Genomic DNA, 144179 nt, shown 5'->3' on the forward strand with positions numbered 1-144179 from the left:
CATTGTCAAGCGCCCTGTGCGCCATGGTATACGCCCGGCATGTCAGCAAAGTTCAGCTCGCAACACTCGGAGCTTTCACGTGCCAGGAGCACGGGCGAAGAAGGGAGTAATGGTATCTAGCCTAGTGCAACGTAACCACAGACAGCCCTGTAACTGATACCGCTACTCCAATCTTGTTTTTTCACTTTGGACTAGACTTTACAGCTAGTCTGCTGTCTGAGGAGGTGGAGCTGAAGCATGAAGCGGTCCTGGCCTGCTCCCGTTCGAATCAATCAAAATGGTGGCAGAGACAACAGTTAGTGAGTTTTGCCTCCGTTGTGATTTAAAATCCTGAGCTAATGTGCAAAAAAAGAAAAAAGCAAACGGAGCTGCTTAGTGTGGCGAGGTCCATAGAGCATCTGTTCCATGCACTGCAAAACACTTTTCAGTATCTTAAAGGGCTTTGGACTGGTAATTAGAGATTGTAACTGTGGTACATCAAGGAAGAACGCCTGCTCTAAGGAGGTGCTCGCGCCTGCAGTAGAGCCTGGAGTCTGAAAGGGAGACTTCACCATTAACACTGGTTTGAGAATACAAACCCATTTAGCCAGCTGCCAAGGCCTTTTAGTTACTTTCATTTCCCATCTGGACAGGATTTGAACTAGTGACACAAGGCTTGCTATCCTGTTACAAATCCCCTGAAACTTCTGCTTCCCCAGCTCTCCTTACTGGTAAAGCTTTCTCTTTAACAGCTGCCTCTCGCATCCTCTCTGGATGGGGAGGTCCTACAGCTCTGGCCTTAACATTCATGCAGTTTTACAAATAAGTTACACTTCCAGAATATCAGTAATGTTTCTAAAAAAGCCTGGCTGTCTTGAACATCCAGGCAGGCATTTGCCTAGAGGCATCTTTTAGTCTAATTGGATAATTGCCCAATACTGTAAAGGCAGCTAAGAATGCCTACCCCCCTACACACACCCCCCCCCCAATTTTTCATGTTATTTGCATGTATTTGTCTAACATAATTAGCAAAATGCACAAAGTAGCTGTTGATGTTAATTACAAGGCTGCATCTGGAAATACTTGTAGCATCTATTTTTGATGGGATTTTTCAATTTGAAAAACACAATCAATTTTTAGAGCAATAGATAAAGCATCATTTTTCATCTCTGAGAAGAGAATGTATGAACAAGCCCCTTAGGAGTCTTCCATTAAAAGAAGCTTTCATAGTTCCTGCCTCAACTTTTGATTGCAAGGTATTATTAAATACTCTGAAATTTCATTAATTCAGAAGAAAGTGGAAAGAATTCCCCCCCAAAACTATATTTTCATTTTTCTCACGTAAAATTCCTCACCTTGGAATATATCTTTTGTATAGTTAGAGTAACTTATTCCTATATTGAAGATGTGGTATCAGGTGCACTGCAGACTCTGGCGTCTTAAAATACTACTTAACAGCCTTGTTCATACATGCCATAAAATTCTATTACGGTGCATGCTGTTAAACAGCTCACTTCATTAGGAAGAAATGGCAATTACTTCTACGTTTTTACATCTATTCTTTTCTGTACACCTCACTAGGAAACTCTCAAAAAACATTCATACAAATTTGGGTATCCAATAAACTGTTTGAGTCTTATTTAACAAAAACTGAAAAGCAATTGGAGAGACATAGGAGATGACAGTGTAAATTACATTTAGAAAATGTTTTTCTTATGTCTAAAAGATTTTATTTAACATAAATTAAGGCAAACAATTCTAGATGCTATCTATTTGTTTTGCAGCTGGAATATTTTTAATAAGCAAGTGTTAGCAGTAATGTTTTGCTCTTTACTTTGTTAGTGTAATGCGAACGATCCTGTAAAACAATTTATGCTGGAGCTTCAGTTGCTTCTGAAATGTCAAGGTCCCTTTCCGTCAAACCCTAAATCTGGCACTACTGGTTTATATGAGGCAGAAGCCGGGAGGGAATTTGGCTTCTGTAGAGAAAGCACCACTCTCTTGTGGTGATTCTTCAGCCCATTGTCCACAGTTCCCTGCCCAGGGATCACACGCTGCTTAAATGTATATCAAATACTGTGTTTAGCAAGAGCCAGACAGTGGGTTGCTGACCTGCGTTGCGATGATTTTTAAATTTTTTTTGTGATGTCGTCCTTTCGATGTACTGCCTTTGCTGATGGTTAGCAACATAAACCGGTTTTTGTTTGGTGCTTGGCATAACAGGGCCCTGTGCCAGGGAAGGCTGTGCCCTCTGAGGCACTATAGTACAAACTTGGGGGTGGGAGGGAGCTGGCTCTGCTTCCCTTGCAGTGAGCATCACTGCTGTGAAGCCGCCATGCTGGCCTCCTTGCATTGAGAGACATTGCAATCGCTTATTTTGCCAAAGGCAGGAGTTTCACAAAGTGCAGAAACATGCTGGACCACTGTGGAGTACGAATGGCTAGTGGACTAGAAGTCTGCCTCAGAATACATACAGGAGACTTGGATATGCTCTTAAAACAACAAGAAAGTGTAAATGTGGGAAAGTCTTGGCTGTAACAGTATCTTGTTGAAATATTTTTGTGGATGCTTAGGAAACGAGCGAAGCGTTCGGTTAAATAACTGATTTTTTTTTACAATTTTACATAGTCTGGGGAGTGTCCATACTGGGATAAGTAAGCAGCTTCAGACCCCAGCAGAGACCTTGGGGACTCTCAGTATATACACAAGAGGAAGCTATAGCAGGTCCCCTGGTGATTTAACTTGTTGTTTTTGTGGTTAGAGGCATTTCAATTAGGAAACAATTGCTTTCCCCTGAAGGAAGAGTTCAGGATTTTTGCAGGGGTTAAAGCCCACAGGCCCCTATTTAGCTGAGAGATAAGAGTGAGCAGCTTCTATTTATGCCATGCAGCTGTTGAAATGAGCACATTGCTGGCTGGAGGCATCAGCACAGCTGCTTTAAGTAGCTTATTGAATCTGAAGCTTTGCTGTTTACTGCTGCCCTTTTATTCCTTCTTAAAACACAGACAGAAAAATCATGTTTGTTCTCACAGAATAAATACCTGTTCCACTCTTTCTCTAGGAAAAAAACGTGCTCGCTTCTGAAAAGCGACACAGGAAGTCAAATAATACTCACGTAGACTTATCTCAGTTTTCCGGAGCCTGGACAAAGCAACCACAGCGTGTGCGGGAAGAGGTCGAGCCCTATTCTCAGCCTTCAGGGTAGGGAGTCAATGCTCAGACACCGTATGTTTTATACAGCGCCCCATACCACACTATATTTCTTCCCCAGCACCAGCCAGAACCCCGCACGGAAGAGCCCAGGGCACTCAGGGCCCCCAGTAAGAGCCAGAGCCAAGAGCAGACCGACTGGTGCTGCAGCTGGGGTCAGTCTTCACACCAGCCAGCAGTGCCCATAATCATAGAATCTTCATGGTTGGAAAGGACCTCTGAGATCATCGAGTCCAACCATACACACACAAAAAAACCCTACAATCTCTGCTACTAGAGCATGCCCTGAAATGCCAAATCTACACGTTTCTTAAATACCTCTAGGGTCCTTTTTGTTCCTCTCAGGGACAGTTAACTTCCTTGCTGTCAACCACTCCATGCATTAGGGTAGGGTGGTTGCTTTTCTTATGGCTCCCTCTCATTGATCTAGTACCAGGCAGAGGATTTGGAAATAGAACAGAAACCATCCTATGGGGAGGCATCCCGGAGCTCTGAGCCTGTCCTCGGCAGGGCAGGGTGGAAGATGCAGGAGGGAGGGTGGAGGTCAGTACACTGAACTACTGCTGCTCTTCACCCCCTCAGTGGATGTAGGAGGCAGAGTAGATGCTGAGATGCCCTGAGCTGGTTCCAGTTTGTACTGGCTGTGCAGAATCTGAATCACAACCAGGTTTGGAAAAACAGCTTCAAAGCACAAAGGTTTTACATGGCAACCTCTTCTCCCGGCTTCTTTCCCCATGTGGAGCCTGGAGAACTATGCTCCCGCGTGCTGTTTTCCTACAGCCTTTGGTACATGCACATAAAATGCTGTAGCACTGGTTGGTGCCTCACAGGCATGTAAGAAAAAGGGAAACAAAAGAGATTGCAAGTCTATATAAAATTCAATAGAATAATTAAATCTCATGCTGCTGAGGCAATGTATAAATAAAAAATGTAGGCTGTCACCTGTACTTTACGTTTATTTTAAAATGTGATGTTATTAAGTAGAGCATGTCAGTTTGTTAAATTATTTTATTATAGATACCTATATACAATGTGAATTCAAATCAAAACAGCTGGCTACTAAGGAGCTAGAAACAATGCAGTTCCTGTATGAGCTAGTGAAGAAAGTTAGCCTTCATTTTAATTTTAGATATGGGCCTGGAAACATTATGAAGCTTAAATTGAATAGTATATAATGAGTAATTTCAATCACACTGTAACTTTATCTAAAATTGAGGAACCATTTAAATATCTTTCCAGAGAAGAACACCCCATTCTTTTGTGAAAATACGGTTCCAACAATAGCAGTACTTTAATGAAAGCCCTTATTGAGAATGGAAATTAATTACTCAACTGCATAAAAGGACTTATGATGAAATCAATACAGTAGAAATTTGTAATGTTAATTCAAATCTAAATTGACTATGGAAAAAAAAAACCAACTTCAAAGGAACTACTCCAATGGGAATCTTCCGCTGACTTCAGGAGGTGTAGGCAGGGCTTGTAATTATAGCAGAGCTGTAAGAAATGACTGAAAAAAAGACAAGCAATAAAGGAGGACATCAGCCTGTACGCCTGGATGAGTAGGTTCCCTGAAAGCACTGTGGAAATGGGCTCCAGATGTTGTTCTCTTTGTGCCGTGGCTGCATGGCCACCAAGTTTCCCAGTGCACCAGCTATGTGAGGCCGGTGCATTTGGCTCCCTGCTGGGCCCCGCAGTATCTTCTGGCACAAGAAGGTGTTTTTATCATCCAGGGAAGAAGATTGACTGTAAGTCTGCACGCCAGCAGGTAGAGCTTCTATAAATCACAGGCCTTAATAATGTCAGGATAGTGTCAGACTAACCAGGCACCTGGCAAGCGCAAAGCTATTACCGGGCCACCTTGGCCTGACCCCGGGGCTTCCCCAGCTCTATCCAGGCACCAGCAGTGAGTCCCCTGTGCCCATGGTGTAAAGTGTCTGTGAAATGTAGCCCAGGTTCTGCCCTCGCTGCTGCAGGTGCCGTCTCCGTCTCTGGATGTGCAGATTATAAGACTGCTTTGGCACTCTAATCATCCGTGTGCCAAGGATTTACACATCCTAGCATCCCTCTGCAGGTCACGCCCATGAGAGTGCCAGGTTATTGATGCAACTTATCTGTTGTTACTCAAGGTAAAAATCCCTGTCACTGTGGCGCTTGCAACTGGGAGAGAAAGAAGTAACTCATCCAGAAGTCTCCAAAACCTGACACATCCCATCAGTACCCCACAAATACGCTAGAAAACCAACAGGAGCGGAGCACTTCAGCAGCTCTGAGGCTTCCTGGATTTGTAAGGTGAGTCCATAAAAACGCCCTACATCCGCTCCTGCTGTTTGAGATCCAGATGGTCATTTAGGACTGCACTGAAGACTGCCTGTGCGCACGGGGGAAAGGGCTTGGATGCGATGGGAAGCGTTAATTTCCCAACTCTAGGTACTGCTGTGAACAGGCTTCTGAGCTGGGAAGAGGCAGAGTTGGGTTAGGTAGATGCACACTCCAACACCAGTCGGTGCCGTGGGGTACTTTAAAACTTTTTCACACACCTAATTAAAAATGGTTATGCTGTTCATCTAGTATATCTGGGCTAGAACTTACATGATCTACTTCGGGCTATGATATAGAGACAGTTATAAAAGGAAGAAAACGGCTATTCTGAATAGAAAAAGCTCCCAAACGATAATTACAGCATCACCATGTAGATATGGCAATTTAGCTACAAATGTCACCACAGTAACTCAGAGCAGATGCATGGCATACTCCATTCAACGTGCTAACTGCTGAAACTTGGTTTTCCTTTTCCCCTGGAATTTTTTTCTCCCCTTCTATATAGGTTGGTTTTGGGTATTTACAAGCAACCCCCGTAAACTGTCATACATCTGGGCAGAATTGACCCTGAAATGTATTCACCATACTGCGTGCAGCCAGGCTTACGCTAATAAAGAGTGCTCTGAAGAAATAGGTTAGCTGCAGCATTAATCTGCTTTGTAGCCTGGGTTGAAGCAGGACTAATGCTGTGAGCTCCGCTAGCTCTTGGGAGCCGCACGCCACCCTTGGGAAGCGATGGCTGAGAGGCTGAGGACCTTCCCAGGGTAACGGTATATTCAATACACACCCAGCTCTCGGGGCTGCGAGGCAGCACCCGCCCTCCTCCCTCTTTCTTTACACAGCTGGGAGGAAGCTTCAGCATCGACCCCATGCTCCCCCTGAACAGAAAGAAACCCCCCCCATGTGATGAGGGGAGTAATACATATGATACACTGAAGTGGTGAGGATTAGGCTTCCAGCAGAAGAAGGTGGTTTCTGTGTCGGTTTGGAAGCTGCCCGACTGGTAACGAATGACTAAAAAAAAAAACCAAACAAAAAAACCTAAGAATAAATGAATAAATGAGCCTTGCTGTTTGGCTGTGACATGCACATTCAGCACAGCTGGCCAGGTCCCGGGAGGACGGCCGCGTCCTTGCCCTTCCACAGCCTGCCCCGTGAGCACTCTCATTTGAGGCCAAGGAGATTTTTAGATGCCACAGGATAAAGGCTTTGAAGAAATGACTGTTATTACTGTTCTGATTGTTCTTATTACTGTTATAATTAGGATGATGGTAAGAGCTGAAAGCCTGAAAGATTAACCCATTGGTACAAGTTCAGGTAGCTTCTTGAATTCTCAAGCTATTTATATACAACAGGCAAAAGTCAGAGTGAAAAGGGAAGCTGGTTTATGAATCTGTTCGGGCAGGAGTTGAGCTGAACGCGCTCCAGCCTGCAGCTGGGAAAGCTGTCCCAGACTGAAGGGGGAGGAAAGGTTTGATTAATTTTCCAACAAGGGCCTGTAACTTGTTTTCCTTTGTATTAAACATAAGTAAAATTCTGTAGAATTTGCAAGTTAAACTTGTATCTCACTTGCGTAGTAAACATTTTGTTTATTGCTGCAGAATTTGCTGGATGCCCTTACACAGGTCCATTGCAGTCTCATGAGCACGTTAAAATGTATTTTAGACACCTCTCTATGGTGCTCAGATACCAGGAAAATTCCTCTTGGATCCTTCCAGGTACGACTCCTCATTTTGCAGTGTCATCCTGTGATGCATCATTCTGCTGTATCACTGTGGCCAAATCAATTCCCCGGCCCATTCCATTAACCCATGTGGCTCCAATACCTACCTCTTCTTTACCACACGGAGAATTTTTTTGCCTGCACAAAGGTACAAGAGGAGTTTTCTGCTAGGGAGAAGATGTAATGATGGTGAATAGCAAGCAGGCAACACCGCGGAGTTGGATGGTGGGACTCGACACATGGGATCAACCTTTCCGCTAGCACGTATGTACATGCTGTTGTCTCAGGATAGTAAAAAGCACATTGCTTCAGAAATGGGACCAATGAGAGGTTGGCCACTGCGTCACCTGTGTTGACAGCATGTAACCCCGCTGCTACGTTGGAGTACTGTACTAACCAGGATAAGAGAGATCATGTCCTGGCCCAATATCTCTTGGTATAAATTTTTCACTATTTGTCATCTTTTCACCCACACTTCCCTGCATCTGAGGGTGGGAGAACGCTTTGGCCTCGTGTACTTAACCTGTGTTTTCACATGCATAAGCACATACTATTGTAAATAATAGCGTAGACCTTCAGTAAACATTCAGTGCTGTGGCCTGGAAAGAAAAATTTGTGCTCTGTTTGCATTGTAATATGCAGCTATGTTAATTGAAAAGGGTGAAAAGAAAGAGTCTTACCAGAGCTGACATTGTGGGAAAGGTCAGAAATATTCCTGAAGCTGGTGGAAGGGAAAAGTCTTTGCAGTAGAAGCATGCTCCTGGGTTTGCTTGCAAGATGTTTGTCCATGCTTACGCCAGAAGTAATTGTTAACACTTGCAGCTCCATAGTATAATAAAAGTGCTTCTTTTTTAGGGCTATATATCAAACTATCTGGAAATTAGTGGGGGAGGAACTGGGACGGGATTTCTTAGTTTTGCAGGAAGCTTCTCCTGATCTCATTCCTTTCTTAAAGCTTTAGTTTTGCAAGGAATTTCAGCACCTGTTCACGGGCCTGTTCTACTACGTTTTAGTTTCATAGGCACCTTTGAAGTTGTAGCTGAGTGGCTGTTTTGGGTAGAACATTAGAGCAACTCCTGTTATTGCCGTTCTAACGCCATGAGGACGTACCCTGAAAGCTATTTCCCTTCTGCTCTGTCAGCTGGAAACAGCCTATCATGCAAATCCCTACCTTGAGACCGAATTGTAATCAGCCTGTTCAGGTCCTGGTGCCAAAGTATTTGTCGGAAGCAACCTGAAGCTTTTTCTCAAGAGTGAATAATGGAATTGGATTTACTCCATGTTATATGGCACTGCTGTCAAGCATCCCATTGACTGAAAAGTGTTTAGTGATTGAAAGCTCCAAGTCAGTAAAGGAATGCAAAGAATTTAATTAAATTATGACATCTACGTGTCTGGCAAAACGAAGCAGAAATATCCCATAAGCATAGGTGCATTACCATTGATAAGCAAGAGTAAATAATATGTGTAATAATTACTACAACAATGAAGGTGAAATAATAGCTTATTAATATTTTTTTCTAGACTAAAATCTAGAGAAACCACACATTGCTGCAAAGCATTTATTTTAATTCTTGTTAAAGAAAAATTCTTCAATTTACATATTTTGCTTAGTCCTATGGAAAAAGAAAAAGAATTAGAGAAAAATTGAAAGATTTTAGAAAAATAGTCTACTTAAGCACTGTTTCTAATATTAATTCTGTAGCTATTGATATGAAGCTCAGGTCCTGATTATTTTTTTTTTTAGATGGTATTGATACCATGTGGTATCCCTGCTCTCTGCTTGAATTTGTCCTAATTATGATATCAAATAGTCAATACGAAAAAGATTTCTGCCCTACACAAAGGGTTGATTTTATGTAGAAATATGAGACGTATAAGCACATGGATATACATTACAATGAGATTTCCATGCTGTGATTAACTGAGTATAGGTCAAATTTTATTTTAAATCATATGATAATTATCCTATGAACATGAATGTGCCTCCTTAAGGCATACTTCATAGAACTGAATTTTAATGTAGTTAATAGTTTACCACAGATTCTCATTTTTAAAATGTCAGAGAAGCCAAGAAAAGCAAAAAAAAAAATCATCTAATATTCAAGTCCCAGGCTAAGCTTGCTGTTCAGTCATGTAAGAAGCAAACAGACATCACCGAGCCCTGGCCTGAAGCTGTATCATGGGATGTAATGTCATAATTAGATGTCAGATGGCACTTTTCCATTTACCAGGCTCACGCTGTAGATGAGCACTGGCTCCAGGGATCAGGCAGTTCAGATGATGGAGTAAGGTTGTCCCAGATACCATCTTTTGTACCCTAATACAGCTGCTGTGGGCCTGATCCAAATTCCACAGTCACAGGTCCTGTCAGGAGTACTTTAGATAGCCTTTCCTGCAAACCCCCCAAAACTGCTAAATGATCTTTAAAATCCTCTCAAGACCAGTTTTCTGTGAAGCTATAGACCTGTGCTTATGTTGCCTACTGAAGACCGCTTGTGCTCTTTCATAAGGTCTCCTCTCTCATGTCTCCTTCATGCAGATAGACTAATGAAATACTTGTATTAAGGGACTATTACACTCTTTAAAGACTTTCTTTGAACTGTCAAAAACTTGCGAATGGAGTATGATATTTCAGGCCAAAATCAGGCTAGCCAGTGATATGAGACCGTGAGGCTAAAACTGATATTTTTGGCCATTCTGTCTCCTTCCTTGGTACTGCCGGCGACCACGTCATATAATCCTTCTCCTGAACCAATAAAGCTCCACAGATACACGGCACCTGATCTTGCTTTTCTGTCCAAGCTGCCAGTTGCCCTCTACTCTTTGTGCTAATTCCAGACTAGAAAGAAAATAGCATACCAAGCTGTTAGAAAGCAGCCCGTTATTCTGATAACTAATACTAATGGGGCACTTGGGTGTTCCTGGTGCCATTTGGTTTGGGGGACCCAGGAGACCCTCCAGGCCAGCTGACAGCGTGTAGCTGGACAACACTGATCTAATATCCCTCCCTATAGAAATTCATCCCTGGTGCATCCCTTCTGTGAGAACTTGGTGTGGAATCTGTCGTTACGGGTTTCCAGTTGTTCTGCATCTGTTTTATGCTGACAAAACTATTGGCAGATCCGTGACTGGCAGTGGAGAAATCCAGAAACAAGCCTTTTGTTCTTCATGCTTGAGAAGCAAATATCTGAATCTGGAAATTAAATTTGAGTTTCTTGCCAACATCTAGCAATAAAAATTTGATCGCAAGATGTCTCGTATGTTGGGCCAAATTTTCCTAAGCCTTTCCTTTGGGAAACAGTAGAGATACCTAGGGCGGATCATTCTGGACTTGAAAAGCTAGAAACATCTCTTTCCTTTTTTAAATTGTACATAATAAATATGCCCAAATGTATTTTAGCCAAAAGGATGGAACAATTTAATCAGTCCTCCCTCTCACCCACTGGTATAATTGCAGGCCAACTCAGAGCAGCCAGTCTTGAGAGACCAAATCTTTCTGCCAGAATAACAGGCTGTTTGTCAAAGAACACCCTCGTGAGGAAAGACAATATTCCCACGCAGGTCTGATCAAAGCAGGTTTTTTCTGCCACTGCCGATATGCACAACTAAGCAACTTCTTGCAGCTCTGCTGCTCCGTTGGAACTCATCCGGACACCTGGGGTCTGGTGTGAGTTAATGGATAAGGATTAGTTATTTGCCAGCCTAAATTTTCCCAATCTATGATTCCTTTCCCCAGCTCAGGTTGCTGTATGGTTTCACAGTAAAATACTTCTCATTGGCAAAAACTCGAAAGTGTCTGTTTGAAGGATGCGTGTGCTTCCTTTGCCATCCTTTAGGCAGGCAAATGCAGGGCCGGCACCTTGGGTTGAAGAAACACGGCCATGGTCTCCATATTCCCTAAAACTCTGCCGTTGCTGATAATGTGATAATCTTCTAGTTCAAAATAAATGGGGGCAAACAGGATCTCCTCTGCGCAGGGAGTCGGACCCTCCAGCTGAATTCAGCCCCTTGCATTGTAGTCAGCTAATGTATCCCATACAATTGCTCCCAGCAATTTTGAATCGATTTTGTTAGTTCCTGAGCTTTTTTCCCACACCTTGTCTTACTGAAGCTAGTCAGCCTGGTGTGAAAGCACGAAGAAAAGCATGAAGAGGAAAAAATGTAAGGCAGTGAAGTATATTGAACGTGCACAATTATGGGGGGGGAAAGAGCAAATCTATTCTCCTCCAAACTGTAGACCTGTGAAAGCTGTTTTTAAAGCTGATGCAAGGTTAGTAATCTAACTGCTGTTGTCCTCTTTTTCCTGCAAAACATTCCTGTCTATGGCAGAATGAGCTGGAATCAGTAGTTAAATCCTCTTTAAATAAGCAGCGGTTTCTAAATTGTTTTTGAGCTTAACACATGGCAGGCGGGCCCTCCACGGCTGCCCTGCCTGGAAGGCATCTTTGGTAGGATAAAATGAACTATTGCACCGGCGTTCCAGGACATCAACAGATCTGTGAGGGCTCCGAATATCGCTTTGTAGTAGCTGCCAGGATCACATCTGTTACCTGTTGGGGTGATGCTCAAATGCCTCTGATCTAAACCAGGTGTCAAAGTCAGCAGAATCCAATCTATAATGTATGAACTCCTACCGGAGCTTAAAATTTGGCGTTTAGATGGAATGTGTCTGTTCCATGCCCTTTATCTCTGTCCTTCACAAAAGACCATCAATTCTCAGCTGAAAAACAGCATCCGTGCTTTCGTGTTTTGCGTTCGGCTCTGCAGGCTGTCAAAGGTTCTCGTGGGAATGACCTCACAAACTCTTCCGTAATAAAATTCTGCAGAAAAATCACAGTGCAACCCAGAATATCTGCTCGATTTACACTGCAACACATGGAGCAGCACTTCTGGTTTCTACCTTGTGTGCCATGGCAAATTCTTGTGATTCTGAGCGGTGAAACAGCTGAGTGTATGCACAGCAAGGCAGATGGGACTGATTTATTAGAGTTCAGTAGGTTATCATTACTGTAGGAAGAGGTAATGACATATACTCTAATTAGAAAAAATACTCAGTGGTTAGGGTGAATGAAAGGCTAGAGCTGATTTGACCCCAATCAGTACAAATGAGGATACAGTGCTTCATCATGCAGACAGCGCCAATAGCATCGGGGTTCAAAAGCCATCTGGTCCTTCCAGCCTTTAAAAGAAACGTGCTCAAGGGTGTTTCGAGGACTGTTGTGTGTCAAACTTTGGTCTTTTCATGCAAATGGGAGTGAGCTGGGCTTCTGGAGGGCAATCGCTTTAATTCTTGTTTAAGTCATTGTAATGTCTGGGAAAATTTTAGCATGCTGGCAGAATTGGTACCAAGATGACACCCACCTACTGCCCATGTCTGGCCTGAGAGTCGTTGATTACACATTAAAATGTGAACTCCAACTCCTGGTCAGCCTTACTTTAGGGACATCCATGGGTTTGCAAATCACAGTACAAAGAGCTAACCAGCAATGGGGTTACTGGCCGTTGTTGTTTTTACTGTTTCTGAGATCCTTGCATAGCTCAAATGAAAGTAAAATTGAATTTATCTCACTGAATGAAACATTAATAATAAAAGGTATCCAAGGATATTTCCCAGCACTATGATGGAATTCAGGTTGCTATCTAACAATTGCTACCGATGAGCTACATGTTTTTATACTAAAAGTATAAAACCACTCAAATACAGTGGAATTATTTGAGTAGGACACAGCATTTTAGACATCTGCAAATGTGGGGTAAGAAGCTCAAAATTGTCATAAATGTGTTAGCTGGAAGCCTTAGCTAAGCAGTATTTTATATTCACTTGCAAGTAATAGAACTACCAGTTAATTTGGATGAGTGCAGTCGTTCTCATTTCTCAAAATGTTTTGGGTGGTGTTGGGCTTGAAGAGGTATCAACATATCAGCTTGCCCTTTGATCTCATATTTCTGGACATTTTTGCAAGTCTAAGGACTAGAAAAGTGTATTTAAGCTGTGTTTAAAAGGAGATGTTTAGGCTTTAGAGCATACTTTCAAGGCAAAGGAAAAGCGAACGGAGGTTTTTCACATCAATTACAGCAGATGCAGAAAGGGGAAAGGCAAGTCTAAACCAGCTGGATAAATAAGAGAAAGGGTTCACAACAGCCCAGAGAAAAAAGGGTATTTAAAGTTTTACTCATCTCCGTATTTAGCCCCTTCCCAGCTTTCAGGGGAGAATGTGCTGTTGGCCCTCTGGTTCCACTAATCTTTTAGCAAAGAATAAAGCAGCCTGGGGATTTTTGTGTGAGGACGTAAGGTCAGGTGCGTGACGATGAACTCTCACTGGGTATCACAGCCTGAGTCTCAAAGGGGCCCGGAAAAATGAAAGTGAGTATTAAAGTATGTTACAGCCTTGCAGTAGCTTTTCAAGTCAAGCTTAGGGTATTTAACTTCCTTTTATTAAAATGTGCAATTAGCAGTCAAGGTCTTGGAGATAGTCACAGCCTTTGTGTTTAAAATATTTCACTTAGGGATGAAGTCTTTAATTTCTAATGGAAGCTATTTCAGGAAGAATATATATATGGAAGCCTGACTTAAACTTACTGTAAATTATTTGATAAAGAAACCCTGCTTCCATATAAGCTGAAATATGATTTTGGGGGGGGATTTATATGCTAGTTTGGAATATCAGGAAGCTCCAAAAAAAAAAGAAAAATCAATCCTGCAGCTACTTAGTTCAAAAATTATGTTAATTAATTAGTAAAAACATAATTTTACCTGAGTAAATGTAGCAGCATAATTGCCATCTCTCCTGAAAAAAAAAACCAACCCACTAATGATTTTACTTCTTGTCATTCTTTCAGAGTCTTGGCATTCCAAGCAGCAGAAAACAAATGCCCTGCGACAGACTGAGGGAACTTTATCCACCGCAGCATCCTTTTCCATAAATGTATCTTCTCCCCGCGTGACACGACCCACAGAGGAAGCCAGACGCACCTGAGGGAAGCTGCCTTGGTGCAGGAGGTTTGCCAAAACACGAGCGTTGCCCCAGCAGCGTGGGATTCTTCACTTCTTACAGTGGCTGAACGGTGTAACTTTTAATTTATCCATTCAGATCTTCTTCCTTTCAGTATTGCTTTGGATTTCTGGGTATCATGTTCACATTGCAATTGTGCAGTGAGGGCTTATGCAAAACATAAGCACTGTATTCCAAATATAATTAAAATTTCTAGTTGCCTCTCTCCTTGAAAACGTATTTAAAAGAGGTATATGTTATCATCCATATCCAACTTGCGTTGGAATGGAAAAAATAAATCAGGTGAGGAAGACTTTGTCATAAAGTCTAAATGTGGAATAGGATTTCTCAGATAATGTATCATATGACTTAGAATATTAAATATTACTAAGAGAATTACTAATATTTCTAATAGAATATGAATGATTAGACTTTATGGTAGTAAAAGAATATCATATTTAAATTTGCCAAATACAACAACATTGTAATTTTTGCTTTTTTATAGTTCAAGAAACCTAACAGAAATACAAATAAGGAAAAATACAACCAAACCTCCATTAAAGAAGTGACAAGGTCCAAAATGCAAACTGAACAAGATTTGTTTATTCTGTGCAAGAGAAACCTCTCGCTGGTACAACACTTGTGTGGCTTTGATGCCGAAAATAGGGAAGTAGCCTTGAAATAAACTTTTCATATTAAACCGGCTTTCTTTAGTTGATCAATATTGGCAAAAAGGTCTTATGACAACCACAGTTTTAAAATTTAATAACATACAACAATGCATAGTGTATCCAACTTCAAAGTACATTGTAAACACATTCTGGAAAGGCACAGACTTTGCTTTTCTTGGGGTTTTTTGTTTTGTTTTGTGGGGGGTTTTTTGTGTGTCTTTTTTTCTTATTTAATTCTACACTGCAAAAATTTACCCCTAAAAGGATTAGCTAAAATGGAGTTGAGATTCCTCACCACTTAGTTTAGTTCTTTAAATGTATGGACGCTGATGTTTACCTCTTTTTGGTAGAGAGAGATCTTTCTTCTTCGGCCAATTCTTTTTCACACCCCTGGTCCCTGCCCTGCCCAGGCAGCTCTACAGAAACTAAAGAATCTACAAACAGTTGCTAAAGTTGAATGTGGATCCCTTCCAGCACAGAAAAACCATTAAATTGAACTGGTTTTGTTTACTACAGCTGTACCCAAGGTCAAGATGCTCCAGAAAACGGATATTTCAGTCACAGACGCAGTTTAAAAAAGATTAGAAATAATTAATACAATTTTACGTTTGGTAACTGTTTAAATTCCATTGGCTGACAATGATGTGGAGAACTGAAAGTTTGATGGGGCAACAGCAGGTTTCCCCTTGGCTTCTTTACTTCACTCCTTCCCTTCTGACTTTTAACATATGAAATAAAATTAAAAAGTTGCTGCCTGCTAAAATAAAAATGTCACAGTTCTGTGATCACAGATCTTTTTGCCTTGTCTGGAAGCAACTCAGAGAATGCACTATTCATATGTGGCTAATATTCAATAACAATAGATAATAGGAGTCGGGATTTTGGTAGTTTAGGTTTTACATCACATTTTACTTTTTACTGATTGACACCCCAGTAATACCAATAGGGCTTAAACACTGGGGAACTAATGTATCAACCACAAAGCCTCTGTTAAATGGGACAGGAAACAATTTAATGCTAAATTCTTCCATTTCTGGGCGAGCAGCTCGATAGACTTTGGTCTGCGGCTTCTTGGGTGCAGAACACTGGCATGTCCCCCTCACTTCCATTAGGGCTATGGGTTTACTGGGCACTTCTGCAAGAAAAAAGCCTGGTGTCTGAAGCTTATCATCCAGAAATGTAGACTGCTCTTGAAGATTTGACTTGGTGGCTTACTCAAGTCCATACAGCAATTCTATAGCAGAAACAGGATGCAAAATTCTGGGCCCCAACTCTGTGGCCTTAACTCCGATGCACCACAGAACTGTGGGCCGTTAACTTTAATGTGAAAAGAATTTATTTTTTTCAGAGTGAGAAGAAATGCAACTAAACAGCAGTATTCTGTGTACCGCTTAACCGTATCTTGTTAGTGCAGTATTATGTTGACACGACGACACCTTTTATCCAGGATAGTAATCACAGGTAACTAGTGGTGTTAATGAGCAATGTGCAATGAGTTCAATTCTGAATTCTTTTGTCTCTGCTCTGAGCTGAAGAAACCGACTTTTAGCCTTTCTTGAACTGCTTGGAGTAGGGCTTGACAGGAGCCTGATGGCCTTCCTGTTCTGCTCTCAGGAGCATTAATGTCACACATGAAAGGGAACCACATATTAATTAATGAGAGTAATCTTTAGTGTATCATTTTTCTGCTAGTCCTCCTTAAAGGCTATTGTGAGAGCACAGAAGCATTAATTTACAAAGTTTCAGAATCATTTTCCACAGAGCCTTTTGTTGTGGTTGGGTTTTGATCATAAACTCCATCTTGGTATTCCACTGATGGATTTGAACGCATTGGGAATAGCTTTATTGGCAGTTAAACATGTGCTCACACAGTTTCCACGTATTAAAACTGGAAGGGAGGGCAGGAGCAAGACAGAGATGAAATTTCTGTTGCTTTAAAAAATCATGATTTAACATGATTTAACACCTTGTCAGATGAACAGAACAACAAAAGAACTCAGTCTTGGAGGTTTTGTCATCAGATTAAAGGGCTTCCGTGGTGGTAGGGAACTTTACAAATAGAATTCAGTACCAGAAACTCTGTGGAAGAATAATTCACTTACAGGAAATATCTGTTAAATTGCAACTAATTAATTAAATAGGTCTTCAACAGCAGATGTCACTGAAGCCTTAAAATTTCAAAGAGGATTTCAGAAGGCAGAGGAACTGAAACAACTGAGCCTTGGTGTTACTTTAACCTTGAACATAGTTAGTATGGGCATTCCTTTTATTACCCTGGGAGCCTCTTCTCTAGGAGATGCCACAAATTGATATTCTTTATCATGCTCATTATTGTTGTTACTGTTATATTTGACTCCATCTTCACTAATTTATGCCTGTGTTTATTTTTTTTTCCTTAAAATTACCTTTCATATTGATAGCTCAACTTTATCAGCAATAATACCTGTAGGAGGTATTAGGATAAAGATTATTCATAGTAGCCTTCAATCTTCAGCCCCTGATTAGATTTAGTCTATTACATACAACCCTTAGAAAAGAATCTGTTGTTGTGGCCTTTTTAATATATTCACTTAACTACCAGTAGTGATGTTTTTCTGTTCAGAGAAGGTAGTGACAAATGATGCTTAAAACGCTCCCAAAGAGAAGGAGGATCAGGGAGAAACACTGTTTGTTTGGGTGCCTCGGGCCACCCCTTTCGATGGCTGGCTCAGCCCTGAGTCTGTGCGGATCTCCTCCCTCTCCCAATGTGGGTCAGCCAGCGGCTGGGATTGTGTCCGCTCTGGTGGGCTCAAACACCAGCGGTTTGCAGCCCTGTGAGGCCGTCACTGGGGTGGGCTGCCCCACTGACCTCAATCAGGCCGGGATCTACATCTGCCCTGCCGAGACAGGGCTGAGGGAAAGGGTGCTGGCACAGAACCCAGAGAAGGAGCGTCCTGAATAAAGATATTAGAGAGGCGTCTTCGCACGGTGTTAGAGTGATGTCAAGCTGCTGAGTTGTCCCACTTTTCACGTCTTTTTAATAATGCTGCTTAAAATGGAAGGAAGCTTAATATCTGTATTTGTATCAGTGCCGATTGGTGCAGCCCAAGGCAAGGTAGGCGTGCATAAACCAAGTCAGATTGATTTTTCTGTGCTGGATTTTAACCTTTCCTTATATTCAGCCTGTTTCTTCACCCTGTATTAACATAATACAAATGCAGTTCAATTTTCTAACGAGAAATTGACCCAGGCTCTCTGACTGCTCTAAAATGAAGTGAGTGGACAGTCGCAATCAATTATGGCCGGCATGGATAAGCCCAAAACATCCATATGGATGCAGTTGTATCTGTTTATGTATCTTAGAGGCTTGCATTTTTAAACACCTTTTTGATTAGGAAGTCAGACATGGGGTTATCCAAGCTGAAACTTTCATGGAGGAAGCTTAGGAGAATGAATCTATAACTTTTCATTTCATACCCCGTTGAGATGATTTGCATACGAGAAATTAGATGATGGTACAAACGTCACACGCTTTCCTGTTAAAATGTGTAACGTGAAAAGGCAAAATTTTTTCTATTGGTTTCATCTGCTTGTCTTAAGCCGCCGAAAACAAATCAGTAATGTTTCACAAGCTCTTCTGTATAGTTTGCTAATCCAAAATGTCTGAAAGAAGCATTATTCACAACAGTAGCTCATGCCTGGTGTCTACAAGTAATCTGGAGCAAGGTCAGACAAATACCTTACATTAAAGTCCTAACCTTAGAGCGTAAGCGTTGCAACCTGTCCAATGAGATGGCAATTACAGTCTGAACCAACAGGTAAATATCCTGGATTGAGGTGGCTTGAAGAGGGGAAAAAGAAAGAAAAAAAGGGAGGCTACACATCCATGGTTGGATGTGGCACAAAAACTCCCCCGTCCTGTGACGTGTTTGCCATCATGTGGTTAAGGAGAACTTTCTTCCTCCTCTCGTCACCCCGCTGGGCAGGGTTGGCTCTGGCTTTGCTGGTGGTCACAGACACGTCGCTTTCTTGCCCAGTGCAACATAGGGAAGGCTGAGCTGCGCTCGACTAACACAGATGAATAACGAATACTGTGCCAAAGATGTTCAGGCTCAATTCCTATAAACTTTGTGATTCATTGGAAGAGTTAGTAATGCTCCTGCTGTATAACAGACATTCACAAAAGGACACTGTTCGTGATTCACCTTAGAGATTTCAGAGCTGTTCTGCTTTGAGAGAGAAAATCTCGCTGCATTGAGCTGACAAGATTTCCTGGCGCGCACACAGGCTGTATTTCAGACCTTTGGTTTTGGCTAAATGATTCCAAATAATGAAATCTGTAGCTCTGATTGCCTGGTGCTTGTAAACAGCCACAAGTCAAGAGAATTCTAGTTCTTAGCTGTGCTCTCCAGGGACCGCTGGGAATACTCCTAGACGGGCTCCATAAAAACAAACAAGCAAAAAAATGTTTAGGATTATACTGTAATATTAAGTCACAGGTCCTGTATGCAGAGTCTCACCATCTCAATTTGTAGCTGTTTGCTTAATTGCTTCAGCTTGAAATTGCTGCAAAGGAAGGAGTACTCTCAGGCACAGAAATAAATGGGACGGTATACAGATGCTGACAAACTATTTAAATGCATCTGCGGAGTAAAATACAACTTATATAAAGAAGTCAGAGTCAATAAAGAGGCAGTAGGTCACTGTGACAATAGAATTACTGAGGGGAATAAAGACACATCCTACGCTATACCGTTGTCACTGTATAGGACAGCAATAAAAAAAATCATGATGCTCATTGAGTAACAAACAGTACATGATGGTAAGTGAAGATGGGAGCACAATGTGTGTACCCATAGGAAGGGATGTGGGATCATGTGTTTGGAGTTTTGTGAATAATGAATGCTCACACATTTAACTGGAGAATTTCTCAAAACCGTTTTCGTAGGCAGTGTCTGTTAACTGGTGATAACGGTGACAGCTACCGAGGAAGGAGCATCTGAATGCATTCTTTTGCCTGGCTGCTGCTATTCTGCGCCTGCTTCAGGCAAAAGGCGACTTCAAGAAACTGCTGACATTTTCCAAATAAACAAACCAGAGTATCAAATAACATCCACGCATTAAAATATACATTGATTACGGACCACGTATGTATCAGAACTGATCTGAGTGGGGCTGTGTCCAGCTGCGAGAGTTGTGCTACAACGAAGGATTGTACCAAATTGCTAATCGGCCAAGAAGAGAAGCTGTGGCAGCCAGAAGAGCCAACAGGGTCCTTTATGTTTGTTTTGAGACTCGCCTCAGTTCCCAGCACTGCCCGGCACTTCTCCAGAGCAAGGATGCTTTGCCTGTCCTAAATTTAATCTAGTGGAAAAAAATCTTTTAGATTATTGCTGTGTCCTTTACTGACCCTCAGCTCTTACCAGTAGGTCTTGGTGCCAATATCTTAATTTTTCATTTTATGCTGCTTGCTTTAACAATGTGTTCTTTGGCAGCCAGCCACGTCCACGGCACTCTACTATTAAAATGTCTGCTCTCTACTGCAGCTGTCCATTTACTTTATGAACTGATCAGCCAGTAGAATGTAATTTAAGAGAACAGTAATAAGTCATAGTTGAGGGCACAAAGTATCAGCTGATTTGGTGTATGCGGTCTGTCCTTCAGAGGTTTCCGAACCTAACTTGTCATACTACATGTTTATTTTTTAATTAGTGCATAATGTGAAAAGAATAACTTGCCATGCCACACGTAGTGGGTGAATAAAACCAATACTGCCCTTGTGGAAATACTCGCGGTCCCAGGAGCACTTAGGAGTGACACAGTGAACACAGCACATAATACTTTTCCTACTTAAATGTTATTACAGGTCTAGAGGGCAGGTTAATTTGAATTTGTAATGGCATTAGCTTTAACATTTAAATAGAGCAAAGATGATCAATTCTTAGGAGACGCACATATACTAGATTTTCTCTTGCACTTGCTGAGGTCTTATCGGGCCAAACCAAACTGTAAGATGGATTTTTAAGTGAGAGACGTTTCATAAAATGTCCTATTTGCCTATAACAATGGCTGTTGAGAGAGATGGTGGAGCGGGTGGCTTACTGAACTAACGAAAAGAAAAACACCTACTGATACAACCCTAGGACTGGGTTGACATCATGTCTGGTAAACAAAGGAGGAATGGAACGAGAAATTAATGGATCATAATTGATGTGCTGGCAATTAGAACTAACTAGCAGGCAGGGTAATGGGGGGATGACTCCACTCCTTATGTTTTTTGAAGTCATTAAAAAGTGTGGGAAGTGGCTGTGGAGAAAGGCTGGGAGGATGGAAGGAATTTTACTGTCATCCTTGCCATCTTTAGTATCCCAGGGATTTGGAGAAGGCCACCCGCTTCCCCACACACCCTCCTCAAAACCGCACCGTTGCTGGGCCCGCTCCAAGGATATGCATTGATTAGATAAGCCGGAGAGAAGGAATCTTGAGATTGCAGTCCCGTCTCCACCAGAAAATAAAAGCTGGGAAGGCCTCTTGTCCCTTCTCTGCCTTATTTTTCTTCTCTCATCTCTTACTTTTAAAAAATCGGCATTAGCAAGACATGACTTACTCTGTCTCAATACTTCCATAAGCTGATGGGCTGTAAAGCAGTTAAAAGCAAGGACTGAAATGGCTCAGCGACGGTGTGTATTTGCCAAGTCTCCGAGTAGCCAAAGGGACTGAGTGCTTGAATTCATTCCTCTAAGAACAAGCCGGCAAAGTATTTATATAAATATATACGATATATATTTTTATATATATAAATAGATGTAAAAAAATCAAGGCAGGAGAATGAATTATAAAAGTAAGCATAAAACCAAAATATGGACCTAGTTTATATTCTTAAATGCAAACCAGAAAGCACCAGAACTTTAATAATGATAATTTTTTCCCCTCCGTAAGAAAAGAAACATCTTTGTAGACAGAAGATCTCCAGCATATTCCTTCCTTCTCATTCTTCCCCCCCAGTTTATTTGTAAGCTGACCAACACAGAATTTCCTATGATAATCAAAATATAGTCTCCGCCTGTTGACTGTATTTTGATATGGAAATTTATTCTGACTTGTATATATTCATTTACAGAGCTCAGTGTTGCAGAGCAAATGTAAAAACCACTCTCACTAATCCGTTTTTATTCTTTCTGTTTACTATACACATTGATGAACTTTCAGCATTAACTTCATTCCCTCTTGGCAATGACTGAAGACCATCTAATATAGAGCTTTAAGCATGTTATTAGCTTTTGAATGAGTAAATTTTGTAAGAAATTACATGCTTTACAAAGATAGAGGTAATGGATAATAGGATCTTTATCTCAAAGGACTAGTAAAGGGAACACAGTGAGATTCAATTCGCAGTCACCAACTGGGTCACGTCTCAGTGAAGATGATGGATTATTTCTGACAGACAATATGGTCTGATGGCTATTAAAAGAGCAACAGAATAAGTTTGATAGTCCTAGTCCGGTCCTCAGTGATCAAAATTCCCGTGAAAACTGGTATTCTCAGTGGTTATCAATATTTCTGTCTTGTGACCGTGTGCTCTTTATTCTATGAAGTTGAATGGTGTGTTAGTAGTTTTGGCAAAAAGGCCACAGGCTAATTAGACATGGATCTTGAACTGTCTTTCCCTCTGAAGAGGTTTCTTAGCTTAGAGGAAAGATATGTTGGCTGTGCAATATATTCCTTAAAGCTGTTTCTAAGTCGTGTATAAATAGTGGATTTTGGTTTTCGGGTTTCTTTATATGGTACCTTTATCACCACAGCTTACTAAATTTGTAAGAGGCCCAAATCATCCCCCGCTGAATTATTAATCATGGAAAGATCTGAAAAGATCCATCATTATATTTGTGCATTTTTTTCTTCTTCCAAATTAATTTTTATTGTTAGAGTTGATGTTTGCCGTCAGCTGTGAACCCCTTTGTAAGCTGGTCACTACATACTTTCGTGCAACAACTTGGTGAAGAAAGCAGGCAGCTGAGTGATTTTTATGATCTCTAACAGCAGTGAGAGATTAAGTCCATTTTTTTTAAATAAAGACCTGTTGGGGCTGCAAGAAAAACGATAATGTTTTCCAATATGCCCTTAACCAAATCCTAATGTTTAAAATATATTTATGGCCCCACATAAATTTAAAGCAACAATTCTGTAGATTCATTGTGCCAAAAGCTTATGAGGATGGTAAATATTTGCGTATCCATCATGAACTTAGAGAAAATAAGTGTATAGTATATAGAATGCACCCATTTACATTATATTTGAACTATTACCCAAGCTGATATTCAATCTACGATGTGCACCTGGAGGAGCAGGACGGAACTAGAAACGTCACAGGACTTGCAGAGCCTTGCTTAAGCTTTTTTTTTTAGAAAACCAGTAACCTTGGGTACTAATACATTAAAATTGCCAGGTAAGCATTTCTGCATTTAAAATGACAACAGATTTCCACGACTCATGAAATGGCAGCTATTCATTCAGCAACTAACAGAGAGATTCACGTGTACCTATAAACACTATTTATAAACACAGATCTAAGGACCATTATGTGTCTATCCGATACATACATTTTAATTCATTCACTGAATATGCAAACTATATATTTAGCTAATTACTTAAAATTGGCCTCAGGTGTAAAATTTTACAGATGGTAATTGTGTCTCCCCAGTGACACCAGCGTGTCTCTAGCTAGCTAGGGGATGCCCCTCTAGCAGGATCAGGGATTAAAAGCAGCGTGAAGCAAGTGCAAAGGGAGCGGCTTCCACCACTCCAGGGGAAAAAGGCAGGCCTTTTTTTTTTTTAACTTCTTTCTCCAATGTTTCATGAGACTTGATCTCTTACTAACAGGCTTGCCTTCTCCTTCTGATTTGGAAAACCTTTTTCTGTCTCATTTTGTATTTTTCTGTTTCCCCTTCTTTCTAATCTCTTATTCCCACCTGTTTTCTCCCATCTTTGCACCACTCCAGGTCACCTGCCTCTAGAGAAATAACGCTTCATATTCTTATCTGCAGCTGCTTCTACACTTTCAAAAAACAAAAGGCTTCCAGGACACTGGGACTATGAAGAGAAGCCCAACTCCAGGGAAAAGTAAGGCTCATTTAGCTGGAGTCTGCAATACTGCTCATGATTTAGACGCATCAGCAGCACACGCTACTGTTTCCTTGGTATTGAAATATGTCAGCGTAAATGCACTGTCACACTACCTTCACAGGATGAAGGGTACAGTTATTTATTTAGGTGATTAAACCTCTAAAGAATTCTGTCCCAAAGAAAATTAAGATAAAACCTTTTTTTCCCATCTAATTTCTCTCTTGTGAAGTATTTTGGAATCAGTTAGAGAATTTCAGTTGCTGAATTTTCACATTAATGAGGGCTGTCATCTTTGAAGATTTTTCACAGCACTAATAAGGTATCTCTTTTTTAATGAAAATGCCTTCAAACCCCTTTTCCCTCTGGATACCACAGTGTGTCTTGAGCTAATTATGATTAGAAATTCTGACTCCAAGAGGAGAACTTTTTTTTCCTTAAGTGCTTTCTGACAAACAGGAAGAAAATTATATTCCATGCAAAGGCGCATAAGATTGTATGTCACTTACACAGCAGTGGAATGTGGAGTCTTAGTAGGAATTAAATACTATAAACACACCCCAACACATGTCACTGCATGCACTGGAAAAGCCATAGTTCAGTGGCACCACTCTCACTTCAATAAGTGTATTATTCAGTAGAACATTCCCCTTTCACCAAGCTCCCCTTTACCCATCGACACCGCATTCAAACCCAGCAGCTGTCATATGAGTGATTGAATTCTCTAAAATATTTATCCTTGCTTTTTCTTGCAACTTAGAGAGTCACGTTGACAGAGTATCCTACTGTTCTTGAAAAAGGACTGCAGCGGATTATAAAAACCTAGCATAAAACACCCCAGCAGACATCTAAAACATGTCTGCAATCAAGTAAAAGTTTAAATTATATTAAAGGCTGGAAGAAAACCAGACATTCCCTAAAAGCTCATCCACCTATCTGTGCATTCTGTGTAGGTTTCCCATTTTCTAAGTGCTTATCTAATAATACTTTCATTACGTCCATCGTTGCAGTTTGAGTCAGTTCTGCGCTTTAGCTGCTTTCTCAGTAAGGAGAATATCCTTCAGCTTGTTTGCGTTGTCCTCTTTTTCTCACCTCTGAGAATCTCTGAACCTCTGCTCACACCCGTTGTTTTTAACCACCAACATTTAGGTAAACATCCACAAATATTTCTTAATTTACTCGCAGTTATTACTGTTAAAGCTTTCTTACACTCTGTATATTGGAATTTATGTTCTTTCTCTATGCCAGTTTGGTATGGGATAGAGTTTCATACAGGTTATCGCATGGTTCAGTCCTAAACCTACTGATCCATCAGTGAGGAATGGTGGATTCCAGTTTTGTCTCTGCCAATAGCTTGCCAGTTTAATCCTGGCACCTATATGTACCTCAGTTTACTTAAAATTAATTAGAAGTAGCCTTAACTCTATTAAAACATATTCTGAGGATTCATTTGTGTTTGCAGAGCACCAGGAGTTCCTTGATTTCAAAGGAACTAGAGCACAAAATATTTTTCATAGCTTCCTTTATAGTGAGACTGAAAGAGCAGTGGTTTTACTCACTTGTAATTTTGTATGTAACTTTTTGTCCCCCAGCATTTTCTATTTCACAATGTAGACTGAAGACATATTTTTAGCCATTAAAATGCCAGAGTCATGTTATTTAGAATTTGTCCTTGAGCCTTGTGACAACCATCTAAAGCATATCCGTTATTATTTATTGCATGCATTTCTAAAACAGTTCGCTCTCTTTCAAACTTGCTGCAGTTAGTAATTATTAACCCAGAGAAAAACGCCTCCAACATCTCCTGGTTTAAAAGCACAGCAGAACCTTGCGAGGTGCCTAACTAGATAGAGCAGCGATTCAATCTCTGGTGCCAGGATTTCAGGAAACTGTCAGCATCTCTGGGGATAATGTCTTCAGATGTCGGTGAATCAGAGGCAGGCACCAGCTTATAAGAATAAAATTTCTATTTTGTCTTTGTGAGAACCCAGCTTTCTTACTTGGCAGGGAAGAAAGTACTTAACACTCATCGCAACTGAACTACATCTCACTTTGAAAACCGTTTCCAGAAAGATTCAGTGTCGACGAAGGACCCTGGAGACAGAGTGATGGCTTATTCTCCACCTGTGCTGAGAGGGGAGAACCAGCTGCCTTGGAGGGGCCACCACTGGCCACCTGTGTGTGTACGCTTTAGCTCCAACAGCCCAGGGGCACTACTTAGGAATCATCTAATTACCCACTTCCATTCTCCAGGTGATTCTCAATGCCTAGAACAACTTTGTTTATACACACACACATATATATACACATACATACATATAGAATCATAGAATCATAAAATCATTTAGGTTGGAAAAGACCCTTGGGATCATCGAGTCCAACCATCATCTCCACTCTACAAAGTTCTCCCTTACACCATATCTCTTAACACCACATCTAAATGACTCTTAAACACATTCAGGGATGGTGACTCCACCACCTCCCTGGGCAGCCTACTCCAGTGTCTGACCACTCTTTCTGGGAAGAATTTTTTCCTAATGTCCAGCCTAAACCTACCCTGTTGCAGCTTGAAGCCATTCCCTCTTGTTCTGTCGCTAATGACCTGTAAGAAGAGACCAGCACCAACCTCTCTACAGTGTCCTTTCAAGTAGTTGCAGAGACCGATGAGGTCTCCCCTCAGCCTCCTCTTCCTCAAACTAAACAGTCCCAGCTCCTTCAATGGCTCCTCGTAAGATTTATTCTGCAGGCCCTTCACCAGCTTTGTTGCCCTCCTCTGCACTTGTTCCAGCACCTCGATATCTCTCTCGTATTGAGGTGCCCAAAACTGGACACAATACTCAAGGTGTGGCCTCACCAGTGCTGAGTACACGGGGACAATCACCTCCCTACTTCTGCTGGTCACGCTATTTCTAATACAAGCCAGGATGCCATGGGCTTTCTTGGCAACCTGGGCACACTGCTGGCTCGTATTCAGTCGCTTGTCAATTAGAACCCCCAGGTCCTTTTCTGCCAGGCAGCTCTCCAGCCACACTTCCCCAAGCCTGTAGCGATGCATGGGGTTGTTGTGGCCCAAGTGCAGGACCTGGCACTTGGCCTTGTTGAAGCTCACACCGTTAGCATTGGCCCATCGATCCAATCTATCCAAGACTCTCTGTAGAGCCTCCCTATCCTCATGTAGATCAACACTCCCGCTTAGCTTCGTGTCATCTGCAAACTTGCTGATGATACAGTCTATGTCCTTATCAAGGTCATCAATAAAGATGTTGAACAGAAATGGTCCCAACACCGAGCCCTGAGGGACACCACTTGTGACCGGCCGCCAGCTGGATTTAACTCCATTGACCACCACTCTTTGGGACCATCCGTCCAGCCAGTGCTTGATCCAGCAGATTATATGCTCATCCAGGCCATGAGCCGCCAGTTTTCCCATGAGAATTCAATGGGTGACAGTGTCAAATGCTTTTCGAAAGTCTAGGTAGACAATGTCCGCAGCCTTTCCCTCATCCAATAATCGGGTCACCTTGTCATAGGAGATCAGGTTCGTCAGGCAGGACCTGCCTTTCCTAAACCCATGCTGACTAGGCCTGATCCCCTGCTTGTCCATTATATGAGATGTAATGGCACTCAAGATGATCTGCTCCATGACCTTCCCTGCTACCGAGGTCAGACTGACAGGCCTATAGTTTCCCGGATCCTCCTTTCTGCCTCTTTTGTAGATATATAACACATACATGTATATCAGGGTATATGTAAAAGTTACATTTTATATAAATATATTTTTATGTATACACACGTGCATAGATAAGCATTGCATTCCTGAATAACTAGAGTTAATAAAAAAGGAGGGAGGGAGTAAGCATAGAAGAGAAGCAAAATCCTTATAAAACATTTTCTGAGGTAATATTTCATCATTTTCCCAGGCAACTGTGATTTTGAGTGTACAGTGTTACTGTCCTTGATGTTCCTGGGGAGCTCTGAAACATTCAGTTAATTACTGAGCTACTGTCTAGATTGGTCACATACATAATTTTGGATAAGGTCAACTCTTTTCCTAGTGCACATGCTACTGCCATGTGCACAAAACAAAGAAAAACAATTGCATCTTTTAATCAGTAGCTTTGAGCTCTTTGTTTTTCATTGCCATTTAATACTGAAAATGTAATCTAATCACTGAAAAATGGAATTTCAGCTTTCATTTTTTATCTTCTGATGCTTTCACATGTGCAGACAAGAAAGATTAGGGTCAAATATACACATGGAATAAACTATCTTGAAAGTCATGAACTGTATTTTGAAAGCTCTGTTTGCTACTGGAGCAGTCTGTTTGTATTTTTCTTTAAGACTCTAAGTTAATTGAAACTAATTATTTGCATATGTAAGAATAATATGATTGAAGTAGTATTCATGGAAACAATATAACTTTGAGTTAATTCCTCTCTGCAGTCTGCTCCAGCTATGAGTCCAGACTCAGAAAATGTCTGATTCCTCTTAGAGAGATTCTCTCTGGGATGAGATGAATGAGAATAAATTAAGGTTTCATCTCAGCAAGTGAGAAGTATCCCCTGTGCTGGATTCTGGTAAGCGGGAATCCTGCACAACATACAGCTGCTCTGGGAACTGCTCAGGACCATCCCATGGTGCCCAGCCAGTGGGGACATCTGAGCGGGCTGGAGATGAACCACACTCGGGGAGGCAGCATGTGGTCTGCATTTCTCAGGAGAGAGTCTGAGCTGCTCTTGTACCTCTCCAGGGGCAGTGGTCACCTCACCACTTCAGGTTGCTGTGGCCAAAATCTGTGACATTCAGCTACAGTGCAGGATCTCTTTGTTTTCATTGCCATGATCTCTGTTATCTATCTGCACTGCTAAGTAGACAATTAAATTGATCAGAGGACATATTTTCATCATTAATGCCTCCTTATAGTACGCATAAGCATCTCATGTAATACATTCAGTTATTACATCCTCTTTCATATAATTCATTAGTCAATGGGAATTTTTCCTAAGAAAGAAAGGTGGGATTAATCTATTACTAGGTCTATCTTAGGTTTCTTATATAGTCTCTTGCCATATTACAGAATATCTGTCATTAGTAAAAACAGTTTTGTAAAGAAACAAAATTATTAGCTCATAAAGGTAATTTTGTACGCTCCTTAAACTTTCTAAAACAAAATAGAAAGTGTTACAATGAAAGAGATGGGGGGGTAATGCAGGACTTCTATTTTAAAAGAGTTTTGGTGGACCATCATATAATCAAACCATTGTTAGGGCTGGTAAATGACTGGCAATGCCAGCAGGGAGGGTAACACCGAGTTTGCCTAGAACCAAACTGGTGTGTCTCAGTTCAAGGAATAGACTCATCAGTGGGGGTATAAATGAACAATGGCACTCCGTATATTGCCTTTATTTGAGTGCTAACAGCATGTAGAAATCTTCGGTCACCACACCATCCAGGTGTCTTTCGCCATTTCTAAATATTTTTTGAACAAGACTCAAAGGCATCATGTTTAGTTCTTTGCTTCCAGCTGCTGAGTGATGTTGACAGTCTTCCCTGTGGATGAATGTTAATATCAATGCCGAACTTTAAGCAGTCAAATGAAAACAAATACATAAGTGTGACGCTCTTACTGCATGTATTCTTTTCCTATACACCTTCTTTCCTTTTACATTTTATTTCTTAATATGTGTAGCTCTATGCTACACTATCCACTGCATAGCGTGCTGATTATAAACAGATTATTACTTCTGCAAATCTCAGTATTAAAAACTGTGATGACATTGTAAAACAGAGGACACTACCTGTACAAACAAGAAAGGCTGCATTTCATCTTTGTTAAACATCTTAAGGATTGTAGTCTTTGAAATCTTATTAAATAACAAAATTAGCAAAAATACAAATTATCCACATCAATCACTTTAGGATTAGCATTCATTTAAAACAGGATCATTTGTAACAATGTTTACATAAAGATAAGCCATAGGACGCCAAATATCTTTTAAAGTTTTTACTCACTTCTGATGAGATTTCATTGAATTCCAGTCAACTCTTCTCATTCTGTTAAATTTAAAGGCCATTATTAGAAACATAAGTGTTATTTTTTCTGTTGTGTAACTGAATGATGACTTCACAGATTGGATTAAAAGAAAAATCCCAAACACACTAGATAAACTTCCATAACAGTGTCACTAGTAGAAGGCTGGTTTTTGAGTTCTGAGATTATCATTCAACCTTTCAGTTATAAAATACAGTAAAAATGTTTATCCAGCGTGATTTAGAATAATTTTAAATTATACAAAAGGAAATAATTTCCATACCTGTAAATCAAGCTGAAACAACACTTTTAATTTATGTTTCAGAATCCTGAAAAATCCCACTGGCTTAATGGAAATGTTAGGCATTTGTATTCCTTTGGGCATTCAGTCTATGTGAATACAAATTAAATTGCAATAAAAAATAAAGAAGAAACTGTATCAGACTTAAATGAAATATACACTAATTCATTTGAACCGTTAGGTACTAAGGAGCACATGCTTAAAAAGAAATGAAGGACCGTGTATTTGGATTTTAGAAATGTGCAATATGATTTTTATCACCATTTAGAAATGCTTTTTCTGTGTTTGTAAAGGTGAGATGTAATGGAGGAATATGGCCATTGAAGACATGCTGAAAAAAATAGGCAGTATTTCACAAAGTTGCTTTAGCCAGACTGTTTAAGTAGTTTAACTAGTCCAAGCAGTTCTAAATTATTTAGACTAACGTACTGTTTTGAAGCACCACGGCTGGTTAGCCCTTAGGAGAAAGAGTGACAGCAGCAGCAGCAAGGTGTCAAGATGGCCCCAGGCAGGTTTTAACAGCAGATTTCACTGAACTGGTCCAGGCTACTTCTACCACACCTCTGCCAGAGTAAAGAAAGGGTAACGATCAGCATGCGATCTTCATCTATGTGGGTTTAACTCACATTTGGCACACCTGCCTTAAGAGAGAGGGACAGAGAGGAAAGCTTTCTGCCCACTTGTTCATTTACATGAGAAATACTGAAAATAAGAGAGTAGTTTAGGCCTGTGTAACAGCATGAATGGAGAGTGTAATGCATTCTGAGCATCTCTGAACCTCAGAACGTTCAGTGCCAGCCGCAGAGCAACACATTTAAAAACACACATCCTGGACTGGTATTTAGGTATTCTTTAAGCAATGTTCAGAAAAAGAGTTTGACTTAAGACCAAAAAAACCTTTTCCGAAAGGAGAAGGGTAAGAAGGGTCAATTCACTTGCCAAAACCATAAATACAGCAACATTGTCTTTGCACATCCAAGGTAGATGTCTGAGCCAATTACTGAAATAACGAAGCAGTTGCCAAATGGTAATGAACAGTCCTTCACTTAAATATTATTCTCTTTATACAGTACCTAAATATTCTTTAGAAAGCAGTAGATATCATTAATGCCTGAAAAGATATCAAATGCTCTAGTAACTTAATTTGGATTCTTTTTCAAGTAATTAAGAAAAATACAAGACTAAGCCTTAAACGGGACTAGGTTACCATGTATTTCAGCAGCATGAGTTTGAGCTCATCTCTCTGTTTTCCCAAACATACATAAAAGTAGATGCAGTGATGATGAACCATTGTAAAGACCTCAGCCTGCACCAAGCAGAATTTCCCATTAATTATTTTATTCTTATGCAATTATTTATTGCAGAATGGTAGAAAGTTTAGTTACCTGTGGACACCATGCATGGAAATAGTAAATATATACACGTAAGAGCACAGTCACGTAAGTATTTTTGTATGTGACATTAGCCCATTGTTTTCCTGCTTTGTTAACTCAGCAAACAAGTTCATCAACTTGTAATACTCATTTTAGTTTGTATTTTAAGCTAGTACAAAAATGAAGTTACTTTTATAGTTTAAAAAGTACAATAAGTTGATAATTAAATAGGTAATTCTGGAGACAGTGAATCTCTAGTGTCAAATTGAAACTTGGAAAATAAAAAGGATGTATTCCTTAATGGAAGAATGATTTGTAGAGACACAGATTAAGAAAACAGATGGCAGTTCAGTTTTTGATACCTGTCAATGAATAAATTTTACAGAATGAGACATTTTGAAATGAAGAATTTCAACTCCTAACCACCCAACTGCGTGCGCCCTGTAATATATTTAATCAAAAGTCCAGCTATACCCCAAGAAGCATAGGCTCTCTAATTCTAACTTCTGTTTTCCTTTTTTTGCATGTTTGTGAGATAGTGACAGTCCAGGCTACAGGTTTTTGCGAATGTCCACGATGAATAAATTATTATTTATATATGGAAAAAATGGCGGCACCTAACTGCTTAGCCCTTTTCAACTAGAAAAAATGCAAACAGATAAAATATGGTTTATGTATTGGATAATATAACATCAGAGTATAAGTAGAAAATATATGAATACAGTAACAGAACGTGGATGCATGTGGAAAAATGAAATTCTTGCGAACAGATTAGTTAGCAGCAGTCACAGCATATGAGGTACACAGCAAGGAATTTTTTTGGTGAACATCATGGCAAAGATTATTTTTATGAAGTGGTGTGAGGAAGGAGATGATTTTCCTCGCTTTGAGGCTGGCTTTAGCACCAGCAGACTAACGCAGGTTCATTGTAACGTACGGGATAGGAAATACCAAGTTCAGATCTTGTAAAGAGTGTAGAACAAAGAGAGGGCAAATTTGAACAATCCTCCTTTCATTTTCCACTGGAATGAGGGAAAAGCATGAACTTCCAGTTTGCAGAAATACATGAAATGGAAACCAATCCAATGTTGAAAGAACGAACAGGGTTTCCCCTTGAAGCGGGTCTATGATACCAATACTGACTGAAAAACAGGCTTATTTACAATCATCAACAAGGTTCACACCGTGTGTCCGGTTGTTTACACCTATCTCATTACCATTACCTATCTGGAAGTCAGTTGAAACTAAGGAAGCCAGCAAGGTTATGGCTGGATACTCTCAAAACGCCTGTTCAACTATTACTATGAAAACTAGGCCTCCCTAGCGCTCCCTGCACCAAAGCTACTCATTCTTCATCGAATTTTGGGGAAAGTGTGTCCTTGGCTCATGAAGCCCCTGGCCTGCAAACTGCTGGGGGCTGGGAGAATATTTGTGTGAATATTGCTATCTGCTCATCCAGCTCTTACGCTCTTCTCTGGCTGGTCAGTGTTACCCATTGCCGTGTCTCTGGTTTTTGGAGGCAGCAAAATGTCAGGCCAGCAAATGAAGTGGATAAAACAAGCTTCTACGTCCATCTCCCCGTGTAATATAAAGTCCATTTAACTCAATTTAGTATGAAATAAATGGAATATAAAGTCCTCAACCTGAAGACATATCAAATATTAAACTGATAAGAAAAGATACCGCACTTGATCATAGCTAGATCTCAGTCTGTAGTCTGTCAGTAGGAGTGCTAAGACTATCTTTTGAGTTAAGTAGTCAGAAGCTGGAGTTGTGCATGTAATGCTTCCCCTTTTTGAAGTTATTTTTCAAAAATTATGCATTCTGCTTGAAGACTGCATCTTGATCTTGAGGCCATATAAGCATTGTGGAAATCTGTTAAATGTCCGAACAGATAGTGGAGGCTCTCAAATCTGTCCTAAAATATCACCAGGTTGTTTTCTTCTTTTATATATGTACTTTTCTTTTAGAATTCTGTTTCATAATCAGTTTTGGATAGTAAAAGTATGAGCTGGAGTTAAAAAAGGTGGTTATACCACCCCTTCCAGGTCAGTACAGATAGCTTATGTGCCTCCCTTGTATTGGCACAAGCATTCCTAGTCCTCTGATCTAGCCGAAAAGTACGATGACAGGGAACAATTTGTTCCTTGATCTCCTCCACTGTCCATTTGGGTATCTGACTAAAAGATGTGCCATGGAAGCTCCACAATCGCTTTGTGAGCTGATGCTTAGCGTATCAGGATTGAAGAAATACCTGCCAGCGCCTGCAGAAAGGCAGTGCGAAATTTAAGACTCCCCCAGTGCATCTTGTAATATCATTTCACCCTCCCAGTAAGTCTGTAATATAACTCCTTTTACTTTTGGGAAGGAAATGGAGAAGAAAGTTAGTTGGAAGAAATTTCAGTGGGAACAGTAAAATCGTTCTGATGAACAAAGTAGGGAAAAATCAAATCTATGCTAATGCAGAAGTTGATGTTTACATTAATGCTCGGGAGCTAAGAATGACTGAAAGGAAGGATGACTGTGTGGTTAAAGCAGTGACGCCTGACTCAGGAAATCTGAGTTCATTTCCTGGCTTTGCTATCTCTTTAGCTCTGCATGAGATATTTAATCTCTGCTTGCCTTTTTTTTTTCTTTCTTCCTGTACCACAAGGGAGTAATTATGCTTCAGATTGTTCTAAGAATAAGTGCATTAATGTGGCTGGTACATTTAAGCGCAGGCAAAAAGACGCACAAAAGCTTCAGTTGTCGTTCCTTATTTTTAAAAAGAGGCCTTTCTGCTATCTATGGGGCAAATGTACTGGAGTCTTCACGCCCTGTGCCTCGGAAGGTGAGGAGGCACTCGCAGTGCCTGGGTTGACATCTGTGCACAGGTCTCACACCCTGGCAGCACGCCCGACTGCTAGTCAAGAGGCTGCGGCAAATGATGCTTATCAACTACAGGGCGGTTTTTATTTCTTCATGAACATAGCTTGAAGCTACCACACGGCTTTCTGCCTCCGGCTGGCGTGGTGAAGCAGGCAGGCAAAAGTTCAGAAATATTGGCAGTCAAAACTTTTGAGGAAAATGAAACTTTGAAAATCTGAAGCACAGCAATACAGATGCAGCAGGTACGTGAAGGCAGCACGTATGTGAAAATCCTGAAGCATGGGAGATGCAGAAACACAACCCCCAAGCAAGCGTGCAGGCGGCACTGGGGTACAAATACCGAGTCAGTGAAACAATCCTGAACCAACTCATGTAACCACAGGCAAATAACTTCCTGAACCTCGCAGTTTTTGATACTTGGTCAGCGCCTTCCGATTACTGGCACAGGCAGAAAATTCGAGGAAATTAAACTTGCAAGCCCTTCCGCCAGCGCCAGCACAGAGACAGCCTGCTCACCCATGGGTTTGCATTGCGCTGCTGGCTGTGAGAGTCCTTCCAGGCTTTTCACGCAGTTGGGACATTTGTGAGGCCTCTTTCCCCTGGGAGTACTCTCTGTGTCCCTGAGCCAGGACACTCACAGGCCTATTTCCGTTAACACTTTTTAACACCTAGATTTTCATTTGCATCGGTCAAAGGGCTCACTAGGGCAGACCGGGAGATGCGGCCAGTGGGGCCCGCAGGACCCATGGCGTGCAGAGTCAGGCGTGACACAGCGCCGAGGCGGCCCGGCGGGCGCGGCTGAGCCGCCATGTCGCTAGCGGAGCGGGCGCAGGGGAGGCGGGGGCTGTGAGAAGGCCGGTCGGCCGCCATGTCACTCCCCTCGCTGCCCTCCGCCGCCTCACAAGAACGGTTGGGCGGGGGGCGGTTCGCACGGCGCCTAACGGCCGGCGAGGCGTGGCCCAACGGCCGGGACGCGCGCGCCGCCCGCGCGGCGCTGACGTCAGGGTGAGGCGAGAGGCACCGCCCCTCCCACCGCGGGGCGGGGCGGGGCCGGGCGGGGCGGGGCGGGCGGTACCTGAGGGCGCAGAGCGGCGGGGCCCTGCCCGAGGAGGGGACGGCGCCGGCCCGCGCCCGGCCCGGCGGTGAGTGCGGCGGTGGGGAGGGGATGTGTGCCGCCCCGCCATCCCCGTGCGCCCCCTTCCTCTCACTGGGGGTCTCCTCGCTGTAAGGCGGAGGGTGGGTGGAGGGGAGCGGCCGTTGCCCCCCGCCGGGGCTGGGGGATGCCGCGGCGTGGCAGGCCGCGGGGGACCGGGAAGAGCGGCGGAGGGTCGGGCGGGCTCCCGTCGGGCGCAGCCTTCACCTTTGGAGCGGCCTGAATGTCAGCCGAGGCTCCCGCGGCGCCGCCGGCGGCCCCGCCGCAGGGTCGGCCTCCGGGGCGCTGGCAGCAGGGCCGGCTTGGGCGGCGGAGTCCGGGGCTGGGTCCACTACACTGGTCCCGGGGGTGAAAGGCGGTGTGTCACGGCGGGCCTGTCGCCGTGTGCCGCCCTCGGCTCCCGCTTTGCAGTGGTTTATGCGTCTTTTAATTCTCTGTTGGTTGAGGCATACCTGCAGGTGTATTAAGAAACAGCTCCTGAAGGCCTTGGTCGCAAAGATCTCTTTTATCCCCAAAAAGGGGAAGAAGCAAAAGTGCCCAGTATGTGATTGTTGAAAGACAACAGCCTAAAAATAAATAAGCAAAAAATAATGGTGGGATATCTACTTTAGCTATAATCTATTCAGATTTGGCTTATAACAGCAAAGAAATGTTATGTACGTTGTGATTTCGCTGTAATGACACTCAGACTTTGCTTTCATCATCCAGAGCCCGCTGTTAACATCGCGTTCTGTCAAATGTACTTTGACACGCAATGAAACGTAGGCAACTTCAGCCTTTAACTTTGAGTAGAAGGAAGTCGAGCTGTTTATCTTCAGTTAAAGAAAGCAAAACTGAATGGGAACTTTATGCTGTAGCAGAGCATTAGTGCCCAGGCCAGACAACAAACCAAGGTAAGGCTTGTAGATCTGGTACATCATATAAAGATGTTTACCACTGTTCAGGGGAATTGGTTCAACTTTTAGGATTGGTGCTTCATATTTGTAGCAGATTTATTCCTGGTGTTTGTGGGCTTTGAGCCTGCATTTGATGCAGAATATAATTTTTCGTTACAAAGGTATTAAAAGCGAAATGAAGTTGGATCTGAGGTCTTGTTTTGTTATGTTCTTAGAATTGAGAACTGCTTTAACTATTCTCTGAAACTTTAAAAATATCTCTTCTGGAGTATTCGAAAATACAAAACTTCATCCTATTAGTGTGAGGCAGTAAATATTTACATTTTTTTGGTGATACTGAATGAAATTTGGCAGATATTTTCTCATGCGTATAATGATCACATAACTCTAAATTCTGTGGGTCCATTTTGAATGTAATGCCTCCAAGCTGAAGAGGGTAACAAACGGAACATTAGTAGCAACCAGCTACCTAAATGCTAACCAAGGAGCTATGTGAATGTACGACTTGCAGTAGAAAAAATGCTGTCAGAGTGGTTCCGAAGAATGTTTATCAATATGATGATAGGCGCTTTATATATATAAATATATAAAGTCAAAGTTTAATCTTTGCTTCAGTTAGTACTTTTCATTATTGAAATCCCAATGTTTGGGTTCCAAAAACTGCTGAGTATTGTCTTCTAATCGTAAAGCTATTTAAACAGTAGAAATGTTTCAGGTTTAGAAGATTTCTGTATTTACATTTTTGACCACTGTAACACCTTGTGTTTCTGAACTGAAGTAACAATGTATATCAATGTAGAAAAAAATGAATAGTAATGATCTCAGTTAACATAATGATCTCATTTAACATATTGTTATACTAATGAGTAATCCTGTTTAATGGAACCGTTCATGTAAAAGCTTGCTGGAGTAAAACCTATTACTTTTGGACCTGATCATCCTTTAAGAGGGATTGGTTATTTGGAATAAACCAGTTACAAAGAAGTGTTGGCACCGGCTCTTTAGATAAAAAGCCATTATGCCATCAGTCTTCAGATGAATGTTGCTTGCCTAAAAGTGTTAGAAAGTGCGGATCACTGAAAATGGAAAAGATGAAGGAATAAAAGGTAGCCAGTTGCAGCACTTCTAGCCACTGTCTGGAAGTGTAAACAGAAGTACCATTTTCTTAATTAGAAGCTTTCAGACAGGGTTAAACTCTGTGCCAACAGGGATACTAAGAAGATCAAAATACTAATGGTGCTTTTGATAATTAGGTTTAAAATCCTGTATTGTGTTTCAATTGGAGCAATAAAAAAAGCTTATGTAAATCTTTGGATACCTGAATGCATGTATGTTACAATAAAATCCCAACAGCATTAAAATAATTATTCCAAAGATGAAGTTCAGCTAGTCAGTGTAGGTCTTTGCATTTCTTCGTACCTCTGGGACACATACTCCAGCTCACTCTTAAACTTCTATCAAATAGATGCTTTTGGAAGACATTCTGAGAATATTGTTTCCTCCTTGATCAAAAGTAGCTTGATTTGCAGAGATCTGGACTTTGCTCGCTAGCTATTCTCTATCTTTTCGAAAGGGAGGATTCAGCTGGAGCAGTTCTGCTGATAATATCCTATAGTAAGTGAAGCAAGAAAATCTACTCAGGGTGGGGGATGCTTATCCCTGGTCATGCGGGGAACTGGTGTCACAAGTTCTCAATAAAATGCCTTTTTCACTGCAGATTGTTGGGATTTTCATGAGCACTTAGTCTGTGATGAGTTGAGGTAGTCTTCTGCAGAGTGCATTTTAATGGCTTTGATTGAAGCAGAAGTATGGTTAATGTTGGCAAGGTTCTCGCTGCAAGGAGGCTTGGCTTCTTAGCCAGAGGAAAATGGCTGATAAGGTTTTACTTTTATGTGGTGGTTGAACAAGTTATAGATCTGGAATAACCCTTAATTTGCAAACAATTTCTTAATTTTCTCCCTGAAGCAAAAGAACTCCTATGCTTTTAGCCTAATTAGCCCAGATGGCTTGTGACACACAGAGCACAAGTTAAGTGGTGTGTCATGGGAGAATTGAATATCCTAGGTTCTCTTGACGCAATATCACGTGTACTTTGAGCTGGAGATTCAAGAGTCTCTTCTAGATTGGTATAGAGATTCAAACGTGAATTTATATGGTACTTCAGCTCATGTTCCTTTTGTGAATCATATTAAAGATAGGTTTTATTTAAATGCATTTTTCTGATTTTATATGATGAAATTATTAGATAAACTTGTGGATCAGTATTTTTGATGACTTGAGGGAAGCTATGACTTTTAACTAACCTTCATCTCAGTAAGGCAAACTTGCGTAGGTAGAAACTCGGCAAGGTCAAAGCTACTGCTCTTAGTAGCAGGAGACTTGAGGAAAGGAGCAGAATCCTTCATCCTTCGGAGCATTGTCCATCAGTAAACAGTTTAAATAAAATAAAAAAATAAATCCTAATCCCTCTCTGTGTAACTCTTTCAGTCATGAAAGCTCTCTGAAATGGTAGTTCATAAAAATAACTCTTTACCATGACTAAATTTGAGATCTTGATTAAACAAAACAAATCATATGTATCAACTTCCTTTAAATTCAAGTAAAATGTGAGCATAGATGACTGTCTCTGTGTAATTCTGTAAGGTAGTGTGGAAGAAACTGATCCTATGGACAAACTGTCACTAGTAACTGAAGTTACACGTCAGTTTCTTTGAGAACCCTTTTTTTTTTCAGTTGCAAATGTGTAAGGATAACAACTATCTGTGTCTTCTACACTGTAGAAAACTGGCCTTGATGGGTGCACTCAGATATAACTGTTTATGTTCATGTATCAAAAAATCAGTAAGAAAATACAAAACACACTTTAAATACTTACAGGAGGCTGCCAGTCTGTGGTTAAAAACATGTTGATGTTTGTTATGCTGTGGCAAACTTGCAAAGTTGTTTGGAACTGGAATATTTTTAGAGCATTTAGTTTTGAGACTGGGAACTGATTTATAACCATGGTATCATAGACTGTAAGCTGTAAGTGTCCAGCACTAGTGAAATGAAATTCAATAGCAAGAAAGTGGCACTTTGAAGATGTGGTTCAAAAATAAGAAAGTTTCAACTGAAAGCTATAATACGCTAGTACCTGGCTGCGGTATTTTTGGTTAAGGGTGGACGTTGAAGTCAAACTTCACTTCAAAGAATCCGAGTAGTTCAGTATCTTCTTGAAAGCACATAGATATGAAACAAACCGATTGATATAACTGATATGTTTGGTAGCAAGGAGGGCAGAAATCGGTGGCCAGTTCTTGCAATGTAGGGAGTTAACAAGTAGTTTTCCTCAGAAATCTGTGCAAGGCTATGAAATAATCTTTAAAAGAATTATTAGGAGGACTCTGGAACTCCTTGCTTAAGGCAGTGGTGGATGGAAAACACTTGGGGTCTCGAGGACAGGTTGGACAAGATAGTGGAGGAGAGATCTGTGGAGGGTTCATAAACAAACCACATAGTGTTTTCAAGAAATCCTGTGAATTGAAAGTAGTTGAAGGTTGAGGAATTCACATTCTGTGTTTGCCCTGTTCATCCTCTTCCCAGTGTGGTGTGTGTGTTTTTGGTGTTTTTTTGTTGTTGTTGTTTTTTTTTTTTTTTAAGGCTACCACAGGAGACAATGTGACTTTTTATTCATCACCTTTAAAATAAGATTGGCTGCTGAAACTGTATGGCTGAGCTGTGGAATTGAATCTGGACAGTTGAATCTCATGATCCAAACCCAGAGAAATACTATGATTTATGTAATATTTCAAGCTTATCCAGGGTTCACTTTTTCTTTTTCATGAGAGAAGTTTTAGGGATTTTCTTTGTCAGTCCTTTTTCTAGTTTTTTTTTTTTTAATCCAGCAGTGGCTGACTTAACAATATGATTTAAAAAAAAATAAATCTGTAGCAGTGGTTTGACATGTTCTTTTCTTAAGGTTGTGATCTGACAAAAACTATGTTAAAATAGCATTGGCAATAGGTGGGAAAGAAATTCCCAAAACTATTTTCTTCTGGATTCCTACTGATGTTTCTTGTCTAGTCTTGCTCAGTTATCACCTGTGAACCTCTTCAGGCTTACTGAAGTTATCTCAGTACCAGTGAGTCAATGAATTACATGCAGTCTCCTTCAATTATCTCTGCTTGTCATTCAGCTTAATTTATAACTAGAATTCTTATTCAGGCAGCAGTAGAAAGAATGAGCATGTGTGACTGGAGGGGAAAAAATAATCTTATGTATTGGTGGTAAGCACAGCCTTGTAGCAGATCTAAACTAATGGGAATTCTTAATCTTAAGTTATTAACATAAATAAAGTGTTCAGTGGTGGTTCAGGCAGGTAGTATTGTTTTTGTCACTAGTCATTATATAATCACTACAAAAATGTATTGAACAATATCTGTTTGTTACCACCATAAGAGGGGTTTAGCTCAAGATAGCTCAGTGATCTTATATGGAGAAGATGCATCAGATGAATAAACAAACTGTAGGAGTACAATGGACAAAAGTCTAAAAAGTGATATTTCCATCTATAATCAGTTGTATTCAAAGTTTCACTTGGTTGCCAGCCTGCTTGTTCTTATCAGCAAGAAAATCCTGCTCCAGGTAGCGTGCGTTACTCGAGTAGCACAAAAGGGTAACTGGAAGCTGACTCTTTAGTTTGTTACTGAATCAATGGTGAAGTTAAGTCTTTCCTAGTAGAATTAGAGACAGGAGTGGTGTGTTTGAATCTTTTGGTGACAGTGGATAGTTCCGAGGGAAAAGGGAGGCTCTTCTGTTTTCAGTGAAATATTTGCCAGACAACAGCAGATAATTCCTACTTGTTTGCAGAGTTGCTTTTATGTCTGAACTCGGAGACAGATTAATCTGTTCTGTAAGAATAAATTGAGAAAGATTGAAATTACCAACATGAAATGTTGTTGCTGAAGGAATAATACCATCAGCAAAAGCAGTGATCTGTTTCTGCTCTCAGTTGCTTTCATGCTGACATAATCACAAAGTTTTTGAAAGGAGAGATTGCTATCTGCCACTTCACCTCTAGAAAGCTTGGGTTCTAGGCTGCAATTGATGTTTGGGATTGTTCAGTCAATCTTAACTACAGCATAGAATTTAATTTGCCTTTGAAACCTTTCTGAAAGGCAGCTATTTACGTCAAATGGGAAAGACCAGGGGCAATCCCAAGCACTGATATAGGCTGGGCAGCGACTGGCTTGAGAGCAGCCCTGAAGAAAAGGATTTGGGGATGCTCGTAAACGGGAGGCTCAACGTGAGCCGTCAGTGTGCACCAGCAGCCCAGAAAGCCAATCGTATTCTGGGCTGCCTCAGGAGAAGCGTGGCCAGCAGCTTGAGGGAGGTGATTCTCCCCCTCTACTCCACTCTCGTGAGACCCCACCTGGAGTCCAATTCTGGAGGCCCTACTACAAGAGAGATATGGACATGCTGGAACGTGTCCAGAGAAGGGCCACCAGGATGATCAGAGGGCTGGAGCACCTCTCCTATGAGGACAGTCTGAGAGAGTTGGGGTTGTTCAGTCTGGAGAAAAGAAGGCTCTGAGGAGACCTTATAGTGGCCTACCAGTATCTTAAGGGGGCCTACAAGAAAGCTGGTGAGGGACTTTTTAGGATGTCAGGTAATGGTAGGACTAGAGGGAATGGATTAAAACTAGAGATGGGACGATTCAGACTGGACGTTAGGAAGAAGTTCTTCACCATGAGGGTGGTGAGACACTGGAACAGGTTGCCCAGAGAGGTGGTGGAAGCCCCATCCCTGGAGGTGTTCAAGGCCAGGCTGGATGGGGTTCTGAGCAACCTGGTCTAGTGGGAGGTGTCCCTGCCCATGGCATGGGGGTTGGAACTAGGTGATCTTTAAGGTCCCTTCCAACGCTAACCATTCTATGATTCTATACATGTACACATGCACTTTCATATACACAATCATGGGCCATCTTCCAGGATAGCAATCTTGTCAAATACATGCAAGTGTTAAGACAGCATAGGAGAGTAACCTAGATATAGAAGTGCTTTATAGTCCCAGTACTTCTGTGTGTGTGTGTGTTAATAATGCTTGAGTAATATGATAGTTTAGTTCTTTTATTCACTGTAGCTGTTCAACTTTGTCTTTAGGTTGCAGAGCATTAGATCTTTAAGGCAGACAGACAGCGTATGTCTCTTCTTAGCCTGGTTTTCCCTTTTCTGTTTATTATCCTTGCAAATTTGGTGACAATTTAAAGTGAATGTCATCAAAGAATTGAAGCAAATAAAGGCTTTTTGTATCTCTCCACGACCAAAGATTTTGAGAACAATGCATCTTTTGCAGTTTAAGAGCTGTTAAGCTACTCTACTGAAGAAGCTTGGTCTACATGATGTGCTCACTAAGGTTGAATCTGTTGAATTGGTGCTGTTAACAGAAAGCTGTTCCTTGTGTAACATAACAAATGAAGTAATCCACATAATTTAATTCCTTCTAGCAGAATTGTTTCTGTGTTGAAGCTAAGTATATCAGTCATGATTATGTCAGTTGTTTCTGCTTCTGATTTATTACAGTGTATCCCGACCACGACTTACAGTGCTTTGAAAGCTGTTCTTGGGGTCAGCATGCCTAATGTGCTGTTTTTGTCAGCTGTGCCTTGTGCTCTCTGGATTTCCAGTGAAAGCCTTGCTGTGTTCTGGATCTTGTGTTTTGAAGAGTTGGTTTTGCAGGTGCAGAGTTGACATCGCTAGTTCAGATTTAACAAGGTACGACTCTGCTACATTTGGATGAATGATAAGAAGAGTGCACAAAAGCAAACTTAAGGAAAGTCACATGTCTGTCAGTGACTGAGCTACCTTTAGCTCTAACTAAAGGCACTTTGCAGAAATTTGACAAAGTCAGAGTAGACCTGTGCTTTATCTCTGCTGTGTCAAGAAGAGTAGATCTTTTGAAGGAGGGAGTTGATGACTTCCTCCAAGAGGGTCCATCAGATGATTGGCAGCTTCAGAGAGGAGTTGTGCCTCTGCAATGCTTTATTTCAATTGCTAGCTGACCTCAGTCCCTGAGAACAGTTAGGCTGTCAGCACTAACGCAGAAAAGAGTAAGTGTCACTGCATTTCATGTCTCATTTATGAATGAACTATAACAATGTAAACATTTAAGAGGAACATGCAAGTGCACTGTTTCAAGTCTATTTCTACCTTTTTGCAGGCACTGATATTCTCTTCTATTGGCAGTAATATGTCCAAGCCCTCAAGTATCTTCATCCATCTTCTTTTCTTTGTACTGGAGCTGCTCTCTTGCTGCAGCTGGCTAAGTATCTGGACCTTGACTGCTTTCTGCCTTATTAGTCATGTAAGAATGCCAAAAATCAGGGCAAATTTACTTATTTGAGAAAACTTAGCATAGGTCTTACTTGTAAATTTTTTTAAATAAAATTTAGGGTTTTATGATAACTCAAATCCTGTTTTGCTTCAACCTTTTGGTAAGGTTTGATGTAAAAATGGGGTTTAAAATGTATAGTCTCTATTTTACTAATATGCAAAGCACAAGCGGTCAAACTATTACAAAGCATACATTTCTGGGCAGATAGCACTTAGCCCATTTTTTGTTACTTGCATTGCCTGATATTCAATGCATTAATGGCAGAGTGAATTGAGAGTGTGGCCCTAAGGGATGTGAATGGAGTTTTTGATTCTGGGAGTATTCTGGTAGCTTTCTTCTACAAAATAGAGCTGCATTTCCCTGTTTCCTTTTCTCCAGTAAGTGCTTGTGTCCTCTAGCCTTACAAAGCATTAACAAACCGTATTCTGATGAATAACAACAATGCTTTTAAAGATTGCAAGGAATGTCATATCTTTTTGCTGTATTTGCTAAAGATACTGTTCAATGTTAGAAATACAGAAGCCCCAATCTCTTCACTTATTCTCTCCTCCCTTTATCTCTATTCATTATCATGCTCTGCTTATATTCCTTGACCCTAGTGCATTCTGACTGACAGTAAATAAAATTCAGCACGACAGTAAATAAAATTCAACACAACAGCAGCTTGGATAACTGGTTTGCTTGGTGTTTGATAGACCAAATTGTACAAGTGGGTAGAACATAAGCGTACCTAAGCGTGAGGGAAGAAGAATAGAAAAGGACTTACCTCTAAGCTCTCTGAGATCTGGAAACAGAATCTTACAACTTCGAACACAGAAGAACAAAATGATTTCAGAGAAACAGAATAAGCATTAAGTGTCTTGGAATTTCTTACTCTATGACTGTGGTACCTTCAAAAGGCAGACTGTCAAGGATGCTAGTACTTATCACTGTGCAGTTTGGACATAGGAGAGGGAGAGACACTAAAATTCATGGATGCCTTCATAAAGCACTGGGAAATGATTCAAGAACAGAGGTGTTTTGGAGACACTGAAGAGAGGACAAGGATGGCAGGCTTGGAGGATTTTACTGCAGAGCTGATAAATCTTACTGCTTCTTGGAGTTGAGAGAAGGCAGCTTTTTTGACTGAACTGGAGCCTGTCTGTGCAGGGTAAATAACACAAAAGCATATGCGACAGTTGTAAATACTCAGCATTTCCATCTTGGAGCCATCAGAATTTCTAGTTGTATTCTGATTCCACTTAATTCATACAACATGCACAATTCCCTCAGGATTCATCTTCTTTAATTCCTCAGGGCTTGTCCTGCTCAGAGCAGGTGTTTGCTAGCTAGATCTCCTGCCAGTTTCTTTCATTCTGTTAAGCTCCCGTGGTCCTCTTAAAGCTGAAAATTAACTTGCGGCCGTGCTACGTGTCTTGTGGTGTTCCGAAGTACTTGCTAAAGAAGCCTTTTGCTGCATCTGTTGCAGGGGCCTCCCTGATTTTTCTCTTATGTCATTCAGTACATCCCTATGCTGGTGGAAATAAGATATTTTCACATAACTGCCCTAAAGCATTTTTTAAGTACACTTTCATGAAAAGTAGTTCTTATGGTATGCCGAAGTTTCACTAAGAAAGTTCTGCTTTCTTCGTGTCCTGAATAGAAAAATAGATAACTAAAAGTTGTGGTGTTAAAACCCAGAGCTGTACAGAGGTTGTTTTTTGTAAGCGATGCACAGTGGACAGAGTTGAAATACACCTGCACTTAAATTCACAAAGACTGTGTGGAATATGTAGATTCAGCAGATGATAATTACAAGTAAACAACAATCTTTTTTTCAAATTGGCAAGGCTTTGGGGTGTTTTTTTTGTGTGTGGAGGGCGTCTTAGTTATCATGAAAAGCAGTGTGAAGTTAAGAGCACCTGTTGTGAAGCATGTCCGTAGCACCCTGAAGAGCTGGTTTTGTCTCAGATTTCAGCAGGGCTCTCCCGTTAGAAGTGTGGTGCAGAAAACAGGATATAATTGTTACTTGAGGTAGTAGACTGTGCCTGCCTCAAACCATCCACTTGTTGCCTGCCACTTGCTCTTCAGTTCCCAAGGGTAGGCTTCACTCATTTTCTGTGCTGCTTGGGCAGTAGTTAACAGGTCTTTTCTCAGCCCTGATGTAGTGCTGTGGCCAAGTAAGCTTTTTGCTCTGTGCTGTTTGCATACTAGAAAAGTGCTTTTGGTTTCTAGGAAAAAGAATGAAGGGCCCTGGAAATTCTAGCACTGTAGAGTTGGCAAGATAAATATGCATGAATATTGGTAAACTGCTGCTTTAGATCACCTGTCACTGAGCCGAACAAGTAGAATTAGGTAGTATCTTAATTCTTAGGCCTCCTGCAGAAGGCAAATAATAGGAGTATAAGGTCTGGCTTGGCAAATATGGTCATTAAACTTCACTGGCTTCAGTAACATCTAGCACATGATGGCAGAAATATGAATAATTAATTTATTCACAGAACTTCATAGCAGTTGTTCTGTCAGTCTGCCTACACCAGATACCATTAATAATTGGTGTTTGCTAATATATGGACACCGACGGACATAATGTTTCTGGGTAGGTAAAGAAGCTTGTGTGCTGCTGTAGCTGCCAGCTTCTTACAGACCTACAGGAAAGTACCGTTTTTGTTATCCAGGAGTAGTAAGGAGGTGTTGACTACCTTCGTTTTCCAGCACAATCCTGTTACACAAACTTATGTTTGTCTCTGCCTCAAGAAAAAAATTCTTCACCCTGGGGAGGAAGTAGCACTCTGAAGAGCATCTCAAGTTAGCTACTCAGTAGTTCTGTTTAGGTGGCCTTTAAATTGCAAAGAAGAATGAAACATACATCTGAAACTGTTGGCATAGCAATAGTTCCACAGAATTGCTCTCGTCTGTCACCAGTCTGTCAGAAATGTTTCATTCGGCAGCTGTTTATTCCACACTGCTATGACAATAGGAGGGGGATTTAGTCCCACTTGTAGTAATCTGTTTGGAACTTGAAAATGCTGTTAGCTCTCTGGCATAGAGCATAGGGATCACAATACTTTACATTGCCCCAACATTGAAATGTATGAACCTTAAGCTGTCTTCTGCTCTAATAATCATTCCACAACTTGCAGGGTGGAGTCTCAGATGCAAAACTAAACTTTGCTGAGAAGCTAATATATAGGAAATGGTCTTCCTAGTGTTGTTGAAACAGACTGTGAGTGAAATAAAAGTGAATGTTGTGTTTGCTAGTTGAAGCTAACATTGGAGGATCTTGTTGAGGTGTAAATAATACTATACAGAAAGCACAAAGAGTGAGAGTGAATATCCTTTTGCTTATCACCAGGATCTTGAATATCCTTGAAGGTAAGGATGTAGCAGCTTTCCAGTTAATTCAGATTATACTTCAGGGAGGGTCTGTAAGTTTTAATTCCTTTTCCCTGGATCATTATGTAAGACTAGGCTCTCTATAATTAGCTTAATTCCCGATTAGGCTTGTGTGCACTAGATAATGTGTTTCCCGAGGCAAAGCATATATGACTCCTTTGCCCAAATGTCTGTTTTAAAAAATCCATAGACTGCTGAAGTCTCAAAATAGTTTGAATTTCTTTATAATATAGCAGAATACGACTTAAAATGTATTGAACCTGAGTTTTGTGGGATGCAGAAATCATACTGTAACTTGCAGGTATTGTGCTTCTTGATAAGGGGATTTCATTGTTAGGGTAGTGTAATTTCTAGTAGTAAATATATATCAATATTGAGGATGTTTAAGAGAACTTCATAAGAAAATTTCCCATTTTATGGGAAAAGTAACATCTGCCAGACGTGATACTGTTGAGTTTTGGGTGTGTTTTTTTCCTGTGGCGTTGTATTTCAAGGAAACAAATGCAACCTCGAATTGAAAAGGTGACACAGTAGTTACAGTTAATAAAAGACAGACAAGTATTGCTTGTCTTTTAATTTAATTATCTCAAGTGTTTTAAGCAATCAGTACAGTTTTCTTGAAAATAATGTTTTGTCCTTCCCTAATTAAGGATAAATGAGCAAGCACCCTTCCTAGCAAACTGAAAGGTCTTTTCAAGTTTAATTTGCAGCACTTGGTGGAGGATTAAAGTAATCTAATTAAATGGCCTCATTTAAATTTTGCAGTCACCTAAGAGATGGTAGACAGATGTGAATGGGAATTATCTATAAAGCATGAAAGTTAAATTAGCAGCTTTCTAATTGAACTTTTTTAATTTGGAAGGTTTCTTTACAAGACTTGAGCCTTTTTGTTGGAGTTGGATTATCTTTTGATAGATCTGCAGTATGATTCTTGCTGTGAATGAATTCATTATGATGTTAAAGGCCATTTTTTATGCATGGAAGTTTTTTTTTTTAAAAAGTGTACTTTATTGCCTCTACTCCATATATTTGACATAAAGTAATTATCTTTGATATTAAAGAATAATGATTTTTTTCATTTGTAAGAAACACAGGTAAACGGTAGGCAAGTTTCTTTACTATGGGTACAGATACATGAATGAGATGCTGTGAACGCTCTTCTTAGTCGACGGTGTTGGTTATAGTGTTTTTGAGATAAGTCTAATGTTAGATACGTAAATTCACATACAGGCACATATTATACATAAAGAGTTTAATGTTTTGCTGTTGCTGGGGGGAAATACTTTTGTGCCTCTTCGTTACGCCTAGGTGAGGGTTATGTCTCCAGTGTGCAAGACTGCACTTGGTATTTGAAAACTCTGGATTTGTGCGTTTCCAAATGGAAATGTGCTCTACCAGTTGTAGGATGTGGATTCTGATATTTTCACTACCCGTAAGACCCCCTAAAAAGCCATGTCTCTGAGTATGTTTCTCTTTGTTTCTTTTTAATGAAGATCTACTTCCAGAAGTACAGCTGTGGGGCATCCTATTCATTTACAAAATCCTAAGGGTACTTCAATTTGCATGAATTTAATGCCACTTTGATTTTTATCTTAAGTGTTTCTTAGTGAGGTCTTGCAGCTTGGGGAGTGACTCACTTCAAGGTAATGCTTGCTGTGGTTACACAAGGTATTTTCTGTACCTTGAGTAAGTATAATGTTGCTTGCTGTGTGTTGATTCTCATCATGATTGCTATGGTTTAAAAAAAATTCAGGGTTTTTTTCAGTCCTGCCAGCTACGTTACGTGTAGGTCTGTGAAAAGAGAAACACGGCTAATAGTTTCAGGGAATGACATGTGAATGACTGAAATTCTGTGTCTTTACGCTGTTGTAAGACCACTGGGTGGCAAAAGCAAGATATCCTTTTACAACTGTCTTGAAAAAACAGAAATCTGGTCTTGCAAATGCAGAATTTAACATAAGAGTAAAACTTGTCTTAAGATGCAACATTGAAACTTGGAGACTTCTCAAGGCCTTATTATCTTATTTGCAAGTCTTTAATAATAGCATTTAGATGAGTTGTTTGTATTGTATAGCCAGGCAAAACAACAGACTAAGTACTGTACAAAAGGGTGATACAGGCATAAATTGTTGTCCAAATAGTAGGACGGGTATGTAGGTGAGAGTGGAAGAAACAAAAAGCGGTATATCAAAGCAAAGAGGTTGAAATTCTCAAGGCAAAAATTTTTTTGAGGCAAAGATATGCCTGTAAAGCAGGTACGGCTTTATAAAGTGAATGCAATATAAAATTGCCCAAAATGACATGACTATAAGTTGAGATACAACAAATCTTCATTGAAGGCTGCAGTGGAGTCCCTGTATTCCAAATCAGGTGGATGGGAGAGAAATTCAAGATATAAGGGACTGTATGAATGGTATAATTATGTTTTTATCTCATACTTTTTTAGCTAGAGTTATGTCTTCATGTATCACTGCACAGAATTAAAACTTTTAAATTTGCTTACTAACACTGACCTTACGCAACTGTTGCCCTGTACTGCAAGTCTTGTACATGAATAAGATGATGACCAAAATAGACTACAGTTTCCATACAAAGAGTAAAAAATGGCTAGGAATGTTCCTCTTGAATTAGGAATATCAATAAGATATGGAAAAAAAATGCTGTGGTGAAGGAGGATGATGAGTGATTATTTTGTATCTCATCACATAGACATTGTGGAAACTGACAAAAAAAATTTTAAAAAAATAGCTTTTTGTCAGACTTTGTTATAGTTCGTAAGGTTTTACATTGCTGTCTTAAGTGTTTAACTTAATAATTGTAACACAATTGAAAAATTCAGTTTGCTCAAATAAGGTAAATGGGGAAACAAAGCCCCAATCCCTTTTTAAGCTTATTTTATAGATTTCAAAAGGAAGAACAAAAAAAATGGCAGTTTATTTAACTAATGAAAGTTGGGCGAGGGAGGTGTGACCTGAATAATATATTACTGCCAAGTAGCTCCTAGTGACAGATACTTCTGTGGTTCACAAAGTTTGTCTGGGTTACTTTGTATCACCATGGCATAGTTAGGCCCAGGAATGTGGTAAACATAGATGCAAATGTATATAAAATTATGTTGTCTAATGTGTGGTTCAGGTCTGATATTCTTTTTTTCTTTTCCTTAGATTCAAGCACCGTTTAAGGACCAATGTGCCCAATAGCTCATGGAAGAAAAAAATCAAATCAGGACATCCTTGGTTTCCAGGCTACCGAAATATGGAACGAAAACTTTAGGAAGTGTTTTGCAACCTACGCCAAATGGGACGGCTGTTAGTTTAGCAGGGAATAATGGTGGTAAAAATTTCGGCAAGCACAATGGCACTGTTCGCATGTCTTCCTTTTCTTTCAACTGGAAAAAATCAAATAAATACCAACTTCATGATCAAAGTGGGAGAGAGACTGACTCTAAACATAACTCTAATGAAAAATTAATTGATTCTGAGAAGTATTCTCAGTCTCAAGGAGCATTGGGTAATGATGTGCTCAGGGTGGGTTTGAACAATACTGCTTCGGTTGCATCAAAAGCAGCAAAGCAAACCAATATGTTTGTATCTTCTACTGAGGAATTAAACCCAAAGTCTTTGTCTGGACTCTCTAGTTCAGCAAAATTTGCCAAAGGTACCCTGTCAGGAAGGACCTCATATTCCGGACTCAATGCTCCAAAATCACATTTAAATGGATTTTATGGAAATAGGCCCATGGTAGGTTTGCAGAGACCTAGAGCTAATTCCAGTGCCACACGGACAAGTTCAGGCGAAAGTCTGGCTCAATCTACAGACAATACTAGGGCTTTTTCCTGTGAAAAAATGGTAAGGTCGCAAAGTTTTTCACATTCCATTCAGAATTCTTTCCTTCCCACTGCATCTTTAACCAGGTCACATTCCTTTAATAAAGCTGTGGATCTTACAAGGCCTTATCATAGTCAAAATCTAGCTGCCAGGACATCTCAGAGGTCAACTTTGTTGTCAAGAAATGCACGTCAGTTGGATGTACCCAATGGAAATGAACCTATGAAGTATGGATTTACCAGGACCTACTCTGGTGTGTCAGCTCCTTCAAAGAAGCCCCCACTGTCGAATGGATCTGGGTCAGCACCTTCTTTTGGATACAGATTAAGTCGGCCTTCTCTGCTGAAGCCTACCAGGCAGCGATTTGCTGGAAATATCGTTGTGGATGGCAGCAAAAGTACAACTTCTGACACATGCATCGTGGAGAACTCTGAAATTTCAACAAATATTACAAGAGCAATTGAGAAAAACAGTGTTATAGAGAGCAATGCTCAAAGAACAGAATCTGATGAGGGCCTGCATGAAAGTATGGGAAAACATGGGTCAAAAGTCATGTGTATGAGCGATGATGGAGATGAAATATCTATATCTTCTTTGTCATCCTCTGAAAAAAATGACTTGAGTGAAGACTTCAGTGATGATTTCATAGATATAGAAGATCCAAACAGAACTATACAAATACAGCAAAAGGAGAGCAGCCTTCAAGAGTTAGAGCGTGGGAGCGTAACATCCATCGAGCCATTCACTTCCCTCAAGGGAAGTGGAGGATCTTGCTGTAATGCTGATGACTGGCTTGATATAAACGTGTCTGGTAAATACTTTGTTATGTTCTGTTTGAAATTCTAGGTACTAAATCAAGATTCTGAAACTGTAATTAAGTTGTTCTATATAACTGCCCATTGCTTGTGAATTGTTTCAGGATGGAACTTGGCTCTATGCAGGCCCATTTATTTTCTTACAGTGCTTTTTCTGCATGATAGTTATCTTTCCCAAGCCTGACTTTGAAGAGCTCTTTCTTCAGGATAAGAATGAATGACACCTCCTTTAGCCACGCTTGCGATATGGTTGTGGGCTTCCTCATATCCTTGCTTTGCTATTAATTTCTCTGGGCTGGTGATCGTTTAAGAAAATTTCTCCCCCCAACCCTGCCTCTGTAGGCCTAGAACTGCTGTAACTGCTTCTGTGTCATGGGAATAAGTGTAGGGTATGTAATTAAATCAGTTACATTATAAATAGGAATGCCATTTTTTGGGGGGGGAGGGGGAGAGCTGTTTTTCCAGATGCATGCTATATTAATTATTTAAAGACTAGTGGAGGAGACAGCAGATGTTTTTAAAAGCCACGTTTTCAAGTCTCTGATGGGCTTCTCGTAGTACGCATTCGTTTTGAGAGAAGTTACAGTTGAAAGTTTGGATCCAAAGGATCTATGTTTGGACCCACTATGTAATATGATAAAAAGATACAGAATTCTAGAAGGTAGCTTTCACAATGGGTGAATTAGTGCAGTGTAAAAGGCTAACAAAGGTGTAGTTTAGAAGGATACTTAGTTGTAGCTACCAAGCCAGCTTGAGCTTTTTTCCCCTCTAGGCTGAATGAACAATACTGTCGAATGCTTTCAAATATTTCTGTTACAGTACAGTTTCAGAAAAGTTAACGCACCAGTTATATGCATCTTAACTGTTATTTTTGTAATATTGGATTGGTTTTGGGATCTTAACTATTCCTTTTTTCTTAAGCAGTGGATGACAACAGCGAAAGCACGAAGCATACTTCTGAGAACGTGATTTCTCCGGAGGTGAATTACAGAGCTGGGTCCTCTTTTGAGCTTTCGCCATCTGACAGCTCTGATGGCACGTATATGTGGGATGAAGAAGGGTTGGAACCTATTGGGAGTGTCCATCCATGTGGAAGTTATGAGTCTTCAGAAATGAACAGCATAGTATGTATTTGCATGCATAATTTGCATAATTATAGTGTTTTGAGTTTATTGCTTATTAACTATGTTTTAAAAACAGAATTAATTTATTTTTTTACTTCATAATTGTTTCCTCTTTTCTCTGTAGTTGATAGCTTTTTGAAACTTCTTGTTTAGGAACTCCTGTTTCTGGACAGGTGACTTTGATTAGGCTGTTTACATACGTTATTCTTTTTCCTTATTCTCAAGTTAGGAGAGAACAGGTCCTTCCTTATGCAATCTCATGGTAGTGCTCACAAAGAATAAAGGAATTAATTTCTGCAAATGATAGGTTAAATATCTCCTACGAATCTTTAAACCTAGGAGTGAAAAAGTACGAAAATAGCTATCGCCTATCTGACTACTTCCATCACCTTGTTTCTATACTCTATACATACGGGACCCTTTTGAACTGAAGTTTTGATTTCTCAGTTTGTTCAAGCATAGAATCTTTAAGGTAGATAACCTGACTGTAGTAGCTCACTCTAGCAGGACTCTCTGTATGTCTCAAGTGTACTACACAACATGCATGACAACCTTTTTCTTATTGCTGAAGTTGTAACTGATTTGCCAGAAACATCATTCAGTCTAAAGAATGGATGGAGAGTTGTTGCAGTGCTGTGACTCTCAGCTGAGGTCGGAGCCAACCTTGGGATTTCAGTGGGCATGAGGAAAATACTAGTTTTGGACTTGGACGGGGTTTTGTGGCACCTACTCAGACTTTGATTTCTTATTTTAGTAGGGTTGTCTGCTGTAGCCCGAGCAGAAAAGCAGAGATTTCTTCTGAAAAATTGGGCATAGCTATGTAATTATATTTTTATGTGTAATTACATACAAATTCCTGATATCTTTTTAGCTGCTTGTGGTATTGTTTGCTTTCTGTCTTAAATTATAACGTTGGGATGTAGTGCTTAAAAGAGTTTAGAAAATGGTTATTAACTTTTCGTGGTAATTGTGGCCAGCTTGGAAAAGCAGTTTGAGACTCTTCCAGTATGAGCTGTGTGGCTTTATTGGTGTTTATAGGGGACAAAAATGTTTAATGTAGGCCACTGCAAAAACAACCAACCTTTTCCCCAGACACATGAATACACATGCCAGGGAAAAAAAAGGAAGTTTTTAAACTTTGTCCTTGGTAAATTTTAAATATAGATATTTTTGATACATACAGTGTAATTTATCAAGCAAATGAAAGACACTGCTTCCCCATGCTTTTGAACTATGTATCTAGGTTTTTGATACATGTGACCTCCATGCAGTAATTTGTGCATGTGTATGAATTGATAGTCAATCCGTGTTCTGACTGATGGAAGCTGTTGTAAGCCTTGTGGAGCAGAGGTACATTGGAAACTTTTGGTATTTTGGTTCATTATTTTGGTTTATTTCTTCCTTTATTGAAAGTAAATAGCTTTTGGAGAAGGCTTAAAAATGGAAGAATGAGCTTACTAGGTTTTGAGGAAGTGGAGAGAGGGAGGAGGTTGTAAGACTGCTGAATCTATAAAGTTGTGTTTTTTCCACCTATTTTGATTTTTATCCTGTTAATGCTGTTCCGGAATTACAGTGCTTACTGTACTGTGAATTTTTATCTTAAATGAGAGAAACATCAGTAATACATCTTTTATGTGTATAAGGCAGAAATATATTTTCAGTCAGCTTGGTTTTTTGAGGGGAAGTGGTAACTGTGCAACGTTTGTTGAATTGACATTTAGTGTGGGGGTTGGGGGGGGTGTTGTTGGTTTTTTGTTTTTTTTTTTTTTTTCCCCCTGTGCTTGTTTGTTTTGGTAGAAAACATGGTATAACTGATTTCTTTAACCTAAAGATTAAAAACTGATCATTTTCAATCTGAATACGCAGAAGAATTTCTGATACGTTTTTTCGTTATTTCTGAAGAATTATGTTCTTGCGTAGGTTAATATAAGCTTTTGTTCCATGTTTTTCCTTTTCTCTGCAGGTAATGAATATAAAGATGGGTTAAAAAAAATAGAACTGAAGGCATTGAGAATAATTACTGTGATTAGTCAGCATATCACATGTTTTGATTGCTGGGAGATATGTGATCAAATTATGTGGCTTCTATCCTCTAATATGGTGAGGGTAAAAGCAGTTTATATTTGTGTGTCAAAATCCAACAGTCAGATTTAAGAATTTTGAGTGCTTGAGCTAATGCCAGCCTGACTATCCCTTGGAATTAATATTTCCAGGGAAATATCCAAAGCAGATAGTTGCTTCTGGAGTTTCTGTGGCATCAGGCTGGGATGAGTGGAAACAATGTAGCTGAATAACAATTCAGGTATTTAGATGGTGAGTAATTGGTGGGGTTTAGTGTAAAATTCCCCCTTTTTTTCTTAATTTCCATCCCGCTGTTGTATTGTTAGTCTTTTAAGCTGTATCATCCTTAGTATCAACAACAAATATTAAATGCTTTTTGATAACTTTTCTATAGATGGCAGTGCAGCCCTTATTGGGTAATCTTAGATTAAAAGTGTTTTGACCATCTTTAAAAAGGCAGCTTTTGCAGAGGTGATTTTAACAAGGCTTCTGGAATGGCAACCAGAATAGGAAGACAATGGAAGGAGCTTGCTGGCTATTCAGTCTTTTTCTTCCTTTTCTGGGGGAAGAAAAGCAAGTATCTCTGCTATTCTCAGTAGAGCTTGGTTTTAAGGACATAAGCAGGGAAGGGAAGATAAAATAAATTTGGCCTCTTGTAGGACAGTCCTTCTGTCCTTCACTAACTGAGGCAACAGCTATGGAGAAAACATGCAATCCATTGTTGGAGGTTTAAAAGTTATACAAATCTAAATAACCTCTCGTAAGACCGTGCCATGGGGATTTACAGCTAAGTACAATTTGCATGGGTTTTTTGAGACCTTGTCAGGATGAAGATGTTTTTATTCTCTAAGTGTGTAACAGAAAATAACTTATTCCACTGTCCCTAGTTTTGTTTCATTTCCAGTTTTGAAGGCTTACCATTGGTTAACGTGCTAAGAAATGAACTCCTGCAAATGTTTTTAAGCATTCATTTCATTGGTATTCCTTACTTCTTTCAACAACTGGTCTTTACTGCAGAGCACCAAATCAGTGAATGCTATTTCTGCTCAGTGCTGTGTGAGATGAGTGATGCTTAGCAGAGCAGTTGTGATGACTCTGTAAATTAGTGACATAGACAATATTTGTCCCTATGTATTCTCACTTAAAGTTTAGTTGTACTGTTTGCTTATGTCCTGTGTTTCAGCTACTTATTTTAGCATCTAGTTGCTCTACTGTTTCATGGTGGAAAGCTGCTCAACAATGTGAGGTACAACTTCTACTCTGTTTTGTTTGTGGGGGTTTTTTAGGTTGGTTTGTCTTTTCCTTTGGTTGTTGGTTGGTTGTTGTTTTGTGTTTTGGTTTGGATTGTTTTCTCAAATACAGGCTTTCATCAATTCTATTGCTAGCCAATTTTGGGCCAGCAACCAAGTTAAAGGTTATAATTAAAATGTCTCTTCATTTCACTAACACTGAGTAAGTAGTTATAAATGAAGCTTAGATTACAATTATTTAAAAACAACAAAGCCTTGCAAACAAAATTAAGAGTTAGATTACAGAAGGAAAGGGAAACAAACAAACAAAAAAACCTTAACGTGGATCTGTGCTTTTTCTGTGTCTCTAGGCTTGGACTGTGCTCATGATTGTAATATAACTGTCTTCATTAAACCAAAAAACTTTACAGAGCCAAGCTGAAATCAAGACTTTTAAGACATTTTGATTCCTATAGATGAATTCTGTTTTACTGAAGGGAGAGACTGCATTAGTATTCTGCTTGCTTGTGGCTGTTCAGTTAGCAGCTGAGGGTCAGCATTCCCTCAGTAGAAGTCTGGTAGTTGTGCATCTGAAGGACAGAATGTCTAACTTCTACAATGATCTTTGAAATAGCTGCTTAGGACTAAAGTCATTTTACTTCAGAGGGCAGGAAACAAATTTTTTTTTTCCCCTATTCCTTGGAATGAGAACTTGGACTATAGTATATCAACCTTGCTACACTTTTGCTTTCATTAATTTTTGTCTGGAAATACTGTTCAACATACATATAAGCAATGTAGCCTAAAACGTGCATCCTAACTGGAGTCTCATCGCTCGTTTGCTTAACTAATAGTGTAGCACTCTTGCTGTAGCAAGGTTTGAGCTGTTTTGTTTTCTCCTGTCCTTAATATTAAGTAGACACATGAGAAATGCAAGCTTTAATACATATTTTTTCAGAGTGAAACTTTGAATATTTTTGTAAAGTCGAAGTTCTTATTTACATTAAGAATAGGGTAGATGATACAGTTGTTATTGTGTGAACTGTTCTGAGGTATGTGCTTTTTTTAAAGACACTACAATATTCTAGTGCATAATAGTTTGCAAGAAGTAAAAATTCAAACTGATATTCTACTAGCTTTGACTTTTTTCTCTAATACTCTCTAGTGAACAAGTTGTGGTGTGTTTGTGTTTTTTTCTTTAAAACCAATTTCATTTGGGCAAATAGGTTTAGACAGGAAACTTTTATGAGTGTTCTCTGTATTATCTGGTCAGATCAAGACCTTCTTTTAGAAGAAGACAAGAGATCGAGTCCTCTGACCCCTTTTTACTGTAGTAACAATATGAATGTTTGTTGTGTTCACTTTTACTAAAGTAAATAAAACCAGTATTTTGGGTATATATAGAGTGAGCATCAATGTAATTATAAGGATATAAGATTATGGAATAATAATTGAAAACTGGCTTGAAGAGACAGATGGGTTTTAGCTGCTTTGCTGAGAATTTAATTGCTCTTGGGATGAAATCTGGATCTCATTGGAACGAACCTGTTCTGTCATTTATTGACATGTGGCCAGAATTTTATCTGGAAAGTGAAATATTTGTCATCTTCCTGGGTAATTTTTGAAATCTCATAAGACTCTTTCGTTTTGTTGTATATTTTCCCCTTTGTGATTGAAACTTGGGAAAGGGCAATTCTGTATTACTTTTTGAGCCTGGGCAGAATGCTTTCTGGTTCGAGAGGCATAAGTACTCACAGTGAAGTATGCTGAAATATGCTCTGCTTCTTAAAGAAAGAGAAAATAAGCTTGCTAAAATAGCATTGTTTAGTTCAATTGCTAATTACTTACAGTAATTTAGTTATTTACAATAACTTAGTGTTAATTACCTTAATTTTTTAAAATAATTTACTTCTCAAAATGACTTTATAGTAAGCTTTAAATTGACAGTTCGATTTCTCAAGTGAGTAATTTATTATGTGCATTCAGACTTGTAATGTGTGTGTTTCTAATACATTTACTTCTGTAGAGTGAAGTGTTCTAGGTATTGTCTTCTACCTTCTTTAGTTGTACATTCTCTTTGGCAGCTTAATGCCAAAGCCATAGTTCTTGTTCCATGAGTAGCTGGGCTTTTTAACTTTTGGACCGTTTTGTTACAGCTGTAATAAAAATCCAAGTGCAGGTAAGCTTAAGATAATGTAAAAGTGTGGAATAAAACAACTATTCAGATGTATAAGGATTGTCTTGTTTTTAAAGCAGTATTTGGGAGACTTTGAAGTGTGAATACCTTAGAAGTTACCATTTGACATAAGATATCTCCTGCCCAGTGTGGTTTTTTTGATGGAACTATGTAATACTATGATAGAAGTGCTGAAATTATTTTGAAAACAGTACAATGCTAATTTCAAACAAGTAAATATTGAGTCTCCATACTGTGCTAGCAGCACTGTATAACAGCCACTGGAAGCATTTTCAGCACAAAATCTTTCTGAATTAAAAGCAGTGTTTACAGACTTGAATACAGTTTAAGTAGTACACTGAAAATGAGTTGCATTCTTATGAAATTTCTCATAAGCATTAGTGGTTGGTTTATTGAGGCATTCAATACAGAGTATTCGGAAGGTCTTGTGCTTTATTTTCATCCATTTAACAGGGTGTAGTGAAGCTAAGTATGTGTCTTTTCTTGACACAGGCATTTCTTTTTTTTTTTTCTATAACTTTCTAAAAAGAGCAGCCTTGAAATGAGCCTTTCAGGTGCAAGCTAGTTACAAGAAGCACACATAAAAAGCAGTTTCCATCTAATGAGATAGTTGAAATTTGATTCTTTTTTTCTGCTTTTCATACTGCAAGTGAAATGTCTGAAGATTTTAAGATGGTGAAGGTAAATGTAAAAGAAAAGTTAAAAAAATAACTGCTTTGATGTAAAATCTGCCTTTTCATATGAAAGAATATATATACATATAATTTTATCATTGAAATAAAGATGCTTAAATTTATTTAGATTTTCATGGTATCTTTATGTAAGCCATTACTTAAACCTCTAGATTTCCAGCATCTAAGGCTTTTTTTTCTTCCCATTCTTGTATTTGCTTTTCTGTCTGCAAGTTGATATTAAGAGTCTCCATTAGCGGAGATGTTCCAGTCAGGAAAGACTTGCACGCCATTCAGCTCTTTCCCCAATAAGAAACAGAATAAATTGAATGTTCTTGTTCACTGATGGATTGAGTGTACTTGCTATTAGAATAGAAAATAGCTTAATGATCTATGAGTAAAGAGATCCCAACTGCTGATCTGCCACACTTTGTAACCTTGAGTGAGTCTTATGGAGTCTATTTGTTGCTTTTTACAATGATGCATGAATTAAAAATGGATAGTAATGGTTAGTGTTATCAGTATTTATTACTTTATTGATATACTCATCCCTCATGCTCAAATTTAGATTCTTCAAGAGGAAGGATTTCTTATGATTTGTTCCCGGTGTGTCACAGTTCTGATTTAAGCAGTGCAGAAATGTGCTGATGTGGCTTCTTCCCAGACCCTGTTCCATCTCTTTCCCACAAATGTGGAGTCTTTCTTCAAAGCACATCTTCCTTTATTTTTTTTCACATGTTGTATGCTCTTTATGCTTTTGTTTGGCTGATTGATGTGTGATAGAGGAAGTGTAGTTGAGCTGGCTTTCTGTTTTAATGGAAGGAAACAATGGGTAGAGTTAGAACATCAAAAATGTGAAAAGCAAATGTCACGCTACTTTGTTGGGTATTAGCAGAGGTGTTGATTGAAACTGATAATTTGCAGCCAATTCAGAGTTCATTTCAGAATAATATTTCCTGGTCTTTTCCCTAAGAAAGTGTACTTCTATTCTTCAAAGGTTAAATGAGTAAGTTTTCATATATATGAGTATGTGGGAGTTGCCTGTTAAGTTTCTGAAACAGCACTGCTTTTCTGGACTATATTATTGCATAAACCTTACTTTCATTGGCAGTTCTGGTCTTTATGCAGACTGTACCTGCATCTTGATATGGATTAAAATCTTTGTCTCAAAAATCTTAATGTCATTCAGCAAAGAACAATAAAGATCTTTCTCAAAACAGAGGACATAATTAAAAAAACACGCTTGTATTTTTTTTTTGACAGTCTGTACTCGGATTAGCAGTGTTGATGACTAATTGCATTTCCTCCTTTGTTATAATATGTGTCTTATGACTAACAAAATGTTACACTAATACAGAGAATTAATTGTATTGTGAGCTCCTATGATAGCTCCTCAAAGTAGTTTGTGTACTTCAATTGGGCATTTCCTTAAGAAGAGTCTGAATTTTGTTCTGTGCCTGAAACCAAAGGATGGTTTCCCCTTGGTCAGTGCCATTCTGACTTGAATTCATTATGACATTAATAAAGACACAGTTTTAACTTTGTGGTGGTTTGGTTTTTTTTTTTAAATTTATTTCTTTGTTAGAGAAGTTGGTATGGTGACAACTAGTTGCAGACTTCAAAATTTCTGCTACGTGAATCTAGATGCTCAGCACTTTAGTGCAGGAGTGAGGTTGAAAGGAAGGGGAAGGCATTATTCCTGTGGTATAATAATATTTAATTAAGTATAATGACCCTAATGTTGGGGAATCTCGTCATACCGATATTAATTTTGATTTTGAGGTAGCTGGTCCTTTTTTGGCACCTGAAGATGCTGCCTAACAAGCCTGTTGGACCCCAGACATTTTAGTCTTTCTTGCTGCTTCGAAGTTTATCTGGCCACAGTTGCAACATAACTGGACCACAGAGGAGGAAACTAGCCAATCTCTCCCTATAGGTATGTGAATAGATACTAGAATTCATTAGTGTGTCAGGGTAATGAGACTGACTGTGAGAATGTGGTACTAGCATAGGGGGAGGTGATTTTTATCTGCTTATTAACTAGAAAGTATTCAAACAAACCAATGATAAAGGCACTTCAGAAATAATCTTATGCAGGCATGTGGATCTGTGTGGGCAAGAATTGAAATTCTCACTGTCATGTCTGTGTAATTGGATGTGGACACACTGTAGCAAACAAAAAAGGATCTGTGAACCTCCTAGGAAGGGACTAAGAACAAACCCAGAGGGTTTGCTATTTGCGTTGTACCTCCTTACACGTTTCTCTCTGTGCCCAGCATACTGGAGAATTTTCATTTGTTGCATTTGTCACCAAAGAAACACTGTCTTGCAGGACAGACTGAATAATTCATTGGTCCTTCACACTCCTTTAGCCGAAAGCCTGACTTTTGGGTTTGTAGGCCAATATTTTTCTTGTCAGGAGACACTGGAGTAGCCCAGGAAGTCTTCTGTGAGATTTCTAGCTTTTACTGATGCATTCTAGAAAGTGGCAAACACCAGGTCTGAATTTTACTTGTGATATAAAATGAGTTTTTGGAAATATGTTGTTGGTATGTATGCAGCTCGGTAAGCTGCCATTTCTGCTTAGGGTGTCCATGTGCAAGAGCTTTGTCTTATTCTGTTTTCTAAAATGTATAAAGTGGCTCAAACTTCCTGCTCAGAAATACAGTGATTCTGGAATTGGAATCTAATGCAGATGTCAACCTTGGAAGGTGTTTTTCATTGGTGTGCATCTGTGTACCACTTACCTGATGCTGGTGTTGCTGCTAACCTCTGCTTAAGCTGTTAAGGTCATGTCAGAGTTCCATGCTCTTTTGTCCAGATGTCTCCATGCTGTGTTCCAGAATCTGACAAAAATGACGCTGGCTCACTTGAATCGTACTGTTCTAACTTGTCTTCTAACATTTCTTTATCATACTCTCATTTTCTAAAAAACTTTCTTATGCCTAAAAATGTATATTTGGAAAGCTATTAGATTTCTTGTTTTTGATTTCAAAGCCTCAAAAGTCAGTGTCAGCTTTTTGCATTTAGTCTCCGTTATCAGTAGATAATATTTGTGGACGTGTTAAATTTGTGGGAGAGCATCCTTAATGAACATTTCCACAGTTAAGCTTTTAGTAGAAAACTGTGCAACTGCTATGTAAAACTCGGTCTATATTACTACTTGTTTTAATAGGGAGCTAAGAGTACAAACTTGTTTCAGTGTGTTCTGTTAGCATGGTTCCTCAGTGTGCTTTTGGTGGAGTTTCCTGACAGACCATTTTCTGCTCATGGCAGAGAAAGGAAATGTCACGAAAGCAGAGGCTGATTTCAGAGGTGCTGCCTTCAGACTGAAAATAGACACTGTCTACCCTCCCACCACTGCTCTAGTCTTCAGCCTCAGAGCTTAACTCTTACAGCAATGGGAGGCACTGAGGAACCGAATTACTTAATGAAATAGTGGTTCTGTCTGTGTCTTGTGTGATGTACATGTCCCCTGCTGTCAAATATTATTAAGAGGTTATATAGCTATATTGCAGTGCACAAACCTCTTGTGATGTTGGTTTGAGAGGCATGACATTTCATGAACAAGCTTTTATGGCAAATTACCTTTTTTTCCTTTGGGATGGGAAAGCATATATGCCTTTGAGAGCTGCTTGATTCAGAACTGACACAGTAAATCTTCTCATGCTGTTTTGGCTGGTAAAATCAAGTAAGGCAACTTCACTCCTACTCCGGTGTTTCATTTGTGGTAGCCATTAATGATAGCTTTGAATTTGTGTGGGGGAGAGAGCAGCAGCTGATGTGGTGCTGTGTGAAATTTGACAATAAATACTGGTAGAAATTAGTACTTTTATTTCATAAGCTTGTAAGTGACTTTTCCTGTGTGAGTTGGTACCTGCATAGCCAGTGTTACATTTAGTGTGAGCTTATAGCTATTCCTTTTTAATTTTTTTTCTTTATTCTACCAAGTAGCATCACTCTCAATAACAGAAGGACTTCAGAATTACTCTAGTTTACTTAAACTCAGCAATACAGTTACATGAAGTCTCAAATGTTGCTTTCCTTACTCCTAGGAAATCTTCAAGCCATACTGAGTGGGTAACCGTGTGCCCAAAGAAAACAGTAGTCTCAAAGTTGGAATATTTTTCAAAGTTATCAGTATAAACAAGAAAAGCAGTCTTAAAAATATATATATAAACAAATTGAGACATACGTCTAACCCATCTAACTGGGTTTCTGAACATTTTACAGATAACTTGATTAAAACCAGCTAGATTGGCACACAGTTTCCTATTACTTTTCCTTTTTACCTAAAATTGTGTCCTAATAAGCTATGGGAACATTGGTTTAGGGGAGGGGCAGTGTCTTAAACATGTTGAGGTGAATTGTTTTTGTAGTATACACAGCTTTGGTCTCTCTGGATGAAATGTGTACACCCGTTTCAGTCTTACTTTACCCACAGCTCTAAATGTGGGTCCTTGAACATCTTTTCTTTTCAAGAGCAGTTAACAATGCATTCAGGGCATATTGATACTAACTGCAATCTGATACCATGTATCAGGATAATGTGGTGAGAATGTATTCTTGCAACAGTGCAAGTAAGTGACAGGATGCTTCCTGTGTTGTTAGCAGTTTGTTTAGAGGTTGGTCAAAATAGAATTACTCAAACTAGCTAGGAGGTGTTTGAGGATTGTTTTGTTTTTATTTAGAAACAAGTATATTAAGCTGACTGTATAAGAGTAGAACACATTAATGCTGTGTAACAAGTCATATTCAGATTATGCCAAAAACTTAGCTAGGATATAACTAAAACTTTTTACAGGGAGGAAACTTAATTGACCTCCTGGTAGCAGCCCTGACCATGCTGTTCTGCTGAATTTTGAGCTTATGGTTTGGTTCCTTTCTCAGCTGGGAGTTACTTGAAGCCTCCCTATTTTCCTTTAAGCTGAACCTCGCACTATTAATACAAGTGCAAATCAGCGGAGTAAGAGTCATTCACAATTATTTTTGCCAGTTAAGAGTATCCATAGCAATTACATACTGTTTTATAGTGTAAAATACTCCATTATGTGTAGGCAGACTAACTGTGAACTTCTGATACTGGTAGACTTTTCTGAAAACAGGCTGGAAGTAATGGGTAGAAGGGACTGCTTTTCTTCTGCCTCTGCTACTTCTGTGTTACTATTTATGCTTACTCTTGATGGCTTTCTATTATTGTCCTCTATAGCAAATCAGAAACTTTCTACTTAAGAGCAAAAATTAAAAAAAAAAATAATATTATAAAACATTCTTAAATTTTGCTGGAATTCTGCAGGAAGATGGGCAGAATGCTTCTCCCCCCAGTTCAGTTTCTTTTTTTGTAGGTTCATTACTGGAGGCTAGATGGCAGTGGAGGAATGCTTTTTGTGGCTCTGGGATTTAACTTGTGCTGTGCATTTAGAAAGTGCTGTTGCTAATGGACTGGCGAAGTCTCCACAGAATGGTTAATATTTCTGGTTTTCTTCTTCCTCTCTGTTCATCATGCTGTTGAATTTCAGATTTCTTACAGAGAAGTATAGCTACTTCTTGAGGTATGGTGGGTAATAACTTAACCTAATATTTCCTATCTACTTTCAATAAACCTAGTTGGAACGTACAATGCCTCTCAATATTTTCAAGAATATTGAATCATTTTCAAAAAATGTTATTGCCAATGGTTAAACATAAAAAGTCTTGGATTTTCAGAACAAAGTTCTTGTTGCATTTGTTGTCATGGCAACCCTCTTTTACAGAGCATAAACAAAATGATGAGATAAATACATGTTTGGATGTTGGGCTTAATTATCTTTAATGTGACTTGCAATGTACATTGTTTAAAATAGCTCCTTTCCTATCCTGTTTTTAGTACCCCTCAGAGTTCTGTCCTTTCTCTTCCCTGTGTGGTTTCCTCTGTTCTTACATCGTTGTTTGCCACGGGGTTTTTCTCTTTAGCCCTGTAGTACGGAATGTGCCTTCCTGGATGCCCACTGTCTTCTCAAAGTGAAAGAAGTCTTCTGTCTCTGTTTTCTGCCTTCACTTAACAGTTCTGTTCAAGTCTTATTTAACGTTGCCTTTTTGCAGACTTGTATTGAATTCCTGTTTGTTTATCTCTTCCCTATCTCTATCGGGGGTGTTGTCAAATGCTGAAAACAACATTGAAAAAGGCCCTGGAAGTCTTTTTCTCTTTTCTGTCAGCCTTGCATCGTATTTGACTGAGTCTTGCAGTTATTCTTTAGCTGCCCTCTAGATGACTAATTAACCCAGTCTGTTCAGTGTTTGTTTTTAAAGGCTACATCCTTTTTTTTTTTTTTTGATTCTTCAAGTACCTGAAATGATACTTTGTTAGTTTCTGTATTACCTTCAAACTCTTCACTTCCCTTGAAGTTTTTTTGGGCAGATTTATCCGTAGTTCTCCCCTTTACTCATGCTTATCTTCTGCTTGTTAACTTTTTTGTGGTCTTTTTTCCCCACCAGCATAAGACTCGTAACACACCTTGACACTACAGAGACATTAATCGCTTTCAGATGCAAAAGGGTACAGTTTCTTCTAATTTCAGATACGAAGGCATAGAGAATCTTATAAACACAGTATATTGTTATTCTTCCAAAATTATGCCAACTTGTTGCATTGATCCCTGCTTTCAGTCAGGTGAATGAACTTGTGTAGACAATAAAAGGCATTCTGTTCTGAAAGTACAACCACACGTTGACTGTAGTGTTCAAATGTCATATCAGAAGCATCCAGATGGGAGATCTTAACAACTGCAGAGACAGAACTACTAATGAGAAAGTAGTAGTACATTTCACCTGGGATACTCTGGTGCCTTAATACTTTTTTGTGTTAGCTGCAGATCATACAAAGAGAATCGATATGAATAACTAATATAAGGGTTTAGAATAGTGTTGTCTATGTTCATGTAAGATTTCTTTGTAGATATTTCTACCATACTGGCAGGATTATTGATTTTTTTTTTAAATAAAAATATTTGGATACACTTTTATATGTAATGAAAATATAGTCTAAGAACAACCATTGTATTATAACTGAAACAAGTCTAGTGTATATTTTTATGTATGAGGAAAGGATAACTTTACGCGTTTTTTCCATTGATGCTTTTTGTCAACAAGAATTCAAACGGTGGAGGAATTTTTGCAAAGGCTTTAGTTCTTCTCCACTAGTTTTTTGGATTATTTGCCTTTCTGATGCATCACAGCTACACCTTCCAGTTTAGACAAAGCAAAACTATATTGGCTAGGTTCAGTTTGAGAGTAGGTATTTTCTGATGTTCTAAGGAAACATACCCAGGTTTCTCCTCACAAAAGTGGTTTGAAAGCTGTCTGTTATTTTGTGATGTTTTTCAGTTGTCCAGAAGTAGCATCCTATGCATTAACTTCTATTTGGTTTTGTAGTCTTCAGGCTCTTTTTAATACTTTTTTGCAGTAAATCCTCAAAGCTTGGTATCCTGTAACTGGCCTCCTATTTAGCCCCATCTTTGCTGGTTCTTATAGCAATAGGACTTTATGCAGTTGGGTTGCTGAGATGTGTGTCAAGGCTGTATTGTGATGTTTTTCTTAACTTCAGAAATTATAAGGTAGAAGAGGCGTTGCTTACTGTGTAATTCTTAAGCCTGGTGGACTTGAGGAAATTTTTGACAAAAGGTACAATGCCTGTTTATCTTATCAACGTTTTTGTGAATAACGTGACCTCAAAAAGAGCTTTGTCTTTTTGTTGCTAAGGGATAGGATGGGGAAATTCTGAAACTCAGATTGTTGCAATAAAAAAAAATACAACTAGTGGTACAATATACTACCATATCCTGTTCTAAAGGGTCCTCTTGTACATTAGAAGGGTCTGTTGGATTGCGCTTTGATACAAGGATTGTTCTGTCCTATTGATGCTGCAGACTAACATGAAGACTCCCACTGCTGGATGAGTCAACTGAATAACTTGAAACTATCAGGTACTCCTTGCAGCCTGAACCATTGGACTAGAAATTGAGTTTTCTATCCCAGTGTCAGCCGCTACATCCTCTGTTGTTTCAAGAGGCTTTTTCTTTTTTTTTTTTATTCCCCTCCAAGAGAACTTACTCTGATTACTCTTTTCTCCTGTGTGTTATTAGGCCAAGTCAGCATTGCTAAATTTGTAGTAATATATTCATTGCCATAGCATCAGACTCATGTTAAACACAGTATCGTGGCTTCATTGTCATGCTAACATACACACCAAAGGTTTTATTTACTACTCTTTTGGTAGTAGAAAAAGAATGGAGGTGACACCTGACCAGGATGTTTGACTTTTTTCCCTTTTTTTTGTGGAACATCACAAGGACATGTGTCTGCTTTCAATGATTTAGTGACTTTGACAGCTGCTTTTCTAAGTTTACAGAGAAGTATGTTATAATAGAGGGTGCTAGTTTTTCTAAGGCTTGTTCGTTTTGTTTTGTTTTTCAATATAAGATTGTGTTTTAAAAATCTTTTTCTCATAGTGATTATCCAAAAGACCTGTAAAAGTAATTCTGGTATCTTGGAGGTTCTGATGGATTTCTATTCAGAGGGATGTTTTAAGTGTCATTCTTTAAGCCACTACTTAAATTGCTATGTTAATTGGTTTCTCAGTAGCTTCTAAGTTTGTTATCTATGCCCAAATTTGTCCCAAAGTAGGATCTCAATTTCAGAGAACTGTCAGAGAAATTTAGATGTCAAGCTTGCTTTCAGGATGTGTCTGTGAGATCTTTTCAACGTAAAAACTGAAGACAAGGTTTTATGTGAACAAGTGACTTTGCTTCACCTTTCAACAGTTTCTGAGAAACTGTTTACTCTTACTGAAAATCTGAAATCAGCTTGAGGTAGACATAGAAAAATGAAGCCTAAAATTTGGCCATAAAGACTAACAACGTTCAAAATAAGTAAAGCACCTTTAACTAATGGAAGTCATAAACTAACCTTGATTTCATCGTGGTCATTAGAGTGCTTTTCTCTTCTTCCTGGTATCCAGCAATAGGATGCGTGGGAATGGCTCAAAGCTGTACCAGGGGAGGTTCAGACTGGACATCAGGAAGCATTTCTTTACAGAGAGGGTGATCACACACTGGAACAGGTTTCCTAGAAAGGTGGTCGATGCCTTAAACCTGTCAGTGCTTAAGAGGCATTTGGACAATGCCCTTAATAAACGTACTTTAACTTTTGGTCAGCCCTGAGTTGGTTGTAGGTCCCTTCCATCTGAAATAGTCTATCCTGTTACTGATACTTGGTCTGATACATTTTCATCAAAAGGAATACAGCATGGTACTGTAAGAATAACTAACTACATGTCTGAAGTCTGATTTTAACCTGCTGATGATAGGTGTTTACAAAGAGATTAAAGTATAACTAAATAATGGAATGTGCTATAATGTGCTGTCATTCAACAAAGAGACCCGTGATTACTGCTGTGTTCTTTCAGTAAACAACTTTGAAAATAAACACTGGCAATAGCCTTGCATGTTTACATTTCATAATATCCAACCAGTTTTAACAGTAAAGTTTTTACTAAATTAATTACCTTAATGTCAGATAAAGCTTCTATAAATGCATTGTCAGTAACCTGGGAAAGTATTATGTGAATACTAACATCAAAACTAGGCATGCCAGAAAGGTATTTATATACTGCTATAGATGACACATGATCTTCTGCTACCAGACTTTGAGTTTGTAGGTGTGCTTTCTATAGTTCTGTTTTTCTCCCCAAAGTGGTGATATCCATCCTTTTAATATTTTTGTTGCTTGAAACTTTTAAGGAGTTGCAATCTTTCATATGAAATGATCATGCATTGATCATAAGGTCTTTTTTGAGCAAGAAATTAAAAGACCAAAGAAACTGTGCATATAGGCTTGCTAGAATCAAAATGTAGAGTAAATCAAACTGAATAAATTTTTATGTGTATTCAATTTCAGTAGTCGCTATGGAATACTTAATGGAAGTAAAAGCTCACATGCACTTTTTCTGCTAATTTCAGAAGTGCATGATAATTGTTGGAAGCAAGACTTAACTTACTAAATGAGTAACAAAAATAGTTATTTTCCTTTAACAGCCTACTTTCTAAAGGTAGAACAAATGAATAAGGTCTGAGATCTTGAATGAAAAAAGTAAAACATTCCTAATGACTCCCTCAATGCAATTGCATTCCAAGCAAGACAGCATTCCTTGGCATGGCTACTGAATTGGTAGTTTGAGCTCAGGCTCTTCTCAGTTCTCTGAACGCTCTCCAAAATAATTTGGTTGTGGGTTGCTTATCTGGAATTGAGTTGTATTTCGGTACTAACCCAGTGCCCGACTTCTTCCTTTTTATTTTCTTTTTTTTCTAATTCGAGTGTAATATACATTGTGTCATAAGCTTTCACTGGTCCACATCTTTTGCATTTAATAATTGAGAGGAAATGTAGACCTCTATCCTTCTTCTAATTTGGGCACACTGTAATTTATTTTGATTTGCGTTATATACTTAGCTCAAGAAATGGGAAAGCTGAGAATCAGACCTCTTGCCTAGGTCTAGCTGTTAACAAAGTTGAACTTAAGTTGGTGGACTGAAAAATGCTGCTCTTCAGTGGAACCTTATGATGTATGTAGCATGAGGAATTCTTAGAAACTGATCTCTTTAAAATGAATATTTTGCTACTCCAGTTCATTTTGATGGAGATAATTTATATTGAACTTCAAACTTGTTCAGCTTCAGCAAACGTAGCTGCTCTACAGTACCTCAGTCTTCAAACCATTGGTCTTAGGAACTTAATATCGTTATGTCTCTTGAGGAAGAAATTATGAATGCTGTGCATCCAACAAATTAGGCAAAACCCCCAAGCTGTTGTAGGTGAGTTGTAAGTGTGTGCTTGATTAACCTTTGGTAAGACATAGGACCTAAGGGCATTCCCTACAGAAAGAATTTGAGGAACATCGAAGTAAACTTGCTGAATGTGGTGTAATCATTCGCCAGCCTTACCCTTGCCTTTTTTCTTAGTCTTTTCCCATTTCCTTATTCAATATGAGTGTTCCTGCTGTGGGGTTCTTGGCTTATTCAGCTCTTACCCCAGTGGTCATAGATCATCTGTTTCTCACTTAATGCTTTTCCTGCTGTATTGCATCAAGAGAAGAAAGCCCTGCTGCCTGTGTTCAGTTGAAAACCTTTCTGGAGGGAGAGCTTGGGGACAGCATTGTAGTTTGATTTGGGATTTCACAGTCCCAAACTTAATCTCTTTCTAGGTTGTACCATCTTGAAAATCTAGTGCTAAATCAGCCTTGTGAAGTTACATCCCCCTTTTAATATGCGTTATTCTTTTTAACTATACAAATAAAATAGGATTCTTCTCTTACTATAACTTTCAATAGTTGCTGAAATGTAATATTCTGTAGGGTTGTAGTTGATGCACCTTTGAAGAACTTTTTGTTTATTTCATGTTCTCATTGAGTTTGTTGCCCAGAACTGCTTCATGATGATAACTTCTGGGTACACATTATTAACAATGTCACTGCCATGTACTGTATAATGAGCTCCAGTTCATTATACAGTAGTAAGAGTAACAATGGAGGTCAGTAAATACAGGTTCTATGTGCACTAATGTGATGATGAAACCTGCACTTTATCTTACAGGTATTTCAAGATGACGTTGCTGACATCTACTTTGATATTATGTTTCCCAAGTAGATAGCACTGGGAAATCCTCAAAGTGAATTCACACATGGCCCAGCTATTACAAAGGCTTTATATTCACAGCTGTGTTTTCTAGCATGGAGTTGCCTCAGTGTGGTGCAGGAATGTATAATTAGGGAAACATAATAAAATGTGCTGTTGACAGAAAAGTATGTTTGGCATCTCAAATGCTGACCTTCTCTGACATCATTAGACTTCTGAAGTTCTGATACAAAGATAGTAAAGTGGCTTATCTGGTTTATTAGTTAGCACTCTGACATACTACATTTTTATATTGGGCTTTTTTAATGACTTTGCACAGCAATGACAATTGTTTTCAACTTTCTTATGTGTTTGTGGCCACTGTTTGTAACTTACTTATCATGCTCATTAAGTTTCTCACAGTAGAATAAAATAATGCTTGTTCATACTGATGTGGAAGATCAAAGCATGGCATAAAAACAATTTATCAACTAACAAACCAAAGCTGGCTCTCAAACACACCTGCATTTTTCAGAATTATTTAAAAAATACATGTTAGTTAAAAATCTTCTAGTTCCTGTAAAAATGTAAATTAATGGAAACAAAAAGAAGTAAATATATACAGGCAGTTTGTTGCTCCCACATGTTAAATCCACATTTCCTATAAATGGCTTCTGTTTCTCTGTGAAGCTTTTCCATAATTGGTTTTATTATTATTCACAATGCCCTGATATGTAGGTTTTTCTTTTTTTTCCTGGAAATACTTAGGGTACTATATGTAAACAAAGTAATTCAGGTAGGAATTGGAAATAAAAACAGGTGGTTCTGGCTCAAGTATTCAATATTTCCTTTTTATTGCTCACGTTTTGAAAAGTGCATATTAACTATTTTCATCTCATACTCTCCCTCCTAAGTCAATAAATAACTTCCCCTGCAGAAATGTAAAATGTTTAATGTTCTGTTTCACACAAAAAATTAAAAGAATCTTAAAATATACTTGGCTTTTTCCCACGACTTGTAATAAAAATATAGTAGTCCTTTGTGAACACTATTGGAAGACTGCTGAAGAACAGTTGGAGCAACAGTTTAGATAAATGCCTAGTAATGTTCTTCTTTACCTCTACATCTCTGACAAAGCAAATCTAATAAATGGTAGCTGGCAAAGGGATACTTTCTAAGCGAATATTGTTTTGCAGTGTATTCATAGTCTGTATGCAAGTATTCAGTTAAGTATTTAATGATCACTTTATCCAGTGAGAAATAATTAGTAAAACAGGTATTTTATTTAATATTTGGTAAACTTTTAAGTATTGGTCCCATGAATCATCTTTAGGTGTAGCTGTTAAACCAAAGAAAAATCTACATGTTTGCTCTTAGAAGAGAGGCAGATGTGAAGTGCTGGAGTCTGATCTTGGTCCTTAAAGCCATGGCTTCTATTTGTGGGATGCGAGAAAACAGAGCTGAAGAGTTAGAGCTGTATAACCATTAGCAGTTTCCTTAGACCGACTTTGTGTTATGATCACTTGGTATTAATAAGCTTAGCTTTCTTTGATTAATGAAGTGAAACAGAGTCTGGGTTCTTAAATCAAGTACTGCCCTGTGTTGCCTGTTGTGGCTTTTCAGTAGCCTGGTGCTAACAGCATGTGACTGCTCGGGAACCTGAATGTTCCCGAGCCTTCACCTCCTCAGTTTTTCCTACTATTGGTATTCTTAAAGGATGAGGGGTCAGTTTCTGTCTTAACACTGATTTGACTTGCCCACACTACAGTCCTTTTCCTTTAATATACCTGACTGACTAGTAATAGAATATTACGTATTATGTATACACTTTATTACACTTTTCTTATACTTTTAGTACACCCATACAACATGAAGGTTTGTTAGTCCCTCTAGAAACAACTTTATATATGAACCACGGTCTTAAAGCCAAAAGGCAGCAGAGCTTAGTGCTGATAGTAGTATATCTTAAGTTTTGTTGGCCCAAAAAGTCAAGATAACATGTTTCCCCCCCCTGTTCCTTTCAATGATATTACAATAGTATGATATGAGAGCTAAAATAAGGTGATTTAACATCTTCTCTTCACAAAGCTGTTTTTGAATTCTAAGTGAGCAAAGTAACTTAGTTTTAAAATGCTTCCAAAATTGGGGAGAATGCAGGATATTAATGAACAGGAAAATCTTTGTAGTATTCTGTAGACATCAGGCAGAAAAAAGTTTTAATCTATATTTTTCATCTAGCATTGTTATTGTATCGTATTACTAGAGGTGTGATGACTGTTGTTTGTATAAATAGTCTCAAGTAAGGTTGATCTTGTCCTCTAAAGAGAGGAGGGCGCTGACAACAGTGGATATGTGGACAATGCAAATGTAACAAAGCTTTGAAGTAAACTTTTCATGACAGTAGGGTAAAAGAAATATCAGGAAAGCAGCTATATCTCACACTTTCTTTCTTGCAGGATATCTTGAATAATCTTGACTCGTGTGATCTTGAAGATGATGATCTCATGCTTGATGTGGACCTGCCTGAGGACCCACCTCATGACAAAGGTTAGTAATTTAGCCAAGCAATCTTATTATGAAACTGCATTATGGGCTTTTTGAGATTTTTGAGTTGGATTGTGTTCTGACTTCTGCTTTAATAAGCCAATGTACTCTTCAAATAATTTTTTTCTCTAAGTAACAAATCTTTATTTTCTGAAATGCAGGAAGTGGTGATATTTCTGTTCCCCCAGAACATGTATTTGAAGAATTCTAAAGTTAGAAATGTACTGCCTCTTGTAAAAATGCAGCTTTGTTACGCACTGTTTGTTTCTTTAAATTACTTTTGTAGAACAAAACTTTTAAGTTAGTCCTTCAGTCTCATGCTTCAACTATATTTGAAAACATTGAAACAGCATTTTGCAGCTTTGGGGAATGACACTGTAAGTCATTTTGAGATAATTATTTGTTTTCTTCTACGAAGTGACAATATCTCCTAATAGATTTTATACAACTCAGGGTAACAGAAGCCTTAAGATTTAAGATGTGTTTTTTCAAGATGTCTTTTATGCACTCTTGTTGTCAGTGAGGATGCTGGCAAACTTTTCACGGAGAGGATAGTGGCACCTAGATGTCACTAAAATAATACAAATACAGACTAAAACAAACTAGGTAAGGCAAATTGTTACCACGCTTTTTCACATCCCTGCCTGGAAAAGTTTGAGGCATTTGCCTTTGGTCATTCCTGACCTACTCATAAGAATTTTCACTATCATGTGAATATGGGTATTGGCTTTACCTGCAAGTTCAGTGGAGGCTAATATTATCTTCATATGAACAGAAACATTGAATGTGGACCTTTGTAATGCCCTACGCTGTACAAACAGGCACTGAAAGAAAAAAGGCTTTCCTTGTTTTGTGTACTGTTTGGCTGCCTGCTAAAGTTTGGGGAAAATCAGTTTTTTGAGAGTACCTTTGAATTCTTTGGGTAAAGACTCCTGCATGTATGTTAGATATGAAGCCAAATAACAATAAATACATAGATAATGTTCCATCTACCACAGTGGTGGCACATCATGTTTTAACAGTGTGCACATATGAAGTGCAGTACTTAATCTTTCAAATCTCAGAATAAGTTTTCCAAAGTATTTTTGTGAAAGGTACTTATTCACAATAGTGCTAGTATTCAACCTTTCAGCCCAAATAGGTGTACAGTTTTTATTTTTTACTCTTTTTAATTTTCCAGAATGGATAACAGTCCAAGCCTAGAGGACATCCTTTCAATAAGGGTAATTCTAATTCTGTTGGGAAAAACTAAGAAACAACTTTAAAGGGTATATCAATTTCTCATAAAGTTCCTTGTTTATAAAACATATATGTTTTATAAAACATGCACTGCATCTGCATCAGTAATTCCATTTCAAAATCTTAATTTAAAAACTGTTAAAAATACATGCATTTTAAAGATGAATGTTTGCCACAAAATTGTAAAAAGTTAATGTTTGCCATTTAATCCAGACACAAATACAGTTTTTAATTCCCTGCTTTCTTAATTGCATTGATACAATAATCTTAAATCTACTCCCACTTCTACAGCTAAGTATCAATAATGTTTGTGTAGCTGGAATAGGTTTTGTGAGACTGACAATCTGCTGTGTAAGCTGCTGATTCAGGAAGACAAACGTACTACTTGAGATCAATATTGGCTAATTACTATTATTTTTGGCATTTTTTAAAAGCTGGGCTTCAATATAAAATTAATGTGGCATAAACTGGGTATCTCTGCTCTAATCACTTCTTACCTTGAAACCACTGAATTTTTAGCAAAGAGGATCTGAAAAGAATTCAAAAGCCACCTCCAGGCTTTTTCTCAAGTAAACATGACCACCTGAAAAAGCAAAATTTGTTTGTTAATATCCGTGTGTCTTTACTCAGTGTCTCAATTTTCCAAAGCTGAAAATCATCATAATAAAATTACTTATAAATTCATTGAGGGCTTATTTTGAATAGACCCACTTGAATTTTCATGTGTTAGGAGCTGTAGAAGGACGCTTCTAAAGGAAAAGAAATCTTCTGTTACTTTAGGTCAACAAGTTTATTTTTTTTTACCTAATTTTTTGGTTGTTGAACTAGGTGATAAAAACTGAAGTGTAGGTATGAGTATTTGCTGTAATATTTAACAGCACTTTTTGCCAACACTTTTTTCGTAATTATGTGTAACTTCACTGACGTCAGCCTCTTAAGACTTTCCAGGTCTCCAGAAACTCTCCTTGTTTCACTTTGGAGTCTGGGATGCCGCTTGGACGCTATTTATAGAAAGAGTTCTAGCTCAACAAGTATGCAGGGAGTGAGGATGGCAGTTTTAAATCACAGGGTAAAACTGGGCTCACTTCCCAACAACACGCAGGCTGGGAACTGGGCAGGAAGGAAGGCAGGCCTGTTTATGAGCGTCTTATGCGCAACTAAGTCTGAGTAGGCAGCCGAATAAAACAATGTTCTCTTGTGTAGAGATATTCTCCTAGCAAAGGACTGACAATGTGAGGAAAAAAACTCCTTGGGTAAGTGAAGGAGAAAGTGTGATGGCAGAATAGCAGTTTATGACTTTTTTTCTTTTTTTCCTCTGACGGCACAGATAGCAGTTGTTTTGGCTTTGTTTCTAGTGGTTTAGAAGCTGCTGCCAAATATAGCTTTTGTTCCCTTAAGAAGTTTGTGGAATCTGCTTTGCTTTGCAGAAGTTAGCGTTTTAAAGAGATTATTTTGTTTGCTTGTTTTAAATCATGCTTGCTGTCCAGGTAAATAAAGATTAAATGTCTATCAAGTTTAAGAACAAACAAGATGAACAGGATGAGATATATATGTATTGTAAGTAATGAAACTGTTCTGTTTTGGAATGAAGTACTGGCCTTTTTCTAAAATGTCGTCCTTCTGTGTTTGTGTGGTGTTTGAACTCTTTTAAAGGCCTGAAGATACTGTCAGTAAGATAGGAAAATGTTACTTCTGAGTTTTTCTTCCCCATAGCTTTTTCTTCTCCCAATGATTTCCTACTTAAACCAGAAATAATGTTAAGGCTGAATTCTGTAGTTTCTGCTACAGGTTACTCTTACTTTTGTAACAAGTTTATATTCTAGTAAAAATGTGACATCATGATAGAGGTCTGCTTGACAGGTCTATAATGCATACTTTTTTAGATCAGTAAAACCCCACAGATTTTACTCTGCATCTGTTACCAGCACATAGTAAATATCTTATTTACAAGGTCTTATGAACAAATTTCATAATTTTTTTTTTTTTACTTTATGCTCTCTGTAGAGGAATGTGAAAATATGAGCCGTTATGATAGACAAGACAGAAATGCTAGGCAACATCAGGAAGGATTCTGGAAAAGAGCACCCCAGCAACGATGGAATACACAGGATCACTATCATCTCGGCCATACTGATCACTATATCCATGGTAAAAATGATTTGAACAGGTAAAGGACTTGTCTCTTTTCTCCCAAACAATTAAAATACTGTGATGAGAAATCTCTTTCAGCATTAAAGGGTCTCAAGTGATAACGAGTACAAGACATTTTCAGAATAGTTGTATGTCTATAATTAGAATGTCTCAGTGGGTACACCACTGACATTTAAAATAATTTATTCTCAAACTTGTTTCTGTCATGGTTTTTAATACAAATATTTTTTTACTTGTGTTTATATGATATTATAAACACTTGGCTAAATAACTGTATGTGTTGCATGGAAAAATATTACACTGTCTTATTACTTGCATTTTGAAAGTTTGGACAGCTTTTTACTTATTTTGGTTTTTAAATTAAATGTAATCCTATAGTTCTTATAGGCTAGCTGGAATGACAGAGTTTATAGAAATCCTGATGAGCAAACTGGTTTTAGGGTACTGTAGTTGTTAGTCTGCGAGAGATTTATGCAAGAGGGAAGGAAAGCCCAGCATTTAAGTGCAAAAGTATTGACATTTTCTGATTTATTTATTTTCTGCTGTATGCCACAGTATGTGAGTATAGCCCATGTTACACAATACTTCTTTTCTTACTAAATACTCTCTAGCACTAGCTTATCTTCACTGTGTTTTTTTTGGTTGTGTTTGGGTTTTTTTTAGGGGATCAAACTACTTAGAATCTCCTATTGGTCACTTTGAAAGCTATGGAGCACCAAATTTTTACCAGGCTCCTAGACAGCTGGTGGGCTTACCGGACAATACTGTGATGCTTGATGAAATGACCCTTCGGCATATGGTCCAAGACTGCACAGCTGTAAAAACTCAGTTGTTGAAACTGAAGAGATTACTACACCAGGTGAGCTGTTTAAATGGAACAAAAGCAGTAAAGCATATTGGAGAATGAGCCTAGATGGGCTAATGTTCTGTTTGGCCTTATTAGGTTATTGTCATTTCCTTTATACATTGAATTATAGCGTTCAAGAAAGTGTGCACTTTTTATTGCCCTTTAAAATAGTATTACTTCTACTTTTTTTTTAGCACTTTACTGACTGCAAAAAATATTAAATACTGTTATTCTGCTTCTCTGAGGAAATAATGCTAAATTAAAAAAAACACAAAACAGTGGATGTGAAGACAAGCTTTTATTTAATAAGATCTTAAAAAGATGTGAGTAAAAAAGAAAAAATAAAAATCGATCCCATTGATCAAACTTGCATTCAGCGAGTCAATGCTAATAGCTTTTTCTTAAGGCTTTGTTTTCCTCATTCTTTTCATGTTCTCTGTGTGTTTTGACAAGAAGCTTAGCAAATCCTACTGGGTCATCCCTGTTGGAAGTGCTCAAATTTAACCTTTCTAGTGTATGAAATCACTGAATTGTCATAAAGCTTTTAAGGAGCTTTTTCATTTCACCTCAGAACTTGACAAACTGTGGGAGTTGGTAAACTGCTGGATGACTTGGCAGAAGTATGGCATTTCACATACAAAACTTCCTTTGCTGCCGTAAAGACAAAAGTCCATGAGACTTTCTATGGAGGCGTGTAGAGATTAACACTGAAAAGTATCTGTATGATCTCTTTAATACTAGATTTACTGCTGCTCATTTCTAACAGGATAATGTAATGGAAAGAAGTTTGTGCCCTAAAAATAAGATACTAAAACAAAACACAGCAAAACAAAAAGCAAATCAACCTTGGGGCTAATGCAAGGGTATGACTGTGCCTTTTAGAAATGCGAGTATTTGCTTCCTGTGGTAACTGAGAATACTGGAGATGTTTTTCCACTGACAAAACCAGAAATACAATTGTAACAAAAATACGTAGTGTCAGAGAGGGAAGGTGCATTCTTAGAACTCAATGTCTGAGTAGTGGAGTGCGTAAACTCTGCCTCCCAACAGCCTCAAGCATGCAATTAGTACATGAGATAGCAGGGAACTCTTTATCCAGAGCTTTCAATGCCTTTAACACAAGGACAATTGAGCAACTAGATAGGTGCTCTGTGTATGTGTAGTTCATTGTGTAAAGGCATGCATGTTATAGTCAAACTGTGTGGTCCTGCAGTGTATTGTCTTTTAAATCTTGATCTAGTTTATAATAGCCAGACTTTTCTAAAAGGTTACCGAACACAAGCCTAGCCGCAAGTAGCTCAGATTAAGGTTTTCAAAAAAACGTCAACTCACAGAAGAAAGTTCTTCAAAGTTTGCTGCTATTCTCTTGCTAGAGGCTTCATCTTCTCCCTGTCCCTGTAATAGTGAATTTTGTAATAACAAATATTATTCCCTTCAAACTTTATCAGGCATGCTTCTCTATATTTTCCTGACCTAACTGCCCCTTGTTTTGACTTGCTGCTTCCAAAACTCATCACTGGAGTTCTGAATGTTTATTCAACTCTCCTGTGTGTATTCCAGCCTTTTAATGAAACAATATGAATAGTAATGTTAAAGTAAATTAACCTGCTACAGAGGGGAAATCTTCGGACTTTTACTACCTTTATTTGCTAAACAATTAGAGTAAAACTTGTATGAAATATTTTTTCTTTATTTTTAAGTGTTGAAATTTTTCCTGAAAATACTGAGCTTTATACTAACAGAAATGACTAAAAATATATTGCAATTCTTTTTCACTTATTGTAAAGAACAGAAATATAATTTTGAAAACAATTACATGAACTTTAGCAGTCTGAACGCTGAACTAGGGCTTGATCTGTCTGGGTCATGAGACAGGCCTTTTCTTACAAAATGTAAAAAAGCAAGATACAAAGTCAGCTCCTTTCAAACGCTAGCTTTAGTAAAGGAAGCAGAAGTTCTTATCTATTTGCTTCACCTATATTATGCTTTTAAATGTATGAGTGTTACCTTGTTCCAGTTATAATTTTTAGCAATATTATTTAGTTTGGATAGGTAGAAATAGAGCTTTGGTCAGGTCTTATGCATGAGGTCTCACAGGAACAGTTATAGTAAGATGTAGTAATTAAATTCAATTTTATACAATTATCTAATCAACTGTAGTGTGGCTTACTGTAGAACATAGCATGTGATGAGTGTATACCTAGCAGATTCCTATGGAGACTTAATGTGCTGTACTGGATTCATTGCTGTGACTGTAGCTCATGTAACCGTATATAAATTATCTCGAATATGCTGTTGCAGCTATGCTGCTAGTAATGGGTTTGGTGTTGTGTTCCCAGTTCTGCTTGGGGAGGGGGGAAAAAGTAGTTATTTGAGTAGTCTAGCCTTTTCTGAACTCCATGTGCCCAGGCTAACAACACCGGCAGTACACACGCCGTCTGCTTCTTCCTCACATACCGCCATGTTGGTGTGTCTTCAGACAGCGACATCAGGAAGAGATTTCCATCTCATGCAGGGTTTTTAAAAATTTTCACTGTAGTAAGTATAACATACTCTGATTTTGCAGTGATGTTATACTAGCTTATATGGAGTGAAAAATGTACGTTCTTCTTGCACTAGATGCAGTTGTAATCATTTACAGGAAGATGTTGAACTACTGGTGAATGTTCTCAGTTAATGCTTAACTGGAGCACTAACTTTGTAGTGTAAGAAGAAAATGCTTTGGAAGTCTAACTCTAGTAATAATTGACACTTAAATGTTAATGGCTCTTAAACATTGACTAAGTACTTCATTTGCATGCTTAATAGTAATTAAGTTTTCTTCTGATCTTAAAAAAATTTCTTCCTCCTCCTCCTCCTCAATTTCTTAAAAATCAAGGAATTTCAGAAATTTTCAGAGACTGCACATCAAAGTACGGCTCTTAAGCTCAATGTTTCATCCCTGGTTGTGTATGTTATCATTTGATATCCCAAACTATAACAAGTTCTGAAGCAATGCTGGGCTGAGGGAAGGGACTTCAAACATTGATCATAAGCAACTCAGCTTAATAACTGAGTTTTATAGTTTATATTTATATGTATGCATCTGACCAACAGTTTTAAAGCAGAGAACCATCTAGTTTCCTTCAAGTATTACCTTAGTCAACATCTACCTGTTTTTCTCAGTTATCTGTTGAATTATATTGTAGAAAATGAATGTTTTAAGACCTTTCTAGTTTTTAGGCTGTATCTCTCCCCAGCTGAGCTAGACATTTGTCTAGCTGCTCTAGGTCGAGGCTACAGAGCTAATGTGTTAGAACATCCATATTTAAATTAGAACTGTACTATTTCTGATGCCCTGGAGCCTTTGATCTAGGCAGGGATTGACCATCCTCTGTAGTAACCTCCTTTCAAGACTGGCAGCAATGGTTTGAAACCACCCTGTCTTATCTCAGATAAGCACTTACTGATGTTTTAAGGAAGACTGAAACTTGAAGCGGTTCACAGAACTGTAAGAACTTTGAAGCCCTTATTTCTGGGGAAGGCAGGTTTTATGAAAGGTAAATCGAAAAGAAACATTTTTAATGAATGGAAAAGAAATTCTATTTTTCAAGCACAAATCTGCGTTGTAACTTATCAGATATGACTATCCCATTTGTATGAATGAAAAAATGAAGTCTGTAGTGCAACATTGTTAAATGCACCGATATATTTTTGCTGAGGCTTTAGATTAAGTCCCTTGTGTACCTTTGAAGTACATATTCATTGTGTTCTTTTCATTTTGTACCTGGTGAGATCTGTAAGAGAGATTTATCTTTGTTATAAGAAGCCTGAAGACAAGGAATAAACAGATTTAATGAAATACAAAGGTTTCTTTCTGTCATGGATTAAGTTGTATAAATTGCACTTTTTTTAGCCACATATACTTCACCCCAGTACTTAACTGTGCTTGAAAGAAACAGAACCAAAGAAATCAACAAACAATAGCAAAATAAAATTGGCAAATTTAAAGTTTAAACAGTTGATTAGCTGTTGAACTGTCACTTTAACAGTCTGGGAGGGTGGGCAGTGGAAACTATATTACACTCATTTGTAGTGATATTTGAATGAAACTACACTCAAAATGCGAAGTAGTCAGCAGGTAAATAGCACCCTCTACCTGATGGACACTTAGTGAATTTTCATTTGCATCTTTATAAACATGCTGTTAGCAAAGGAGACTATTTAAATGAGTAATTTGTACCAAAGAAACTTGGAATTGTGAATCAAAGGCTAGACCTCAATAAAGCTTTAATAACCCTTGATAAACTTTAGAAATGTTTGTTTAGCATTTTTCAACTTCTTAATGAACTGTAGATGCTGGAATGTTGGAAGAATTCTCAAGATGAAATTATTAGTATGCTATTAGTAGTATATTCTTTTAAAACCCTGCATGTTAAAAGGCAGCATATGCTGTTAGGGAACCACAAGATAATTGCTGAAAATGCATTTGCTTCTAATGGCTTGATTTTTGTGACAGAAGAATTTAAAATATGTTAGTATAATGAAACCAACTATTGTCTTTAAGCTTGAGCTTTGTATCTTTCTCTGAGGAAATATGTGAGCTTTCTTCTGAGAGAGAATACCCTTAATCTCGTCTCTTCTATATTTCTAGAAGTTCTACATTTTCCTTTAGCTAAAAACACATGTAAAATAAAGTCTGCAAGTAATACCACTCAAAGAAAGGAAAGGAAAAGGCAAGATGGAAAGGACAGACAGTGAGAACAGTTACCCTGACTATATGCTTTATAGAAGGTGCATGTTTATAAAATTGAAATATGTTCCAGGGACTACCATTGTGTATTTAGTCAGAGAGCTTGACTTTTCTTTTGGTTGTATTTTTTCTGCTGAGAGGATAGGAGCAAATACAAGCCAATGTCGCGTTATTGAGCTGCTGAACTGTTTATCAGCAGAAATACTGCAGAGTTCAAAGCCCAACAGTCTATAGTTGGTGAACTGCTGCTGTGTATAATCAGCACAGTGGGTTAGAAAGGTGGGAAGGTTTTTTATTAGGCCTTTCTTAACTAAATACTTGTATTTGATACACTTCTTCATAAATAATCATCTGTTACTAAATGAAAATGAATGTTTAATATTCTGTTTACCGAAAGCAATAAGTCAGTCCTTTAGGAATTTGTAAGGTAAAGCAAGCACAGGGATTTGTGTGTCATTTATAATAAATATTTCACCCTTGTAAAACGTTGGCATGAGAGCATATTAAGTACAGCCACTCAAGAATACAGGTTTCAATTTGTGGCTGTTTGTATTGGGGTGAATTGTGGTGTACCTGTGACAGCCGGGGTGAAGGGTTATTCCCATAACCTTTAGCTCATATTCTTGAGTTGGATTAAAAATGACAGATGCAGACTCGAGAATATAAGTAAGTGCTTCAGTTAGGCTGTAACATTTGGGAGTGAGTATGTAAAAACGTTTGATGTGTAGAAAACTAATTGTCCAGAGATGTAAGGTGCATGACGGTGTTAACACTTAGGGAAGAAAGGATTGTTATGTATTTTAGCTACATGTACATTTCAGAACTGTATCTGTAACTCTCACTGAGTTCATCTTAAAACAATAAAATCAGTGGGTCTGTAGTAAATTAGCTTTTAAGAGCCTTAAGGTGGTATTAAGTTTCTCAGCACATACACTTTGAAAAGAAATATGAATCTGAAATAATATTTAGCATGAGGGGCTACTTTGATAGTCCTGGCTGTCAAGCTTTAATCTTCTGGATTTGTTGTACAGGCACTATGCTGATAAGTACTAAAATGTTGCTAGAGATGTGGTTTGTCCTCAAAAAGTTTTGTTAAGGTTTTTTTCAGAGCTATGTTTTAGTCTTTGAGTATTCTAAAAGAGTTTGTGTGTTTTTTGTTTTTTTTTTTTTTTTCTCTTCCACCACAACCATCTGTTCTCTTTATGTAGTTATTGGTAAACTTACAGTGATTTTCTAAGTCTTGCTGGGGTATTTTGTATTGGCTTTTGACTCCAGGTTTGCTGTAATTTTACAAGCTGCTACAAAAAAAATATTTTGAGGCATGTGAATTACCTCAGTTTATTATATAGGGACTACCCAAAACAGGCCAAAACCTGAAGTGTATGCTCTTAAGTCGACCAAAAAATTTCCAGTAAATGTGCCTGAGTTGAAAATCACTGTAGGCAGGTAGCAATTCAAAGGGATGGCTGATACTCATAGCAACAGGAAAAGGACTGTGAAATGATCAGTCGCTGCCATAGTACTTGACTGTTTCTTAGCGTGTTCTTGATTAAACATTGCATGCAAATATATATATATCTATATATAGGAATTTGGTTAAAATAATCATATAGGAATTTGGTTAAAATAATGAACCTATAACTGAAGACTGTCCCTACATAACTAGTTAAATGTGAATATCTGCAACATTAGTCCTCTGTCAGTTTACATACTGCAGGTTATTTTCACGCCTAAACTGACAATAATGTTTGAAATAATGCACCAGGCTTGCCAGAGTGTATTAGATTTGAGTTGTTTGTTGAGTTGTTAAATTTAGGAAATAGTTGATAATATTTGTAATTATTTTTTCCTTCTAATACTGCTATTTTTCCAAAGCAATGTTCTGCAAAGGCAATTAGTAAAATGTTTTATTGCTGCTTGTGTTTCCAAGTAGAACTTTATTTTCGATGCATTTGTGTTTGATATGGCTAACAAATGATCCTGACTTACTGTTTTTTGTAAGCATCTTTTACATTTGGCACAAATGAGTCTAGTCCAACTGCTCCAAAGACATGATTATATTATAATAAATAATGTTTTCTACTATTGTAGAAATTTTAGTCAGGTAAAAACCAAGAGCTAGCAGTTTTTTTATATTGCCTGTTGCAATGTGATGATAAGCTTTATAAAGCTTATTGTAATTTTACCTAAAGGTTAAAATTATATGTTCTTTCCAAGTTTGTGGAATTTGATGATACTGTAACATCAACTTTTTGGCTAACAAAAATAGCATGTGGATATAATAAGTACCATTTGTTTTGCTAATTCTATTGTCTTTTTCCTAATTTTAATCTCTTTTGGGGTTTTTTTTGTACGTGGATAGCCTTATTTTGCTGATTTTTCTTTTTTTCCCCCGTCTCATTTTAGCAACATGATGAGCAAGAAAAAGCAAAAAAAAAAAAGTTTAATAGATGAATCCTAGCATTTGTGTAAATTGGGACGCTTGAGTTCCCACTGATACTTTCAGAACTTACCCCCCCCCCACCGGGTTGCACTGTGTTCATTATATGTATTAAGATAATTAAGACGGTGGTAAGGGAATTGATGCAAATGAACTTAGTTCTTGCTTTGCTAGTGAATATTAATTAGGTATGGCATATGGCTGGAGTACTTGATTTAGATTGCCAGAGAATATGTGACATATTAACTTTCTTTGCAATTAGGTCATAGTCTGCTGTTGTAGAATGTTTTATTGCTTCACTTATATGCATTTTAATGGAAGTAAAAGGCATACCAGAGGTATCAGTGATAGAGCTTTTAAAAGCTGTGCAAGATGCTTTGCTTGAAGTAGTTCGTCTTGTTTTCTGTTTTTCCATTCCCATGATTACTCCTTCATAATTATAACTGTGACCGTCTGATGTGCCATGTCTTGTGAAAGCATGTATTTGATTGTGTAGTTGTTTAAAATAACAAATGTTGAAGTCTGTTCATTGCTGCTCATTTCCTCTAGCATTTTAGAAATGTTGTAGATTAAATACCGTTTGTTTCTTTATTATATTATTGTGCAAAAAGATTTCAAAACACTGTATTAAAACTTGGTCATAACATAAAGTGTAAACTGCTGCTTCATCAGCCTGGCACTTGCTGGCGATGAGCCCAGAAGGGACAAGCAGCTACTTGTGAATTGAATACAACTGCCTGTTGGACAGTGTAAGCCGAAATACTTGCTCTGTTAAGGAGTGAGAAGTCTTGAAATTCGACTGCTCTCACAAGTAATAGTCACTTAAAAAAAAAAAAACCACCAAGAAATGGTTAAAAAAAACCCAAACAAACCCCAACAACAACAAAAAACCACAAAGAAAAACATGAAAAACCAAACCCCAAACCAAAAACCCCCACCAAAACAATACCAAAACCTGCAAGATATAAAATTACATCTAGGTGATGGAAATTAAATATAACTGTCTGTAGTTAAAAGCTCTGTGATTTTTAAAAGTTTCCTGATGTAACACATTTGAACACAGTGGCCAATTTTTACCAGATCTTTGCACAAAATCCACACACTCTGACATAGCTGTAGCTGTTCCTACAGCTTTGTGAGGAGGGGGAGGCTGTTGATGACCCTTACCTGGGCACTGTACACATGCTGCAGGAAGGGAGGCTTTCCTATTGGGGGCGGGGGTGGGAAGAAAATTCCCAGTGAGAGAGGTCAGATGTTGTAACAGGTTTGGCAGAGAGGTGGTGTGACTCCATCCTTGAAAGCAAGTCTACAAGGGAATTGTTTCAGCAAGTAATTTGAGCTTTTGTTCTTGTTTTTGTTCTCTGATAGAATGATGAAAATGTGTCGCTCCAAGACATCCCTCTCTCGGTTCCGTCAAGTCCAGAACCACAAGAACCTGAGTCAACTTTTAAGGTAAATGACACTGATTTACTCTACAGAATAAGAGATATAAACCTGTTTGTGTTTAAAAAACACAAACCAAAAACTTTGTGTCACTGTGAAGTAGTGTTTCTTGCTTCTTTCATCTATTTAAATGCAAACCTAGCAAATATTTATGTACTTTGTCTTTTCAGTTTTGTTAAAATGGAAGGGTTTATTTGACCTTTTAAAATACACACTTACAAATGCTAGCACTGTTTAAATAATTAAAATAACTTTGCCTTTAGGCATTTGTAGCAGTCATGGGGGAATTAACAGCAGTAGAGTAACTTCTTTCAGAACTTTCTGCCTGCTTGATAAGTGTTAGAATTTGAAAAGGCAATTTTTGCTTTGAAGTGTAATCATACCATATTTATTGAATTACTTGCTCTGTTTCATTATACTATTGTTGACTTCAGTTTAAAATATCTTTCATCTAAAGTAAGCTTTCCCTGAGATAATGTAGGTATTGCAGATGTAACTTAAAAACAACATGAACCCCACAAAGTCAAAGATGTGTTTATTGTTTTAGAATGGGTACTAAAGGAAGAAGCAATCACAATGGATATTCCAAAAAGGATCATCCTTTCTGATCAGACTTGTAATGTGCTTTCTATGGTGATAAGGTTTTATAACATTGCTCGAGGCTCTTACTGTAAAACCAGTATAGAAAGTTCTCTATTCCTGCACTTACGGGAGGGGAACCATACTTGCTGAAGATAAAATGAGATTATACTTCTTGAAAGGGAAGAACACTTAAAATCTTATTCCTCTTTGAAGGTTGTCTGTCCAAATCTTGGTTTCAGGGTTTAAAAGGTTTGCCAAAGCTGTAGATCCATATGCATAATCCTTTATCAACCCTGGTATCTACATTGTTAACATTTATGCCTTCTTTTCTCTTTCATTGTTGTCTGATGTATTTGTTGTGCTTGTCCTACAGTCATCTCCCTCAAAATCTTAGAATCTTAGTCTTAATTCGTAGAGGGAAAAGTATTGCTTTAACTTTGTAACAAAAAAGTGCTAGGTTTAACTGACACTGAATTGTCACTTCTTTAATTGATACTGGTATATGGTTTGAAAAATTGCACAAATCAGTCTGGCTGTTGTCCTAAAGCAGTAAGTAATAACACCTTCAGTGAAACTGGAGTAGTAGATGTGCACTACTAAATGGAAGTATGCCCCTTGATTTATGGCCTAGCTATAATGGCACAGTTATAAAATACATTAAAACTATCTTGTGATGAAAAGTTATTTTAAAAAAAAAACTCTTGCACATTTACCAATTTTTTTTTTTAGTCTCTGAACTTTGCATAATTATTTTAAGTCTTCAGTTTTTAGTAGGATGTATTCAAATCAGTTGTGCTGTTCGCATTCAGTAAACATAGTTATGCTTATGTTTCTAAATGTCTTTTTTCTTGTTTCTATGATTTTGTGTTAATGATTTTTTAAATAGCAGTTCACTTATCCAACAACAAGAAACAGTGAAGCTTAAAGGTTAAAGAGGAATATAGGTAGTATTTGACGGCTAAGGATGTTTATCTGCATGATATCAGTTGCTTGTACAACAGATGAATTACTACATCAAAAATACAGTTGACTGACTGACCGACCCTGAAAATTTAGTGGGTCAGCCCAACTCTGTTTCTTAGACTTCTAGTCAAGCATCCTTACGCTTTAGGTTGCATGCTTGCAGCCCATCTCACCATGCGAATAAGAGGAGGAAAGCGTCTGCTACCGCCAGTCCTCCATGAACATCTGATGTAATCTGTCCTGTATAGAGGTGTTGATTTAGGTTTATGTAGCCCTTATAGAACAGTGGGCAATAAGAGGTTTTCTGTTGCAGATGGATGATCTGCTGAATGAGATCAGACAGCTTAAAGATGAACTGAAGAAAAAGGATGAAACAATCAACAAATTAGAGCATCAACTTGTAAGTATAACGCTGAACGTTTAACAAAATCCCAAGCGTGCACTGTAGAGTGTTAACTTCAATGGGTAATTCTTATGAAGGCTTTAAGAGGGCTAGATGTCTGATTTTTTTTTTTCCTACACTTCCTTTATAACAAAGGTAGATTTGGGTTCATTTAGACCCACCTGACTCATGGGTCTGTAAAGGTTCAGTTAGACTGATTCTACATCTTCTACTTTGTTTGCGGCTCTACACCTGGGATCTTTAATTCTGTAGGCCAGTCATGATTTCTGTGTAGCACTAAGCAAGGATGTTTATACAATTGTTAAATGTCTTTCATTTCCAAAATAAACACTTTGAACATAATTCTAGAAGCTGTTCAGAAATAACAGTGAGCAAAGATAAGGCATTTTATGCTTAAAGTATTTCAAAAATTAAGAAGTTTTGGGCTTGTCATTCTGCTTTGAAGCTTTTTTGTTGGTTTTTTTTCTCCCTTTCCTTTCCCCTACTGTCCATTAGTTTAATAAAGAATTCCACCGTGGAATTTAAAGCTGAGCAAGGTAGTATTCAAAATAGATTCATTAAAAAAAACCCAAACAAAACAAAGCATATTGAATAGTAAGATTAAATTGGCCAAAGGCATGAAAGTTGTGGGGGCACTTTCATCATAAATCAGGTTCAAGTGGACACAGAAGTCCTCAGGCAAAAGTTACATATGCGTTTTTGCTTTTGTTCTTGTTTTAAGTTAACTTTAGCTTTTGCCATGCATATCTCTGCATTCCGTTCTGGTGAATTCACCTGTTGTAACACTGTAAAATAGCCCCACGTTTTCAAGCCACAGCAGGATCTTAAAGGTAGGATAGATGACATGCCAAGAGGGGCACACTGTATTTATCATGGCCGGATGATATATAGTCACTGACTGATATCAGTCTTGTGTGACTATAATCTCTAATGAAATGTTTAGCATGTGCATTTGTACATATGCTCATACTGAACTGAATACATACTGAAACTGATGTGTGGTCTCCATCTTCTCCCTGTCTAGCGTGTGATCGTTCCCTCTAAAACAAAAATGAGAGGTTAAGATTTGGTTTTCTGCTCTGCTTCTTAAACAAGAAGATTGCACATCACAGCATACCAAAACAAATTGTCTTGTCTATCAGTAGTTTGCAATAAGTGATTTTTTTTCACTCTTGCCATCAGCCTTCAAAGATTTCTTTAAGGAACTCTCTCCTTCCCTGCTAGGTCATATACCTAATTTCTGTAGTAACTGAAAACTTTGTTGCAGCTAAGGAGCTCTGCCATAAAGACGAGTAAAACTTATATTTTTTTATTATTGAAAGGTGACTTAAAGAATGTGTTTCTTCAGAAATTTAAGTAAATTGAAAAATGTTTCCAAAAGTTAACATTTATTATAGGTTATTTCTAAATATACTTTGGGAAAAGAGATGGTTGTGCAGCACTGTAAATACTAATTTCTACAGTTTAATTGTGTTGTGCCCAGGGAAGGGGTTGAATCACCATCCCTGGAGGTATTAAAAGATGGGTAGATATGCTGCTTAAGGACATGGTTTAGTGGTGGTTTTGCAGTGTTACGATTAATGGTTGGACTTGATCTTAAAGGTCCCTTTCAACCTAGACGATTCTATGATTCTCTACTGTCAAGTAATGCATGATATTTGAACACAGGGCCTTGACTGTGCTTTTCAAGAGGCTTAATTATTTTCTAACAAATCCTCCTTTCTTTTTCTTTTTGGGGGTGATTAAGGCCACTAGATGTAACTGCCAGAAGGACAGTCAGAAACCTACAGGGGCAACGTGTGCTTATGCTGATAAATTTACGCAAACCTCCTGGAGGAGGAGTTCTGTGAGTAAAAGTGCCAGTCCTTCTTGGTTATAACTTTCTGCATTTCATTCCCCAGTTCTATTACTTTTGCTGTCACACAAGTTGGTCTTGTTTAAGACATTGTGCTGTATGTGAGAGTGGTATCCTTCCTGCTGTGCATTCCTTATGTCTTTTGCAACCCTTTTATTTAAACATTTATTATAAACATTTCTTTTAAAATAAGTAATTAAATTTTAGATGTCTCTTCTTAAAATAATCACCCTTTGCACTATTTAAGTTACAAGCAGTACAAGCTGTATATCTAATCATAGGTATCTGTGGTTTGTTTTTTTTTTTTTCCTGGTTGAAGTTTCATTGTTGGTGTTCTCACATTTGTTGAGAAAAGCAACAGTGTATTCTAAGTTTCAGTCCATAAGTGTAAAAACAAAAGTTAATCTTTTTGAATAAAAAAATAAATTCTAGTTCTATCATTTATTTGAAGAACTCAACTCATTCAAAAAATCATTGGGTGAAAATCACTTTGACAAAGGACATCTTCATTCCCATATGTTGTTGCATGAATCACATTTTCTTCCATTATATAAAACTTACATTCTTTATGGAACAGTAACAGAATACGTAAGATGGGGGAGGGACAACATTTGATATTATATAATAATAAGGAATTACCTTTGAATGATAAACAAGGCTTTTGTCAGTCACCATCAAATAGTCTTTGGATCTTGAAGCTACTGCTCTAGCGAGAGAATCCTAAGATTTCTTTAAAAGGTTTAAAATGGGTTATATTTTTTATTTCTTTATTTTACCCAGCCTTGATGTAAGATTGTAATAAAGATAAATCCCCCTTACTCCCCTTGTAAAATTACTCTTTTAGATATATAGAGCTAGGGTAGAAATATCACCACCCTGTATGTTCACCAGTTGCTAGCAAACAGCTTCATCCTGTTGAAGCCACACTTTCCAACCGACTTCTGTCTGATGAGAACCCAGTATAAAAAAGGTCATAACCTTAAGTAGCTTTTAGTTTTCTCTGACACCTCTGTTCCAGAAAATACGTGTAATGTCTTTGATGTTTATCCCGTTTGTGGTTTTTTTTTCCTGTTACTTTGGTGTTTTTGACCTCTTGTGTTGTTTCATTTTCATAAGTTTTAATTTGCTGTCTGTGATGTTCATTTGACGTTTTTCTGCATTGATCAGTGGCTATTGTTGCTTCCATGTTCCTTTTTTTTTTTTCCCCTGTCATTTTCCACAGAAATTCAGAAACAAATCAGTGACTATTGTAAATCAGTTGTTAACTGCAGAAGCTTTAGCTTGAGCAACCAGTGCTCAGTGGTAAGACAAAGATATTGGAAAAGATAGCAAATGTGAGTTGGCATCTCAGGTAAAAGTAGTCATTTAGCCCAACTGTCTGTTTTGATTGTGTTGAAATACATTTCTAAGTTATTCAGTAGTTTTGTTCAAAAAGACACTTTTTTGGTCATGAGAAAATTTGGGTTAAGGGAGAATATAATTTTAAAAAAAAAAAAGGAAAAAGGACCTCTATTCGTGGTTGAGTGTGTGTATATTTGTATATGGATACATGTGCGATACACATACATACGTGTGTAGACCTGTGGTCACTAGATGTGTGTTATAAACATTTCAGTGTTTTTATCTACATGTAAAGATTCTCATGAAAATTGATAAAGGAATTAAGAAAATCCATGAGGTATTGACACATTTTCAAAATACACCGCTTTTCAGGAACTTATCTTTGTAAATGGTAGCTGAAAAGTTTTGTGCAGAATGGTTCTTCAAATGTCTACTCCTTTGCATATTTGTAAGTTACATGGAGGCTTTCTGTAAGCAAAGACCAATTGATACGAGCTCCTTAAGGTGGGATTTCTTAAAGGGGGACGATAGTCTTGCTGTTGTACCCAAGTTCCAGTTTAATGATCAGACTTCAACTTCCTGATTTAATAGTTCTTCTGCTAACATGCATTTGTGTGCTTCCTTGCATGGCTTAATAGAAGTATAATTGTAGAAAAAGCCTTGGCATGAAATCCTTGTTGATTTGGAGACTGATGACGTAAAATGTCACTTCCAGTAGAAGGGGGAGGCAATTGGCTCTGTTTTCTTGAGGCAGGACTATGGTAAATGGAAATAGCATGAGACACATGAGTAAAATGTATTCTTACTAAAAAAAGTCAAAATAATTGTTCTGCTTTATTAAAATTCCTGTTCGGTTTAATGTAATGATCTTCAACTGAGAGCATAGGCTTGTAGAAACCAGTTTTATTGGTCCTAAACATGGTGTGAACCATGAAATGTAGTTAATGTTTATGAAATGATGAAGTTCTTATGTAGACTACATCTTTTAAAAAACAAATTATAATTGAAATCTTGTCAATGAGAGTACAACTCTTTTAAGGCATAAGTTTTTTTGCTCCTTTAAGCTTGTTAAAAGTTATCAAAATTGATAAATATTTAGCTGTTTCATTATTTCCTGTAAGTGTTGACCTCTCGGTCTGTTTAAATGATGGTGAATATCAGGAAATTACTTTTAGATTATCGTAACTTTCCAGATTATTCTGACAGTTCACAAATTCTAGCAGAACTGGTACTAGTATTGATTCCTAAAGCATAAATAATAGTCTAGCAACACACAGTAATTTACCGTTTCAAGAAATACTTTAAATGCTTTCAGAAACATGCTTAACAAACATTGTTAATGTAGAGTTTCCTAAAGAATAGATGCTACAATAAACTAGGAAATAGTGAGAGTGGAAATTGGCTATTAAAAAGATTTCAGTTAGGAATTTAAGACGACGTGAATTGCAACAATTTATTGCCGTTCCACTGCCCATTTGAAATAGCTAGTATTTCTGATCACTTCATCATTCTCCCAGTAAACAGGCAAGTGAATATCATTAAACATATTCTTTTTAGAAAGTCATGTTCTTATCTGTTTTTTTTATTACCAGATTTTTCTAAGAAATGGCCCATCCTGATGTGATTATAAACCTGTCTGGCGTTATTCTCTTTAGAGACCACATAGGGGATTTTTTTAGGATTTGTTTACTATTTAAATGTAAATATAAACATAAATGGAAGCTATGTAACTTTGGGTTGATCCTTGGAACTTAGTACTCCATGTAATAAAACTTAGTGGCTGAAAATAAGTGTTTTGAAAATTAGCCATATTAAGAATTAACCTATTGCCTAGACACTGTGTCTGCTACATGGTGTTTCGTGTAAGCAGTGGCCTGACAGTATGTTCAAAACTACTGTATGTAATTTCTGACTGTTTGTATAGACAATGATAACTTAGAGGGAAACATTATTTTTGGTTAGCCATCCTCAGGATAAAGGCTTGTACAAGTATTCACTGACAGGTAGACCATGACATTTCTAGAAGGATTTCTCATAGATCTCTTATACTGAATTCACTTCCAGTTAATTTATGCCTATCATTTAACTATCTTGGGGGGGGGGGAGGGAATAACAACCCCAAAACCTGGAAGAAGGTATTGAACATAAAATTACCTGAAGAAATTAATGTTGATGGACAGAACTTACAAAGAAGAAAAATGCAAGTATCCGTTGCCACGCTTGTCTCGCTGGCTTTGCAGCATTGTTTCTGTAATACTAAACACTGACTTTTTTTAAGATTTTGAGGGTAAAGGGGTTAGATGTCAAGTTTACGTTGACAAATGGTTTGGCTTTTCAAACTGGAAAGGTTGTTTGCAGATGCTGAGAAGTGAAAGACCAGCAAGCAAACTACAAAGCCTGAATACAGATGAAGATGTCCGTAAAGGATTCTGGCCCCTGAGGTCCAGTTCCTCAGCATAACGCAACTCCTCCTCAGTCATGGGTGCTCTTCCGCGCCCTGCAACAGTAGATAGTGTACTGTAAAAGCCGATTCTTCTCCTTGGTCTCGAAATAGTACACAGCGATGAGAATAAGTTTTGCTTCCGGATTGTGTGTACAAATTCATTCTTGTCTCTAGTAAAATGGCAAGAGAGAATGTAGTTTGCCTGGGAGCATGGATATTCTTGTTCTTTGGTACATCTGTTCTCTGCTTCTGCACTGAGAGATACTCTTTGCCTTCTATTTGAGTATTGTTCCAGTTTGTCATTCCAAAGCCTTTCACATCAATTGTTTTGATGAACCTTCATAATACTTTGGCTGTCTTCGTTTACTGTTGTCTCTGAGTCATCTCCTACCTTGGCCTTAAAGTTTCTATATTCTTTGACTCTGCCATTATGAATTTAAACTTCCAGGTTTTGAAGCCTAGTGGCTCTATTTGTGTTTATCTTCACTTTGGGCCCAGGTTTCTCTTGTGCAGTACTCTCGGTTCACTTGCTGATCCATTATAATGTACATTTTTGGTGGAAAAGTACCATGGCTGGATTAGATCGTCGTGTTGTGCCTGTTTCTTGCTCTGTTACAGTAACAGCGCACAATGCGGAGGCACACGCACAGAAGAGATGTCCTTTAAACCTTTCACGGGCAATTCTTGTTGGCTTTCTGTAAACCAGCACATAAGACTGTTTTATTTTGGGGTGGGTTTTTTGACCTGAATATTTTCAAAAAGACTATTGCGTGTCAGAACTGCTCATTCATAATCTCTTTCTGGGTGCTAGGCTACCAAGAGGAGACTGCTGCTGAAACATTTCGTTTGCATTGATGCTTGAAGTGTGTCATTCTAGGTTTGCTCATGATGTGGAGCTCTGAGTTTGTATGAGACAACTGGCAATGCTAGGTGAGACGCAGCAAAAATCATCTCTTCTTGGAAGTGCTCGAAGGCTCCAGTTATATGCATAAAAATGGATCTTTCCCTGTATTTGTGTTTCTGCAGCAGAAAATACTTTTTTAAAGCAGTAGCAGTTTTGGATATTGGTGTATGCTTGGGAAAAGAGCTGGAATATTTGGGTGTTGGCCTAAAACTACTGTGCAGCAATAGCTTAGAAATATTTCTCTTAACCTTTTCTGGCAGAAGCAATTGTTCACGTGACTGCTTATTCTAAGGTTGAGGTCTCTCCATAGCAATGGAAAACTCTGGCCTTAATATCCTCATAGTAGCCTTTAAAAACAAAACAAAACAAAAAAACAAAAAACCAAAAAAAAACCCCAACAAACCAAACAGGTTTTCCAATGCAGTTAGGGTCAGAACTTCATAAAGTGTATAGCAGCCATTGTACAATTCATCTGGATCTCTGAAGAACATTCATCACTTTGTTCTGGTTTGTAGGCTGCATTATTTCAGCTGCTCTTATTTTTTCACTCCTGAGTCTCCTGTTTTGCCTGGTGTTTAAAATTCTGAATCACTTCTCTTTTGGGATGCTTTTGCTATTTCACAATTCCAGTATCAGGGAAATGAAAGGAATGGGATTTAAGTTTAGTGGCCAGATGCACATAACAGCCAGGGGGAGGAACTGTTCTGACTGTTGTCTAACATCAAAGTGCAAGTGGAAGGACTTGCATCAGACTTAGGCTTCAGAACCCAGAAGAATCCTATCAAACGTTTGGGGTTTTTTAATAGAAGCTGAGGTAAGTCACGTTCTTATCTTTAAATTCTAGCATTGTTTGCTTATGATTTTTATAGACTTTTTAATAACCAAGCATAAAATAAATTGTGATTCAGGTTTTTCTTCTCCCCTGTATTTAGTGGGAAACTCACACATTTTCTGTATATCATGTACCATGTCTGAGGAGATGTGCTTATTAGCGTGTGTTTCTTTTTTCCTATTCTTTGGATTTCTTGGGAACCTCAGCACACATTTGACTAATAGAAGGGGTTGGATGTGAGTGCTTGTTTAAAGGAGAAAGCTTTGTAAATTTACTAGAGTTTTGTAAAATACTGTTAAAAGAAAATCCATCTTTTCATAAGCCAGGCTTATTTGCAGATACTTATCTCTTAATGTGATATATGTATGGGATCAGTACAACCGTTATCACATGTAAAATCAGTTTAATTCATAATACCCATCTTAGTAAATTCCCAGTGCTGAATTTCCTGGTCCTAATTTGGTTCAATTGATGTTAATTTTAATTTCTTTATTTGATGAACAATTAAACAATGCTTTTTATGATTTTTTCATAAATAAGAAATACGACACTTATTTGAGATTTGCCTGTGTGGAGTACTGTAAACTCTCAAGGCTGCTGTCAGAGGAAAAGCTAGTTCTTTTCAGACTATAGAATGTTCTCCAGCATTTGGGAGAAGGGGGCTGAACAGTGCCAGCAGAGCGGTTCAGTTTAGTGGGCAAAACACTGAGGAAGTTATTTGCACTTTCTTTATTTACCCTGGCAGACTAATGATTAAATACCACGAAGAATTATTGTGAAGACTGTACTTAGTGCTGTGCTTTGAAGTGCTAATATGGATGCTTTAAAATTACTGCAATGTATCAAGACATCTAAATATATCTTTGCTTTTACAATAGTACCATAATTGTTATGTAGCTCAGCTGGCTTGTACTTGCCTTAATCTCTCTTTTGAGAGAGAGGAAGGGAGAGGATATAAAATTCTCACCTCCCTTGTTCATTTAATGCATTAAAAATTTCAAAGTCGTCTGGAAAAAGCCCATTGCCAACTCAAACAAGTCTCTACAAGATGAGACCTATGCCTGATGATACTGTGCTTTTTACTATCTGGAGATTCAGTTATGTTTAGAAAATTGAAAGAATTTTTTGTTGTTGTTGTTCCATACAATTTAGGATGAAATGTGAACAAGCCTGAAAAATGAAGTGTTCTTTTGTACCGTGCTGTGAAAATACAAAGCTTTTGTTAATGGCTCATCACTCATTGATTGATTAATCTTGTTCCCAGGAATATTTCTGTATTTAATACCTATTCAGCTGATGCAACATATTACATTGTTTTGTCACACTACTTGGCTGAAGCTAGTACTTCTTTCATGCAGCAGTCTACAAATTGTGTTGACGTTAATGACTACTGATGGAAGACTGTAAGAACATGTTAGGTAATCAATACTTCCATCTAGAGATAATCAGATTAGAGAACTTCTTTCATTTTTTTTCCTTGGATTTTGCTCCAATAATTCTTTTATCTCAGCTTCTGAAGAGGAAGAAAGAAGTCTTGTCAGGTTTTTTTTTCTTTATTTCTTGTTCTAGTTTTAAAATATTCTGGCTAGGAAATTCGAAGACGACTAAATGCATGTGTTAAGTTACATGTTAGCAGCACTGAAACTTGGAATAGTGGTGGATAAAATCTGACTAGAATAACTGGAATGTCAGGGAAGTGTTTAAAATTCTGCGAGGATAAATAAAAGCAAAATATTTCTTTATAGAAATAGCGTGATGCTTAACATCCTTTTAGAAGAAGCATGGAAATAAAGTATTACTTAATTGTTTGTCCAGCTCTGGCATTATGATCTGCAGCAGATATGCCAGCGGAGAAAGTAGAGAGAAGGGGCAAACTGTGTTCCTGTTTTCTTTGATACGGATGTTTGTTCAGATATGTTGTGCCTGCTGTCTGAAAGAGTAGCTACAACTGGTTGTTCTTGACATCTGCTGGTTACTGGTAGCCAGGAGGCAATGGCAATCATTACCGGTAGCACTAATGTTCCAGAAATCATAAACCGAGAAGTTTTCAGCTGCTAAATGTAAAGGAGTTGTAAAGATTTGAACTCGTCTTGCCGACATAGGAAATTAAGAATATCTCATTTAAGAGGGCAGTTCCAGCTTGGACAGATTTCTTATAAAGGTAAGGGTATGGAGAAAATGACAGACTGCATAAAATTACTTCCTTGTTTTGAGAGTGCAGCAACCAGAATGTGTGACTTCTGTGGTGATGGGAAACATCAGAGAGGCAAACCTTGCATGGCTTTGACATGCACAGTCCTCTGATCCTGTATGCAAGGCTTAAGCTCCAAGAGCAAAGTGCAAGGAAAACAGATACGCACCCCTCCTCTTTCAGATTTAATAATACTATCAAAATATGAGTGCAATGGACTCTAAAGCACCAGGATATACTAGAAAATCTGTTTCTATGCATTAGAATTTTTTTGTTGTAAAGGAAAGCTGTGTGGTTTCCAGTAGATTAGTATTAAGCGACTTACTGCTTGGTGAGGCATTTTAAAAATGCTTTTGAAAGCTGTAAAAATACAATTTTTAGCATGTATTTTGAACATGAAAAGCTCAGCTACTATACTTTTCCCTTAAAAACATCTTTAACAGAAATATGTACATATATCTGGAATAAAAATGGAGGTATTTTGTAAGGTTTCTGATTAGTTTAGGGCATCATAATGTCATTTTTCCTCTGGCTTTAGTAGCATGTAGCGTTTGCTTTTACAAAGTAGAACAACTGGGAAATATAATGATACCTTTCTGGGGGAAAAAAGAAAAAGAATGGTGTGGCTTTTTGGTGTCTTGTTTTTCCCTGTTCTCTTTTTTATTATACTTCTCCCCCTCTCTCTTTCTGCACAGGGTGGGTATTCTGCTCCCTCCTTCTCTCCCTGGCAGGGCTCATTCCAGGGCATCCCTCGGACTGTTCCACCGCACCGCAGACAGAGTGAGTCTGTACCTCTCACTCATCTCCCTCACCGTGTTCCAGTAGAAGCTTCCCCTTTGCACGCACTGTTCATCTCGTAGTATCCTCCTTCCTCAGGCAGATTTACAGGCATCCACAATAGTCTGTGGCTAACCAAAATGCTTCTTTCAGCCAGCGTATAAGCAGCTACAACTTATAGCTTTATAATAGTCATTAAAAGCTGATTTACTTCAGCAGTTCTTCAGGCAAACCTGAGTAGGCCCTTGTTTCCAGTCTTGTCTTAACATAAATCTTGCTTGCCACATTTTCCCTTTCTTTTTCATGGCTGTAATACACTACCCTGTTTGTGTATGTGTTCTGTTTGCTCATAAGTCTGCACGTGTGCATATGTGGATGTATTTACTTAAATACATTGTGGATGTACATAAAAAATGTTGGTGAGAAAGTGTTGTTTTCATTGCCTCTCACGAGAAGTTATTTAACTTTTCAGAATGGCTTCCCTGAAACTAATTTTTTTTTTCCCCCCCCTCTTGGTATTTGTTGTAAAAAGGCTTCTAATACATTGAAGTGGCTGTTGCAAAACTTGCATGACTTGTTAACATTCCTTATGTGCTAGCTACAGTGTGGGCTGTTATAAGATGCATTTGTTCTCTTGGCTTGGATCTGCAAAACAAAAGACAATTGCTGATTTTTAAAACTGTATGCTTACGTAGACATAGAGAAATGGTAAGTCTTATTTTGTGCTTTGGTATTGCGTTATAAACAGATTAATTGTTCAAAGAAATATAACTAGTTCATAAAGCTAAAGTTATATTTTTAAAGTGTACTGTAATTTGAAGATTACAGCGTGTTTGACTGCCTAGCAATGCCCAAGAGCGTATTTGAACAAGAAATAAAGGAAAAAGTAAAATTATGAAACAAAATAAGATTTTCAGGGCCAATGGGGATGTGAAGAGTAAGCTGCACCTTGGAAAACTAAGCTTGCTTACATTTCCGATTGCAATAATCCTAATTTATTTCAATTACAAGAAAAAAATCTTGTAAAATATTTTGTACATTGTGTTTCAAATACTCTCTTGGCATTTCTGTGACAATCTTCATTTAAACAACTCATCAGGAATGCACAGCCTGTTTCGTAGGCTTTTCTCTATGCGATGGAGGGATGTGCTTCATTTTCCTATGGTGTTTGCTGTGGGATTCTATGTGTGTGTAATGAATGTAGAACCCCTAAAGCTGATCATCATGTCCTCTGTTTCTGGGTAGAGGGCCAGCAGTGGCACAGGCCGGATATTTTGCTGTCCTGTCAACAGAGAATCTGAGTTTAAAAAGTTCAGGTTTAGACCTGAGGAGCATATAAATCTCACATCTTTGTAGGCTGACTGATGGGAGAGTCAGAATGGGAGGATGGTGTCTGAGCTGCCAGATGTGTGCCTCTGGTGTCACATCGTTCACAGTGACTGCTTGGTTGAAGAAGAAAACTTTGCTAATCTCTTACCAGTTCTTTGAGCCCCACTAACACGAGCACCTTCTTATTCAGGGATTCCCTAGCGAATTTCCATGACTAAAACAGGTTGGGGTTTTTGTATACATTTTATACATTAAATTCTAGGAATTTCTGGTAAAGGAAATAAAGTAGATGAAAACTGGCCCTTGACTAATTAACCTAAATTATAATTAACCTATTGCTTAGGAAAATAAACGTTTCCTATAACTGAGTGTTCCTAGCCTTTTTCTTTAAGTCTTAGGTTTGATCAAAAGATCAATACTGAGAATAAAAATACAGTATAAACTAGGAGGTTTACATTTTTACTGACACTCTTGCCAAAATCACAGATTTATTGTTGTGTGAAGAGTCCCATAAAGTAAAACAGTACTGGAATTATCACTAGCATCCTTCTTTCCCCACACTACCTCTTCCCTTGGTTCAATGGTTTAAGGTCTGCTGGTTTTTGAGCTAGTATAGAATGCCAAATTGTGGTGTTTCGAGGCAAGTGGTGAGCTGAGTTTCACCACTGAGAACAAGAAAGCAGCCTCAAAAAGTCAATGTTAGTGTTCTTTTGCAATAATATAGAGAAGGTGGTGGGAACGTGAAGTAGTCTCAGTCTTTGTTTGCCTGTGTTTTCTGTCTGGAGATTTTGGAATTCAAGCACTTCTTCTCTAACTTCTGGATCCCGAACCCAAAATATCATCTGCGCTTGTGAATACTGCAGGTTTCTTCACTATGTTGATGATAGCTGATTTGATACATAGATAACTTACAAGTACTGTAGATTATGAGGCTATAAATCCGTAAACTTTTCATATTTAGTTGTTTATATACTGTAATATTATTTTACTGCTGCTGTACAGGACAGATACATCCCTGCTACACAACATTACAATACTATCATATGCTTACAGTTCTATATTAGCACTAGTTATGATGTTAGCATACCTAATGCTTAACTCGCCCTATGAACTTACCATATCCTTGCTCTTTAACACACTTTAGAATTGGGTGTATATTTTGCACTTTTAATGAGAATTAATTTTTAATACTTTCACCTTTATTAACTTTATGTTGTTTCAACAGCCTTAGAAACAATTCAGCATTTCGTATTTCATAAACACTTTCGTAATAGTGCATTGACTTTTGTCATCTTATGAACAAAATTGTATGTTTTTTATTCCTGTAACTCCCATATGTGTTTTGAACTCAGCTTTTATGTAATGGTCCTTTATTTTTCTATTGGTTATAGGATATAATTTGATGACATAGCTTTCTTAAAACGTTTGCGTTTGTATTCTGGAGCTTTAATGATGCAGCTCTAGAAACACAGTATTTAGAATGCACATTGTTGGTGAACCAGTTATGAACTCTTGTAATACAAGAATATTATCCCACTTTGTCTAGGCTCCTAGCCCCAAGTGCTTTTCCACACAAATGCAGATGAAAACTGCTTGGTTACTCAAGCTTTGCAGTTGTTTACATCTCTGCTTACTGTGCACTTCATGGAAATAGTAAATAGACTTTTTCTATGTAAGCATTACAAATAAAGGTAATGTAAGCAATTCTAGCAGGTGACACATAGCTTTTTATCACTAGCACAAAAGCTGCTGTATGCACATTGACTATAAACCAGGTCCAGGCTTTCCTTTTTCATGTTTTTGTGTTGTTTTTTTTTTTTTTTTTAAACAAGGGTACGTTGTTTAACACCATGAAAGGTTTCCAAACCTTTATTGACCAATTCATTGTCTTTGTAGGGTGTAAAAAGTGTTGGTGTTAGCAGAACAAAGTTGCTTCAAAATATTATCTTGGAAGTTCTCTGACTCATGTTAAGAGAGTGACAAATTATTAAAAATGTCCTGGAATCATTACATTACTGTTCTTTATAGGTATTTATTTTTGCTCTGAGAAATGAGTGTTCAGCTATATGAAGAAGTGTCTTTTAGGAAAAATTCCATTCTCCCAAGTTGGGTAGTTGCAGATTGGACTACAAGAGAAATGTCTCTTGTACCTAAGTATATATTTGCAAGCAAAACTTTTACATGTGGCCGTATTTTTCTGTTTGTTACACATATATCTGTATTTATGAATGAAATGCCTGCTTTGATGTACTTATATATTACTTTCAGTAACTTTTCTATGAGACAGTATTTTTCTTTAAGTTGGGGTTTCTATATAGACTATGCAGAAAAAACATAACGCTATGCCACATTACCAGTTATTTTACTACCTCCACGCTGTGGTGAATGGTGGTTTTAAAAAAAATAAAAAAATCAGGGTTGGTTTTTTTTTTCATTATTTGAAGTCATGCTCCATACTGTGGAATCCTATTTTACAATGTTGAAATATGGGTATAATATGGCTAGCTAAAAGGAAGGAAAAAAAAAATAATCTGAAATGAAGGTATTGGCAAATGCTACAGATTAAAGGTGTGAAATCTTGATGGTTTCCAGAGCTAAAAAATGAGAACTTTCCAGTGTAGCCTTTCAGCAAGGCTGTGTCTTCAAATGAAGGCCTGTGAAATGCCAGCTTATCCTGTGCCAAGGCAGTGAGATAAGGGTTGTCAAAACTGATCAGAAAATGAAAACCTTACGTAGCACGGTTTGTGTCCCTTCCCTCCACCCCCACCCCCCGAAAAAGAACCCATGGTAGTTTGGAGTCTCTTCGGCTCGTGAGCGGGTTGCTAGGAAGATGGATTACTAAACAGTATGGGCAACATGGTCAAAATATGTAATGCAAGTGTATCTTATGACATTGTTGTTCATTGTTAGGTATCTAACATATATGTACATGGATACAAATATTTTTAATGTCTAGAGTTGTAATCACGCACAAATTGTCATTACAGCTCTAAACAGTATTTGAAGAGCAAGAGTTTAACTGTGTTAAAAGACTTGAAGTTAGAAGGGCAAACGTATTCCGTGCAGGTCTTGTTATAACTATTATTTGTACTGCATTACTTAAACACTGTTGCTACCTTTGTTTCTGGAAGGTGGATTAAAAATGAATGGGGGACATGGTAATTGCAATTTAAATGGTGAAAAGTTGCAGTTCTGTCACGGCAATTGCTCATTGTTTTGTCTTAGTCCTCTGACATCATTGTCCTTGTCTTTTTCTTGTCTCTGCTTTCCCATTATGCCATTGGCAAGGAGTTGAGAAGTTAGTCCATTACTTCTGTGATAAAGCGTGGTACAGTACAACTTCAGATTTCTTCCCATCTCCCCCTCACGCATTTTCACTCTTGGTTTTCTCGCCCTATGCATGATGCATGTCTGTCGGAGATGTGCATGCAGTTCTCGGATTTCTCATTGCTTCACTTCCCTCGTTCCTCAAAATACTGCAGGGAGAAAATGTCTTTCTTTCATTCTACAGAAGTATGATATAGGTGATCAAGATGGGGATTGAGGTTAGAGATAGAGAAGAACCAAAGCAAACCTGAAGGGAATTTTAAAGTAGTGATATTGCAATGACTACTACTGCCATGACCACACTGATTTAACTTCTTTATCAGTATAACATACTCGTCTCAGTCTTCCAACACAGAGCTAATGCAATCTCAGTGGTTCAATAACTGTTGAGTAATGACAATCCCCTTTGTGGAGATGTTGTCATTTTTCTTTGGATGATGTAACAGCCAGATTTACTTGAGAGAAACAAGGGAAAATATCTTAAGCTAATGTGGCAGGGAGCCACACTAATTTTGATTGGTGCACCAATACATGCAAGCGTTTGAAGTTCTTGAGCTCTTCCTGGTACAGAAAACTCTTGTCTGTTTGTTGTGCTAACAAGAGCACAAAGCATTTTGTCTAATGTACTTTCATTCTGGGGAGGACTAATTCTGTCTACAGTTACATTGTATTAGAGGTATTTTAAAGTCCAACTTCATATTTTAGGGGCATCCCAAAGGTATGTAGGTGTTTATCCACCTGAATTTTGTTTATGGGACAAAAACAGAAGTCTGGTTGGCATGACCGTGTACACCAAGTCATGGTCTGAAATATCATAAGTGCACTCAAAGCAATGCAGATGACAAACTTTTTTCAAAGATTTTCATGAAATAAATTACTATTCCTAGAAGGTGGAATGCTTCTTCATCTTTCTGTTCCCCCCTCCTTCTTGTGATGGAATTCACCAAATACTGGTCCTTCTGCTGTCTGGTTTTTTGACTAATAACGTGGTCATAGTTTATTAAGACTTCCCTAGTAAATGGAAAGCTTGTGTGTAAGGCAAAGATGTCAGCTGTGGATGAAGATAATGCAATTTTCAGTGTTAGAAGCCTTGTGAACTGTTACTTGCATATTTTGGAAGTGGGGTGTTTTTTTTCTGCTTTCAGTGTCATCTTGAATGTTAGTGCATGTAGGAATTTGAAGAGATTAAAATCTGTAATCATTATAATTGGACAGACTTTGACTAAGTAGAAATACAAAATTAGAAAACAGTACAGTATTTAAAACAACATAGCAAAGATGATGCCATAGCTTTAGTGTCCTCATAATTTTGAACTTGCAGCTGTTTTCCACCTTTGGATTGCTAACTTTCTGGATATTAAGCTACTCAGAAGTTTTTAGGTTATGAAGGATAATGAGGAAAACATGCATTTCTATATGTAAAAATGCAAAATTGTCCAAATGGTAAAGCCCAAATATTACCTAGTTTTTGTCAAAAGACCTCGAAATAGCATTATCAAAAGCTTGCTTTGCTGTTTCAGATGTTTTTGTGTTTACTCAACTTTCCATACAAACTTAGATTCTTCTGTAACTTAGAAAGTTTTCATTTTGCTGATTAGTCTAACTAGGATTATTTGATATAAAGTTAGGATTTATAATGCTTAGATTAGATATTTATCTGCATTTTTAAAGAGGGGTATTTAGAAACCCTTCAAAGATGAGGGGAAAACTTTTTCTGGCTGTTATTTTTACATCTTAGAATTTGACACAATACTGTTTGCTATAAAGGTACTAATTTTTGAATTCAGGTAGGATTAGAAAATCTGGACTATTTGCTGAAGTATTTGTATGGCAATCAGCTATATGTTCCTTTGGTTTCTGCACTCATTTTTTTTCAGTTTTGTTTTTGCAGGTGAGGCCTCAAATCAATAAATCACTTTGGCTAACATCTATCTGTCAGCTCCTAACCTGACAGATAATGACTTCTGTAACCCATTGCAGAAACACTGAAAAATGACAAAAATATCTAAAGGATTCATTTTTTTAAGCTGCAACTCTCTTAATGTATTGAATTACTAATTGTGTTTAGTGCTTCCTTCCTGTAGGATTGCTTGGTTAAGAAGGCTTCACAAAGTTAAGCTAGTTTTGGTCACGTAAGGAAAAATGTTTTGATACTCATTTGACACCATTTTGAAGGCTTTTCTGTGTTTGGGTTTTTTTTTTTTCTCCTCTCCCTGTTTCCAAAACAATTGTATTCAGACTGCTCAACCCATTTGCTCTTACCTGTCTATCACTTGCTGATGTCACTGGTCCAGCTTAGATGTTGCCTCTGCTTACAGGTAGAACCAGTATATTCTAAAGGCAAAAACAGCTAGTAAATCAAAATTAGATTGAGAAACCTTGATATTACTGTTACTTTTTTTTTTTCTCAATGAGGAATGTTGAGGATTCAGTTTTCAGTAGTAATCCTGGCAGGGAAAAGATGAAAAGCATAAAGAATCCTGAGACGTGCTATTGTCCTAGAAATATAACAGGACTCTGTCATGCACAGCTATCATTACGTTCTTCCTGCTGATTCTAAGAACTAAAAAGACCAGAAAAATAATTGGCTTCCTCATTTAGAAGTTGTGAATAATTCAAGAGAGTCACTGGAGTGACATTTTAGTCAAATCCCTTAAAGACAAATGTTGCTTCTTTTTTATCGACTATATTTCACTAGTAAACAAATATCATAAGCCTGTTTACTATGTACATGCAATCTATTAGTTGGTAAGAATTCAAGTAGTTAGGGATAAGACTAGTTTGTAATAGTTCAGTTCCCCTCCTTTATAAAGAAAATGAGAAAATCATCCAAACCTGAAATTTGCTAAAACTGTAGTTCAATTTTGTATAGGTTTTGGGTTTTGCCATGAATTGCGGAATTTTTACTAATTCTTCCAAGATCTGTATAGAAGTTGCAGGTCTAGGATGTGTTTGAGAAGCTAGTGCATACATTAATCTTTGAAGTCTTTTTACAGGGAAGAGCAAAGAGAAAATAGAAATGGCCCAGAAGAGGTACTGCCAGTTATCTTCTCTGATACATATATGATCAGATTATATCTTCTGATAAAATGGAAAATCTTCATTAAGTTATCTTTATCCCTTGGTTATCAGTGTCTATGATAGATGATCTCTAGCTTCGCATGTACTCTGCTGTTCTGCTTTGTTGAGGATGGTTTCTTTATTAGCCCGTTTGAAATAAAGATGAAACGGTTACCTGAGTCTAGTCACTAACCTCATTACAACACACCTGTATCAAATTTTTTGACCTCAGTAAGGTGAGGAGGATGCTCTGTAAATTCACATGGTCCATTAAACTCCTTTCCTGCCTGTATAGTATATAACATTGATAAAAGGTTCGAGATAGTTAGCTTGAGTATGCAGGGAATAGAAGTTAAAAGATGGATACAGTCTGATAGTGTCTGATAGCTGCTGCATTTATTCATTAAGCACTTGAATCAGAATTAATCAGTACTCATGTGCCTTTCTTATGCTGTGCTGCAGATTTAGGTGAAACCATCAACCATGCCTTTTTCATGTTTCTTTAAGCTAATCGGTTTCTTTTTTGTCTTTATGTTGTTGTGTATTTCAGTGCTGGTATAATTTTTTCCACTTAAGTTACAAGTTACATTTGTACATGTCCCATGAACCATCCTATTTTGTCAAAGTTTTGATTTAAGAAAACCTGATATACAGCCCTTTTCAAGCATCCAGTCAGCGCACACTGGATTCAGAATATTATCTGGTATTTTCTTTTCCTAATATGTTATTGTATTATTCTTTTCTCTTTAACAGCCTCAAGTACTACAGCCTTCCAGCAGCCTTCCCCGTTCCACAGACCTCGCCCAGGGAAAACTAATAAAAATGCCACATATCGAGGCCCACAGTGAATATCCTAAACATGGTCTGCATGAAAATAGCAATCATCAGAATCAAAATGCTGCAAATGTCTCTCTCATAAATAGCCTGAATGATGTAAACTCTTTAACGAGTATACAGTTAAACAGAAAAGATGGAAACGCATCATATTTGGAAAATTTGAAAAATAAAAATACTGAAGACCCTGGAAAGGTGACTAGTAATAAAGAAGGTTCATTACCGTCTCGTTCCTGTTTTCAGACCTCTACACGAGCTGATGCTAGAGAGGTGCAGACTGAAGTAGCTGTGAAAGGTCAACCCTCATTCACGAACCAGGCTTCTCAGCCAAAGACTTTAAGAATCGCAAAGCCCCCAAATGCTTTAGTGCCTCCTACGATGGCCGTTCTCGCACGATCTGCAAATCATTCCGCTGCTTCCAAGGAACGTGACCTTCTACCGTCAAGTAGTTCGACTCAGCTACAGCCAACATCTGGTCAGGATAACCTAAAGGGTAAACAGAGTCAGAAAGTGTCTAAACTTCGCCCGCCAACTATGTCCTTTGTTAAGTCTAAGCAAACAAGCAGTCAGAAATCCACACCAGTATCTGCAGAGCCGCAAAACACCTGTTTGAAGAGCAACATCCCAAAGCCACTGGTACAGAGAAAGGAAACCATGCAAACACAGAATACCGGTTTGCATTCTGGGGATAGCGTGCCCTCTAATCGGCATTCCCGCCTCCCTAAACCAAAGACACATTGAGAACGTACCTACATCTCACGGAATGATGCCATACATTAAACCACTTCCTATGTGCTGGCTGCCTTTCAGGCTGCTCTATCTACAGCCTGCAAATCCTGAGTGAATATTAACAATAGCATCTTTCTTTAGTGTTTGCATACTCCATTCTGTTACATTCTGAGGCTCATGTTTTGAGCTGTGCAGCTTCTCTTGAGAGTTTCATTAATTGTAGGTCGGTATTAAAGGTTGTATTACCCAGCGATCTTAGTAATTAAGCAAATACTGAAGTCTGTGGTGACCACGAATAGCACAATGCTGCACTATATATTTCAGGATGGCAGAAATCATTTCTTACCTCTGTTTGAGCTATTAGACAATGAAATTACTATTCGGTTTAACTTCTTGATTCTGAGTACTCGTTAGGTTAAAGTGGTGGAAAATTAGACTTACTAGCAGATGTTTTACTGGCCATAATTCTGACTCTGTATTCCAGAGGCCTATGCAAAAATCCTTGTATTTATCATTATCTCAAGACTGACATATTTAATGTTATTTAATCTGATGGGTTGGGTGGGTTGTGTTTGTTTTGTTTTGCTGTAATCTGAAGTTGCTCTGTTCTTTATTTATCCCATTCTCACTGTTCACAGACAATAAGCAGATTTCACAGGGTGAATTGACTCTTCTCTCTTAAATGTCATCATTTGTTAAGATTGTGGTATGTTTTTATTGTGTTGAATAGACACACTGCCAGGTAGATTCTTGAAATGCAGTGCTAAGGATACTTGTGCAAAACCTTCCAATACAGGCTCTTATGAATTGGTAAGTAGGGAGCCTCTGGGAATAAGGGGTCCATAACACCTATGTTGACATTGCACAACATGCATTTTAATTAATAGTTTTTAACTTTTATTGTACTACTTGTATTTATTGATTTCTGTTTAATATTGAAAGACTCTGAAGTACCTGACTTGAAATTTTGCACAAACTTTGCCATATGTGTAAGGATTTGAAACTATTTTACAGAATAAAGCTTGTATTAAAAAGCAACTATTTTTAAAAAAAAAAAAGATAATTAATTAACCCCACTTATTTGCTTTGAGCAATCCTATTATGTCCTAATCCAGAGCTGGTACTCTTAAAGAGTTTTTCAGAGATGTGTATTTTGGTTTTGGGTTTTTTGTAATTTTTTTTTGGGTGTAATTTCTAAAGAAGTGCATGATAACTGGGAAGGAGCTTTTTGGGGAAATAAAGAAAAAAAAAAAAAAACCAAACATTTTTCTGCTCTCTAGGAGAAGTATTTTTTCTGAAAGTGGTCTGGAAATATAGGCCCATCATGGTGCAACTATGGGACCATGACATGTGCTGTGAGTTAAATGTATACATATCCAGTGAAGCTTTCCAAAAACTTAATATGTCCTGTCTCCAGTTCTTCCCTTGTTTCCTATCACTGTCTCTTGGATGTTACTACTTGGGTTTGGTTTTTTTCTGTTCTTGAATTGATTTCAAAATCAGCAGCAAAAGGCTGGTACAACTACTTTGCTCAAAATCTGTTCCTGAACAGCATATGTCAGTAAAACGAAATGTAGTAGTAGTTTGTTCTAGGCTCTGGCTATAGGACGTTGACATATTATAGTATTTTCCTTGAGAGAATTAAAGTGAATAGGTATAGACATTTCATAATTAAGTTCAATAATCAAGGTTTGTATTGTAAGCCCTTTAACTAGGGGTATCCTGATGGATACCTTGGTTGGATGGGAGAAGGAAATAAAATATATAGTAGTCTCACCTGAATTTTTCAGTACATAAATAATGTCCAAGAAAGTTTTTGGATTTGTCACACTAAATTCTTTTAACTGACATTGAAGTGGAAAAATGAAAAGGTTGGGGGGTGAAATGGGTAGGGGGGACATTCTATTTCAGAACTGCGTATATCAATCTGAAATAGGAGACCTGCAGGACTTCCTGTTAACTGGGGCAAAGATGATGTAAGCAAGAAGTAACAAGGGTAACATTAATTGTTACAGTTGATATAGGATCAAAATAGCTACGATTCAAGATCACTGTAACAATTATTCTCCAGGAAAAATTCTTTCTTTCCTTGAAAAGCATTGAATTAGACAGCCTTCAGTGTAAGCATTTACTTTTGATAAGAAAATAAAACTGACTTTTTCTTTCCCCAAAACTAGCTCCTGGCAGCTAACTGTGTTTCTCAGGAGTTTAAAAACTGCTGAGGGAATGATCAGATTCCTGGTTTGTTTTCCGGTCCATATAGATTTCTATCAAAGGTGGTTTTTTTAAGTTTACTTTCCTTGAAGAGGAGCTGATTTTATTTTAGTTGTATAATTTTGTGTAAAAAGATTATTTTTCACTTAATGCTATTGACAGAGATATTTCACCATGAGTTCTATTGCTTCTTATTCTGGAGCTATCACCAGCCTGATTGAGTGATGTTAAAATTTTTATGTTTACATTTAAAAGTATAGATATCTATCTATCTGCACCTTTACTGAAAATTAAGGAAAGAAGCAAAGAGATCATCAGGGTTTTCATTTAAAAAAAAAAAAAAGTTCTTAATACTATTTTTTTCCGGAAGAACAAAAATCTATTATTCTGTAGCATTTTTTTCCTGTGTTAAAGGATTATAAATAGATTATATTCTTTGTTATAGCATTTCCCCATTTTGTTCTGACAGATTAGTGAGACATCCAGCTGGAAACAGCAGGATTTGATGACGGATGAGACAGATGCTAACCTGAATTGTATTTGTATTCAGCTGCTAACCTCGCATCCCTCTAAAGACAACTACATCTTTTGGCTCTTCAGACTTTACCAGGGAAGGCTCTGTTGCATGTATAGTAAGTCCAGAGTATGAACAAAGCCTGTCAGTAGATGGGCAACTGGAAGAGAAGGAGTGACGTGAAGCTTGAAGCTTCACTTCAGCGAAGGACAAGGGTTGGGGGGAGATGGATAAGAGGGCACTGTGTAGAGCTTGTCAAATGGGATTAAGTAAGTATTTTCGGGTAATGCATCTACCTTATGGAAGGTGCAGATATATCAGTATTGGTGCAGATTATCCTAAATACATAAATTAAAGGATTTGATATCTTCAGGGTTTGTTTTTTTTTTAGGTTTCTAAAACTGGTTTCTTGCTATTTTTTTGTTTGTTTTTGATTGCTCGTTCTTTTGTGCAATATTCACGAAAGTATTAAACTACTGTTCAGTGTGTGTGTACAGAGGCAATTACGTGTTTTAACAAGTGAATAAACACAAAAGAAAAAAAGAGAATTGCACTTTAAATGAGCTTTATTGCTTGGAGTTGTGCCTAAAATAATCTAGATGCCTCCTGCTGTGTGTGGCTTTTGTTTGAAACTAATTTCCCTGCTAGTGTTGCTGTTTCCAAGGTATCTTCACATCACTTTCACAGAATCAATATGCACTCTAGCATGTTTAAAAATATTCATATAGTGTACTGAGTTTCTGTTGTGCAATGACTTTAATTTAACCGTGGAATTTTAACGCTGATGATGCAGCCAGATTATTACTTTCCCCATCCCTGAAGCTTGTGCTTCCTACTGCCAATCAAGGCCAACGGCAAAACTTCCCTAGGACTAGCATAGCCCTTAAAGAATAATGTTCCCAGCGTATGTTTTTGTTTGAGAAAAGAAGTGCAATATTATCTCTTAGACTTTCTGGAAATAATCAAAGGCCCTGAAAATCCAAAACAGTCCTGAATTTTTCATACAAATCCCAAAAAATGGGTTCCTCAACTTTGTCGCATAGCAGTGAGACTAGACACAGCAACTAGACTGCATCATAGGTCAGTAAAATTTATTTCATCTTTGATCTAAAGGCTGATTTGTTGTAATGATGCTAGAAAACTGAATACCATTTGCGTGATTTACTTTGTTTGCATGTCACAACCATATGCACATTCTAAAGTGTCATACTCGGGTAGGTTGCATGTTGGGGGGGAAGTATTTCTGGTTTTGCACAGCACATAATCCTCTTAATATGGACATTTTCTCGCCATGCAAATGGAAATCTGTTCTTGAATTGGGTTTCCGTAACTATTCCTTATCTCGTTATAGTGGCTTTTTCTGAGCAGAGTGGACTTAATACATGATCCGGGTGGTAGGTCTCAGTATAGTAATCTTACAACTATGCTATCAAGGAAATTCAGTCACTGTTGTGGTAAAGCTGCTCACTGCCTACTTAATTGTAAAAGCACCACAATAAAAACAGTATAATTCCAGTGTCAGTGAAATCTTAAATTCAATACTAGCTAAAACAAGAGGTACCCTTACTATCTGCTTTGTTGTTTTTGTTTTTTAACCCAGGCCGGAGTAAATACTGTATATTGGAATTTGCTTGTAAAGTTGATTTAAAAACCTGTATGTAAAAAATCTTTCCTCAATGTTGCTCTAGTGAATAAAAATAAAAGTCATAATTCTAATAAGTATCTCTTTCTCCTGACTGTTCACTTCATGTATGTGAAGTCATTGTGCAGAATTATAGGACTTTAGACAAGAAATTGTGGGGGAAGGAAAGATTATGCTTATCCTTACAGTGTTTTCTCATTGAATTGTCTTTCTCCAACAGACTTGCAGGCTTTTAGCATGAGGTTTCTTTATTCAAGAAAAAGAAAAGGGGGGAAAAAAGAGGCATAGAAAAGCTAAGAGTTTTATTGTATTGTTTACAGATGAACAAGGACTGGTGTGGCAAGTTTTTAAAGGTATGTTATCTCACCTCTAACGCAGAGTTGAGGAGAGAAGAGTGTTTCATAGTTTTCTTATGTAATTGACTAGTTAAAAATTATTACTGTAAGAGATTACTTTGAGAAAGTTAGTCCCCCACAGGAGTCCAGATCAATATAATGTATGCATACATGTAAACAGTCGTAAATAGCTCCTAATTATGTATTAGTAATTTGCCCATGGTTTGAATGGTTTATTATCCTTGAGAAAAAGGGAAATCTGCTCCACTAATTTCATCCGACCTGTTTCAGTAGATGGAAGTTCAAGTTTGAAATTTTAATCAAAATTTGGGGATGGGTAAAGGGAGAATCCTGCAGTTTGAAGTTAGAACACTTAAAAAATACTGCGGATAGAAGCTTGTAATCCTTAACCCTAGGTTTTATTTTGAGCTTCAAGATGATCTTTGAAGACTTTCACAGGTTTTGGGGGTGGGGGGAACTCCTGTATAGGGTTTCCAAATTCAAACACGTGTTTTAGGTACCGTCCTCAACTGAGACCCAAAAAGGTGGTTACGTACTGTGGATCCTCCTGCCTTGCAGTTCTGCTGGGTAAGTGTGTTCTTTGCTTGATGGACAAGACTGTTACAGCGATGTCTAATCCTATCGGTGCGATCATCAGATGTTAAAGGGCTGATGCAATGACTATGTAGTGTTCCTAAAAGCTGTAAGTCACAGCTTCCCTGTCTTCTCTGCCCTCTCCCATCCAGAGGCAAAGACCTTGTGGCAGTGATGAGCGATGTTCTACTGACTGGACTGAGAGTGATATTCTCCTGACGCTGGAAGAGATCTGCTTTACTGTCATCAGGCAGAATATTATATGTGAGGAGAAAGTCTTAGATGAGGAGAAATGTCTTGACGCTTACAACCCAGAATCAACACCTTTGGCACCTTTCCTTGTATAGGAATGGTTTATTTTTATGAGCACAACTGAATGTAGCTGAACTAGACTAGTTAATACTGGTGCGTGCATAAGATCAACCAGATTTTTGTGGTTGCTTCTTTCCATAGGTTATGAATATTAGCTGCTCTTTCAAATGACTGTTGGCTTTTAGCAGAGGACATCAATGCCACAACTCTAAAAATTAGTTACTCAAGTATTTAATGCTCATCAGTCAGTCTGAAAGGTAAGAAGGGGATTTTCTGTTAGTTCTAATTGTTTTCTGTGAAACCACAGGCAGTAAGAGTCCTCAGGTCTAGTAAAATACATGGGGTAGGTCTGCGTGCTTGCTCTGAGTCCTCACGGAACACAGTGGGAGTTCCTGATAGGCAACTAAAGGCAGAAGTAATTGCCTTGCATAACAGTCCAGGAACTCTGATTTGGAATAACTAAATTAAAAATCATTCTTAAAGCAGAACAAAATCTGAAAACTTCAAAGCTCTTTAAATAATAAAATGCTTCCCTCCGTCACAGCCTCTGAAAATCACTTAAATTGTTGAAAGAATTTTATGATAGAGGTTGGTTTTTAAAGCCTATTCAATGCTAGCCTCTGAAATAGCCCAAGCTGACAAGCATTTAAAAACAGTTGTGGAGATAGGATTCTCCAAAGGTTACTTTACTTTTTTCAGAAAATTCCATAGAAATGCAGCAATTTGGGAGAAACATTTAGCTTTCAATTGAGCTTCATGTTGTGATAGAATGTGGTTCTCCTAATACATCTCCAATCAAAACAATTGTTTAGATTTTATTCTGAAGAGACCTGATACATCATTGTCTTGGGTGCAACAGTTAGAGAGAGAGACACCCTTGAAAATCAGCCGGTGTAAATTTCCCTTATGATCATCAGTATAGAACAGCTTTCGTGCACACGCAGTGCTGAGTCCGGGGATGGTAAATACCACTAACTCAGCTAAATCAGAAGTTTATGCATATAAAGCGTAGGAGCCTTTAAAGACTTGGATCACTTAGGCTGATAGATTTCAGTGCATAGTAATATAAAAGCCCCCCAATTCCTACAACTCTTTACTCCATTTTAATTGCTACTGAGTTTGACAAACCATACTAATCCCAGGCTACCTTTAATCTCTGTGCCTTAGTTTCTTCATATAAAATTAGAATAATACCAGTGTTAGCAAAGTCCAGACTTGCAAGTTTCTATGCTGACAGTATGATAAAAATTCCCTGAGGAAAGAAATTCTCCCTTATTTTCTGGAATATTATATTAATCTCCCTGCCTCTGCCTCCTTAGGAGTTTTCAAAAGCCTGAGCTATATACAAAGCTCAATTTTAAAATAAAATAAAATTTAAAAAAAATCTTAAAGGAATTCCTTGCAGGGCAAGTTTTGTGGACTTTATTTGGAGCTATTTTGTTATTATGATATCCAATGGAATTCCATCTTATTAGGGCTCCACAACAGTTATTTGCAGGAATTCATGAAGTATAAATGAGAGGGAACAGTTTCTCTGCATGAGTTACATGCAGCACAGTGGACAAGTTATCTGAAGTCCTGTGAGGAAGTTCTCATGGGAATACGTATCCCAAATAGTACATTGTCAGTATCATGGTGTAGTAGGAACCTGTGTTCCCATCTTCCTGGAGGATCCCAAAGGTGTATGTTAAGTTTATACAAAAAGTTGTGAGTTTATGGGATACTTTTTTTATTTAAATTCCACTCACCTTTGTCAAAGTGATTTGAGCAACCACCTTCTGGGTTGTTCAGGCTGCTACAGGCAGCTCTGAGTTCAGTCCTGGTTTATAAACCCTCTCAAGTTCTGCTCTGTAATTTCTGTGGGTTGTTGCTGTGTTATTTTATTTTTTTTTTTGTACTCAGGTAGCAACCTAGAAGCCCCCAGTCACAGGTGCGAGCCGTTTGTGCAAGATCTTGTATCAAACAGTAGTAGCCAAGCAGTTATTGCTGCAAGATGCACAGCAGAAGGTTGTCAAGCTGAGTTGATCCTGCCAGGATCTGAACTTATGTTTCTAGAAAGTCTATGCTGTTTAAACCATATGCTTATAAACTGTGGCAGATTTGGTATTACCAATGCAGGGAAGCTTAATGATACACAAGCTCTCTACTAATAATACTCCCGTGCATTTTATGCTGGTGTTCAATTTCTTACTTCAAAAGAGTTAGTTAAGGTCTGTGTGTGTGCATTATATTAACGGCTGTTGAAAGCTCTGTGTGTGGCATTTCTGGGACATGCCGCGTACTGAAAAAATACTGTGTATTTGTATTTTGCATTTATATATGCAAAATATGTATTCCCTTTAAAACATGCTTCTAATGACACATTTTTGAGCTGCTTTGAGGGTGTTAATTTTCTCAAGAGATTGTCTTTGACAGTTGTTATTCTGTTACGTAATACTGTCTGATTTCCTACAAATTATTTCTTTGAAAGGAGAGAAAGGGTTGTGGAGGTTATTTTCTCACTGCAGTGTGAAATCGCATCTCTTACACTGCTGACACGGAACACTGCATCACCTGTGGATGTATGTCTTCTAGAGTCTTATCCTAGAATGTGGCTAGCGTAGGTACACACTAAGAAATTTGAGGAGAGGTGTTAGATACATGCTAATGGTCACAGGGTAAGAGTTACAGAAGGGCTTCTCAGCTGTTCTGTACGTAAGGGTCATTACATGATGCTAACTGCTCTGAACCGAGTACCAATTGCACAGGCCTTAGCAAACGCATTTTTGTCAGTGTCTCCAGGGTAAATAACAAGGTCTAATAGTATGCACGTCCTTGGTAAAGCACTGAGCTCTACTGAGAAAAGGACAAGAATTAAGTGTTACTATTCCAATTGTAAATGCATAGAAAGTGGGTGAATAAAAGCAAGCAAGATGACATGCTTTGTCTAGGAAAAATCCCATGGAAAAAAATACTTCCATCTACTCCCTTTCCCTCTTCAGATCAACTTAAAAGATAACTCATATTTTCATCTGTTTTGATAGCGAAAACTTCTGTTCTTGCCCTTCCTCCACCCCATTTTAATGCAGCCAGAAGGCTGGACTTTTGCTCCTGTGAACAGCAGAGGGCAGTGCAATGCAAGCAGCCGAAAGACTGCACGTTTATAACCATCTAATTTCTGTATATGTAATTTCTCTCTATGTCAAAACACCTTCCTAGGCATAGGTGGGGCTATGTCTTTTTGAGCAGCATACAGACCATTCGTCTCCTCACCCTGTCCTGTTTGCTTTGATGGGCCAGCCTCAAACTGAGCTATACTGATTTATTATTTTCAGCGAGCAGGAGCAACATTGTTCCATTAAAAGCAGCAATCATCTGTTTGGAGGTGGAGGAAGTAAACCAGGCATCGATAACCTCAACTGAAGCATGGGTCTAACTTGAACTGGAATAATTTAGTTGTTTTCCCTGCTTAGTCTCTGTGACAGGCTTGTCTTGTTTCAGCTGGCTGTATTTATCATTCGGCTCACTGACTGCTCAGGTTGGAAATCCACAAGCGATACGGGAGATAAAGACTAAACGTGCAAATGTGTTTGCAACTCCAAGCCCTTGTAGAAATCTTTAACTGCTCTTTCAGTGCACAAACATACCCTGCAGAGAAAATCCTGCCTGCCTGGGAAGAGGTGTTCTCTTCACTATGCTGCAACAATTTGCTGTGCTCGTGGTCACCCCTGGAAAATTACTCAGGGAGAACGTACGCGTGTTTTCTTTCCTGTCTAATTGTGCATCAAATTTATGGTATATAGCATAGATTAGATAATCAGAAATCACTAATGCTATTGTGTTCTCAGTTTTCAGCGTGCTTTAAATGAGCCTGATTTCTTGAGCATACTTTTGTTACATCTTTAAAAAAAAATAATTACTCCTATGGTTCCTTGAATTTAGTACCCAGTAGGTAACACTTGCTCCTCAGACCATCAGTAATGGAAGCGATCACTCATTTGCATACCATGTTTCATTGCCCATCAGTCTCGGCTGTTAGGATCTGCACTTTGATACGTGGAGGCTATAGCAGTGAGCAGCCCCGCTGCAGTAAGCCTTCCAGTCTGCAGAGCAGGATTTTTTTGCATACCAACATGTTTGAGAACATGGCTTAATTTGCTTACCACTGAGAATGCACTGAAATCCTGTAAGAATATTTAATGTGGAACAAACTCGGGGACGAAACTCAATTATTTGCATTTTATTTTTATGAAACATGAGGCCTGTTGCGATCATATTAATTTAAAGATAACATTTCTACAAGTAGAGCGAGTATGAATTAAGGTTAGAAGTTGTTATGAATTACATGTTACTGCCCTGAATTAGAATAGATACAAGCAAGCAATTTTTCAGGGAATGAAATTAGTGATGTGTTAGACCTTGGCTTTACATTGCGACTTGCTTGTTTGAGTTGTAGCTCAGGGAAACCTTGGGCTCAACCATTTTTTCTTGCAGTTCTGTTCCAGTACACAAGGAAAAGATTCTTAATGACCCCTAAAGTGCAACTGTTTGGAAATTTCCCTTTGAACCTTCAAGTCAATTGAGTTCATGTTAGCTGGTCACTACGTTCTTGTACAACTTTTGCTTTTTAATGCTTATTCAGAAAATTTTTCCTGGCCTCTCTTCTCTGAAAAACTGGTATCAATTTTAACAGTAAGCAATCAAGGCTTTACACCTTGGGTGAAAGCTCCATAGCAATACAGCATGGTACTTGGCAAACATGGTTTCTATTGCCACATCTGAGTGATCTTCTCAGGATAGTAGTGCTTTGCACCATTACTGAAGAATAATTCATTTTTTCGGACTGAATCCAGCAGAGGGAGTTTTGTGATCTCTTTTTTTAAAAGCAATGACTGCTTTTTCTCCTGTGTTCCACAGAGGCTATAATATGAGTTATTGTTGGTACGTACCACTTAAGCATGAAGAACAGGAAGGTAGTGCTGAATTATGCCGTTCTGAAAGGTTTGCCAGTAGCTGTTGGAGGCCAAAAGGAAGCTACGTTCCTGAAGCTGTATGAGAAAGCTGTTACATCAAATCTTGTGACATCTCTTGGAGGAAGCACTGGCCAGGCAATCAGCTTGTTTGCCATGCAACAGAATATGCTGCAGACTTGCCTGAGACTGCAGTAACTTTCAAGACCAGAAGCAGAGCCACTACGTTAATGACTATGCCTGTTCCATATAAATGACAAGGCATGGTAGCTGAAAAAATAACTCAGCTCAGGTTGGTGCTGGTTTAGGTACCTGTTAGGTACCACCATATGTGCCTTTTGTTTCTCTCTATTTCCCTTTTCTGGCCTTGCAAAATGAATCACAGACAACAGGGCAGAGCTCAAAAGCAATTCTTTTTGAACTTTTAAAGGACGCATATGGATGTAGGAGGTACCTAGCCAAGCTGGAACATCACTGTATCTATATGGATGTATTTTCTAACAAAAAAAAAAAAGAAAATGGGGCAGTAGAAAATTCATTTTAATATTTACTGGCTTGCCAACTGTATCATACTCAAAGTGATACTGGTGCAGGGTCTGGAAGAAAAGATTCAGTTCCATCTGCTGAAGTATTTTGACCCTATTTTCAGAAGGTTGTCTCTTCTTCACTGACATCTCCAGTTCCACCTGATCTGCCTTGTCCAAGTTGGGAGAATAGAGGAGGGAAACAGTTGGCATTCTGCAGCTCTGCAGACATGACCATACCAGGTTTATCCTTTGCCTGTTTCCCTGCGCACCACTCCCCCGCCCCCGAATGTTTTCATACATGTACAGACTCTTGCCTGCCTTGCATCTCCACAGTTCCCCTAGCTGTTTACATATGTGGAATCCTTTTACTTGTAATTAAATATAAGTGCATCAAGCCAGTAACTTAAAGAATTCTGAATCTTTTCCCTTTCTCTCTTTTAAAAAGCTATCTGCAGACAATTAACTTAGACAAACTTGTGATCTCCACATCATTTTACGGGCTTTTCCTGTCACTCCTAGATTGGTCTTGGCATTTATTTGTTTGATTATTGGTAACTATTTCCTTGTTTCTCTCTTCCATAGTGACCCATGGGCGTTTGTCTTTTCATCATGTAACTACGGAGGACACAGCAGAGTACAGACTGACAATAAATTAACCTCTTACTAGAGGAACCAAGGAAATCACTTTTCAGTCCTGAGTTTGCTCCTCAGAGATGTTTTTCCTTGCTGTCTAAAACCATATTGTCAGCCTCTGTGCTATCAAAGGTATGGGAATAATTAGTTCTCCTCAGCTTTGCCATTTGGATTGTTTTGTGGAGAAACAAAGCAAACACTGTCTGAATTAATTTTAATTCAGCTATTTATAAGTCTCTTTAAAGCTGCAGCTTTGATAAGGGTTCCACCTCTGTTTTCTTCCTTTAACTTGCTGCATTAAAACGTGCGTGACCTCTCAGAACACCTTTGGCTCTTGCCCGTGTTCTGACTAGCTGCAGTGGAGCCTGCTGCCGTGGTAGGGAACCTGAGTGAGCTCTGCTGGAAATGCACAGCCCTGAATCCAATAGCAGCTGGCCCAGCTGCTGATAGCTATGTGCAGAGCCGTGGGGTTTTTTTTTCTTTTCTTTTTTTGGAAAGTAACGGCCCTGGGTCAAACAGACCATTTCCAAGAATAGGCCATTTATTCAAACATGTGTTGGTTGGTTTGGTTCCTTGGGCTCTTTAGTTGTTTTGGGATATTTTTATTTTTTTTCTGCACAAAGCCAAGGTGCCTTCCTACCATGATGGAAGGTACATGCAAATATCTGGCTGCTTGCCCAGGTGTTGGATGTCCTGCAGAATTTCTTATTTGCCTGTTCAGCAGTTGTTAAGTTTAGGTTGGATGCACCCTAGTGCTTTTGCTTTCCGGTGGTTGCAACGACCACCTGTCACGATTGACCTGACAAATCTTGTGATGCTGAATGTGACCAGCAGTAAAAGTGCCAGGGATTACAGGAAACTCACTCCCACAACCCAGGGGTGTCTCTTGAATTTTGTGCTTCTATGGCTCCCATGGCCATTTGGCATGTGTGCCATCGGCCATTTAAGTCAGCTGCTTTGGGAGAGCTGGGTGGTACACTGGAGTGCTTCTGAGGGCGAGAGTGACAAGTCTTGGTGCTCTCAAGAGAAAGGGGGGAGGTAGGGGGAAGAAAATAAAAAGGAAAAAAAACCATGTGCACAAAGGGCTGTAAATAAACAGCTGCTAGTGGTCCTGGGGATTCCTGCTGCCCATGATGCTTTGTGCAGAAGTTTGTAAGCTAAAATGTACAGTTGAAGCACCTGGTATCGAACCAGACTAGGATAACCAGATTCTTGGAAAGGATTTGCAGTGTGTGTTACTGTACGTGGGTGTGATTCATGCGGGGTTTGAAAGGTACAAAAGGTTTCTTGGCACTTCTGAATGGCCATTACTTTCCCCGTCTAAATAACAGGAATAAAAAAAAAAAATTACTCAGTTCTGAAAAAGAAAATGGTTTTCATTTTCTTGACCTGGTGCTTCAGATGCTCTATGGAAGACAGTACAACTTCCTTTTACTTTTGACACCATTGATCGTTTAGGTGACATTTGTATTTATTTCACCACAAGTTAAGTAGGGCCTCATGGGCTCTTGAAGAGCTTACCAACATGAGTGCCCTGATTAGAAGATGCTACTTTTCCCTGTTTGGGTGCCAGCACTGTTTGAGCCAAGCAGACTGCGGAATGTCAGACTCGGTGTCAAACTTGGACCTTTTGCTGGTGTATCTCCGGGGATGGGGGTGGCAAAATTCTGACCCCTACATCAGCCACCTGTGCTTTAGTGGATTTAATTCTGCAAACAAGTGATCTGGTGTATGCAATATAGCTGATGTTTGGTCTCTTAAACCAGAAAGCAGAATAATTCCTGCCTTATGTGAGCATTCAATAGTCTTTCACTCTTTATTAGCGTGTAAATGATTTTGCATCATGTTATTTGCTCATGCAATGGCCTCATTTTTCCTACTTTCCACAAGAATCTGCCACAGTGAAACAAATGCATCTTATTTCTCAGCTACAGTGAATTTGTGCCTTTACTGTCTGATGGATAATTATCAAGTTGTGGCTGTTAGACTTATGGATGCAATCACTTTCAGGTAGTTTCATGGGCTGTGGTACCAAATGCTTTGCTAAACCCCCAAAAGGTGTTATTTTTGACAATGCTGATGGTATTATGCATGAACATCAAAGATGATTAATGCATCTTGTAAACACTATCTCTTACTAATCTCTTTGTGCTTCTGCTTCTGGCTGAATAAAAGTTGCCCACTGAGATTCCTGCTTCAGCTGGTGCTCCTTTAGGGTCTGATAAGTGTGAGGCTCCTCAGCTAGTGCTCATTATTGTTAATTAAGGAGCAGCTCTGTTCTTGGCAACCTGAGGCACAGCTTCATGAATCAAATACTAACTGTGCTGGGATGATCAATGAGGAGAGGGGTCTGCTGCTTTGTAAAACCAGAATGAATGGTTTATAATATAGTGACTTTGGGGTTATTTTATTTGTAAGTTAATTGCTATATGATCAGCCATAAAAGGTGGTCCAGGAACATCCACTTTCTTTGGATAACTTTTGCCCTATGATTGTCCTTCACTTTCCATTTGAATGATTGGGAGACAGATGTGTGGTTTTTAATTCTCCTCAGCTCTGGGAAGTGTTGACTGAACAGAGCTCCAATTTATTTATTGATCTCTGTTCACAGCTCCAAATTATTCTTTTAGCAGCCTTTATTGCTCATTCTTCTCCTCTCTTGTGCATTAATATTATTTTTTTTAAAAGAATTAATAGAAAACAGTAAGTAAACCAGCAACTGAGAGTTTAGAGCTGGTGCTCAGCTGAGTTCCCTTCTGTCTTTTCCAAAAGCCATACTCAGGAATGAGCACAGCTTGTATGAAGAAGCTAAGGGCTAGTAACTTCTGGAGCAGGGAACTGAAGGATCAGATCATAAATTCAGGCTGATTAAGCGTTTGCTGAAGTTCCTCGACCAGAAGGTCTTAATATCCTTCCTGATAGACTGTAGTGGTTTCTGTACATGCTGTTTACTGTGTTGCATTTTGAGATCCATAAAGCTGCTACCTGAAGCTCATTTTGAATGTTTGCAGAACAATATTTTCTCAACAGAACTGCAGTTGGACTGGATGCACTCTTCAGAGGGGCTGAGCAGCGCTGGCTTGCTTTTTTCAATCCATATTATTCCCTGCCTTTTCTTTGGGCTTTGTTACTGCTGGCTGTTCTTGCAGACTGCAGGGTATGCAAGAGCATGCTGTAAAGATGAAAATGAAGTTATTTGCATTCTTGTTTCTGGATGCATTGCTATGTTTGATGTGGACTGAGTTGGTCCCCCTTCTCCACTGTTTAGCAGTTTTTATAGACCGTTTGTTGCCTCAGGGCAGCTGGACCCACCAGGGCTATTTCTGGGCCCAACCACCTATAGCAAAATGGCTACTGGCCTGGAGATGTCATGAGTTCCTCTGTGCCACCCACCCAAGTATAACCGATTTCAGGGTTCTGAGCTGCCATCAATGTGTCTGTTCTTGCTCAAGTCCACCTGAGACATCAGCCATGGGTGTATTTTAGGAGGAAAAAAAGCACGCTGTTGGAAGTCAGGCTCATTCATGAGTCATTTGAGTCTTGAACATTGTATTGTACCTTTCAGGGGAGTTATAAGGAAAGAATCTAAGAAGCGGGGGGGAGAGAATCAATACGGACCTTGCCCATCCAGAAGGTTGCAAAGATTTTTCTTTGCCATCAACAGGGAGCTAGTTGTGTGGGTGACCAGCTGTGCCCACCTCTTGCCTGAATGGGAAGAGGAAAAGGCAGGTAGGAGATCTTCTCCCCACTTCCACCAGGAGCTGGTGTTCTGGGTTGACTGCAGCAGGGAGAGGCTGCTCTGTTGGCGAACAGAATTTTGTGAGAGCAAGCAGCTCCTGCTGCACTGGGCCAAGCTGGGTTGCTGTTGGTGTGAGCTTGGTAATTAAATCCTGGAGGAGCAGCTGAGTTGTTTCCACCCCTTGCATGCATGTAGTAATTAAAAGACCTTGTAATTAATGGAGACTGGGGAGGGAAATCGACTGGAACCTGTCAATTTGAGCTCTGCTTTGATGGTGAAGATTTACACAGCGAAGCAGCTAGTTTCCTTTTACAGCTTCTGTAGGTCAGAGCTTTACATGACACTATGAATAGCCAGTGAGGCTTTGCAGCTGTTAGACACACTCTCCCTGTCTAACCAGGGGGAAAAAGCCTGACCTCATTAAGTATGTTGAGAGATCCTAGATCTTTCATTCTAAGTATCTGAGATTGCCACTCTAGTGACATAAAGCTTATGCATTTGTGGAGGGGAGGGCATCCTTTATTTAAATACATGTATATATTTCCTTGGCAATGAGAAAGTGCCTACTAAAACAATAACTAAAATAAACCCAGTAACTTCCTCCCCTCATTGTTAAGACTGCAATGCAGAGCACTCAGAATTAGAAAGCTGTTGCCTGTGTAATCTGTTAGGTGATCTCACATGTTTTTTCCTCTGGTGTGGAGATGCAGCACGGCTGGTCTCGCTGAACATGATTCAGCACTTCTGTAATTCTGACAGTTCAGGTCTTGCTCACCTTACCCTTTCCAGCCCCTCTGCAGAATATGAAATTACTGTCTGCCTCCTGGGCTTTCCATGGAGCTTGTTGCCAGGGTCTTGTCTTGAAACACATCTGGGAAGCTTCAGAATCAAGTATAAGGAGGGCTGCAGAATCAGTGCTACCATTATTTCTCTGTACAGTTTGGCCAATGCCAATAACAGTATTATGTTATCCTTCCTCTTCTACCGGTTGTTTCCTGAAGATTGTGCAGAACACTGTGTTGTCCCTTGTCTTGCGATATCTGCCGGAGCTATAAACTGGGAGGAGCAGCTGCTATGGTTAATCGTCACTGGGGACAGAAATTCCAGATCCTGCTCCTTGCTGACTTTTGCAGAAAAGGCTGTGCAATAGTAAATCTGGAGAGAGACCAAACGTAGCTTACAAGTGCCCTACACCTTCCATTCCTTTGTGAGTAGCCCACTGCACTGCGAGGGAAAATTACTGTCATCTGATACCTGGAGAAGTGACGGGGGAAACATACCTTACCTCTAGCCCATCAGCCTGTGCTGAGCCAGGCTCTTTAGTGAGGTACATCAGCAAATCCTCTGACTGCCTCATAAACTGGCTTGGTCTAGTCACTCTGTGCATTGTGCTGGCTGGTAATTGTGTGGGACCGGGACGTGGTTTCTCTTTATTACTGTTCAAACAGGGATTTGCTTTTAGTTGCACAGGTTTGTGTTTAACAAAAACATCTGTAAATGGGTTCTGATCAGTGACATCTGCACCAGCACTATTAGGGCAAAATGAGTGCTTTGTATGTTTATTGAGGCAATGCTGCTTAGGTCTTAGATCTCTAATTCTCCCCTTTTTGACTGGATTTCCTTTATCTGTTCTCTAAGCAAAGCTCTAGTACTCTACTTCCTTTGGTTTGCATAGCTGTTAAGTCAACAAGTACAAGTTTGGGCTTTTTGCTCTAAAATGACTGTGAAACTTGTCTCATTTGGCATATTTTGGTGGTTTTCTTTCCTTCTTATATCAGAGGCAAACAAATTCCCCGTGTCTGTAGGACCTGTAGCTTGCTGGTTCAAAATGCTACTGTGTTGTTGGGAATCATTACTGGCCTTCTCAGCAGGTCCTTGAACAACTGAGAGAATAACCAACCATCTTTGCAGGAGTGGCCGTGGTGGGGTCTCTGCTGCGATATTTCCGGGAACATGTTTCCATAACAATGAACCTGAATTCATCCTTCAATGCAAATTTTTAAAGTTTGTTCCTAGCATCCAGAAGTCTGCATCAATCAGGACAATTGATCTGCAAAGAGGCTAAGAAAATAATTGAGCTGTACTGACCAGAGGCAAATGAGGCTCTAAGGCAGTGAGAGGAAGAATGCAGGCATTGCCCAGGAGTGTAGAGGCATATCTATATCTGAGATAACAACCCTGTTAAAAAGGCACATCACCTCTCTGGGGTTTGAAAAACGTTGGATTGGAAGACATTCCTCCCTGCTCTTACCTGCCTCTGGAGCCAGATCCCAGAACAGCCTTAGCCAAGATGTGCTGCAGGACTTCCAGCTGCTGAGTTGCTGCCAGAGATGTTTGGAGGATCCACCCTGCTTTGGCAGAGGCTTAGGCAGTTTCACAGGCCAACTGTAAAAATGCATAATGCAGTGGGCAAAAAGCTGGCAAAACCCCCAAATTAATCTGTCTTTGAAGACCAGAATAGGCTGCTGCTTTGGAAGTTTCAGTACCTTTTCCCACATCTGGGAAGCTTAGCAGAAGAATAGGGCCCTGTGTAATAAAGCATGAAGCAGAGCTGCCAAACTCTTCCTCAAGGTCTTTTTTTGAGCTGCTGGTTTTGTAAGAGCCAAACTTTGCTCTTGTGTTCCTCCTGTCCCCTTTCCTACTCTAACTGCTCCCCTATTCCTCAGCCTTCCCTCCCTCCCGCCAGCCTCTGGATTGCAGAGAGGCATGGGAATGCTTCACAAGTAGCCTTCAAAGCCTTTTTAGGGATTTTAACTGCTCACTTCTTGCTGTTCCTGATGGAGCCAAGCAGCTAAATCCTGAACTTGAAAGCCTGCAAAGGTCAAGGGAAGTTAAATTCTAGGCATGTGGTGTTCCAGGATTGTCCCTGTGCACAGTAGCAGCAACTGTGACAGCGTGTTTAGTACACAAACTGCCTGCCTACTGAGTCTTGCCTTGAGTGCCTTGGTGGTACTGATGTATTAGCATGGCCATCATTCTTTGTTCTACCAAAAATAGCAAATTTGCAGGGCCAGCATTGGTGCAGTCGCTGTGGGAAGAGATTGCATGACATGAGTTTATCCAGGTAGATGTAGTCCTAGCAACTACTTGTTGGGCAATCTTTGATCTTCACTCTTCAAAACAACTGAATACGGATTTGCTTTCAGGTTGGTTTTCTAACTGGAAAGTGTTTTAGCCAAATACAAAGTGAAGGGGAGGGAACCTCAGCTACAGGATGAATGGTAGAGAGACTGTTTCTTGGTATAAGCTGGAAGAGAATTTTTCTAGGGGAAGAACACTTACAGGCTAAATGCGTGCCTTGTTAGAATGGAGTAACTTGATTGCAGCAGCACTTGAATAGATCCACTAGGATTTTATGTGAAAGGGTCAAGTAGGACAGATGACTTTGCTGAAGAATTTCTCTCTAAATATTTTAATTTGCTAAGTGTTTTTAAAAGAATTACCTTAAAATTCCAGGTTGAAATGCTTCCTAGGGGATTTCTCTCCAAGTTGTTAAAAAAAATAAGTAATGCCATCTCAGTTTCAGCCAGCTACTGCTTTTAGCTGAGACTTACATTGCATTGTGATGTATGCCTTGTTTTGTAATCCTAATTAGACTATTGAAAAAGTTCATAGATGTCCATTTCAGAGGCTGCTTTTGACATCTTAATTGCAACATAACTAAATTAAACCTGTGTGACGTGTACTTATCAACAGAAGATAATCAAAGCAGTCTGCAAAGTGCTAGTAAATGTTTATAGGATTTTTCCTCTGCTTGATATTATGAATCTTCTCATGTTTGTGTGTGATTCATCAGTGGCCAGTTCCCTTTTGACAGTTCGAATCTTGCAATTGACACTGTGTGACCTTCTCATCTCTGAAAGCTACTCACTGATTTCCTTTTGGATTTTGAATGCTCAGGTACTTCCAGTGATGTCTATGTTTGATTTTTGTTATTGTTCTCAGTCCTGGAGTGCAACAAATGCTAGAAGCTCATTCCGTCTTACTTGATGATATATTTTCATGTGTATACAGTTCATTCTGCTCATCGACCTCACAGAACTTAATGGAAGTAAGATGTTATATCCTTTCAAAAACAGAGACAATTAGAGGATGAGGATGCTGATGCACTTTAGTTACTAATAGGTGTAAAATAGATATAGATATAAAATTTGCAGTATTTCTGGACCACAAATCAGACCTTTTCAGATGTTAGCAGTGGACTACACTGTATATTTGTTGCCATTCTGAAATCATGAGGAGGACTTCTATAAAGAGTGGTAAGACAGGAGATATAGTAGGGTTTTTTTGTCTACCAATCATGCACATTTATTAAAGACGAATGTGTTGTTGCTGTTCTTAGGTTTCACATAGCTTGATTGTGGGTACAAAACAAGACTTAATAATGTGTCAAAGTAATATGCCTGAATAAGGATAAAGTGTCAAAACAGGAAATGGTCATTTTTAGTATTCAAGTTATCACCCCTTAAAAGCAAGTTACTGATGATGTGCTCTTCCATTCACAAGAAGAGATTGTTGTTTACTCTCTGTGGGGGGGGAGTTGAGAGCCTTAGAGCTGAGCATCCAACCAAACCAGAAGGTAGGGCTTTACAACTTGGCCATTATCACTGCATCACCCTGAGGAACAATTAGGTATAACTGACTTTCCGTGTGAGCTGCATAGATCTGCTTCTCATTTGACTCTGCTGTTTAGTCCTGGATATGTTGCAAGATATGTACTATGGCATGAATGGGCCATAGTACATTCTCCACTCCAGGAAGTACCTGTTACCGTGCTTTTAGCTGCTGCCACAACTGTCATGGCTGAACCATGTGTCAGGGCTGACAGCACATATGGGCATTGTCAGACACATCTCTGAAACGGCTTTGGATGCATGGGTCTACTTTCCCTTTTCCAGAGCTTATTTTGCTAGTCCTTAGGCCATGCTCTCTGTTTTCCCTGAGTTTTGTGTCTGTAAACTAAACTGACCAAATTATGCTCGGGGATCCAGGCTTGCTGATTAGTTTTAGATCGTGAAAAGCTACCAACTGAATAAAAGCCTTAACAGCGTTTTGGACTGTTCCCTTGAATTTAAATCTTAGCTGTGGAGTGGCTGCCTTAGAGTATTAGGACTGTGATAGACCAAATCTGCCACCTTTTAGATTACTGCCTTAAGTGATTAAGAATGGAGCCTGGGTCAGTAATGAATCTGCTTTGCTGTATGAGACCTGGGTCCATCTGCTGCTTTGGCCTTTGACCTGTGCCAGTCCTTTCACAGACAGTTGTTTGCAGCTTAAACCTGTTTTCTGATCAGTGCAAATGCTGCCGAATGCACAATTTCTCTCACACTTTAGCATTTATGCTGCTGTGATGAACAATGTCCTTAATTCCAAGTTAATGAATTGATGTTGATGAGTACTCATTGTCTGCAGATGCCCACACTTCTATGGCAGGTGGAGACAACAGTCACTTAACATCCCAGTGGCCACAGGAGGCACTAGGGAGTTTTGCTTGTCTACAGCTTTTTGTTGGAAGCTTCCCAAAATATTCTCTTTTCTTGCCTCAGTTGGCTCTTCAGCATTTCTTTGTTGTGTCTTGCTTGAAACAGCTTTCAGGTCCCATGTGCTCTTAAAGCACATGGGCCTCTAACACGTGTTCAGCAGTGGCCCCCATTTGCTTTGAGAGTTTCTTTTGGCTGTGAAACTGCTCTGTGCCTGAGGTTGCCTTTCTGTCTCTTACCGTAGTCTGATGATCATGATCGGGAACCGCTGCAACGGAATTCTGGGTTTACTGGAGTGTGTGTGAGAGCTTAATGCTACTTTCATAGCTTTGGAAATGGGACTGCATGAGAGAGGATGCCGGGAGCTACCGGGGAGGGGCCAGGAAGTGGCTGCTTGGACCAGACTGGGGTGTCCTGGGTCCTGTCAGTGAGTAAGGGTGCAGGGATGGTGTTTGTACATTCCTCTCTGTGTTACTGTTTTCCTCTTCCCTTTTCTGTTCTGTTAAACTGCCTTTGTCTCAACCCACGAGTTTTGCCTTTTTCTTTCGATTCTCCCCCATGGCCATGGTGGGGTGAGAGAGCAGCCACTGGTTCTTCGTTCCCAGCTGAGGCCAAATCATGACGTCGTGTCACTCCATCTGAGTGAAGCCAGAAGGGGTCTTTATTACTCTGTTTTTCTACAAGTTAATGTGGTAGCATGACTGTTTCAAACAGAGCATATCCGTGTCTGCGCATTTTCTCACTCGATGTTTAGTGCAGTTATTAATTGTGAAGTTGCAATGGTTTTCCAGTGTAAGGTAGGTAATTGCAGCTCTTTAGCTAGTGATTAGAGCTGAGGTTGTCTGTTGAGCTGTCACAAGGACAGCACAGTCCAAGGGCTTGCCTACATGTGCAATGGAAAAGAGGCACATTAGAGGCAAGACCGTGGTGGAATGGCAGTTGCACCCTGAAGATAGAAGTGGCAATGTGGTTATTTCACTAATGGTCTGTCTTGCTATGAACTCAACCCAGAAGCACTGTCTTTTTCCATAGGAAGCTAAGGCTCTGTTATCTTGAAAGCCAGAGAGTCTTAAGAAAAGCTTTTGGATGAAAAGGCTATAAGAGATACGCAGCAAAGAGTGAGCAAAGCCTCACAGAGATCCTGCTCTGTTCATGGATCGAGTATTCCTCAGAGGCAAACCCACAGTTTCCGTCAAGCTGGTTGGTGGCTGGAACAGGAGAGACTGAGAGCTGGGTTTTTCCAGCCTGGAGAAGAGAAGGCTATGAGAAGATGATCATATTGCAATCTAATGGCAGGGAGAGTGTACAAAGGACAGACCCAATGTCTTCCTGGAGGCGTTTAATGACAGGATGAAAGGCATTAGAGACAAATTGCAACAAGGGAAATTCTCATTAGGTGTTAGGAAAGAAAAATTGGTCATAAGGGTGATGAAATATTGGAATAGGTTACACTGAAAGCAAGCTCAGCTAACTAACGTGACCTTAGACGACCTTGCATTGAATGGGAGGTTGCACTGGAAGAGCTCTAGATTCCTCCCAAACTAACTTTTGATATATTTTTTTGCTTCTAGATTTCCCACAGTTGTGCTATACAACCTAACCACACATTGGTAGTTTCTGTGCCTTTTGGAGAACCAGTATGGAAAGCCCAGTTGATGAAAAACACTGCTATCTTTAATGAAGCCTGCTTACGCCTTCTGAGGAAACAACTATTGCAGAGACGGAAGCATGCTGCCGAGTCTAGTGTGAGCAGGCTCCAACCGTTCATTGTGCAAATATTTTAGTGGTGGTGCAAAATTTGCTGATATAAATCAAAGTGCTCCTTGAAACCCAGCAAATAACAAGTCCTGCTATACTTTTAGCTCCTACCAGCAAGAGGCAACCACCCTCCCCTAGAGTTAAGCACATCCCTGTGGCAGCCACCTCTGCATTAAACACAACCCCCTGCTGCCTGTGCCTCAGCCTCATTTCACACTAAGTCCAGAAGGAGGGTGGTTTTTCTGATATTTGCAGATATGTAGTAAAATGTGTCAGGATAACCATGGAAGCCATGCAAAAAGGAAATCATGGTGTGGAAACGATCTCTCTCGCATCCTTTCTGGATGTGCTAAAGCTAACTTTAAATGAGTTGGGCTGGGTGTGACAAGCAGTGCAGAATGGCGGGGGTTAGTTCACCTTGCTTTTCCACAGCACTGCCTTGAGGGTTCCTCTTTGCAAGTTAGTCTCATATGACTATTTCCTTTGCTCCCGTAGACAAGGTAATGTGGCAGCTGTCCATCTGAACAGAGCTCCTCAGCAGCAGATGATAGTAATGCTCATGGGGCTGGAAGGAGCTGTGCTGGATCTGTGTCAGAAAGCAGCAGGAGGAGTTAAGGTAACATAGCCAAATCTAAGAGAAAAATGTAGAAACAAAACAAACGGTGTGAGGGAAGTAAAAAATCAGTAATTCCAAACCAGAGCCTAAATCATAGAAAGCAAAGTGCATATTAGTTGTGGACGAGTTCTGGACTGCTGGGATTTCTTTTTGGATGTGCTGGTATGGGTGGGACAATGGATCAATCATAAAGCAGAAACCATAACTTTAACACCATTTCTATGCTGCTGATTGTGAATTTAAATCACACAGCACTTAACGGTTGTCAGCTATAGAGGACTGTTGACTTCCAATCCATTAACAAAATGATACAACGTCCCAGGCCAGAAATAAAACATCCTTTGGAACTTGTCAGGTTGGGTTAAACGGCAGAGACTGGAGGCTCCCTGCAGTTGTGCAGCAGCTGGGACTGGATCCAGTGTTCTCGGCTTGTAAATCAGCCATGCAGCAAGGGTGCTGGAGGAATGGCCTCATCAGCTGGGTGCCAGGCAGGGACACGTAGGCAACAGCAGTAGTATTGTGTATTGGAGTTGTGTTGGGATGCTGGGAACAGACTCTGGCTGTTAGATATCCTGAAAACACCCTTGCTTGTGATTTTAGTTAAAGTTAATACTAAGAAGAACGGACGAAAAATCGTTCACTTTTGCATATTTATTTAGATTTTAATGGTGGGGAAACACCCTTGTAATAGCACGTGCTTCATGTTCTCCCTAAGCTTTTCTTGTCCAAATATGTGGATGACAATTCATGTTTTAGACTTTATCAAAGTATAATTTTTTTAATTTGCTGTGGGAGGTGGAAAGAGAACCAAACATAATTTTAAACTTTACTTGATATATTTTAACCGCACTTGTGGTTTATCATCAGGCAATGGCAAATAAATAAAAAGTTGTTTTGTGTGGGGCAGCAGGAGGGGGTGTGTGGCGCAGTATTTTTCATCTGTTTTTCAGGCTTCTCAGCACTCAGTCATACTCAGTGTTTTGAAATGCTGCTCAATATTGTTATTTTTTTCCCCCGCGTTTTTCCATAATGACACCTAATATTGTTTGACAACAACATTTATTTTCAAGCATCCTGCTTGTGTCCCATCTTTGTGCTGTGGGCTCAATCCATATTTAAACCCCCTCTGCCTAATATTAATGACAGGTTTTAGTTCTGTGGAACTGCTCTGGATGCTTGAACAGAAGAGGGTGGAAAATGGAAAAATTGATGTTCCCAGCTACATTTTGCTCAGATGTGCTCAAATTGGTTCTGTAGCATTCGGAACCAGGACTCAGTAGAAGAGAAAAAGAGGAAAAAGGCACGTGCACGCATGTAGGTATGAGGGTGGGCCAGAATCTGAGGACACCTGGAGTTAACAAACATTATGTTTGCAGAGTGAGCGTGGTCAGGCTTTGCTTCTAGATGTACCTATTTCGGTACCTTTATTTTTGTCCTTTGCCTCCAGGAGTGATGGAAGACAGAATTCTTGTTATTTGAGAGGATTTATTTTTCTCTTAATTTTATCACTTAACATAAGAATAACATGCAGCTAGAGACAGCCTATCTGTGAATGAATAAATAATTAGCAGTGGTATGTGGGCTGTGCCCTTACAAAGCTCATTGAATTTCAGACCAGGCTAGGAGCAAGTTCACAATTGTTCTTGCACCATAGCTGTCTTGTCTCCCTGTCAACAAAATTCCTATGTCTTATTTGGGCTCTTCCTCTGTTGTGTCTCTGCTGGGGAAAAGAGAAACCTTGGGCTTGTTGTTTACATTAAAGGTTTTGTTTCACATTTGCACTGGCCTTTCTGTATGGAGTTAACTCCCTCTGCTCTAAAATGCCAGCATTTTCCTTTCCTTTAAATCGTGTCTTCTGAAGAGCATTTTGCAATGTTACATATAAGAATGCTACATAAAATTAAATGATATTGTATTGTCTCAGTCTATTGTTTGTCTTGCAGCTCAGGCCAGGTTATATTCTGACTAGGAACAAGGCAATTATGTGAGAGTCCAGTGCTGACTCTATGGTGGTATTTTTTATTATAGGCAGAATAATAGGCTCAACTTTCTGCCAAATGCCCTTTCTTTACCACACCCTTCTTACCTTCTTCTGTTTGTATAAGATTAGTGAAGTATAGAGAATGTTTAATTAAGTTTAATTGCATGACAGCTTAAAAGTGGGAAGGTAATTACTCATTTAATTATTGTGCTGCTTCGTGCTTAAAGTGTGTGTATAATTGCTCTTTTTATAAGGACACTCAACTTTGCAAGCTTGCATGAAATTATAACAGCCTCATGCCTTTTGTTCCTGCTTAAAGTGAAACTAAGCAAGTAACATCTGTAAAACAAGAGAAGTGCATTCCGTTACCCCCAGCATTCTCCCTTCTCTGTTTGGTTTTGATGGTGTCATCCTCTGTCCATGACATTTATGTACTGGCAAGGACTGTACCATTAATCATACTTAAACACGTACCCCATTGTCTTTTGCGTATTTGTCATTAACAGTTGTAGAACATATTGAGAACCTGAGATTGCAGACATGCCAGTGTAAATTATTATTTCCTACACTGTCTGTCTTAATTATTTCTACAGTGGCAACCCAATAAATCATGACATTTGATTGTGTGAAACAGTCAAAGGTTAAGTGACTCCTAGTTACCAGTGCTGATAGACTTTTCCAGTGTGCATAAGGGCTCTCAAAGGTATCTAAACAAGTGCCCTTCTTTGTAACAGTCCATTTCTCTTCTGCCCTTACTAGTACTAGCAGTAAGGCTGAGATACTGAGTTTTTGACAATCCAATAACTCCTGAAGCAGCTACCTGTGATGTCCAAGACATGATTTCCCAGTAAAAGTCACCAGAGTGGAGAGAAGCAGAGCAGTGAAGGAGAAAGCCAGCTATTCAAACACAATCACTTTTGTAATTGTGGGGGGACTCAGTCTGAGGTAGTTACAGGCTCTGTAAGATTATTTTTTGTTTAAATAGCAAACACTTAGATTACATGAAAACCCAGTGCAAAACATCTCTCTATAGTCATTAGGCAAGGAAAAGAATTTCCCGAAGTCACTCAAGGTTATTGCCAAATTAATTTCTGTATTGATGAGTTCTCTTACCTTTCCCAAGTGAGAGGGAAAAGGGATGTGTGTGTGTGGCAGGGCATCAATTGTGGTAAGTTAGTGCTTGTGCCTGGACTGGGGCTCCTCTCCAGTCTGCAGCCATCCTGGTTACTGTCTGTGTGCTTCCAGATGCTCTTCCTCCTTTTGAGGGTAAGGACATCTAGAATAGTTCAGGCCTGTCCTCTTGGTGTAGCCCAGAGCCCTAGTGGGATCTCTCTCCCATGCAAGGGAGACTACACTTTCTCACTGTGAGCGGCTTGCAGCCTTCCATTCCTCTCAGTATATACATCCTTGTTACCTCTCTGCATGTCCTCCCAGCCTTGGATACTCACAGGTACTCGGGATGCTCCTACATACCTTGGACACTCCTTTCCATCATTCTTCCTGCAGTTCAGGCTTTTATTTCCAAGTCAGTACTTGGAGGAGACTATTTGGCCTTTCAGTAACCCTTTAGTAACATTCAGACCATGTGCTTCCCATTGTGTATCCTGTGGCTATTATGGAAACTTTTGTCAGCAAGATAAGGTTTAGCGGTAAGGCAGTAAGCATGTTTGTGGCTAGAGCACCAGAGTAAGACATTTTAGTTAAAACACATGACATTCTTTCTTGCCTAGTCTTTTTACTACTGTCCGTGGGTAAAAACACATGCTGTTTCCACACAAGAAAACAAGAGAGCCAGACTTCATGTTTGGATATTTCATCTTTTGTCAGATACTTGAAAGACCTGTGGTCACATATTGCCCAGTAATAAGTAATTCTGACCAGCAGGTCTGCAGGGTGGGTGGAGAGGTAGGATTTAGAGGGTGGTGACCTGAGAAAACAAGTCTCTTTGTGTGGTCTGGAAAAGAGAGTTGGAAGCTGGTGCTCAAAATGGGATGAGGGAAGAGGTGGGTTCCAAACTCAGCAGGGCTCCTGATGTGTTTGTTCAGACAAGGGAACTATGGCTTTGCCCAGGGCCAGGCCAGCCTCTGCTGAGCTCCAGGCAGAAGCATTCCTGGTAAGGCAGCTCCAATTAAGCACCACCTGGTGCCAGGTGATATAGCCAGTTCTCTGCTCCCTGCAAGACAGCATCTCCCAGCTCATGATGGGCTTCTAGAGAGCTTTGTGGCAAGAGCTGCTTTGTGCAACAAAGGAAGTACCCAGTCTTCTATAAGATAGTAAGCTTCTGAGCCAGCAGAACCTGAGCATAAATGTAGGGTCTAGCGGAACATAATGTTTGCAGCCTAGTACTGCTGTTTAATCCATGTCACACTTTTACTGAAAGAAGCTGCAAGGAGAAATAGACTGGAGCAGGACAGAGAGACTCAGCTGCGGCAAAATGAATTTTTTACTAATTTTATTTTAATTGCCATGGAAAAAGCATAGCCACAGGGTGTGCAGATGTGTGGGAGCAAGAGAAGTTGTGCTTAGCTGATGTTGAGGTAATGATATATATCAGGCAGAATTGACTGAAAGGAGTGAAATATGAATACGTTGACATTAATGCTGAATTAACCTTATATGAAGACTGTTTTGGGAATAACAGAGTCTTCATTTGATGAGTGCCAGATGAGCTTGATTTTCTTCTACTAGCTGCCACCTGAACTTCCTCTGCTGATTTGGTTGTCGATTTGGAAAAGCAGGCAATGAAGTACTGATTTCATTAGCTGTGTGACCTGGGGATTCATAGTCTCTAAAAAGTTCTGTTGACCATCCAGAGGCTATAGTTGTCTGAATTTGGACATTTTATTGCTACTTCAGTGCTCTCTGCTGTATTTAAAAGGAGCTTCTCTCTCAGGGTACAGTCATTTATCTAAAAAGTAGCTATGGGAAACTGACATTGCCTGATAGGGGCCGATACAGCATTACTGCAAAAACAATTACAGGTAAAGAGCTGGAAATATGCTTGAATCTTTTGCTAAATAAAGACCTGAGTCCTCAATTTGACTTGCTTGAACAAATGATTTTTGTATTTTTACAGAGGAAAAATAATTAAAATCCTTCATAATTGGTGTTTTGCAGATTAGTAATAATGTCACAGTGTCAATAAAGCTAATAAGGGTGCTATACTCCTGAGATGCTTTTTGATCAGAAGTTCTGTTCGCTATTGTGTTTTTTGATAAAATGTGCCAATCTTATGGGCTTTTTCTTACCATTCCGTTTTTTTGTGTTTAGTGCAAAGAGCAAATGCTCAACTTGGTCTAAGTAGCAACAGGGCAACAATGATTTTTATCAATTTTTTTTGTACTTTCAACATGAAATATGAGAGATGTTGTTAATTTTCTGGGAAAAAGGAATAATGTCACACAGCCTGCTAAAAAGCTCAAGTTGAAATACCTATAGAAATTGGTATTCAGAGGTGTTTTTATCATGATTATATGTGGTTTCTTCAAAAATGTAGAAATAGCATATTGGAAAACAAGAGGTCATGGGAAAATTGGTTCCATGTAATTTTGGTCTTGGAAAGCATGCAGCATAACTGAAACTTCTAGCAGTCTTCTGGAGGTAGGTTTGGTTACCTATGGGTCTGAAGGAGCAGAAGAGAAAGGAGGTATGTGATAAAGGCTTACTTGCCTGGAGAAAAGGGATTAATCTTGCACAATTAACCAAGACTGTTATTTCTGAGAAGTGAATTAGCTTTATCATTTCTGTTCTTATTTTACCTTTTATTCTGAAAGATTTCAGGGGCACCTGGTGCTCTGAAATTTTCTGTTGAATAACTCTTAAATTTGTGTGATTCTCCCATACATAAGAAGCTGGAAAAAAAAAAAATCGATTTATCCTAAAACTTATTGGATGCAGTAGCTTGGCAAAATTGAATGCAAAGAGGTATTAGCCTTCTCAGATGTTGCTAGCCTAAAGGATAAACATTGTTCCAGTGTGGTCATTTGTGCTTGCTGTATGCTTAAGTGTAGGTTTATTAAAGTGAGGTGGTGCTAACTTTGCTTTTTATCTTGGAACAAAGTAGCTCTAGATCTCCTGAAGTGGCTTGCGTGCTACTAGGCCGGTCCACATGTTGTTTTGATCTCGACAGCTCCTTGGGCGCTTTGTCTTTAATGACAGTCATACAGTTCTACTGGGCAAATTCTCATTGTTTTTCCAGATACAGAGGCCACCACTAGGAGTGTGGCCATGACTGCCCTGGCTCCCAGGGTTCTCGTTTGTCAGGGTAAAGCTGATACCCCCAACGCTGGTGTGGGACCCCAGGAAGGAAAAACTGCAAAAGGGGGAGAGGGGATAAGCAGGAGCAGTCCCCGGCTCTCTTTGGGGGGGAGGAGTCAGGGGGAGGCTGGCAGAAACTGCTGTGCAGTGTGAGCAGAGAAGGTGATTTGTTGAGTGAAAGCAAGGTTTTCAAAGGGCAAGTACTTACAAAGATTAAATGTTACAGAGCTTGATCTGCAGCTGGTAAACAGGAAAATGCCAGGGTGATATTTCTGATGCGAATGTCTCTGCAGATTAACGGTAATTAAAGCTGGGCTTAGTCTGCTTGGGGCTCTCTTTTCCCTCAGCGTCCACATGCTTACCCATTAGTGTTAAGAATCAAGTATATTAATGCCATTTTTAAATGGTTTGGGGGTTTTTCATATAAAAGCTCTAGTAGATTATGGACAAAGTCTGTGCTGCGTAATCCCAGTTGCTCCGGAGTAATTCTGTGTTCCTCTGTATGTTATGGAGCTACTTTTTAACTGCATCTCTCACTTATAATCACATATATTTATGATATATCGTGTTTAAACTTCCCCACACAAGCCACTCCAAAGCTGCTGACATCAGTTAGAATGGTAACATGAGTCGCAGACAAGTTGCGTATCTGTTGACAAAATTCTCTTTTGCTGTAGATCTGCTTTGGAGATGATTTTTTTTCTGTTTGGCTGTTTGTTTTGGTTTTTTTCCCTTCTCTTGCTTCCTCTTCTTTTTATTTTCTTCCAAAAATATTTGCATTGAGAAAGAACATAACAGTGTCTGGAAGATGCTCTTTTTATGCAGGATGGCTTGCATTTAGGAATATAAAATCCACAGAGTTGCATGCTTGCTTTATGTGTGTGTAGAATGGTGACCTGCACGTTCTTACTGAGCAGCATACAGGTCAGTTCGTCTCCTTGACCTGAGACCTGATGTGATTACAGCTGAGTCTCTGTGTGCATCTAGGGATGGGGATTGTAGCCTAAGCCACTCCATTAACATAGTATTGCATATGTATATATTCTAGCACCATCTAGCAGTTTTCCAAGGTAACGTCTATAATAATAAAACATAAAATCTGATTTTCATATGACAAGAGGCAAAGCAATGAGTGAGAAGGAAGAAGAGGAGAAAGGAGAAATACAGAAAGAAGAAGGTTGTCCTGGTGGTAGCCTGGCTTTACTCAGAAGAGTAAACCACTTTGGAATGGCTTCCTGGAGTGGCAGCCATTCAGTGATTCATGAGAGCAGGGAGAAAAGCAGACTCTATAAAACACTATCTAGTGCTTTCATTGTGCAAATGGCTTTAAGAAACGTTTTATGATGACGCTCTCAGCCACTGGTGCTCTGTCTGCTAATGTGTTAGCAACAGCAACTTTGTTGGTAGCTCCTCATGTCAACCTTTTCCCAGTTTGCTCTTAAAGAAGCTTAGATTTAAGATTTTCATTTGCTTAATCAAAGTTCATATGTAGTTTAGAAAGAAAATCCCACTGAGTTATCTCTTATGCCAAGCCTTATGTGCAAATGTAATTTTACGAGACTGTTAGATCCCATTTATTTCCCATTCCTGCTAATACAAGTGGCATTTGGAATCAGGCAGTTACAGTCTGTCTATTAAGTTCTATTGATAAGCAAGGTCATACCACCAAAGTATTTGTACTTTTCAGAGTGTCTCTTTGGCCATTTTTCTGTCTTCCATGTGATGACTGTGACACATCAAACGGAAAGAAGGTGGCGTTCTGAGCCGCAACAGTGCAAAGCTAAAGTTTCAGTGACCAGGTCCCTTCAGGAGGTGCCCTGAAGTCTTCCTGAAACCTTGTGTCTCCAGTAAAGCTGTTGTGAGAGATGCAGATTGATCACAGACCTGGTCTAATGAGTAGCTATCTGCTTCTTCCCCCCCTTCCTCCAGGTGAGATCCTGACTTATATGTGCAGCAGTGCTTAGTTCCAAGAGCTAAACTGTCCGAAAACTAACCTCATAGAAACCCTTTTTCCCTGTGAAGAACATCAATGTACTCAGCAGATGTGCTCTGCGAATTAGACCCATTAGTTATCTGGCGGTGGGGAGTAACATCAGTGGATTAACTTTAAGCAGTTTTGAATCAAAAAATAAGAAACGCACAAATCATTGCATGTGACATAGAATGGTAAAATGAGACACATGACAAATAAAAAAAGCTGTGAATTTTATTTTTTTTTACTGAGCATATAATACTTATGAGGTCCACCCTGTTCTCACTGCATATAATACAGTCAAGTAAAGGGTAGAGAGACAGTTCAACAGTTGCTGGTATAAAAGGTTAGGATATAAATGCTATAAATACTAGGTTGCAAGGCAAGGCTGGGTAAAGAGTAAGGTATGACTGTGGTTCTCTTGGAGGAAGAGATAAACACAAGCAAAGAAATAAACAAAAAATGCCAGTCACATAGTATCAGACTTAAGGAAGAAAAAATGTCCCAAACTTTATTTTATAACCAATAAAATGGAATTCTTAATAGCTTTAAAAAAATGAAAAAGAAAACCCCAAAACCAAAAAACCCACCACCACCAACAAAAACCCAACCAAGCAAAAAACCCCAACCCAAAATAGCAAACCCCCAAAACAAAAACACAAACCCCAAACAGACAAGTTTTGGGATCTCTGTAAATCACAGCTTCCTCACTTTATTTCCAAACAGGCAATTGAAGACCTCAGTGGTTGTCCTTCTGATGAGGGTTTAAATCACTAAGCCCTTATCAGCGCAGAGTTAGAAAATTTTTCTTCCAGCAGATTTATCCTGCCATTTCATTTGCATTCAGCAAAACCCATTAGCGCAGTGTCACTTTCCCCAGAGTTAGTGTAGTAGTTGTACATTCTCTGTCTCTCTTCTTGGGGTAGGAAAGGCTTTGCTCTGGGGCAGTCCTCCATAAAACTTAACCTAATTGTTTCGCAGTAGACCGTAGCCTATCACTTAGTTGCGCTGTTGGCCAGGGGCCAGAGGGCCTGGCACTCTGCTTTTAATGATCTTGTCTGTAATGTTGCCCTCATTCTTATGGGTTTATCCAAGAAAGCACGTGATAGACCTACTGTGTTCTGATTTTTGGTTGTCTGTTGGGCATTTTACATCAGTGTTAATAGGATTTTTGGCTTTGAAGGAAACTATTAGTTTATATGTTTTTCTGTATTCTCCCAGTCAGTGTCTTGGATGAGGCTGCAAGCTCAGAAAAAATACAGTAATGTGTGTTTTGACAAAAGGTGGGATATTAGGTAAATGGTATTAGGGTTTACTTTCTTATGTATCTATGTTCCTTGGTAGTTTGGGGCATCTTGTCATTGTCATCTGTAGTGGTTTCTCTTGTTTCTGTAAGTGAACACAGATGGGGCATGTTCTTTTCTTGCAAAGAGCTAGAAATAGTAGCAGCAGAAAAAGGAATTGCATTGGTCTGCTTTGTCTTTTGGGCCAGGGTAGGAACACCTGAGCGATGTCTCTGAACTTTTTCTCAGGCTGAATTGTGATAACTTTTGGGACATGGACTTCAGAACTTTGAGCCTTTCCCAAAACAAGGGCTGCGATCCCATTCATCACTTCAGAAAGGGAGAGAACTTCTTACGCTTGACCTGATTATGCTACTTTCTGTGTCCCTGTAGTGCCTACGGATATCTTGGAGTTGCCTTTTCTAACACGCTGTCTGTCATAAAGCAGTATCTTACCAACAGTTGGGAATGAAAGTCAAAACCTTCAGCTCCAAATACATGATCATTGCTTATGCTTCCAGACTCTCATGTCTGACCAAAGATTTCCTTACCTACTGCATCTAAAACTGCTCAAACATGCTAGATGTTATCTTGCTGTTACTTTTCTTACTGCAAATGAAAATGTGGCAAGCTTCCAATTCCAAAATTCAAATACTGTGTGTGTGAGAGAGACTCTTTTTTTTTTCCTGTGGCATCTTACTCCATGTGGGAAAATGAAAAATGTGTGTGTTAAATCTGAACTCGAATTAGAAACAGATTGTCGTCTTAAGGTGTTCTTGCTTTTGAGATGAACTGGTTTTGTCACACCTGTTGTTAAATTCTGACATCAGGTATAATTGGTTGTTTGGACCTTACAAGTTTACAAGAGGAGGAAAATACATTTCTTCCCATGAATTCTGAAATGATATCATGATGCCTTTCTAGATATTCTTGACTGGGAAGGGAGTAGACTCAAAGGTCTTCTGGTATCCAGGAGAACCAAAGTGGCTCGTCTGATAAACCTGCACCCAGACTAACCCAGGGTCTACAATCAGCTCTAAATATTTCTCTGCTATCTTAGTCTGAGGAAAACAAATGCAATTTACTTGGCACATTCTTATTCACTGTACACATTTGTGCGTTCTCTTGTGGAAAAGATTTATTAGGTTAAGGGAAATTATCTGAGTCTGCATGGTTTAGGTAGTCTTGAGTTCTGTGCCAAGTGACTTACAAAAACCTAATGACTCTTCCTGATACATCACTTACACATACCCTACCCCTCATGTGGAACTGCAATGACTTGCTGTAATTCACAGGTGACAGGTTGTTGTGAGGGAAAAGGGGTCCCATGCTGTAAGGTACTGGGTTGGGGCCCCCAGAAATCTGGCATCAGTTTCCATATCTCTGGTGGACTCTGTGTGATGTGATGGCAATATATTATGTCACTTTTCCTGGCCCTCATTGCTCTAGCGAGGATAACTTTTTTTTTTTTGGTCTTGACTACTTAATTTATGAAACGTTTGGAGCATGAATGACGCATTGGCGTAAATTGCCCCAGCATTTAGTGATTTCATGCCTGTGGATGGCTACTAGTTATATAGAGTGACAACATGCACTTGCAGCCCAGAAAGCCAACCGTATCCTGGTCTGCATCAAAAGAAGTGTGGCCAGCAGGTCGAGGGAGGTGATTCTGCCCCTCTACTCTGCTCTGGTGAGACCCCACCTGGAGTCCTGTGTCCAGCTCTGGGGCTCTTGGTACAGGAAAGACATGGACCTGCTGGAGCAGGTCCAGAGGAGGGACACAAAAACGATCAAAGGGCTGGAGCACCTCTGCTGTGAAGCCGGGCTGAGGGAGTTGGGGTTGTTCAGCCTGGAGAAGAGAAGACTCCGGGGAGACCTTATTGTGGCCTTTCAATGCTTAAAGGGGGCTTATAAGAGAGATGGGGACAAACTTTTTGTCAGGACCTGTAGCAATAGGACAAGGGGTAATGGTTTTCAACTAGAAGAGGACAGATTCAGACCACATATAAGGAAGAAAATTTTTACAATGAGAGTGGTTAAACACTGGCACAGACTACCCAGAGAGGTAGTAGATGCCCCATCCCTGGAAACATTCAGGGTCAGGTTGGACGGGGCTCTGAGCAACCTGATCTAGTTGGAGATGTCCCTGTTCATTGCAGGGGGGTTGGACTATATGACCTTTAAAAAAGTCCCTTGCCACCCAAACTATTCTGTGATTCTATCATTCTCTATGATCTGAGCCGTTAAAGGTGAGCAGATATGAATGACAGCCACTTTGCTCCCTTGCATACCACCTGGCTTGAGTCACTGGCATACTTTAACCTCTCTGATCAAGCGAACCATTCCTGCTGAGGGGTATCACAGCTGGCACATCTTTCTAGGTATTTTCACGTTATTGAGCACAAATAGGCTCTGCTTTTAGATGGGACCTTTAGACCTCATAAGAAACAAGCTCTGATTATTAATTAAACAGGTCATCTGAATAGAAAGTGAGGATCAGTGGAGCACACTGTAAGTTCCGGTGCTCCTTTTGCAACTCTGATGTGGTTACCAGAAATGGATCCATGTATGGATTTTTAGCCTTTCGCTGTTACAGGTTATTACTTTCCAGGTGGAAAAGTGAATAGTTGAGGGTCTGGGAAAGTGTTTGGAACTGCCTTGCTGAGGAAGAATGCTATTTATTTCTCTTCTGTGACGTGACTTCTTGTATCCCCAGGAGTGCAGAGAGGTTTAAAACTAGTGTTTGGGGATTTTCATTACAAATTTGTTTTTATAATGCTGTTCTATTTTACTTCCTATTCTCTCTGTTGAGCTTTTGAGTGCAGGACTGCATCTATCTTCAGCTCAAGTCAAGGAATTGCTTGATTTTTGTCAGAAAGCACTGGGTGTCATCTATAGAGGGAATTCCTTGGAATTCCCTTGAAAGAAAGAAACCTGAAATGGTCAAGAGGAATAAAAGAAGCTCTAATGCTCCCTCAGCTATCTTCATCCCCTTCTGGCAGGGGACTGCAGGAAGGCCTGTCTAAACAGCTTGTTTGCAAAAAGAGATGTTTCTTCAGCTAGCTGGGTGGGTTGTTCTTATCTGGAACAGGTAGTTGCCATTAAGCTGTTGACAGATGAGTACTAGGCTGTACTTGGAATTCTCCACTGCTGGCAGTGCTCAGTCTGAGCTCTTACTGTATGTATCTACCTTTCAGTCTGTGCACTGGCATATGGTCGTTTCTGCACTGAAAATTACCTCTGTTGTTGGAGCTGTGGCACTGGATGTTTCTAAGCTCCATGAGGTGTTGGTAAACATCATGTATATGAGGTAAATTCTCCATGGAGGTTTTCCACATGCCATTGAACTCTACGATCTTGCTTTTCCTGTGGCCCAATTTTCTTGTTTTTTCTGCCCAGCTCCCACAAAACATTCCTCTGGAGCCTCTACTGTCTCTCTAGATAAAGAAGGAAGTCTAAATATAGCATCCT

At 38.9% G+C, this 144179-nt stretch overlaps 1 protein-coding gene, 1 long non-coding RNA gene and 1 pseudogene across 7 annotated transcripts in view; 2 read left to right on the forward strand and 1 right to left on the reverse strand.

Annotated features, from left to right (window-relative positions):
* The window catches only part of LOC128911641 (uncharacterized), a 17957-nt gene extending 10631 nt beyond the window's left edge, over positions 1-7326 (forward strand). The window contains exons 3-4 of the long non-coding RNA XR_008467130.1: positions 5319-5481; positions 7113-7326. This is a non-coding gene — a long non-coding RNA (uncharacterized LOC128911641). The remainder of the gene's footprint in view (positions 1-5318; positions 5482-7112) is intronic.
* Positions 7327-33310: 25984 nt separating this feature from the next.
* LOC128912190 (U2 spliceosomal RNA) lies at positions 33311-33410 on the reverse strand (annotated as a pseudogene).
* Positions 33411-35620: 2210 nt separating this feature from the next.
* CCSER2 (coiled-coil serine rich protein 2) lies at positions 35621-112352 on the forward strand. Of its 6 annotated transcripts, none has more exons than XM_054205668.1 (11): positions 35626-35714; positions 36434-36618; positions 50532-52005; positions 52931-53133; positions 73393-73483; positions 76724-76886; positions 77534-77729; positions 86258-86341; positions 88191-88277; positions 90028-90126; positions 107093-112352. In XM_054205668.1, the coding sequence occupies exons 3-11, from the start codon at positions 50571-50573 to the stop codon at positions 107912-107914; spliced, it is 3180 nt and encodes a 1059-aa protein (XP_054061643.1). In that variant the 5' UTR covers positions 35626-35714; positions 36434-36618; positions 50532-50570; the 3' UTR covers positions 107915-112352. The 6 variants fall into 6 exon arrangements, with proteins under 6 accessions (XP_054061642.1, XP_054061643.1, XP_054061645.1 ...); XM_054205670.1 differs by lacking the exon at positions 35626-35714 and adding an exon at positions 98542-98626 and having other exon boundaries at positions 35901-36618; positions 107093-107329; XM_054205671.1 differs by lacking the exon at positions 35626-35714 and adding an exon at positions 98542-98626 and having other exon boundaries at positions 35902-36618; positions 52934-53133; positions 107093-107329.
* Positions 112353-144179: the final 31827 nt, after the last annotated feature.

This window comes from Rissa tridactyla, chromosome 6 (genome assembly GCF_028500815.1).
Source record: "Rissa tridactyla isolate bRisTri1 chromosome 6, bRisTri1.patW.cur.20221130, whole genome shotgun sequence".
Lineage (NCBI taxonomy): Eukaryota > Metazoa > Chordata > Aves > Charadriiformes > Laridae > Rissa > Rissa tridactyla.

Excerpts from the sequence above, each read along its gene's own strand:
- CCSER2 (XM_054205667.1), top strand. The coding sequence starts at position 50,571 with ATGGAAGAAAAAAATCAAATCAGGACATCCTTGGTTTCCAGGCTACCG. Across the intron at positions 52,006-52,930 it reads GCTTGATATAAACGTGTCTG|CAGTGGATGACAACAGCGAA; the intron begins GTAAATACTTTG and ends TTTTTTCTTAAG. Across the intron at positions 73,484-76,723 it reads GGACCCACCTCATGACAAAG|AGGAATGTGAAAATATGAGC; the intron begins GTTAGTAATTTA and ends TGCTCTCTGTAG.